Genomic DNA, 121,896 nt, shown 5'->3' on the forward strand with positions numbered 1-121,896 from the left:
CGGGACATTAATCCATATTAAGCAGAAGACAGCGACAAGAGTAGAGCTTTTATTATCGGGCTAAATGAAAGACAAAATAATTGTTGTTAGCCAATGCAAAAACTATTTTATACTCTGTCATCCAGGGTTTACAGCGCCCCCGGTGGTGGGGTGAAACAAAATACATTTACTTATTTTAGGTTGCTTTTTTACATCATGTATCAGCAAATGTCTGTAGTTTCTACTCCACTACATTTTTACAGTACTTTATTTAAGATGTTCACAAGGTTTCTTTTATTTTTAAAAGAAATCAATAACGAGAGGAGAATTGATCCTAGCATCCAATCAGAGCGGCAGGAAACATTAGACCCCGCCTCCTACAGCAGCAGCATCACTGGTGACAAAGAAACAACGTAAATAGATTCAGATCTACGACATTAACGTAGTAGACGTCAATGGGCTACACACTGCAAGTACTTATGCAATACGTGTAAGTATATTCAAAAGAAAGTACTCACTTTTATTCAAGTAGTTAATGTGGTACCATTACTCTCCATCAGAATTAGGATAAGTATCTGAAGGTTGTGTTTTATTGCACTATACAGAACATATAAAATATGTTATTTAGCATATATATTAGATGTAAGTATTGTGTTTGGCAAAATCCATGTGATACATGGCCCCTGTATTTTATATACTGTACAAATCTTCCTTATTTACATAAAACACTTGTTTCCTCAAACAATTAAGATTTGATTATGAGAGAGTTTTGTGGCTGTACATGAATCATATTGTAAATATTACAATCCATATGCAAACAGAGCATCCCCGGTCTGATTGGGGATCTTTGTTTCATCTCCCTCTCCTCTGGCTCTAATTGCATTTCCTCTGCTGCAGTTTTCATCAGCAGGCGATCATACATTAGGAAAACTAAAAGATGAGCAGAGACAGTCCAAAGCATAACAAGATTTATAGTCTCAAATCAACTATGCAAACTTCATAGGGCCTTTAATCCACACCAGCATCTTATTAAAGAGTTAGAGGCTCCAGAGAATAAATTAAATTATCAGTCATTTTGTCTTGACACAAGAGCAGCGAAGGGTATAGTTGCAGTAGATGTTGGATTTCCAGTAGCTTTGAAGCAGAATCCATGTTATATGTCCGTGTCAAACTGGTTATGTTTTGCTTGTGGATCAGTGACAGCCTCCTGTTCCTGTGAACATGATATCCTGAGACCAGGTTGAGGGGATTTCTTCAAATTTGGTTCAAACAATCACTTGGACGCCAAAAAAGAACTAACACGATTTTACTGGTGTTTTACTAGTCAAAGGTCAAAGGTCAATGTCACTTTGACCTCATGCACTTGTGAAAGTGTTATACCAGGAACACTCAAAGGATATTTCACTGCATCTAGTACAAACATTCACTTTTTCCCTTGTGAACATGTTAACTTGGGAATGCCTTGAGAGAATCCTTTCAAATTTGGCACCGCTGTTCACTGAGACTCACAGATTAACCGATTAGATTTTGGGTTGTCAAAGGTCAAAGATCAAGGTCACGGTGGCTTCACAATTCAGGTTTTTTGCATCTTGAACATGATATGCTGAATTTTGACCAGTTGTGAATTGGACTCAAAGATTAAGTGATAGGTTCCAGTGGTCAAATGTCCAAATGACCTTATCTGAGTGTATGCTGACTGAAACTGCACTGGTTGGTGGAGCCGTATAACCACAGGGCAGCAACTGGGTGGAGAAGCTCACCACACGTCTGGGTTTGACTGCGATGAAACATGTATTAGAAATAAATAAGTGCTAATCATTCATAGTACAGAAAATTGCAAATGATAATAAGGCGTTAATTATCTTCTCTCCAGGTTCCAGTAATGAAATTTCATTTCTGAAAACGCTTTCTGTCTTTAAATGACTGTTAAACATAATGATACAGCTTAAAGATTCCAACTCTGTCTTCCCTCTGGGTGTTTGGGGGAAAAAAAACACATAACAGTTTAAGGATTTCTGCTTAGTTCAGCTCTGGATCTGCTCCACACTCGAGCACATACGAGAGCGAAGGGGCAACAGAGATGAAATTATCATGTTGTTTGCTGCCCGGCAGGCGATTATTTGATCATTGGGAACCACTTGGTTGTGAGATCACGCTCTAATGTTGGGATGTAGTGCGGAGGAGAGATAACCTCATGGCACTCAGAAGACACAGAGAGGGAGTTTATGTGAAAGCTGATGCGTCTCATAAGCCTGTTAGGTGAAGCCAAATTACAATTTAACATATTTTTAAATAGAGGGAAGTGGGCAGTCCACCCATAGTTGAAATAAAATTATTTATTTATCGCCGGCAGGGACACGTGGCAGAGGAGACACCTGTGGCCTCAGACTTGGCAGATGTGGACATGTGAATAATCGAACCGCATTTATTCCTATTAAACAAACAATGTGGAAGATATCCAGCTGTAATTTATCAAATTGCTCGCCCTCTGCATACTGATGCTTTGAGAGCAGAAGTCCACACATTATTATTCAGAAGCGCTGACCTCGACACCCTGTGTTTCTGTGTGGTCGACAAAAAACACAGAATAATTATTGCCTTTAAATAGAATGCTTATAATAAACTTGGCATTTTAATAAACCTTATGGGATGCTGAATTTTAATGTGAAATTTAACATTTGGATGAGTTAGTATTTTTTTTCCGTATTTAACTTTAACTGCCTGCAGTAAAACAGGGAGGTTATAATTCTGTCCCTGTGGTCCCTCTTCATGTGCTCCCACTTATCCACTTTATGTGCGAGCTGCAAATACAACATGGAACCCAACCCCTCCAGCAAAACCCTGGACCAGAATTAGTTTTATGATGTCATGAATGTGATATAAGGTTCAATAATTTACTAGCCCCAGATATAACACAGTCCATATAGACAGTCTGCGACAACTAAAGGTTAAATAAAGATTGAAAATCTATCCCCTGATGGAACTGGAGGTCGTGGCTCATTGGAAACAGATGTGTGGGCTACCTTTGCTTCGCCCTCTGCCCCCCCCCCCCCCCCCTTAGACAGCCAGAGAATGGATGAGTTGGATGAATGAAAATCAATTTACTGGTACACTCGCAGTCTATACTACATCACTCTTGTCCATTGTGCACGTTGTTTCCATGTGCTGCAGTTTCTGAGCCTAGAAAATGTAGGTTACCTCTGCAACGGTTGTGGAGACCCTGCAGCAGAATCAGTAGGTAGGAGTGAGTAACACAGGAGGACGCTTTGCCACTCGAAAAAGAAAAGATATAGGTCGGAAAACAGGTAGGCAAACCAAACCAGGGGGGATCGGGCAGGCGGCCAACAGCCCAACAACAAGCTGGGTTAAAAATCACCAAAAACAGGCAGGCCGGTGGATACAAGGATGGAATAAGCAATCTGGAAAATGACTGTAATTACTGAGCATATTATTCTATATATATATTTATATACATATATAATATAAACTAGGGCTGAGGGGGCAATGAGGGTCTTGGGCAGGAGAGGGAGGGCAGCGTATAATCACAGCAGAGGATGGATGAAAATCAATGAACAGTACTGCTTAGACTAAACACTCTCTCTCATCACTCTTCCCATTATCAACATGTCTCCATGTTTTTCTTGCCACTATTAACATCTACATGTCGCAGCCGCCAAATTAAGATGTGTAATAATTGTGGCGTGGATCAGCAGGCAGCAGCAGTGAAGGAAAAGAAGACCGAACTGAAACAGGTAGGCAGTCACTGGAGGCAAACTAGAGCAGGAGGGAACAGGCAGGCGGCCAAAAATCTAAAAAACTAGCCGGGGTCAGAGTCTCTGACGCCGGCAGGAAGAGATAAGACAGGAAACAAGGCTGCAGTCAACCTTTTCACCACGGCAGACATTTTGACTTGTCATAGCAGGAGAAGAAGACACAGGTGAAACTAATTTCTCCTAAAGACGCTGTATTGTCCAGTTACAGTTTTTTAGGATTGCTTACACACTAAAATTAAAAGTAGTACACTATTAGCAAAACCTTAGACTCGAGAAGCAAAACATCAGCCCATATTTGCACAACTATAAGCACATTGTCAACCTCACACTTGTTGCAAAACTCTACACACAGTGATTGGCAAAACACTAAACACACTTAACATACATTACACAATCTATCATGAAGTCACGTCCTTGCAATACCAAAGCACTGACTGTCAAATTACCACACCGTCCAACCAATTGGTTCAACACAGTCATCAGTCATCATGCTTAATTGTAGACACACCAATCAGGTGTATAAGCACTATAAAAAGCAGCAGGTGAGTTCATCGTTCTTCAAGCACAATGGAAAGAGTCAGAGTAAGACGAGGAGGAGGAGGAGGACGAGGAGAACGAGGACGACGAGGAGAACGAGGAGGACGAGGAGGACGAGGAGAACGAGGAGAACGAGGAGAACGAGGAGGACAAGGAGGAGGAGGAAGGGGAGGAAGAGGAAGAGGAAGAGGAAGACAAGAATGTGCTCAAAGAGGACCGAATCTGACAAATGAGATCCGCGCAACACTGATCAGTCACAACTTACACACACATTTAACTTTATGTCCCTGGTTTTGTGAAGTTACATATTTGTGAAGTTATGAAGTGGCAATACAACTCTTTGTATTTAAAAATAAAAACCTTATTTTAAGCTATAAATCAAGATTCTTTGATATAATCTCTATATAGTATAATATTTTAATGTACTTAAATGACGCGGATCAATAAATACATTTACGTACTCACTGATGCCGTACCTGATATTTCCAGCAGTCTCTGACTCTGATGTCATGAGGTCTCCACTTTGTGACTGTGGTGTTGTGTGAGTCTGGCTCTGTGGAGGCTGGCTCCCTGTCACACTGTCACTTTACTGGCCCAGTGGAATTAAACCCTGTATAATATCTATATTTTGTGTTGTTGGTGAACAGTTGCTGTAAATAAAAGCACATTGTGTTAATATGCTGCTGCTGCAGGTCAGCGACTGGCACTTGTTGCTCTTAGTCATTCTGACCTCTTCCTGCTGGGTTCCCCTGGCTGTGTTTGATCATCAGCTTCATATTTATAAGTTACCTTCTGCTATTCATAGAAACTGCAAAACATATTTAAAATAGAATTTGGAAACATTGACCAGCGATGCACTCAATACCCCCACATCCCCCTCTCTCTCTCTCTCTCTCTCTCTCTCTGTCGTTATCCATCTCTGTCTTTGTGTCTCTTTCTGTCTCTCGATCTCCGTCTCTCTCTATCCATCTCTGTGTCTCTGTCTCCATCTCTCTCCATGTCTCTCTCTCTGTGTCTGTCTCTGTCCATGTCTCTCTCTGTCTGTCTCTCAATTCAATTTCAATTCGACAAGCTTTATTTACATGAACGTTACATTAACCATTATGTTATAATAAGAAGAAAATCACAAAACATATCAACATGAGAAGGAGAGGAAAGAAAAGAAAAAACCATGAAGTAAATGTTAAGTTGGAAACTTTAACTATGGCTGTTTGCTCTTTACATATATATATATATATATATATATATATATATAAATATATATATATGTCTTTCTGGATGTCTCTCTCTCGCTCTCTCTCTCTCTCTCTCTCTCTCTCTCAGCCTGGCTGTCTCTGTCTGTCTTGCTAAGTCTCTCTCTCTCTTTCTGGCTGTCTCCTCTCTCTCTCAGAGGGGGAAAGGTATGGTTCGCTCTGTCTCTCTCTCTGTCTGCCTGTCTGACTCTCTCTCAGCCGGCTATCTCTTTGTCTCTCTCTCTCTTTCTGTCTGTCTCTGTCTGTCTTGCTAAGTCTCTCTCTATCTTTCTGGCTGTCGCTTCTCTCTCTCAGAGGGGGGAAAGGTATGGATCGCTCTCTCTCTCACCCCCCTCTCTCTCTCATCAGGGGGAGGGTTGTGTCTCTCTCTCTCACCCCCTCTCCCTGCTGGCCTTCTGGTCCCAGTTGGGCACTCATGATGGTCAGTCCACCTACGCCTCTAAATGCTGTTGCCAGAAGCAGAATTGCAAAGGCAACAATAATCAGAATCAGAATACAGAGGAGAGATCCCCCATACAAACACACACACACACGTACACACGTGCATGTGACTTCAAGCAAACTAAACACTTAATTGCTGTTTAATTCTGTGTATGTATAACAGCAGTGTTTACCAGCAGTGAGCGCAGCAGTGATTCAGGAACAGGATATGATCAAACTGTCAGAGATCTAACACTGTTAAACCGTTTCTATATATTCAGTTACTATTTATTATTTTATTACCTAAGTTTACGACAGTTGATGTTGTTGAGGCTCAGGTGGGGAGTTTGGAATCCAACTAATGAGCAGGACCAAAGGGTGGAGAGGGATTCTAGAATCAGGTGGGTTTGGAATTGGGACAGGTTGTGACGGTGAGACTAAGACAGAGCAGGGAACAGGTTCACTGATTGGCTGATGCGTCTCTGGTGGGTGTGATAGATAGTGGAAAAAAAGAGGACATGAAAACAAGGGGAAAAGAGGGATGAATGAAGCAGGAGCCACCATCCACCTGTGCAGGATTTGGTTTCTACAACTCTTTGCCTGAAATTTGTTTTAATTTTGATTCCCAGAAATCTTTTCACTGCCATGCTGCGACCAAAAAGAGATCTCTGTAGCTGCTGCCCTGCATTCACATCACTGCCAGACTCTCACCAGTAGTCCCAGTGAATCCCATTCAAACCTCAACACAATCTGCTGGTGACTGAGAGGTATCCTGCTCCTTTTCCTGGTAATTCACTTGCCATATTCCACTCTCGCTGTTCCAGATGCCCAGTCACGCACCTGCCTCCTCTCCCCCGTGGTCTTGAATTCTGCGGCCACATATGCTCTCCTGACAGGACTTGACACACTTTGGCACCGTCCCGGTTTGCCCGTAGGGTCCAGCAGCCGAGGAGAGTCAGTCGAAGGTGGGAGCGTTGGGCTCCACCACTCGGACGTTGGACCTGGACACTGCACGGTGATCCAGGCCCGAGGCTCTGGTGTTTGGCTCCACTCCAAATCCACCTGGAGCATTTTAGTCCCAATTTTGCCATCTGTTAGGCTCCTTTCACACTGACTGACCACCAAGTATTTGCTACTTCACTCTCTTGAGTAGCAGATCACATCATTTGACTTGTTTAAGACATCACGGAACAAAAAACCAGCCCGATGCAGTTAATAGCTGAGTTTGTGTCACTCTACCATGTATGGTAACCTCTGCCAAGGGGTTATATTTCCCCCCAGTCCGTTTGTTTGTTGGTTGGATTGTTTGTTTGTAAGCAAAATTACACAAAAACAACTGAACAGATTTCTAGAAAACTTGCTGGAAGGATGTAATGTTTTTCAATATTTCCCCAGGGTATAATAATGGATCTAGATGAAGAAATCAGGCATATTGAGGGCACTGACATCTATGACTGGTTATTCTGTTTGTCTTCCCCAATTACAGATGTGTCAAAGTTCTTATCCGAACCCAGCCCGACTTGTTGATATCCAATCCCACAAACGATATTGTATAATGCTGTACACAGGCTCTGTGGAAGGAATTAAAACAAGAGTATAAAAGGCCCGAGGATCATTGCTGCCCTGATGTGAACTAAACGGATAATCATATGTGCTCCACATGTACAAACAGACATGAACACCATCTTTCTACATCTTCCACTCTTCCCAGTGAACTCCCCATGCAGACATTATCGTCAAAGATATTGGAGCGGTAATGACTTTAAGAGTGTGACGGCCTATTACAGCCCGTTTGAGGTTTTCTCATGAGTGCGGTGTAACGATGATAATGTCGGCCAGTGGGCATCTTAGTACAAAGTGTCACAGAAGATTACACAGCAGGAGGAAAACACGCTGCTTTCTGTCCCAGTGAGGCCACGTCAATGTGGCCCTCACTCATCGCATTGACCAGACCATATGTGCCGGGAGAATGCTACAGTGTCGCCTTTACAAAGGTCTGTAAGTGTGGGTGTGCGTGTGGGTGTGTTTTGTCTGCATCATTTAGCCACCCAGCTCTCCTCTTCATTGGTCCTCCAGGAGCTGCAGCAGATGAACATTATCCTTAAAAAGCTGCAGTTTCCCCATTCACAAGAATAATATCCCAAAAACCAGACGGCGTGTTTCAACAGAATGGCCAAACAGGGACTGAAACATACAAGTACACAAACAGATGTACACCAGAATACAGGGAACCATTTGAGTCAGTTGATTGTTTAGTTGTTGATGGCTTTGTTGTAATGAAGATCTATTTATCGTGAAGAATTTTAAAGATTTTACTTAAGAGGGCTACTGTCACATCTTGGAAGTGATCAATCTTCACTCACACTGTGGTATGATAAATCGTTTTTTGTTTATCATTTTTGAATATCAAATTGACAATTTCTTTATTACAATTTAGAGTGAGCGTCTGTCCTCTCACCTGAATCCCAATCTCCTTTTCTAAACTGTTAAAATATCTATTCATTAAGCGTAGTCTAAATAGATTGTTGAAAGGGAAATAGTTGAATAATATTTGCTCGTGGATTTCTAAATGTATCTCTTGGCAAAGTCATTTGTTGATTGATTTGTCACTTATTTATTAATTGATCTATTTTTAATTGAGTGGGACATATACCCCAGAGTGCACAAGTGTGCTGTTGGAAAACAAGGGAAAGCATCACATTGCACACACACATGAATTTCAGTTCCCTAAATATTCCTGATATTTATTTCATCACTCCCTGTGAAATTGGGGGAATTGACAGATTTCGTGATGTTGGAGAAAGCGATAAGAAATCCCTTCCCTCTCTCGGATCCACGCCAAAAGTATATTGAAAATCCTTTAATTATTTTTTACGTAATCCTTTCTTTAAAACAAACAAAACCAATGGCCGAGGGGGGAATAGATTTCTCAATCCAATCCTTTGTTCTCGAAATACTCTCTTCAACAATCACTCCCTACAAGAGAACTGTCTCTCTGGTTTCCATTAGCCAAACAAATAAGCCCATTACCTTTTCTCTCCCCCAGATAAGCCAATGACTGATCATTGTTCTCTTTATTAACCCGACGGTCTGATGCCAATTTCCAACCACAGCGTTCCCCACCATCACCAGGAGAAAGTCTCGATCAGCAGTTGGCCGATGGTCAAACCGGGAGTTTGTGTTATTGTCTTTTAAACGATTCATCCCCATTAAGGGCTACTATCCCCACATAAGTCTAATCTAGGTTTAATCAACAACACTGAATTTTTAAACTGCTCTCCTGATTGAAATCGTTACATGTGCTCTTTCTCTCCAGTTTTTTCGAGTTGTTCGATGTTAATGGAAAAAGTGGCACAAGTGTGCTTGTGGCTTTTAAGAGCTCAAGGGGAACCTAAAAATATATCACCGGAGTGGAAGAGTTCAGCTGTAAATATTTTCAGGTACACATGTTCACTCCCAATTCCATCGAGCATCTGACTGAACCTGTGTGCTGACAGTCAAACAGCCTCACCGGCGTTTTACTGGAATGCAAACAGCCGCAGTTTCATCTTTCCACCATAAACAGCTCATAAGCACCGACAAACTTTTCATCACTGAAATAAATCTTGTATGCAGAGGTCATGCAGTCTGTCCTCTTATCAACAAAATCTCAGTTTATCTAGAAATGAACTGTGCTTCAATCTCACAGTCGGCCTTTTGTTATCGGCAGTAAGATAGTTCATGTCCCCTCTGGCTACGCTGATAATAGAAAAGCCATAAAAAGTTACAGCCTCAAGATGAGCTACGTTAAATTGTTCTGTGGACTGAGCCAATTAGTTGGATTTGGCTACTGCCTCCGACATTGAGACGCTCTTCTGCACCAGTTCCTCGACCACAGCGCCCCCAGTACCCGATGTAACACTCCCAGCACCCCAAGAAGTTCCCCCTCTTTATATGCAAAGGGGATTTACTCTGTTGCTTTTTGAGTTCCGAGGTGTTAAATTGGGTACCAGAGTGTGCCCTGGTGCTTTAGGTGCAAATTAACTAACACAGTCTAAAAGTGTACTTCCCCCGGATCGAGGCCATGTCCTTGCAGCGTCTCTACGTGTGCGGTCCCCGTGCTACACCGCAGCATCACAGAAACCATGTGACCTCCGTATCACCACAGCAGGCGTCAACTTGTGCACGCTCGAGTTCATGAAACCTGCAGGTCAGTGCAAGAGTGTTAAAGATACATTTCAACGTTCAGTAATCGGTTTATTTGCTCTGATATAAAAAGTGTTAGATAACAAGATGTAAAGCAGTGTCACCTTAGCACAGTCGATATGAAGGTGGTGTCTGGTTAGTGAAGCACGAAGAAAGGAAGCAAGGGAAACAGCAGACTCGACTATGTCCAGGGCATAGTGATGTTAGGAAGGAGCCACGGTATCGAACTCCCGCCAATTCACTTGCTTGCCCAATTGCAAGTCAGTCTGAGCTGTCAATCATCAAATAACAAATTAAACCCCAAACTTATCAGAAACATGAACACTTATATTTGTGTGTTGTGACCTAACATTAGAAAACATCTTTGGGAAATGTTTTGTTTGACGTGTATCTTTACGGTTGATTCCTCCTTTGCATAGAAGATACACCAGTGTGCACAGCGCCAAGTATTCATAGTTGTGCTTAGACGTGTGTGAGTCGTGCTGCCATTACTCCGCCGAAACGCTAGCAGCGGTAGAGTTTCTATGCTGGTGTTGAGTCTCTTCAGGTTTCTGGTCCGCTTAGTTACAAACTCTGTGTTTACTTCATGTGGCGAGTGTTACTAAGCGGATTTCTTGAAGAAAGCAAAGACAGACATTGTCCTTAATTGTTCCCTCAACTCATTTAAAAAATATTATACTGTCTCTGCCATAAATGCGTCACCTTGATGTGTGACATTTTTGTTGAGGTGCACGTTGGTCCGGCGTAGGGCTCTGTAGGGTTAACTTCTAAGCCTAGGCTCCGACGTAGCTTTGATGCAGAAGCATAAATTTGGCTAAATTTTGTTCCATGCCCCATCCACTCACATGGGGGAGGCAGGGTTTATGGTCTATACTTCAGCCAGCCACCAGGGGGGGATCAAGACAATTTTGCTTCACTTTTGTCTTCTATCTTTATACTACTACTGTCTGTTGTCCAAATGTAAGACAACCTGCCCACCTCCACCTCCACCCAGCTGTGGATCAAAAAAGTGATTCTGATATTTATGCAGATTCAGTTCATCTAATGGTTCATGGTTCTGCTGGGAACCTGAGGGCAGATGATTTTCATCAAGACAGGTCCCAGTAAAGCCTCAGAACTTTATAAACTCTCTCTTGCAATTAATTTAAAATTAATTATTAAGTTATTGACTGACCTTTTCGAGCTAAGGATAATTGCTGATGTAGCCAAGTGAGGAGGACACAGCAGTGCATCACTCGGAGTTAATTGATTTGGCTGCTGCACCCATGAACTTTTCACTTTGATCGGCACTGTGACAGGAAGCAATCACCCGTCGGCTCTCCGGTGATTTACAAAGGCGCCGGCGAAGTTGAATGGCGCGATGAAGCCGCCAGGGTAGATTGATCAGGATCATCCTAAAGCTCGCAAGAGATCCAAAGCACAGCACACTGCCCCTGTCTGGCAGCAGGAAGCAGTGCCGTCTGTGGGAGAGCTCATTCCAGGTCACCCACTCTCTGTGGGCGAGAAAACCAGAGAGGGTGGAGTGTTCCAAGGGAGAGAAAGAGAGAGGGATGGAGAGATGGAGGGGGGGAGAGAAAAAAAAGCCAACGATAGAGAGTAAATATATCTATAACTCAGTAAATGCCAGCTTTCACACTGTTCTGCTCCAGATAGAGAGCCCTGAATATATATCTTATTTTGTTGCCATTTATTGACGGAGTGATTCATTTCCTGAGTCTATATAAAGCCGTGTACTGTAGCTACAATGCCTGCGTGTCTTTGCCGTGGCATTGGCATCGGGCTGAGGAGGAAGAAGAAAAAAAAAGAGAACCCCTTGAAGAAGAGTCACGATGGTTGTATGAAAGACGGCAATGTGTTTTGTGGGCTTGCCTCGCCTCTGAGCTCATCACACACTAATTAGGCAGAACGCAGCCCACCTACCTTCTTCACCAAACCAGCTTTACTTCCAGCTGCATAGAAACACTGCGAGTGAATCATCGCACTTTTGTGTTTGCCCGTCACTCAGCTGCATCAGATAAGACTGTCAGATAAGATCCAGTGTGAGCTGGTGTGCGCAAGAGGATTTAACAAAAACTGGACAAAACTGCAAAAGAAAGAAGAAGAAGAAGAAGAAGAAGAAGAAGCTGTTCTTAAAAACACTCACACTCCAATAGTAAAAACACAACTATGAAAGTGTGCCACCAGGTACCAAACAATGTGTTGTGTTGTGTTTTTCTTACTAAAGAGATTTTTAAACCAAGTTGACAGTTGTAGGTCTGTTGTTGGACTGTGTGTTTGTTTGTTAGCCGCAGAGCTAATTAGCAGTGGGTGCTTTCAATCACTTCCATGCAGATGGCTGCAGCCGGGTGGCGTGTGAATGAGCGGCTGCATCTTGGCAGCAGTGAGCGTGGCCACTTGTTTATGAATGGGGGGGGGGTAAACTCTGTATTTAGGTTGTGCCGTAACAAAAGTGGTAACACTCGGAAGAAGTCAGTTACCATGGATACAAAAATCAAAAAAAATGTTTAGGCCTTGTGTAATCGTTTTCCCTGTAATTTACTTATCTATTTATTCATGTTTTTATTTATTTGAGTTTGTTTGGGAGCCTTCCAGCTGGTTTCATACTTGGAGTTTCTTTAATTGGACTCTTCCTTCCTTCCTTCCTTCCTTCCTTCCTTCCTTCCTTCCTTCCTTCCGTCTGATTCATTCGAGGAACATTGGCGCCCTGGGCTTCGGCTATTAGGCAAACAACGTAAGTGAAGTGAGCTTTTGTCTTCAATAATTATACAGAGTAATAACAGAATCTTCAGCTGACGCACTACAAGGCAATAATGGCTCTCCCCTTGTTTTTCATATTTCATAATCACACACTTGAATGAGCTATTAGCAAGGGCCTCGTGAAAATTAATCAGACAGACGAAATGAAGAGGCAGAAGTGCGATTGGCTCGTCCGGGCGTTCGGCTGCTCCGAGTCAGGTTTTGTGTCCAGACTCGTCTCATGGCTCGGTAACTTCACTTCATTGTGCTTCTGAAAGATGCATGACGCCTGAGCCCGGCAGTTATAAAACAGTTCAAATAACAGGGACATATGTTCACACAATTCCAGCACTTTTGACTCACCCCCGCACCACCACCCCACCCCACCCCACCCCACTGCTTAAACAGCGACAACTGTCTGCAGACAGGACGGGGCTGACTCACCATATACAGTGCAAGTGTTGTGCTGGTGTGCACGGGGGCTGAGTGCATTATACTATATGAGAATGGGAGACTCTAACGTCTGTGTGCATGCAGGATCCTGAAAAAGGTCACGTCCCTGAAATGACTGTAGGGAGGTCTCCAGGCATGCACAACCTTGAATGAGATTATACTCAGCCAAAAGGACGGCTTTCAAAATCCTATGTGTGGTGGCCCGCATGCATGAACATATGATTTTTATATCCTTGGCAACAGCTTAATGTTTAAATATAGAACAGGAGAAGCTTAGCATTATCTTACCGGGGTTAATTTTTGGTTAACAGACTAAAAGTGAAAAAAGCCAGCGATAATGGCGTCGCACAGCGTTCTCCTCGGTTCCCAATAGGGTGTCCTGAGTCCGACTGGTCCCAACAGGATGCCTGTAATGGGAAGATGGCAGGAGGAGATGGCGGGCGGGTGGGTGGGTGGGACGGTATATGAAAGAAACGCACAGCTATTATATTTGGAACCCCAGGAATTGTTCTTTCTCTCAAAAGAAAAGTAGACCATCATCCACTCTTCCTGTGGTCCTTCTCCCTCTCTTTTATGTCCACGTTATGCAATCGTCTGTTTCTTTTATTCAAAGCCTGGAAGGCTCGGGCTCTGACGGAGGAGGATGGAGGACCTCAACAGGTGAAGATTCTTTATTCCAGGGCTGGATGAGGAGGAGGAGGTGGAGGAAGAAGAAGAGGAGGAGGAGGAGGAGGAGAATAGTGAAGTTCTTTTAATAATAAGCCATCTGATCTGCTCACAATGCCCTATGAGTGCAACTCATGCTCCTGACAGCCGGTCCTAGTGGATCCTTGGCCCCATGCTTTCATGACCCATGCAGCGTCTCCACCATCTGTCTGCAGTGGTACTCCAAGGCAGCACTCAGAGGGAGAAGCAGGGGGTGGGGGGGGGGGGGGGGTGTCAGCTCTCCCTGAAGACCCCCTGTGCTGCAGTTTTGATCTGCTAATTATGTTTAACTGAGGCTGTGTAATTCTCTAAAATTCCTCTTATCTCCGACCAAGTAGATTTTAACAAACTCTGGTGCAGACAGAGAGAATATGACACATCATCATCCTCTTCATCCTCTTAATCCTCTTCATCCTCCTCCTCCTCATCATCCTCATCCTCATCCTCTTCATCATCATCATCCTCATCCTCATCCTCATCCTCATCCTCATCATCTTCATCATCCTGCTCATCCTCCTCCTCATCATCAGCACCAGAATCGTCTCATTGCTGTAGTAATTTCGAAGGGACCAGTGTTTTAAATCGGGGGGAGGGGGGGGGGGTTCTGTTTGTGTGTGTCTGTTTGTGTATGTGTGTAGATTGTGTCCCAGCAGTTGAGGCGGATATTGAAATGTTTTATCAGTTGTGCGCAGCAGCGGAGGCTCTGATGAGCGGAGGCGCGACGCGGCGACTTGTTTGACGCCGAGACAGTCGTCACACAAACAGACACACACACACACGATCTCTCTCTCTCTCTCAAACATACACACACATAGGGAGAGAGAGGGGGGTGCCTGCACAATAGCGCGCACGCGGTCTCCCTATTCGGCGAGATGGAACCAGGCAGGTGATGCCATAACCGACGGATGGTTTTGTGCGCCATATCTCTCTCATGCGTCTTTTCTCTTTTTGGATGAGACGCGCCAGCACAGACGCAGAGGAACCCCGGCGGTGACAGACGAAGAGGACACGTCAGTTTTTAACGAGCTGTGAAGTTGGGGGTCGCTTTTCTCTTTGAGGGGGTGAAGGGCACAGACATGGCGCGCAACCTTCCTCCAACTGAATCTTTTAGATTTTTTGAAATGACAGGATGAAGTCACACAAGTCTGCACCCCTGTCACCACTACCCCCACTCCGTCACCACCCTCTCCTCCCAGTTGGGCCCCGGTGCACATATGTTTAATTAACCAGGCTGATGTGTGAGTACCTTCAGCCAGCGAGGCGTGGGCGGGCGGGCTGCGGGGTAAAGAGGCTGCTGCTGCTGGAGGATCTCTCCTGATTCCTCTGCCTGCACCGGGGCAGCCGCTCGGTCTAACCGGAGCATCACTGACACACGCACACACACGCACGCACACAAAAACAACAACTCGACCTGCGTTTAAAGTTGTTCCCAATTGTTTCTGGTTATTTTTCTGAAGGGGAAGCGCGGAGCTCAGTGCGCGTCAGGGAGGACTGCACGAGTGAGGATAGAGAGAGAGGGAGAGAGGAGAGAGAGAGAGAGAGGGAGTGTGTGTTGATGCATGTTCGTGTGTTATTTGTGACGGAATCCCCCCTTCGGTCTCTAAGAATCCGTGAGGAAGAGGAAGAGGAGGGCAGGAGAAGAAGAGGAGGAGGAGGAGGAGGAGGCGCGCGGACCTGTCCACGAGCCCAGCTCACTGCGGAACGCGCGGGGCTGCTGCCGCTGGAGAATCCGAACCCACGGTTCCTCTGGATTCTAGAATCGCACTGATCCCCCCCTGCCCCCCCATTCATCGCAAGGCTACGGGATTTTTTAATTTTATATTTCTTTACCCCCCCCCCCCCTCCATTCTTCTTGTCTCTGTCTCCATCGTTCAACGGACGGTGTGTGACAGCTTCACCGGGAGGAATACTCTTACCCATCTACCGGGGGAGAGGTGCCTCTGCTGCTGCTGGTGCTGCCGGTGGAGGGGGAGCTCTTCGGGGGCAGACAGGTGGATTTATCCGTGTGCTGCTGCTGGTGCTGCTGCTGGTGTGTGGTCTTTCCCTGTATTTTTTTTTGGGAGGGGGGGGATTGGATGGATGGATTAATCTGACGGAGGAGAGTGGTATGTGACTCCCACTCCTCCCCGGCCGAGGGCACCCGAATGGAGTAACAGGCTGCAATGTCATCTCCACCTGGCCGCCTGGAGAGATGTGTCACGGGAATGGGGTGAGTTAATATCAGTCGTGGTGTCATCGTTTATTTTAATTTTATTATATTCACTTGAACTCCTCTCCTCCCGCGCGCCACACGCACACACGCGCGCACTCATATCAAAGTGGAGCAGTGGCGGCAGGTCTGTGCTTCCTCCGCGCGTTCGAGTCCCCGACACACAACCTGCTGCATGTCCTACATTCACGAGTCCGGTGCCGGGGAGAGGAGCGTGAGGGGAATATTTACCGGGAGCCACAGGCTGTTTTCAACGCTCCCCCACTCTCTCTCTCTCTCTCTCTCTCTCTCCCTCTCACAACACACACACACACTCTCTCTCTCTGACACACACGCACACACGCACAGAATATCCTATCTACTAATTTATCTTACTCGTGGTCCCATTCCAAGAATTGAACTTGTGATTTCATGACATGCTCTCCATCCAATAAACCCGTGCATCTCCATAGAAGAGGGGGACACCCACACAAACACACACACACACAGTTTTAATGAGGAATATAACCACACCGGGCATCAGCCTGTGAAAGACGCGCATCCTCGAATTCAACAAGTCTGCGCCTTTTGTCGAGCCGAACCCACTAACGGGCTCGTTGTGTGTCTCCCTTGTGTTGCAGATCAAGTTTGAACACTTTTCCTCTGGTTTCATTGACGCAGTGAGAAGGAACAGAAATGCCAGTGAGCAGCGGACAGGTCACGGTGGCTGCGCGCACGGGCGCACGCACCGCGGCACCAGAGCGCAGCATTCGTTCTCGCACGGACTCCGCAGAAGAAGGCGCAAAACCCCCGCCACCGCAAACCCGCAGCTGCCGCGCTTTGTGACACCGAAGGTAAGGACCGCGATTGGTGACGGAGATCAGGGGGGGAAGGAGGAGGAGGAGGAGGAAGAGAAGGAGGGGGAGGAGGAGGAGGAGGAAGAGGACGCGCAGTCAGAGTCTCAGAGCGGCTCAGACATGGTGCCACCGTGCGACGCTAAGCGGCGCTGTTGCATCACATTCTTCCACTGCTGCTGATGAGAGGAGAGGGAGATCGAGAGAGAGAGAGATAGAGAGAGAGAGAGAGCGATAGAGAGATAGAGAGAGAGAGAGAGAGAGAGAGGCCCTGTAATGAATTCATATCTCAAATTACGGTTTTCAGGCTTTGAATGCAGTCACGTTGTAGAAACACATTTTCTTCCGTTTCCCTCCCGCTGCCCTTGCCAAGTCTGACACACCAAGTGTCTTCTCCTCCTCTCAGGGACGAGGAAGCCATCGCACACACGTGCACACACACATGCACACACATGCAAAGATGCTACACCAGGGGGCAACTATAAGAGTCTGACTTTATCGGAGCAGGATATATGACCGAATAAATAACCCATAATGCCATAAGTCTCCATCAGACTAATTATCCCAGGTTGCGGAGCGGTGCCCTCATTTCTACATGCTGAGTATTGTGTGTGTGTGTGTGTGTTGCTTCCATCATGATCATTTCTGGCAAATTATCATTCACTCCATACAAGACTCATTGTGGTGTAGTCGGGGACCGGGGAGGGAGACTGATGATGTGCTCAGCAGTAGCCTATTTTCATGAATAGTGGGATGACACAAAAGGAGATCAACTCTGTAGGGCATAAACTCAGCAGAGTGGGGAGCAGTGAGTGTCTGGAGCTGTTGCTATCTTCATTAATATAAATATCTTGTGCGAGGCTGCAAGGAATTCTGGGTGTGATGTCATAATACCTTTTTAAACCTTCAAAGTACAGGCCCACTTTTTCTCAGCCCGGAGAGCGTTTCCCCTTCATGTCGGCGGTTCCTCACACGTTCTCATCTCCAACCGTCTCCTGTTAAACAGCTACACCATCAAAAGCTAACCAGCAAAAGCAAGAAAAGCTGAAAATACTCAGTGGTGTGATAGACACGATATTCTCAGTCCCATCCTTTGACTCCAGCATGAAATTACATGTCGAGATGCGTCTCAGCGATCTGCTTACCGAACCAGCTCCATCGTTGGCACCGTAGATCAGAACTCATCGTTTCACAGCAGCTCGTCTGAAATGAAACTCCGCTCTGTTTTCTCTGCAGGTAAAGCTATTTAATCCCCGACTTCAAATGTGTTGTTGGCATCCTGTTGCGCTGCCTTTAACAGGATGGCCCTCTCGGGATTATTTTCTGATGGCTCCTAAGTGAAACCGGTTGATATTCGCATCACCGACGTTAACATCCTGTTTTGTAACGTAGATCTAAAAGACTTCCTTTCCCACCTCTGTGCTAAATTCATTTCTTCCCTCTGTAGAAACATTTTTTGAAAAGTGGTTTCTTGCAGAGAAAGGGCATCAAAAGGTGAGCGCCGTATCACGTCCTGGGTAGTGCTTTGGTTTTTTAATAGCGTGCATGACATTCCTTTGGCTGCAGCCCCACAATTAGCCAAAAATCTAGATATGCCTGCAGGCTGGGGGGAAACGTTCAGGGTGCAATCGGGCAGAAGTCTCAATATTTTCATGGAAGATACATGGAGAGTTCTTTTACTGGGATCCAAAAGTAGCGCAATTATATCACAGGGGCAGATCCAGGGGTGAGGCCAGGGGGGGGGAGGGCACTGGCCCAAGCAACAACCCGATTGGCCCCTGCAGTCCCCTGTCCTGCCAGTAGTCGAAGTATATTATTTAATTTGTATTTTCTAAGCTAATAGTAAACAAGGAATGACTTAAATGTGCTTGGATGTTGGACACGTACTTGCAGACTGTGTGTAAAGTGTGGCACCTTTCAATCGCTGTTATAACAGATCATCAGTACAATACTGCAATCCTTAAATGATAGGCATAACAGGGTAGTGTGGCCGAGCGGTCTAAGGCGCTGGATTAAGGCTCCAGTCTCTTCGGAGGCGTGGGTTCAAATCCCACCACTGCCAGGCTTTACTTTGTTCTTCCAGGTTAAATGCCACTTTGGATAAAAGTGTCATCTAAATGAAATGCTGAAATACAATATTTTCAGCTGTTTATTCTTCCATAACTAGACGAGTTAACTTGTGTAACTCGGTCACACACACAAGAATAATCTATTCCCCATATCCTCTTTTTTTCTTCTTTGCCTCCATTTCCATGAACAAATACAGGATCTTAGGAATAAACACGCAAGATTTCAACCTGGAGCTTATGAGGAATAATTAAAGGAACAGCCAAAGACCCTGTGGGTGGAACTTGTACCTTCCTGCCCTGTGTTGTAGCTGGTATTTGTCCTGAGGGAGTTATTGACGTATCCCGCGATAAGAGCTACAGCGAATAATTCCCTTATCTGCGCTGTGTTTTTTGGTTTCGGAGCTCGCTATCCAAGAAGTTGACAAACAACAGAAAATAGAAAAAGGGTTTCCTGTGATGAGGCTCTGCCTGGAGCGTTGAGGCAAACAACACCACGTGCAGCCACTGAGCCCGTGGCCTGGCCTTTAGCCGTCATCTGCCGAGCGGGACTTTACTTTACTAAACCCGCTGCCATGCCACTGTGTCAGAAGGTTTTTGTCTTGAGAGCATCCAGCGCAAAGATTGGTCCACGTTTGACTCTCCAAGTGGAATTCAAGCCTGTTTCTCGCTCGCTGTCAGAGGAATGTAAAAATGAAAAACAAACAGAAGTGCCCTCACAGCGGCCGCCCTCATACGTACATCACAGGTCACGTGCTGCTCACACGAGCCCTGATGACTGTTTTCATTGTTCCTGTTCCTCGCAATTACCAGCGTGAAGGACTGACTGACATATGATAACGACTCATTTGACCCCTGCTGATCCTCGGTATATCGATGTGATGGTGCCGTCTCATACACGAGTTAATAACCCCAGAAGCCTCTTCTGAACGTGCTCTGTTTAATCATTTAATCAAAACACTGTCGGTGGGCTCATTTAATGGGTTAGTCAGCCACAGTGATTTTAAGCAGGGTTTGACTAATTTAGGCTTTTGAACTGGTATTTTCAGAATGGGGTCGATGCTTTGAATGTGTGAATTTGACCGTTTTCGTACAGTAAAAAACACGAGAGCTCGTTTTCTGAATATTGAAGTGAACCCTCCAAAGATTTCACTGTAGAAATGATAGGAAAAGATGCTGCATTCATAAATATACGATTTCTGTAACTCCATCCCAGTGTGTGTTCGAGCTGCAGCAAACATTCACACTTCATCAATAGTCCGACATGCACGTGAGCCTGTGACTGAATGTTTACAGCTGCACCTTCATTGTTTTCATCTGCTTCAGATTCCAGATAAGTCTCATGCAGTTCCAGCCCACTTTTCCCCTAAAACTTCCCTGATAGGATTTACCTAATCCTGTTGGAATAAAATCGGAAAATTGGGGTGTTTCTTTTTTTAAAAGCGAGAAATAATAATTGTCATCGCTCAGGCTAGGATTTGGATTTAGGAAATCAAATCCGACTTTTAATCAATCTCTAAACTTGTGTCTGTGTTTTTCACGGCTCCAAGGCACGATAGTTTAGATGCCGAAAATCAGGATAATCTTGATCCTGCTTGAGAGGTAGTTACAGGGATGGGGGGGGGGTTAGAGACATGACAGGCATAATGGAGCAGGAACCACCTTTACTCTTTCCATCAGTAAATCTGCCACAACAGTCGCTCTCTCCTAACGCCATTGTTACAAATGCAGAGACCAGTCCATGAAATGGCCCTTTTGAACCTTTTATTTTTCAAATGAATAGCTTTGAATTCACGCTGCTATGAGGCTGTGTTCTTTCCTTCAAAGTGACATGTTGAAGAATAAAGTTTTGAAAGATGTCGGCCATTCACGGACTCCCTAAATATTGCCTGTAGGATATTATTCACTGTACAGTAAAGTGGGAGTAAAGAAAACTCTTTTATACCCTTTCTCACTTTCTTCACACAAATCTTTTCTCACCGAGCAGAAGGAAGCTATTGACAGCATCATTTATTCAGGAGAGGCTAGATAGACTTTAAATGAATGTTGAGTAATTCATGAGTTTGCTTGAGACCTGCAGTCCTTGTCTATCCCCTCCTAACAATGTCATACGCAGGTGTACAACAACCGAAGTCATATTGACAACAAACTGAACTAGGACTTGGGATCATGTCTAATAAATCATTATTAAAGCTGCATCAACTGAGTTCTTTTATTTGGCCACTTGACAGTAACGCAACAAGCTGTAAACACAACACTGACAAATTATCACCTCGTAAAGTCGAATCGGTAAATGTGTCAGCAAGCGATTGGTTATTTACACTTTCAGGCCTCAAACAACAGTGGATTCAATAGCTTCGCCAAAAGAGGTTTTCACCGCTTCATTTGTCGGCTTGCTGGTTGGTTGATTTGTTTTTTCAGTGCTATCATTTAGAAACTGCTGGATGGGTTTCTACAAAACTTGGTGGTGGGATGCAGAACGGGTCCAAATTGCAGGAACCGGTTCGATTTTGGCGCAGATCAGGATCAAGGGGTGAATCTTAAACATTCTTAATATTGCAAAGTGCTTTTTTAAGTATTTCCACTGATTTCCTAAAAGTAAAAATGTATTTATCTTGACAGAAGAAAGTCATGATTGTAATTTTGTGCAGCTTGATTGGATTTAAGGAGACGGTTCAGCCTTAGCAGAGGTTTTTTGGTTCAGCAGGATGTCTCAACAACGGCTAACCAGATTTCCACGAAACTTTGCCGAAGGATGGAACACGGGCCAAGAAAGAGCCCATTAAATTTCGGTGCAGATCCTGATATTTTTCTTTCAATCGTTTTCTTTAACGTTGTGAAAGAGGGCTTTGATTTACCCGGATATCTGAGTGTGTGTTTTTTGGTGCAGATCCGTAAAGAATCCAGATCTAGCGGCTGTAAACGTGGTTTTCTTTAGGGAACTGTTGGGCTTTGGTAGTGGTAAATGCTCTACTCTGTGCTATTGTAGTTTTTAGATTAGATTCAACTTTATTGTCTTTGTGCAAAGTACAAGTACAACACTAATGAAATACACTTTGTATCTACCGGGAAGTGAAATGGTTGTATTTTTACTGTCACACATTGGGTTTATTCGAGCTATTTCACTTAAAACATCTGCTCCTGTTGGAAATGAGATTGACAAAAGCTACTGAGTATGAACCCCAAAAAGTTAACTTGCAGACTTTATAAACCAGAACAATGACCAGGAATCTAAAGGACTCCACAGAGCTGAGAGAAACTGCTTCACCTTTATGGTTCACGGGGTAATTTGATCCATAATTAATGTTTAAGTGTTGATTAGTGCAGCTTTAAAAACCTCTGTGAAGGAAATGCAGCCTTGATGTTGGCAGTCAGCGGTCATTGTTCCAAATGAGAGACACGAAGATGTGCTTCGGCTTTGATGTCAGTGTTCATCTTTCAGTTGGAAGCTTCAGGCTTTTAAGATGGTGGATGTTTAGTTTTGGACCGTAGCGCCCCCCCACTGAGTCCATTTGAATACTGTGCTTTTGAATTAGCTTGATTAGTATCAAGCACAACATGTGGCGTTGAGAGCGAGAACATTCCTGGCGTCCTAGGAGGCTTAGTTGTTACCTTAAATGATGCCACTTGCACATTGTCAGTCTGAGGGGTTTCTCCAAGCTCACAAAGAGGCTTAGGGAGGTGTGTGTGTGTGCGTGTGTGTGTGAGAGAGTGTGGCCAGACTGGTCTCGACTTCTTGGTCCACTTAACACCCAAAGAACCCATATTCCAATTTTCTGCTTGCCCAGACAACAGGTTGTATTTCAGACTGGTTTAACACTGTCCTAGTTAAGACTTTCTTGAGCTTTTAAAACCCAATTTGATCAAGTTCTCCACGGCTGAGACGAACCAAAAGGTCATATAAATGTATCCGTGATATTAAACCACTTTTTTTCCCCTCCATCTCCAAAAGGGAATGATTGCACGAGGTCTCACTGATTCCGTGAAAAAGATGGTTCCCACTCCCGTGAATCCACGTCGTGCATAAGTTACGTCACAATTAGCCCCATGTGTTACTGAGATGATTAACACGCTTTCTCTTCAGTGAATCATTGTTATGCCAGAGGACAGTTGCGTAGTCTTTAAGCAGTGGAACTATAGCACTGCACAATCCTGCTCCACTGTCACACCGTCGTTCCACTGGCAGGGATCCGAAGGTGTGAAAAGAATAGTCTTTGTAATTCTCTTGATGAGCCGGCAGCCACGTTGTGAAGGAGGAAGTCAGGTACTGTGCGCTCGGTGCTAACGATGGCAAGGATGTAAAGTCAGCACTCGTACTGAATCGCCTGAATTGTCAGACCCTGTCTAAGGCCTTTTTTGGATCTTTTATTATCCCGAGTTTATTTTATTATCTGATTCCTTGTCTGTGTCTTGGATGTTTGACTTCCTGTCTGTGTCTATTTCCTCACTTTTGTGATCATCTATCCGCCCCTGATGTGTTTCAGCTGTTTCCAGTTATCCTAGTCTGTCTTGTGTGTTTAGTCTCTGTGCCCTTTCTATCCTCTTTCGTTTGTTCGTCTCTCCAGTCTCACCTTGGGGCCTCAGCTCAGCTCCTTGGTGCTCCCTGAGTATTCTTCAGTGTGGACTATTGTGTTTGCCTGTTTGCCTGGCAACCTACCGCTCATTAAATCATCTTTATAGCACCTATCTGCCTTTATCGAGAATCTGCATTGAGGGTCCAGGGAAATTGATTAAATAAAAAAAAGTGTTGTTGAATGACCTGAATGTTTGAGTGAATCTAACGGCTTCAGTTCTTCTTTTTTTAGCTTTCTTTGAGTAAGTTGAAGACTTAGAGTTACAGGTTCCACGAACATGTTGGCTAAGGTAACGCACCTTTACGCTGTTTGCCTCGCGCCAATAAACCGAACAACATGTTAGCTAGAGTGAGCTTAATGCTAGCGAGCACACGTTTAGCTTAGCTGTTGACCAAAGGACCTATTGAAGGTTAAATGTTCAAGGATCATGCCGGCCAACAACAAAAAATTAAATGCAACTTTCTGACACCCTTAACTGTAAATGCATAGGTTCACTTTCATACAAGCTGCATTTCTTAAATTATCATCAAGTTTTGAGCCTATTTAGTTAAAACCCTGCTCAGTGCTGCAGTCAAAGTGTAATAATTTATTTTAAATGGAAGACGATTTAATTGGTGCTAAATCAAGGTCGACCAACACGTTAACTCACTTGTTCCACTGAAAGTTGCGAACTTTATATCGTATATTGATATATATATATAAATATATCCCTTTTTGGGCTGGTTTATTGTTTTTTTAGTTTCATCTTGTTTCGATTCTGTGATTTTGAGAAGGTTCCCAGCAACAGTCCAGGTCAGAGGGAAGTGATGTGTTGTGTTGCGTTGCCAGGTTTTTCCTTTTGCTGAGGAAGGATTCCTTGTTAGCTTTTTATGTCGGGCCAATGATTTTGTTATAATTAAGAATAAGAAGGTACGAAATGTCCCATGTGCATTAAGGCTTAATTAGAGATCTAACACAGATGTTAACATGCACTCCTCCCCTTGTTTCGTTGGAAGAGCCATGTTTGCTTATGTACATCTGTGGGTCTTTCATGTCAGGGTCATGTCTTTACCTCACTGTACCTCACCTTATGCAAATTTGATTCAAAATACAATACTTTAATGAGTTAGTTGCAAATACCTTCTCCACTTACACTCATTGATACCACACAGTGTACATACAGATGTGCACACTGAAGCACCTGTTCATTAGAACATCGGGGGGCGAGGTGTTTGAGCTTGTTTTCTCCAAAAAAGAAATGCTGTCAAAATTAAGCTGTTTTATACTTTATTGATCTGGTGAATGTCAACCACCCTTTAATCTCTTCTCATTTAGACTCGCTGGAGTAATGTTCTTCAGCTCAGTCAAAGGTCTCTCTCCTGCCTCTAGTTTGTACAAACACAGCACCTGGGAGACCTCCTCCGGCACCGACTCTGCTTTCATCGATTCTGCTGTTGATTTTTTCTTTGCGGGTTATTTGTCTGTTTGAGACACACAGTGTAACTGTGGTCTGAAAAGTGCTATATAATAATGATTAGTTCTGTAATTATCTAATTGTAGATCAACCGGTAAATCTGTAATGCATTTTTTATATAAAGCCCCAGCCTCAATTTTAACGACGCACAGGGGTGATAAAGCACATTTTCATTCTCGCATCCCAGTGCACAGATTTCCATCTGGAGATTCACAATGATTGTTATAAATTAATAAATTAAACTCATAAACCTACAATCTGTGTAGCTGGTTTCACATTTTTAAACACATTTGCATTCCAGTAAATCCCCTGTAATATAACAGGATAATCAATAACTGTGGAGCATGACAATCCTGAAAGCTAAAAATAACATTTAATGAGTCAGATTAAGGAGCCTGTGATCATCTGGAATATTAAACAACTTGACACATACACAGCAAACATCGTGGCTTGTTAATCTTGTCAATGTATTTTTTTTTAGGCTTGAAATGAAATGCTTCTGCAATCTGCCAGGAAGTTGTCAACATGGACCCAAATGTACCAGATTTCAACCTCGATCACCACATGATTTAGTGAGTCAGGGTCTGGCCGGGCTTCTATCTCTCTTTTCCTCTAAATGATCTCGTTGAGAAGTCTGCCAGGCAGCAAGGGGCCAAAAATATTCATAAAACATCTGCAGATCATACAAAATATATAACTCCAGGTATACGGTAATGCTCCCGTCGACTCGGGCGACAAGTCCCGTCTCAGCCAGACGGGGCACATGGTGATGAACATCTGAAGCGTCCCTCTCCTCCTGCCAAGTGCAGCTTTTAATGGCAATGACACAACACTTCAAAAGCATATTTTGACCAGACACTGGCACCCGGAGATGAATAATCAAGGGGAGATGGCTTGTTGGCGGCTTTTGAAATGAATGCCCTGACCCCAAAACTCAGATACTTAAAATTTCATAGTGACATTATGTAAGATAATAATACAGCTTTTTATATCTGCTCCAACTGCCTGATAAAACTAAGAGAAAGGGGAAATGTTAGGAATACCACTAATCATATCTAAAACCAGTAAATGACACTGTATGTTGTTGAAGCGATGGCATTAATTGAAGTAAAATGTACTGTCCAGTTAATCTTCTTATGTGAATCTTCTATATATGGCTGTATTTAAATATATAATATTAAACACCTAAAAACATCTTAAATTATGTTATATATGTTGTTGACTGTGTGTGTGACATTATTTAACATGTTTCCAGCCATGTAAAGATGAATCCACAAATTCATTCAAATTAACAGCACATGTTTTTTCCATCTTTTAATTGAGTCATAGCTGATTAACCCACGATTCTACTCGTCCTGGTTAAAACTTCGGTGTTTAGGACAAAGGATAAACTGCCGGCCAATTATTTTAAGCTTTAATACATTTACTTCATCGGTGAACAGACATTTTCATGTAGATTTTCTAGGCAATGATGGTTAAGAGAAAAACTCCCATGATCCCACGCTGCTTTGTTGTTGTTTTGATTGATAGACCCCGCCCCTCGTGGCCATGTATTGTTCACTTAAACATGATGGGACCATTGTGGAAACAGTGATGGGATATCACATCAAACCTTATTAAAATTGAAAGGAGTGTGATGGTTTAACTTTTTGGTTTCTTCCATCCTTTGAGGTGTAAGGAATCTAGAATCAGTGTGTTTATTTTTTATATCCATCTCTTTGATAAATCCGATATAGAGTTTATATCTTTAAGATTTTATTCCATGAAGAGCTGCTGTTCCAAAGTGTTTCAGGTGTCGGCTGGAACAGACTGACGTGTGAACCCCGGCAACTCATTTACATGATAAAGTGTCTGTTTGAAAAAGGGCTTCAGGGGAAGAACATGAAAGAGGAAAAGAGCAACTTCACAGACTCTGGTTCACTATGAAAAGTTTAAAAATCTCTCCTTTGTGACATCACATCTGAGACTTTATTTCCTCTACTTATTACATCAATATTTAGTCTTTGTGAGGAAAAAAATTGGTGGATTAATAAATGTCTCTTCTGGCATCAATAATGGATCTGTGGAGAGATCGGCGCACTTGTCATGCATGAAAACGAGTGGAAATTCCAGTTTGGGGTTAAAAATTAAAGGGAGGATTTATTCCATCATGACATCAGACTGTCTAACAAGGCTTACCAGTGATTGTCTACAACCGTCCTGTGTCATTTAAATGTTTCAGGTCCTTCAATAATTAAAAGCCAGAAAAATCACATGGTATATTCATAAGGACGGCGTAGTCTCATACTGTGCCGTACTCGTGAAACCTACTTTTACACTTTTCTCGTACAAATGTTTAATTAATATGAATTTATTCTGAAAGTTCCTTTACGTAAACAAACAAACACTTCAAACTGCACCAAACCTAGTGTGAGTTATGTGACTAAAGCATATTCGTGAGGTTATATCATTATTTCAAATATTCACTCCCCAGGCTTCGCTACGATTCCTCCTCCACACCCTAAATACAATGGAGTTCAATTTAAATGGAAAATATATGAAGCCTAACAAGCCACCTCAGCATATGGCCTCCCTCCATCTCCCCCAAGGTCAGAACTCTCCTGCTTGAGAGTCTTGCAGCTCTGGCTCGGCTTCATAATAACTTTATATTTATTCCTCTTCTCTCACCTTTTCCTGGCCCACCCTCGGCCTTCGCCTGCACGGGGGTGGATTCTTTACATCTCGCCCACAAATACCCTCTAAGTCAAACACATGGAGACAAAGGTGCACACACAAACGCACACTGCAGCCCCCCCCCCGACTGAATCAGGGAGTGTGTCCTTTCTGGTGTTTGGCATTGACCTTGTTTATTCATATTTATTGCAGATAAAATATGAATGACAGAACTCTTGCGGACACTTTCTGTTCCCCTGGTTCCGCACGTACCACGAGTTGAAAAAAATACAGAGATGACAGAATTGTCCAAAAGTGTGTCCCCCTCCGACACATGTACACACATTTCTCTGCATCGCTGAAATTTTGATGTGGAAAGAGGCGGTTGGGCTGTTAAAAGAGTGTCTAGGGGAGCAGGAGGCGGGCGGGCGGCTTCTTTATCGAGGACGAGGGGAGAGAGAGAGAGACTTGGAACTTACATCAATGTTAAACAAATGAAAATGTAATGTTTCAAACGAGACCTTTTCTGCATACCCTGCTGTCGAATCAAGACAACAAGAGAAATTGTGTTTTCGCAGTTCGGTGTCTGGGTGGGTGGATAATGATACAAACACTGTGCCTTTAGTAAATGCAGAGCAATCTTTGGAAAAATACAAACCCCACCCCCCGGTGCTTCCAGGTCAGGAAGACGCACATTTAAGCATATTATGTGAAAGTGCATGTGTATTAAGATTCATTAAAGGTGATGCACTGCATTTGCATGAAATTTGAGACCATTCTTTTATGTTGTTTTATGTAATAGAGGTAAGATGGTGTTTGGTTTTGAATAGTTGTGGTGGGATGTTTTTGTTTATCTGGCACTGCAGACCCCATTTGTAATATCTACATCTAAATATTCAGCTTAAAGTAAAGATAGAATCTGCCCCTTGTCATGCTGCAAAACATGTTTGAATCCTTTGACTCCAGATCAGATATATATTTGGTCTGAGTTATTGTCAGTCTTCTCTTACATTAATAAACTACAACATGTCAGTGTGTGTTAGCGACGGAGACATTAGGTCCTGCAGCTATTTCCATCATTGTCCCAGGTGCTTACGCAGTTCACCATCCTCCATGAAGACGGAGAGACGAGACCTTCAGCGGCCGCCATTAAGGAACATTACAGAACACGAGCTGAAGCATTAAAAAGAAATCATCATAAACACAAACAATCAATACGGTGTTTCGGCGAGTGTGATGGTAAACGCCCTTAAAATCTACCGTTTCATGTCCGTGAGAATAAAAGAAAAGCAAAAAATAACGTGATATCCAAATCCTGTTATAAGGAACCACTTTCTAATCTTTTCATAGCCTCTTGAAATACTTCCCGGAAGCCTTTTCAAAGTAAAACCCTGTGTTTAATTGAATTTGATTTGATCGGACTCTCCCGGAGGCCGGAGAAGTTCTGAGAACTGACAGCTGCCGGCTCCGGCTCGCAGCTCTCAGCCTCAGGGCGAGTTCGACCTGTATGTCTGGTGCTGGGGCAAGTTCAAGGTTTCTATAAGAGGGATATACACCACATGTATAAACCACATTGTTGAAGTAGTACCGGATCAATAAACCCCTCCAGTGTGTAGAGCTGTCCGCTCGTTTAACAGAAACGTTTTGTTCTCTGTTTCTACACGTGTTAAATAAAGCAGATGTGACCAGAGGTTGGCACAGAGCGAGTAAAGTCGATATACACACACTTACAACTTCAAAATACACCGGAAACTACCAAAACACCGCCCAAAGGTGGGTGGCGGTCTCTTCTTTTAACTTCTGTCAAAGACAAACATCACAATGAACTCCTCTGAAAAGAGACTCACTACAAGTGGAGGGAAGCAACGTTTCTTCTTCAACTTTGTTATTTTTCTCAGTGCTCTCCACGACTCAGAGCTGTTTCCTTCACCAATGGGTTTTCATCAGGGAGTGTTTGTTAGCAGGATTAGACAGAAACTACTTGGATTAAAACTGTGAAACTTAGTGAAAGAATGTGGTAGAGATCACCGGGTCGGTCCAGGATGTTTTTCACTTCCTCTGGGAGCCAGGGCGTTTTGCATTTCTTAGATATGATCTGTATGCTTGTAATTTGTTTTTTTTCTTGATATTTAGAAAAGTCTTACTGTCAATCTTCAGGGAAGAATGTTGTGGTGTGGAGTCAGGACGTAAAAGTAATCTTAATTTCTTAATTGTAAATTTTTCAAAATTTTCCTTGATTTTTCAGAGAATTATGACTGAATCTAGACCAAAAATAAAAACAAATTCAGACATATTTAGGAGGGTTAGAGTTTTTTAACAAGTGTGTGCATTTCGTTCAGTTCCAAATTCAAATCTGGATCTAGCGAAGTCTACAAGGCTGAAGACTTTTTTCAGCCACTATAGTAACAACCTGTAACTTCTACCAAAAAGTATTAAGACTAGTTTTAATTTGACAGACACAGTTAGGTCTTCGGCCGAGGTTTACACTCTACTGGAAGCAACGTATCTGAAAAACTAATTTATACATTTTAAAACTTGCAGTGACTCAACTTATAATGAAACCTATGATAATTTAATCAATTCAAACAGGCAAACCCATTGTCAATTTATTCAGATATGTTGTGTACGCCTTGCGGATGATGGGCGTGTCCCAGCATCAAACAGGTATTATGCAGCGGCTTCTCGCTTTTGTTCTGCGACAAACACAACAGAAAAGTCACTTGATGCGGATGTTATTCATCAAACAGGCGCAATTGCTCTGAAGTTTTCGGTTCCTGTCATCCGAGGCACAGCTTGATCACTGGGATCCTCCTCTTCATGTGTTTAGCCCTTACAGGAGGAATGCGCAGATGACAGCGGGAGGTTTGATTGACGCGGTCGACGGCACGTTCCCTTTGCAGTTATTAAGATTCACCCTGGGTTGGATCTACAACACAGATTTTTCAGATCTATTCAAACCGTATATTAAAGGGAGGTTGAAGACTAAAAATTAAAAATGCAGCTTTCGGAAGACATTACCATAACAACGGAAAAACGTCTCGGGGCACAGCGATGAATTATTTAGAAGTTGCGAGTGACAGTTTCTTAGAAAGGAAAGTTACAGTGGAAAAAAACAACAACAACATTAATGCAGCATTTTCCTAAATAAACAAAGATGGAGGAGAGTTGTGGTTTTTGTGGTTATTTAACCTAAAATGTGAATTTAAGCAAATTCATTACGATGATTAAACTCCTGACTTTCAGCTGAGCTGCTTGTTTAACCAACATTTTATATTTTGACTCCCTACCGCTCTGGTTTTACCAAAGTTGTAAATAATTCACAGCAACAGAAAGTAAATCAGGACCTTTAATACCCAGTTGGAAAGTTTAAATTTCATTTAATGGATGTTTTTATTTCAGCATCACTACATTTCTCTTAAATCCTTCCAGTCTTGATGGATTCTGTCCATTCCCCCCATCGCACAAACATCCCCAGTTTCACCACTCCACTGTGTCTCTGTTTGAGATCTTGTTCAGATGCAGAATAAACATAAACCACAGCCCCAGTTAATGATAATTAGCCGCTGCTCTGGTAAATCAGACGGTAATTTCATGCAGATTGCCAGCGCAAATATGTGCATAAATCTGGCCCCGGCACTCAGAGTTAGGAATTTGGAGGAAAGTGGACATTAACAAACCAGAGTTGGAGAAATATAACGTTTGATGATTGGGGGAAAGAAAAACTTTAAACTGTAGAGAACTGGGTGATAAGACATTATTCCTGCTCGGCTGCTGAGAAGCTGGGCTGCCCCAGTGACTGTAGCTCTGCACACAGGAAATGATGATGACGCTCTACATTATTCAGCCGGAGAGAGGTGTTATCTCTGATAGTGCAACAGGCCTAGGTTCGTTCATCTGATGTTAATGACTCAAGATTAAGGAGTAAGCACCTCTACAGGCAATCTGAGATAAGTGTTTCCAGGTTGAGCAACAACATCTCTCAAGTTCTTCTATAACATGAATGACTATAATCTCCTAGACGCCAGTAACCCGACTATTGACCTTGGTCTGAGTAAGACATTCTTTTGATTGTGATTGTGATTTCATTTATAAATGAAGCCGTCTCGACCACTCAAAGCTCTTTACAGGACAAGTAGCTGTTTCAATCACTGATCCACACATTCACACAGAGCTTATTCTGTCACACACCACTGACACAGTGTCAGCGCAGCCGCCGGTGGAGCCAGGGAATCGAATCAGGGACTTGTAAGTGGACGACCCTCTCTACCTCCTGAGCCACAGCTGCCCTTACTCCATTCATATTCCTGTTTACAGGTCACAGAGCACAGTCTGATTCTGACTCACGTTAAGATCATGTATGTTACATCGCACATCCGACCTCCCCTCTAATAGTTTAATGTGCGATGTTAGCGTTTCCCCTTTTGAGTGTTTTCAAAATTTAGCAAAAGGTTGAACTCCTCCAAATTGATGGGGAAACTCCATTAGGACATTATAATGTGATAAAGACGTCTACATAATTCAACTTAGGCTGAAATACTCCACACGACATAATCCCATTATTGCTTATCCAATGTTTGACCTTCGTAAGGTTAAGACGATCAAACAATCCTATTTACAGGACAGTGACTTGTCTTAATATATAATAGGGTTAATATTGGAATATATAACATACATGTAAACACATCTAATGTTGAGTGAAGAGCAGTTTGCTGAAGACTCATTTAAATTGGTGTTTTTGAAGGATTCAACCAGCGTCCAGAGATGCTTTAAAAGCAATTATCTCATTTAACGTTTACTTCTTAAATTGAACACCTGACTATTGTGCAAAGAGAATATTATTGCAAAATAAAATTAAATGAAATGGGGAGAAAAGAGCTAATTGTTCAAATGAACATGTTGCAGGTGGTTACTTGTTAAAAACGCCACACAAAAAATAGAAGTCCTGCACAATCACAGTACAATTATAGTCTTCAAGTTAAACTCCACCCACATGCATTTGCATAATAAGCCACTTCAGACAAAGCAATGAGTGACTCGATCATGATAAACTGAGAATGAAGTTGTTTTAATCAATTTAAATTCCCTCTCAGAGAAACAGACTCCCTGCCTCCGCATCGCGTGTCTGCAAACACAGAATTTGGGGGGGGGAGTGTCTCTTTAATATATTTGGGGGGCAACAAGGCCCACATAACCAGGAGCCTAATTTGTGTTGTCATCTAGAGACACTGTGCGGAGCTGCTTCACTGGCGATGAAGGAGAGAAGGAAACTGTGGAGGGATGGATTTAAGCAATTACACCCACATGAGCTCTATTTAATCGGCGTTAGGGCTAACATTGTTGAACCAAAAAATGTGCTCACATGCGAGGAGAATCACTCAGGGTTGCGTTGCAGCGTGCAACAAAGATGTCCTCTGATTCATTGTCACTGGGGCTGCTCGAGGGCCTCTTAATGCCAGCTCCCATTAAAGCACCGGGTGTGTTGTCTCGAGCGGTGACTGGGATATCATATTTCACAGATCCACATTTAACTTCAGCCCGAGAACCACCAAACTCTTTTGGACAAGACTCGTTTGCTGCTCGGAGGCAAATTTGTTCAATTCAGGAAACATGTTTGAATGAGGACAAACAAAAGCTTCGCTCAGTGGCGCCTGTGTGTCTGTGCCTGTGTCTGTGCCTGTGTCTGTGTCTGTGCCTGTGCCTATGTCTGTGTCTGTGTCTGTAGCGCAGTGAAGTGGTTATTAAAAAACTCACCTTTTATAACGAGTGAACATTCAGTGTTGGCAGGAAAACAGCTAATTATGCCTGCTGAACATTATTGCATTATTTAGATCTTTCATTTTTTCAGTACCATGGAAATATCTGCATAAGCACTCACACACAGGGAAGCAATTTTCCCTGGTGTGGTCTTATTGGACGCTGATCACACGAGTCAGCAGATCTGGTTTTTGGGGACAAATGCAAATACAGCAGAAACGCTCGGGTACCCAGCACGGCTCCTAGTTGTCTTAGCACCGATGCTAACTCCGTGGAAAGTTAGTGTAAGCCCGTCCCCATTGGTCGGGGGGGGGTTGACACTAATTCCCTGGGACAGGAGCGTAGCGGTGTGTGATTTAGCGGCGTATGCTAAGTGCTGCTGCAGCTGCAGGCTAGTCTGTGGGCGCCGGGGCAGAGAGAGCAAGCTGGGAAAGTACGGACTCGACTAACTGGCCTGATTAGACCGGGTGTGAGATGACATGGATCAGACACACACACCAACCCAGCCGGAAAGACAGATTGGCAGGATTAGAGAACGGGTTTAAAAATGAAAACTGTATTAACAGAGAAAATGAATCTGATGTGAATGCAAAGTTTTAAAATTCAATAAAGTGAGTGGAGGATGAAGAGGGATAAGGAGCGGAGGTTCACTCTCCTCCCGGGTGGATATATGTTTTTCTCTTCTCCTGCTCTGCTGGACTGTGGTGGTGTAAGAAATTGGCTGAGATGCAACGTAGCGTTCGCATCACGGTTTCATTAGCTCTCATTCAGCCTCGGGCGTTTCACACTGCATTTCCTTCCACTCATCTGCTTCTCTCAGATCTGCTGCCTTTACAGGGAAAGGTAACACAGGCTGGAACTTGGTGAGGGGATATATCGCCCTGAGTGGAAAGAAACGCTATTTGTCACCCGGGTGAACGTTATTGATTGATGCCGACACTCGTGCGCCCTCAGCCATTCTGAATGTTTCCCCTCAAACCCCCGTGAATGGAGTGAAATCAGATTAGGTTTATTTCAGGGTTATTTTATTCATTAATAGTCGGCACTTTACAGTGAACACTGCCTGCAGGCTTAGATTACGTTCAAATAAAGGCAGGCGGTGGAAGGGAGATCCAGAGCGTCTCGTGAAGGGAGATCCAGAGCGTCTTGTGAAGCCCGATTAGCACGAGATGAAGTTAGGTTCAACCCTGTTGGTCTGATGGTCGCTCACTTTGGAGCAGAATGAAGTGATCTTCAAACAGAGGGGGGGGACAGACCCTAGAACTCTCGTGTCTGGGGCCCATCACGTGATTTTTGATTTTTTGTCGTATTACTTTTGCACTCTAGAATTTCACTAATGATTCAATTCAAGTCACATCTCTGAGTCACAGATTTCTCCAAGATAAATACAAGCCGATCTCTGAGCGCCCCGGCGGATCGCTTTGCAGCTCTTAGTGTGTTTTTGAAGACATGTTCGGAATACTCCAGACGCTTATTTCCTGCTTGTTGGAAAATATATTCAGTCCACGGCAAAGTGAAATAGATTTTGTACTTTTTTTTTTCAAAAGGTGTTTATAGATTATTTTCAACAAAGAAAAACGAGATATTACTTATGTTGCAGGACACAATACAAATATGTGTTTATGTATATTACACATAATGGCTATCTTTTGCTATTCTTCATATTTCTTTTTATCTTCTCCTTGTGAGATTACTTTTGAAAGTTATCTTTTTGTCTTTGATGGTTTGTTTTCTTGTTCTTTTCAAAGCACTTTGTAACGGCTGTTTTAAAAGGTGCTATAAAAGTATATTTTATTATTATGAAATGAAAATGGATCAGAAGAGAAGCAGACACAGTCGAAGGTGGTAAAGCTCCTCGATGTTACCTGCTACCCGCACATAAACCGAAACAAAAAAGAGGAGGAAGAATATGCGTAATAATATAAAATAACAATATATTAAAGTAATGCATATTCAATTTGGGCATTAAGTCTTTCAGGGGCCACTGGAGAAGATTATATAGGTTTGATATGGTTTTATCAGTTTTTGGAATAAGAACACATCAGTATTTTATACCCTGACAGAACATATAACCTCCCGTCCTTTGTGTCTCATTGATCATCTCTACACAGAGAGAACTGTCAGGGTAAAGGCTTCAGCCGCATGGCAACATAAAGTCAGGCTTGAGAATATTGTGGAGATCGCACAACTTCTACAGACACAACTCTCACTTCTACAGACACAACTCTCTGATCATTACTGGTGCTTCTGGCGTGTCTTTCAGAGAGGCGGTGGTCTAGTGGTAGAAACTTGGACTATGGGCAGAGAAGGTCTCTGGTTCGTCTCTGGTTCAACTCCACGGAGAGACAACAAAAGACGAACCTTGATTGATCTGTCCAAAAATCCAAGAGTCTCCCTACCCTGTCTAGTGCCCCTGAGCAAGGCACCTAACTCCCCCAACATCTGCTCCCCGAGCGCTGTACATGGTCGCTCACTGCTCTGTGTGTCCTGCACACAGATGGGTTAAATGCAGAGGTTAAATTTACCTACCATTGCATGAGTGTGTAGTACATGTCTGTGCATGTGTTTGGTATAAATAAACATATCTTAATCTTAATCTTAATCTTCAGGGTATGATGGGTGTAGTGGGCTGGATTTTACTCCTACTCTCCCAAATGATGGTGCCTGTGGCGTCCCAGAAGCCTCCAGGGCTCAACGTGGGTGTGATCATGGGCCAGACGCGCCCCATCTCCGATCAGGAGTTCCAGCCGGCGCGGCGCCCCGATGATGCCCTTGACGTCTCCGTGGTGTCACTGAGGATCAACGAGACTGACCCCAAGTCTGTGATTACGCAGGTGAGACACGCTTTTACACACACACACACACACCCACACACAGACACACACATGTGCCTTTATCGAAGCCTGAGTTTGTTTCCCTGTGTGTCCCGAGGTGTGTGAGCTTCTGTCACGCACTCGTCTCCACGGCATTGTGTTCGCCGATGGCACCGATCAGGAGGCCATTGCCCAGATCCTTGACTTCCTGTCCGTTCAGACCCAGCTTCCAGTTCTGGGAGTCCACGGAGGCTCCTCGATGATAATGGCTGACAAGGTGAGTGACCGTGACACAATCCCTGACCGGTAGCCCACACAAGCAGCACACACACACATGCTTCTTTGTACGCACTGTGTTTGTGTTGTGGAAGCCCGACTGGGAATTTGTGATCCCTCCTCTCGGCTCTGGATGTTTAAAGAATGATGCTTTTCAACCTGTGTGATTTTTCAAATGTCCCGACGTGTGTGTTGGCAATCTAGTCGCGCTCTCACTTCCCTGAGAGACAGGGACATCGTTCACTTCCTTCCTATAGGAACTATAAGAGGATGTTGCAGTCAGCATGTTGTAGATTAGAGAAATGACGCGCTGGAGGCACGTGGAAGCTTGTTTGTGCTTCCGGGCGCCGCTCTGTCAGATTATTCTATACGTTCAGAGCTGAGAACTCTGCCAAGCCTGTAAGTTGGTACAGGCAGAATTTAAATCAGTCTGTGGATTGATCGCGGGGCATAAGCAATTCTATTTGAATCAGCCTTTTACAAGAAAGGAGTACGTTCACATTTAGAAGTACAATATTCAAAAGGTCAGAAGAATTATTTGCAAGGAGCACGCAGCATTCCTCTGGTTTTCCTTTTAACTGTTTCTGCTCGGTCGAAACTGGGCCACGCAAAAACTGAGTCTGGTGCTCAGCGGGAGGCCGGAGGAATAGATTCCTAGATTTAAAAAAGAGAAAAAGAGAATATATCCTTTCAGGGTGGATTTCTGTCTGAGTGCTGTGTGACGCTGGGTGCAGACCCGTGGATGTGTGTGTGTGTGGATGTGTGTGTGTGTGGATGTGTGGATGTGTGGATGTGTGTGTGTGGATGTGTGTGTGTGTGGATGTGTGTGTGTGTTTCCTCAGCAGAAGCCTCTCTCCCTGCTCCTGACTCTGTAGACCTCGCTGACTGACAGACAAACTGAGGAAGCTTTGATAAAAACACAACTGCTTCTTTAGCTCTTAAATCTCTCCGGGCACGGCAGCCGAAACGCAGGAACCAATAACTGCCGCAGTACAGCAGCCGTTTGAAGTACAAGTTGAACGGGGATGCAGTGTGTGTGTGTTTGTTTGTGTGTGTTTGTGCGAGAGAGAGAAAGGGAGGCTGAAATAGAGGGGGAGGAAGGTACAAGGAAACAGTGGGAGTTGGGGCTGCGGTGTCAAGGTTATCCAGCTTTCACCCTCCTCCCAATGAGAACATAATGATAGGCAGAATAAAGAAGTAGTTTTTCCCGCCACCAGTCGCTGCTGTTCCCCATTAAACCAGGTGTTTAACCCCCGACCGCTCTAATTGATCTGTTTGGTGGCCAAAAGCACTCGAGGGCGGTCAACCATAGCAGCTCCCCGCTGTGAGTGTGTGAGTGTGTGTGGGCTCAGCCTGTAACTAACCAGCCCCCCCGCTACTGCTCCTGCAGACCTGTCCTGTAAATTAAAAAATAAAAAAACAATCCCGCCTGGTTTGAATTAAGCACAACTGGCAGGTGTGCGGAAGCTCAGTGACTCAGCAAATGGTTTATTAGATCAGTTTGCCGACACCTACCTGGTGTGTGGGGGGGTATTGATGATGCTCCTCCTGGGTGTACTTATGAATAACAGCCTAATCAATAATTTCTCATCAGTGAATCATTCATTATTAAGTCTGCAGCGGTTATTGGTTCATTCTTTGGATTTAATTGGTTAATAAGTGGTGTTTGTTTTCATTTCTTGGGATGTGCATCGCAGGTGTTTTTAAGATGTTTACTGTAAATGGGACCGGGTGCTGAGGTTTCATTTTAGGAGCCTGTGCAGGCAACAAGGTTCTGTGTTCGACTGGTTTCCAGACAACCCAAAACAAGGCAGGCAGGTGTGGAGTCAGAGCCGGCTTCCAGTCCAGCATCACAGACGAACACAGAACTGGACATGTCTGGATATTGCAGGCGGCTGAGTGATGGACCTGAGGCGCAGGCAGACTGAGTATTAGCAGGGAAGTAAGAAGCCACCTGGCAGTGAAGTAACTTTCCAAAAATCCAGGTATAGAGAGAGAGAGTGTGGCTGTAGAGTTCACACCGATAGAAGAGGCTGAACTGATATCTGATGGAGTCTGGATGGGATGAACCGGGGATTTAACTACTGCAGGTGGTTCGGGGAGTTGATTGGAAGATGAGCCTGGGGGAGGGGGGGGGGGGGGACCAGAGACCCTGCAGGAGTCATACCTCCACCTACACCCAACAGTTCCCTTACATTCAATATAAGCTGAACTGATTCCACACCTTTATGGAGATCAGTTCCCTAAACGTACCTGATTTTTAAACTTAGAACTCTTATTGGTGAACGTAATAAAGAGAACCAGTGTCTCCCAATAATTATCTAGTCTGTGCTGGTCCGCCATATTCTAATTAGTCCCCCAAAACTTTTGACCAAGGCAGTCGGACCTCATAGATCCAGTTCCAGCTGTGGCATGAAGCACAGTTCTCTCTCTCTCTCTCTCAGACACGAGAACTGATCTCTCTCTCTCTGTAGACAGTGAATATGTCACTCTGAATCTGAAACCCGTCAAAGTGACCTTCATGCTCCCTTGTTATCGCCTTAGATTTAATCAATTCTTTGGGGGAAGGCTACACAACCATTAACAAAATGAGGATAAACACACAAACACAAGGGCGGTGACACACAGCAGGAAAAGGGGGGAGAATCAGATTAATCCAAATGTTGCTCTGTCTTACACCATCCATCTCTGACAAGGTGGATATAGATATTACTCACTATCTCAATAAAAAGATGGGCTGGGCACAGGGGGGGGTGTAACTTCCTAGATCTGAAAGTGACCTCTTCAAAGTGCTTCTCTTCTACGACTCAACAGTCCAATAGAATTCAATTTGTACTGAATTAAACCAACAAACCAACAAATTGACACAATCGAGAAGCTGCGGAGGTTTCGGTGCTTCTCTCTGATTAATCACAGAAACCACTGAGTGTGTTTATCAAAGCAGTTGGAAATCGGTTTTCCTGTTGATCACCTAATTGATGCATCGATGAATCATCCCGGCAGCGAACACGATGGTGCCGGGTTTCAATCTCTCCCCGGTGACAGCAGCGAACCTCATCATTACGGAGGTGATGAGGACTCTCGGGGAGCCGACACATGTTCCCGCTCCGCTGTGCCACCGCGCTCATTTACATTAGCTCCTCTCAATCATTCTCACTGTGTGATAAACACGTGTTAATCTCCATCGAGGGTGAGAGTGTGGTTAAAATAAAACCAGACCAGAGCCGACAAATGCATTTTGCCGTACTACTTATTGGATGTGTGACTGTTGCCTTCATACCTGCTGTTGTTAATCTGCAGGATCGAATGAACTCCCAGCGGGCTGGTAACAATTCAGCCTGATTACTGTGGGCTAACAAACAGTATTGAGCTTTGTGCAGCCAGAGCGGCTCGGGCCCTGGGCTCTCTCCCTCTCTTTCTATCTCGCTCCACGCACTCAGTCGCTCTGTTAATGTCACAATCAAGTCTATAGTAGGGGAGAGAGAAATGAGCAGCTCGTCCTGTGCCGCCTCGAGTACAGCGGAGCTCTGCACGTCGGGTTGTAGATGGCGAGCAAAGAATGGAAGAGGACGGCGCCAAGAAAATAGAGAAAGAGAGAAGTTGCACTCGCAGGCAGGCAAGTGCTCTGAGGTAATGGATGTACGTGGAGGTGGGCAGTGCGAGTGTGAAGCGCTCGGTGTTGAAGCGGCATTAAGCTGCCAAAATGCAAACTTTACTGTCATGATTATGTCACATTTCAAGTAAAGGCTTTCTCCACTTGTCATTTTTATCAGCGGCTGGTTGCACAGCCATCAGGCTGCATCACACAGACAGGGCCGGGCAGCGCAGGCCTCCCTGGGAAACTGTTAGGTACACAAACAGGATTGTGGAGGCCGCCAACTCACTGCAGCAGCTCCTCAGGTTTTATTTATAAATGACAGTTTTTATTTGTAAAGGTTTTTCTTGAGTTTATTCAGCCGGTGGATTGTGAGCTCGGGTGTTTTTCTTTGGGCTTTTAGCTTCTTTTTCGGTTGCTGATAAATGTGTTTATGCCAAATGGTGTCAGACCAGGTGTCAACTCACTGGGACGTAACCCACTGGTTTGTGAGCCGTCGAGTTTGGGATTCTGTCAGTGGAGCCTGACTGGGAGATGCAGATTCTGCACTAATGCACTGGCATCACTTACACCAGCGACTCGCACCCATTGGTCGGTCACCTCGGTTCCCACGCCCCGATGCATCCCGAGCTTTATCGTCTCTTCAACGTGAAACTGGATCGTAAAGTATGAAATGATCATCGTGCTGTTTTGAAGAAGACTTGAAACTTGAGACTTAAACCAGACTCCGTGTGACAATGTTGCATGAAGGGAGAGGTGAAGACATATTTCGAATCATTTACTGAATTTGGAGTTAATAAATTCCATATACGATAAAGTACTCGACATGGCTCCTCATCATTTTTAGCTCCTGGGCTGAAATTCAGCCTCATCCGCTTCCTGCTACCGACCAAACTGTGGTGCACATGAAGTGGACCCCAGACCCCCCCCCATATAACGGGCTTTCACAGATGTTCTGCATGACAGTCTTCAGGCAAAAATACTGCCTGCTTCCAAGCACCGTGTGTGAACGTCCTCAGATGACTCACACACACACACACACACACACACACACACACACGTCCACAGATGATTATGTCCGGGATGCTTTTATCAGCTAATGACTGCGTAAGTGGGCTTTGTTTTGTTTGTTGTTGTGATGTAGAACGAGCATTGATCTGCTGGCCTGGGACAAAACCCTGGAATCGTTCCTGACACTGATGTTGTTTTTTTTGCGTTGTGTTGCAGTGCTTGTGTTTGTGTTTGTGTTTGTCTCCACTGTTCTGCCTGTACAGCTGCCAGAATGCTCCAAAATAAATTCCACCCCAATTGGTTTCGGCTCTTATCAAATTCAAACAATCGTCCATTTTAGTTTGTTTTTTTTCAACTGCCTCTGCCTCGTGGTGCATGTCAGTGCGGAGCAGTCAGGAACGATCTCCTGGAAGTTGGATGGTGCTCTGAGGGGAAGGGCGACATGTTGAAGGAACACGGTCTTCATGGAGAGAAAGGGCACGTGTGTGTAAACCCAGGAGAGGAACCGGATTAGTTGGGAATGTTGTACTTCCATTACGGAGCGGCCGCTGGGGGAAATAAGAAACGATGCTGGCTTTACCTCAACCCTGTTCGTCTCTCGTCTCTGTGTGTGTGTGGGGGGGGGGGGGGGGGATTGTGTGTGTGGGGGTTGGGGTGGGGGGGTCACAGTGTGTAGCATAGGAACACGAACATGCTGAGATGGAAGGTTGTGAATTAAACATGCATGTTCTTTCTGCTTTGCTCTGCCTCTGTGGTGGGATGCAGCCCTGGGTGTCTGCGTATCTGCGTGTGTGTGTGTGCGTTTTTGTGTGAGTGTGTGTGTGAGACTGTGTGTGTGTGTGTGTATGTGTCCCAGCTTGGGATGTCCCATATCAGTATAGGCCATTTGCCCAGGTTCTCTGCTGAGTTGCTTTAATATTTAACACCTGCTCCCCTCACCTGCTGTCACTGGCATTGTGTCATTCACTCACTGAGTCCTTCCAATCCTTCACCTCCCTTCTTTTATTCGTTTCTCCCTCTTGCTCTCTAGCTTTTACCTCCTTCAGCCCTTTTCTCATCTTCATCTCCAGTTTCCATTCCTCCCTCTCCACTGCCACCTCATCCTTCTTTCCTGTCTTCATTTTGTTACGTCTCGCCGTCTTTGTCCTAACCCTCAGGAGCTTTGCCTTTATATTCCACTTAAAAAAAAAAAACACAATCAACAAAGCATTTTCAAAGTTGTGAAGATGTAATTGTTGAGCAGATTCAACATCAATCGATATACACCTTCTGATAAAAAGAAGGATGCAATTATATATTGTATTTCTTTACAGCTATGCCACTGTGCTGTGGAGCCGAATCAGCAGATTCTCACAGATTCTAGTTAAATCCAACATCTGCGTCGTCCTGTCTCGCAGTGTAACTTTGCCCATTAACGCCAAACAGAAACCAGTACAGCGTTTCCACTCTGAGAATTCAAACCAGCAAACGATCGCGTCCTGAACCAGCCGCTTGGTGGTTAATCTCTGTTTTGGGAGAACAAGGAACAACTGGCTACGGTAGAAGGCTTCGGGGGAAATCTTGCCAACCTTGAACCAGTGTGAAGCCAGACTGGGTGATATGGTTACTATGGTGACTAAACCAGACTGCAGCATTTAGTTCTGGTTCCCTGGCTGCGCTCACGCCACAGCTCTCCATGCCCAGTTTCCTTCTTGCCCGCGCAGCACGCCCCAACACAACTGGAAGCTGTGAAACCAACAGATCAGCTCCTCGTCGCTGCACAAGCGGCTTCGGCTGATTTAGAAAATGCGATAAACAGAGTCAGCCGCGTGGAAATGACCTCAACGCATCGGAGAGCGGTCGAATCGCTCCGTCATCAACACACAACGCAAAAACTGATTCGTGGTCAACATCTGGTGAACGGCACGACACACACGCAGCCTGGTGACACAACAGATCACTGACGCTGTGTTTAATGCTGCAGCGTTTACGATCTAGTTACTCTCAACTTTCTCTTTTATGACCACACACAGACTATAGTGTTGAGATAACCAGGAGCTCTGCTGCTGTGCTACATTATCACTTATATTAAATATCGGATATTAATAAATTCTATCTTATTTGATGAATATAAATCCAGACAGAAGGAATAGGGAGACATAGTGTGGCCACGCTCATATCCGTCCGTCAAACTGCCACAATTACTGGAACATGACTTATCATGGCATTAACCAGTAGTCTCACTAATCACTTTTCAATATAAGTTATGCAATGACAATCCCTGCAATTGAAACAAACCTTGTAAGTCATTTGTCAACTTCACACTCCAGCAGACACCTGATGTTAAGGTCTCACAGAGAAGAGTGAATCAATCAGGATCAGGCCAGACAACGGCTGACAGTCCGAGGAATTGGAGCTTGTTCCTCCTATTCTTCGGACCCCCCCCCCCCCCCCCCCCACCACCACCACCCGATTCTCAAGGTCAAGACAGAAACACAGTGTTGAGGTGTGTGTCTGTGTGAGGGTGTGAGGATTTTCCTCTCGACCACATCAGAGAGCAGTTATATTTTAATCTTCCTAAGTACCTGGTAAATTAATTTCCCAGTGTCAGTTGTGTTTCATGGCTCTTGTACATTACAGTGATAACGAGTCCGGTGAGTTTGACAGTGATCGTGTCTCAGAGTGTGTTACAGGCTCATCTAAAACGATCAGGTTATTTCTGTATTTATGTGAGTAATTCACACTAATAACCAATTAAAGTTAATGATAAAGCAACTTAAATACTAATAACCGTAGCTAATTACAATTTTTTTCAGAATTTTGTTCAAAACCCAAAACATATATATTACAAAATAGATGTTTTACATTGTTATGTGCAAAGTTGCTTGAAGCCATCAGCAGAGATGTGTTTTTAAGAGATGCCAACTCTTTGCAAGTTACCAATAATTTTTTTCCAAGAATGTTGAAATATTAGTTAAACAAAACATGTTTTCTAACAACAGAAACATTAAAGTATATTATTATATTATTATATTGCTGTTAATGTTAAAGTTCCATCTTGAAACCAATCTATGGACGAGATGAACACACACACACTCAACTCGACCTAAACACTAAATGAAAATCTCCATCTGCAGTGGAATCAAACATCTGCCGAGTGAGCTCCCAGCTAACGGCTCCAGCTCATCAAAGAGCATCATTCATGTTGGGTTTTAAACATCACCCCACTACAAAAGAAAATCCAATAAGAAGCAACACAGTGAATTAACACAAAGACACCAAAGTGCTGCGTGTATTTTATTCTTTCAAATATTAGTATTGTGTGTACTAGAGTGTATTTCCTGTCACAGTGTTTGTTATTGTGTCTTGTCAGTGGGGGATGTGATAATGAACCTGATCCCCAGCTGTTATTAAACAATGCTGTTGATGAAAAGATGATTTAAAACTCATTAACTCACATGTATTTGTTAAGAGCAGCTGTATTTAAGAGCTGGGTTTAATTTCATTTAACTCATTTAACTTTGTGTTGAACACACGCGATACAAACTCAAGTGTGTGAGTGTGTGTTGCTCAAACACAACTTCACACAACTGTATTCATGTGCAGTCCCATGCACTTCAGTAGATTTGTAACAACAGCGAACGAGTGGAAAAAAGAAAAAAAAACTATAAAAACACTTGTGAGTCTCCACTGAACTTGTGTTGAGGATATTTGTACTTCTGCTTGTGACTGCTCTTCTCTGTGTGGAAGTTAGAAAATGAGGAGCTGCAGCATCTTGTCGTGTTTCCTTGTCTCGGAGTCGTTTTCATCTTTGCAGTGGAAATCCGTGCTGTAGTTCTTTTGCGTTTGAACTCTGAGTGCCTCTCATCTGTGGACGGGTGGGGGGGGGGACGCTCACTCACAGTCACTTTGCTTTCCTCTGGAACTTTCTGCTGATCGACCCCGGTCACTATCTTTGCTCTGCGCTGCCGGCACAGCTCTCGTCTGAAGCTCCAGTCTCTGCCTCGCTGTTTGCCCAAAGCCCAGTGGATATTTGCTCTGGCTGCAGGAGGAATTCTCCAGCAGTTAAATACACTTTCAATCAAACGACAGGCAGATTTGTTCAACGGATCAATTCAAGAGATTTCTCCTCAAGATAATTAGACACGCTTGAAGTTAAATTACTCGTTAGAAATATCCAGCGTTTTATGGGATGTGATTTTTGTTCTGGGTTGATTGTGTTTCACTGGACCAGACCTCCGGTGAGCCGCGATGTGCCAGGAAAAAAGATAACAAATTCCATCAGAAGGCAACTGAGGGACGGCGCTAAGATAACAAGACACCCGGCGGAAAATAATATTGTTTTTTTCTTTTTACGCATTCGTGGTCTTTTTGTTTGTGCTGTGGTTTCAGAGACTCCCGAGCCCCGGCAAAGTGCACTTAACACACATTTCCTTTATTTGCCAGCCGTAGTTTGTTGTCGTTGTGTCGCTCCAGCCATGAAACGTCGGCGATAACAAAAGAGAGAAAGGACAAGTAGAAGAAAAAAACACTAAATTCATGTTTCTGCAAAAACCTGCCCAAGGCCACAGCGTAAAAAGATCCCATTTTTTTTCCTACACAAAAATGACTTTGCGTTATCTGAGTGTTACTGAATGCATCACTGTCTGTGAGGATGAGGGCACCACGCTGCTCCCTCTCCGCACAGGTCCCCCGAGGGACATCACTGATTTAAAGTACAGACATTTGCATCTAATAATGTGGACACGGAGTCCAAAGGGTCAACGCAATCCATTTAAAGTTGTTACCAGTCCCGGAGAAATCACAGTGTTCCTGCACAAAGCGTCCATCCCTTGCTGCCTGTGTGTAGCCATCTGCACAGAGCTTGATTTAAATGAGTTTAAATGTATATACCTGCCTGTGAGGGAAGGCTCCTCATCATGTGAAGCACGTGTGTATGCTAACCTGGACACACAATAATAATCATAACAACAATGGGTGCTTTTAATGCATTGGGGAAGGCTCAGGCAGTAACAACCACAGTGTGTGTCTGTGTGTGTCTGTCTGTGTGTTAGCCATTTCCAGCAATTACAACAACATCAAATCACTCGTCTACTGACTGGCGGCTGCATTATTCACTTTCATTTAACATCCGCTCTCAGAGACCAGCTCCACAAAAGAGGAATGTTTTTTTCAGATCGTTACGTGTCCGTGTACAAATACGTCTTTTGAATACATGTATCAGCTCGGTGGCCGGAGCGCGGAGAGAGAGTCAGATGAAGGAGCCGGGAGAATGAAAACAGTACGAGGGGGGAATGAAAGGCCCAGAGGGACCGTGGCTCGTCCTCGCATGTTGGCAGCCTTTGTTCCGACAAGGCAGTTTTATTTATGAAGCAAGTTAGATAGAGGTGTATTGAATATGCTGATTGAATAGAATAACAGAGTCAATGTGAAATCTAAAAATCTAAAGAATAAGTAGAAAGAGACGAGTAGTAGAGGTAACAAAAGGTAAATCGGTGTAAAGAGCTAAACAAGCTAAAGGAGAGAAATTTATAAAAAAATAAAATGACCTTGGATTCAATGAAATATTTGAGTCAAGGTTACTAGCCAAACACAGACGTGCTTTGGCTGGTTTGTGTGACCAGGACTCCCTCTCGGTTATCTTTGAAGAAAGCTGTAAGCCCCCCCCCCCCCCCCCCCCTCTCCTTTGCTATCCCTTTGTGTTGGATTAAACAGCCACAATCAAAAAACGCTTATGGTAACACTCTCAGCGTCGTTGTGCCTCGGTTCATGTCAACACTGGCAACCGGAGCAGGAACAACCACACTGTCGCAGCCGATATCCAGCGACTCGGTCTCGGCCCCGTGGAGCCGCTGCTTTATTCCCACAGTGGTGACCACGGCTCAGACCAGTCAGCTTTGACACTGACGACCAGTGGCGTTCATGGGGGCAGCGATGGGTTGCCCTTTCTCCTCTTGGGTGCAAATTGCCCTTTTCAACTGGTAATCAAAAGTTTTTCAGGGCCCTGCCCTGGCCCTTCCATAGGCCATGACCTTCTCCCGCTCACTCAAGTCACAGCTGAGGCTTTTTTATTTATTTGTTTTGCCCCGTGCTCCTGGAAAAACTGCCCCCGCGAGACACTGTTGACAACTTAGTATTAAATGTGAAATAATCCACGGCGTCATTTTGGCCGACCGAAAGGCCGCGGTCAGCTGAAGTGCCCTCAGTTCATCAGAGCTGGAAGGAGAGGAAGTGAATGTTATCTTAAAAAAAAACTCCCCATGCTGCTCCTCCACCATCAACTGAAGTCAGAAAATGTCTCTGGGTGAAAATACTTCACCGCTCCTGGCCACAGTGATAGCGAGAGACAGCAAAAGATGTCTCTCTCACCTCTCTATCTGTTTATGGCAGGGAGGTTGAAATTCAGCAAAATAAGTTCCTGGCAGCAGGTTTCTCTCATATTTACCGTCTCTAAAAACCCTGCTAACCTTTTTTTGCCACTTTGCAGATATGCTGAGTGTTCTGGCTTTTATGTCATTTTTATTTTTGAAGTTGCACGACGCCATCACATCCCAGAATGCCAGACTCAACAGGGCACTAACTCAGCGAGGGACCACTCACAGCAAAGCAGAGATTATTAATCCTGAATTCTGCTGATGGGTTATCAGTGACAGTTCACAGCCTAAATTAGCGAGTGTACGCTGGGTTTCTAAACATGGATAAACTTTTTTACCAGGCAGTCCTGTTTCACCTGAGAGGCCCTCTCACCTCCCAGTTTAACCAGTGTTGAATCTTGCATGATCCGAGAATAAACTATTTACGTGGCAGCGGTCAGGAGTTCAGGGCACGTCAACATTTTGTGCCTTGAAAAAGTACAGCCATTAACGTCTAGACAACTAAAATAAAGATGAGGAGGGAAAAGAAGTAATAGGCTGGTTCATGAGGGTGCCATGTTTCCATCACTGCTGATTGGAGCAGGAGATGATAAGAAACCTGTGTCTACTGAAAAGTCAAAGGTCAGATGGATGACCAGGGTTCGAACCCAGAACCTTTCTGCTGTGAGGTGTTAATCGATGCTCCATCATGCCCCCAAAACAAATGAATAAAACCTTAAGATATATATATACAGATAAGACAGCAGCACCTGTAGGGAGATAAATATCAGCAGCAGCAGCAAGAAATTAGTGTCACTGCCCTTTGTTAACAAACCTACTTGGTGTTTGCTCAATTATGTCAAGGGCGAGAGATTCATTGATTCTGTTGAACTGCACTTGACCTCAGACGTCTTGATTGGAAAGAAGAAGCGTCTGAGATGTCCAGACTCGATATCAAGAGGACGAGATGGTCTGATTAACCAGGAAACTGATCTGAGATGTCTTGACGTATAAACTATGACACTTGAATCCATGTCAAACTTTATTTGACTTTTTTCTAGGGATAATATTGACTGTGGAGTAAAACAACACAGTTCCAGCTCAGGTTCCTCCTGGAAAAAGCCAGTTTGCAGTGTACCAGCAGAACCCGTCTGTTGACGCGTGTCTGTGCTCTGTTTATCTGTCTGTGCTTGGCAGCCGCTCGCAGTTATTGTGGTTTGCTTGTTGGGAGACGGCTGCTGAAGATGTCACTTGCTCCTCAGCTGCTTAGCATACATCACGGCTCGGCTGCTGTGTCCTGTTGTCTGTCTGTGCGGCGCGATGGAACAGCGGGATGTCACCGCCAGCCCAACAGGTCCCTCCGTCTCTCACACACACACACAAACACACACACACACACACACACACCTGAGCTGGACCTGCTGTCGAGTGTTGTCGTGTCACTCTGATCTGCTCGGCCTCATCACACCACTCTGCAGCGGTGGTCCCACACAGACCAGTCCCTATAGCATCATATCTTTCTTCTTCCCTTTTTCTTTCATCCTTGTTGTCTCTCACCCCCCCCCCCCCCCAGCAGCATCACTCTTTCTTAGCTTTTAGCTCCCAGTCATCCTCCATGTCTTTTTTACTCTGTTCCCTTTCTTCCCGTCACCTCCCGCCAACCTCTTCCCCTTCTCCCTTTCTCTCGTCCTCACCCCTTGCTCTCCTCCTTCTCTCACGCCCCAGTTGGGGAGTACAATGAGATGGCAATAGCAAGGCTGTGGGGTGTGTGTGTGTGTGTGTGTGTTTGTCTGTGTGATGTCACACTACAGAGGCTCTATAGTAGCTCTCTCTTTTTTAATCCCCGTGCACACGGACCACACGGCTATTTTAAGATTCTATAAACCTTTTCAAAGAAGCATCAAGGGGAAAGCTTGTTCATGTGCTGTGTTCTGAGTGTTTGGGAAGAAAGAATCTGTGGGGGAGAGACTGTTTAGGTATGTTGGCACATGGGAGCGTGTGTTTTTTGTATATCCTAGTAAGCTAATAACGCACAAATGGTTCACATCAAAATCCTTCCTGCCTGAACCTGAGTTGTAAATGAGTCTTGATGCGACAGGTGTGTTTATTTCCCCCCCCAAACTTGATCAGAAATATAATATCTCGATTTTCCCCTTCGAGTCATGTCTGGGAAATTAACAGCAAACGCGCTGATGAGTATTTTCTGTGGCTACTCCCAGCTCCCGCCTGCACGTTCTCCTTCCTGTCGGTCCCATCGTGATGTGAGAATCTCAAGGAGAAGTCAAGTTGAATATTTAGAAGTGCGGCTGATGCCGTGTTAATAAAACAGGCCGGATCTCAAGGCAATAAACAGACAATAAACCTGGCAGTAAACCTGGCTCCAAGTATATTGCGTGCTTATTATTGCCACAGCAATATAATACCTCCAGTCCTGAACTGTCTGGTGCATTTTCTTTCATCATATTTAAATGTGTTACTCACACAGAGGAGCAGTTGACTGGATGCGGTGGCACTTGGCTCCTGGGTTTGTCTCTGGACGGAGAACCCTGCCTCTCTGTCTGCACCTGGACTGGAGGAACCGGGAGACTCTCAAGGTCACGATAGAAATATTATAACCTCACCTGTAAGAGCAGCAAATATCCAAAAGTCCTCAGACATCAACTTCTGGCTCCTTGTTGTCAACTTCGTCAACGCCCTCTAGTGGATGACGTAAAGGACGCATCGCTTCTCTATGCAAAGGCAGCATAAACAATCTGGCTGCTCTATTAAGCCTTGCTTGATATTCGATATAAAAACAAAAACAAATCGTTAAATACGATTGACACAAGTCTCAATCTGCTCCAGCCCTCGTATTTACTCGTATCGCTCTTGTTGTGATATCTTCAGATGCCCTAGGGGAAACATCTGGCTCTTTACATCCCAGCTTCCAGGTGCTGTGTCTCTCTGAGGTGTTTGAAGAGCAGTCTTTGTTTTTAGTCCTTCTGCAGTAATGGAATCATTTGTTATCCTTTTAAGTACATAGCATCATAATGTTGATATAATCCAAGTAAAAAGAGTTAGAGTTTCTAAAAGTAGAACGTGTAGGTTGGGTTAGTAGGTTATACTGTCAGTACTTTGAGGTTTATATTAAGATATTACACAGCATGTTGCAGCTGATCCAGGATTTACATGTTTCTATTGGCTTTTTAATATATAATATTGTGTTCTATATCACATATCTTATAACACACATACTGTAAGCTGATTGTACAGAATGTTTTTTTTACATAACATTAATATACAAGACCGCCCAAAGTAAATAAATATTAGTAAATACACACATTTGGCTTCAGAGCGACATAGTAAACACAAGGTGCAGAACCAGCCTCATGATTGACAGTGATTCAGTACAGCGACAGGAATTGAATAAACACAATAACTAGTAACTCCTGTAAAATATAAGATACTTGCCTCTTGAATGCAGTAGTATTGTGTAGTACTGTACTGGAGTAAAAGTACTTTTATCTAAACGATGCTGCTTCAACCCGTTACACCAACATATGCTGTTTAAAGCCGTTTTGAACCAGTACAGTGGTTTTCTGGACTGGGGAGTCTCATGGGTCTTGGCCCCCTCCTTCGTCTCACGCTGGGGCCCGGCCCCTACAACCGTCCCCAGCATTTTCACTTCAGTGGAGCTCTGTGCTTTCCTGAATGTGCTTTGAGTGCTTTCCTTTCTTAATAAAGACCGTTTCCAACATGAAATCTACAACCTGCCTCTTGACATTATCCCCACAAGCCTCCTCAAGGCGTTGTTTGATACCGTCGGCCCAAAGTGTCAGCTCCACTGTAAACAGCTCCATGGCCACCGGGGCTGTTCCGTCCTGTTTCATACACGGGACGTTTCAGACTCATCTCCATATCGCTGCTTTGGTACTTGAAGTAGCACTGCATGTTTTTGAATGGAAGCAGTATACTAGAAATGGAAATGAGTGGAGTTTCAGTAGGTTTTGAAACCACTGCTGATTCCCACTGTGAGGCTCTCTTTCAGCGTGTTCAGTTATAAGTGATGTTGAGGTCTTGAGGCTGGGGCTGGTGTAAACAGAGCTCAAGTCAAAGTTAGGGGACTGAACCAGTTTGGCTGTTTTTCATCCGTGTTGTCAAAGTTCCACTGGGTTCAATCCCCAAAATATATTTCTCTCATGCAGTTTGTTTGCTGCACCGCTGAGTCATATTATTGAGATTCACATTTTCCTTTCATTGTGGCCCCGGCTAGAACCCATTGATCAGGACAATTTAAAAGCTCTATTTACATCAGTGTGTTCACTAGCCCCAAAACTATTTTTAGATTAAAAAAGAATACATTGCAAGGTTTTTGGATTTCCTTTGTCTGCCTTAGTTATTTCTTTAAAGTAAGACTGTATCTTTGACCATGGGACCGGCTGCACTGAACCTTATAAATATTAATTCAGACCTTGCAGCTATAATCTGCAACTTTACGCGTGTTGTCACCCTCTCCAGGTTCCAGAGGGATTTGAAATTATATTTGAACTACAACAAAGACGGCAGAATTGATATGGACGACTCCGGGGAAGGATTTTATTCTATAAGCCTTTGTAAAACCTGAAAAAGGCTCCAGCTCTTCACACTCAATTTAATAGCAGAGTTGGGAGATAATGTCAGACTAAGTTAATTAAAGTTAAACTTTATAAATCCCACTGGGGGTAAATGTCCTTTCCTTGTGACCCCTACAGCCACACTGTGCAGCTGATTGGCTGTGCTGTCTGTGGTAAATGCATTTAGATACCACTACCTGAAACCATAAACCATAAACCCTACCTAATTCTAACCCTAAAAAGAACAAAAGATGCGTTCTTCTGTTGTAAGAAGATGCGACGAAGGTGAAGACAGTGACCGACAGAACGGAAGGAAAACTAGACTGAACTTTGAAGTGAGTCAAAATTAGGCTAGTTCCAGAAAACACAATTGCATCCTGCTATCATGCACAACCTGTACAACACAGGGAGGGCCGGTGTGGAAACTGACAGAACTGGTAAAACCTTGAGTCTATTGCCTTTTCTCGGTTGTCTAGATGTAACCGAATTTGCTGGGTGTTTTGATTTGTGACTTTATCAAAGCACAGTGAATCGTATGTTTTGTTGTTGTTGCTCAATTTTGCACAATAGCCAGGTTGATAGCAGGAACCTGTTGCAATCTGGTTGTGATCAATATCGCAGTCAAATTGCAGCGTCACTAATCGTTCCCAAAAGATATCGTCCCCCTCAAAAGTCGACAATTCCAACCACCAGCCCCCCCTCAGTCATCCGTGCTCCTCTCTTTCACGCTGCTCTGCGACGTGGTACAAGCAGCTTTTTGTTTTACACTTAGTATCTGTCAGTTAGCCGTCTGGGCATGCCTTACTTTAGAGGGATAACGTGTCCTGGTTACGTGAGCGTTGCTGTCACCCTCAATTTCCCGCAGAACGCTTTTCCCAAATATACCGGTACGTCCCTATTTTTACATTTTACTCTCACCGCTTTCACATGCACTACCTGCTCAGGCCTGGACAGACACTGTTAGCCTGTAGCTGGGGAACATACTGAATCATTTAGTTGCTAAAGAGCCAAATATCTCCCTCGGGATCTGGTGGAGACCAAATCGGAGCTATATATATCAACCTAAAAGGTTATGACATGTCAATATTGAGTTCACAACCGGTTTTCCGATGCCCCTCGATGGACAAAGCATGCCGGTTTTAAAAGTAACCTGCATGTACTTCACTGAAAAACCCAGAATTTGTTAATATTGAAATAGTTTTTCATCCCTGAAGTTTAACTGCTGGACACAGGGCGTCTCTAATGTAGTTGAAAAATCTCACAAGTGTTTTCAGAGTTGCACATTAAACTTGTGTCAGACTTAAACTTGAACGTGATTTGCTCCCAGAACATTGGTCACAGACTCATTCTCGTGTCAAACTCCATCAGCAGAAGAATGTGACAGCAGCCCTCTAGTGGCAAACTGTGATATTGTACAAACCTCTCTACAGTGAAGGTCAAACATCAAAGTGAAGTAACAATGAGAAAGACATTTTTTTTTCAGTTGTGTGCTCCTTGAATCTACACTTTACGGATCCTCTTGAGAAAATGCCTATCGTGCGTTTGACCAATCAAACATCTCGAGCCCCATTTCCAGTTCTGCAGCCCCCCCGCCTCTTATCTCCTCCCCACTGGATTTCCATAAATCCTCTCACATATGGATCCTCCATGGAGCCAGAAGGGCAACGTGCTGCCAGGCGTGCATCCATCCTGCATCCAGAAAGGTGCTACGCATTTCCTCCCGTTGGCATCGTCATCGTTCTCCTGCGCTGCCACGGCACTAATGTGAAGTGTCAGGTCTGCCATAGCAAGACTAAGCATTCTGTTGTTTTGTCATTGAGTCTCTTAATGACAAACATTAAGAGACCCCCCCCCTTTAGACTCCAGCTCATATATCTGGAAGATTGAGTTCACGTCATTCGGCGCCCGGTAATTTTCCAATGGAGCCGTATTGTGGCTTTGTGTAGATTATCGGAATCACTTATTGTATTTGGAGGTTGGGTTGATCGGCTGAGTGGCTCTTCTCAACAGCAGCTTCACGCCCTCTGGAGCTTTACTGATTAGCTCCCACAGACTCCGCCGCTCGGCACAAGGAACCTAATGGCCTCTTGTGTCACGTTGGTCCAGTCGACATCGAGATTATCTCTTATTTCTGATTGTGGTGATAATGACCGTGATGTCAGATTTGATGACGACTGCGGTGACACTGATGGTGATGGTGATGGGGCGCCCGGTGGAGACGCTGTGAAGACCACGGAGCTCTGATGGAGGCAAACAGCTCCGAGGCCGTTCTCTGTAATTACATTTCTTATTGAAAAGGATTTTATATGCAACTGTTATCAATAATGTAAACATCTGATGTTGTGTAATTAAAATGTTTCTTTCCTGAGAAACAACACTCTCGGCTGCATTGTCTGATTTAGAAGTTTTTTATTATTATTAATTATTCTCAGGGATTTCATTACTTTCAGTGATAACAGATGATTCACGGCGTTTCCCTAGTGTCGTCATTAGGAAACACAAATATATATGATTAATGATGCAGGATTTTAATGGGAATTCACTAGGAGAACCTGGGAAAGACAAACAAATATCAAATGAACATCAATCCACAGTGAAAAAAATCAATGTGTGTTATTTTTTCTATCTATAAAACAAATGATAAATGGACAAATGCCCCAGTGATGACTATGAATTGATGAAAGACTGAACTGTGCAGCCACAGCTCTGTCCTCTGAACCACTGGAGATCTTTAACCCGTCGTTACGGTTGTATTATTAAGGGGGGAGAGGTTAAAAGATTTAGTGTGAGGGTTAAATGGTTTGTCTGGTGACAGGCGCATTAAGCTTATACCACCATTTCTCTCGGCTGATATTGGATCACTGAATCCTCAGTGATGGATGAGCTACCGACTCAAGGGTACCCTGAGGAGCTTTTGACCTCTGGTCTCCTGTGTGTTAGTGGGTTTCTGTTTTGTGTGTATTGGTTTATGAGGAAAAACCCTCAGTGTGTTTGTTTGGCCTTAAGGTTAAACTGTGTATTCTTTGCGACGCTGTAAACAATGTTCTAATTGTTGTTTACAAGAAACCTCCATAGGGAATTGAAGACTGCGAGCAGGTGACTGTTGTTTGTGTGTGGACTTTAAAGTGTGTCTTTGCCGCAGTGTTGTTGTAGCGGCGCTACGGCATCGAACACCAGCTAATGAAAGCACTCTTCCAATCGCAATTTAGTATTCAGCTGTCAATCATTTCATTTCAGGCTGTTTTTATAGAATCAGATATATAATTAAAAACAAATTTAACTAGAAAACTGAAAATGTAAACCTACATCCGTGTGATAGGAACGACCTAAAATGACAAGAAAGTATCTTTGAGAAAAAAAGATTTGATGTGACATTTTAGTTTGGTCCGTGTCCCATGCATTAACATGGAGAAGGCGGGGCTTATGGCCTTAATTGCAACCAGTGATTAAGACACTTTGGCTTCAGTTTTGTGGAGCTGCCATTTGGTCAATTTTATATAAAGTTTATATTTGTGACAAATTTGGCCCGACTCATTTGGCTGAGCCTGGGTAGGAAGCTAATCAATATTAATCTTTTAAATGCAATAGGCAATGATTTCTCTTTTTAAAGTAACGCAACAGTTTATATAAAGTTTATCCATCTCTAATAATTGGATAGAAACTCAATGAAGTCACTGGATGTCAATCAGCCAGACTTTATTTATACAAGACACAAAATCAAAAACTAAATGAAAAAAGAAAATAGAAATAAACGGAATTATATAAAAACAGTATTTAAAAATAATTCAACACTACGGGAGAATATATGTATTAAAGTGAGTAAAAAAAAAAAAAAAGATAATTTAAAAGGATATAAAGCTAATTCCCACATGTAGCACTATCTTTTGACCACTTGACGATCATGCACCTTCACCGTGGGCCGGTGTTGATGACTATAGGTTCTGTAGGTGTTGAAACTTCTGCAGAAGAGCTGCTCCTGATGCACTCACTCAATGTAATTGCTGTGTGAACAAAGGGGAACATTCTCCAGAGCAAGTGCTCCCTATAGGTTGCGTAGCTCCCAACTTTTCGATTGTCTAATAAGCCAATTACGGCAACAGGCACACAAGCCAATCAATCATAGTTAGTTAGTGTTTGACAAAGTTGCAGGACTTGAGGGACCAGAAGGTTCCGCTGCTTCATCGTCTCACATCAATCATCTCTCAACTGTGAGCAAAACTGCTGAGGACGAGTGTTGGCCCTCCTAGTCGCCTCCATCTAAACAGTAAAGGGGGAGCAAGAGGGAGAGAAGGAATAGAAAGAGGAGGGAGAGAGAGACTTTTGTATTCATGCATTATTAGACCGATTGTTGTAGTGATTATAGTAACAGTCAATCTAATAGGAGTAACTGTGTTATTAAAAAGAACACTACTAATCATTGCAGCACCAATTAGTACTAATGATAATGATTACACTTATTATGGTTATTATTATTATTGCATGTGACACCGGGATGAACCAATCACCTTCACTTGATCCTTTCTTTTATATAATCAATACATCAGGGTGGTATGGTTTGAAAACTATTCAAGCTGTCATGGTTACAGATGTTGAATAACATTAAGCATGCAGTTATGAACGATATCCTCATGAGTCGCTGCAAAGAGAAGCTGCTGCACCTCTCCATAAAATAAACGGATATAATAAAGCAGAGGTCTTCAACAGGGGGTCCGCGACCCCTAGAGGGTCCGTGGAGGTCCAGCAGGGCGGTCGTGCCAGTTTTAGTTGAGACAATTTTTTTGAGATTAAAGTTATTTTCCAACCAATTTTTTCCCCACAAATTTGAATGTCTTTAAATACACATTAACATGCATCCAACGTATTGTGAGGCTTATTTGACCCTCTGCCTGACAACCTCCATCCGTCCAAGGTTAGATAAGTTGTGTGTTACCCATCAGGGTCCGACATCTCACTGATGTGGGAGTATGTGTGCCATCCACAGATGGCTTGAGGATTCACTGTCTCTTCTACATGTATGTTTAAAATAAAAACATGAATCTGTGAATTACTTTAATAGCTCAGTGTTGTATGCAAGATGTATGTTTATAAATGGCAGTGGCACGGACACCCTGTACCTTGCACATGTTTAAATTAAAAACATGAATATATGAACTCGTGTAATATTTGAATAGCTTAGTATTGAATCCACAATAACAGGGTAGCTATGTTTATACATGGCACTAGGCCCTGTTTAATATAAAACAGGGGGTCCCTGCTCCATCTCTCCACCAGCTTGAGGGTCCTTGGCCTGAAAAACGTTGAAGACCCCTGCAATAAAGGATTGCACTTGCATACATGCATAGTGGTATTCCCTTTTCATGTGCGGAGCCATATGTGCTGAGAGCACACGCCTCAAGGCATCCAGCATCCATGTGCTTCACATGTTCTACTCGGAGAGGAGAGGGAGGCGGGACAAGGGAACCAGACACGGAAAAGGTGGAGAAAACGGGAGACTTGAGTGAAGCTTGTGTCAGAGACACGCTGTGTTGGTGTCAGTTCCACTTCTCTTCCTCCATGTGAAGAAGTTTCTCTCTCCCACGGAGGGAAAACACACCAGCTGGTCCTGAGAGAGAGGCGGAGTGAGAGAGACGAGGGATGGAAATAATAAGGAGGCGAGTGCAGGTACAAGAGGAGTTAAAAAGAGAATAACGAACAAGAAAGGAGCAGAATCAAAGATTTATTAATATAACAGGACATGCTGCAGTGATGTCCAATTATATGTCACGGAGAGCTGAGTCCTCCTGGTAACGTGCAGCGTTTCCATTCAGCCAAACAACGGAGCTCCTTCTCAATATTTGTTCCCTTGTCCCCGGTGACATTTTATTCAGTCTGAAGCACACAGTGCAGAGAGAGCTGAAATGGCAAGCCATTGATCGTGTGCAATATTAAACTCACAGCCCATCGTCCCAATTCAGCAAAGAATCGCTGTACTTGTTCAGGAGATCATTTATAGATGACTCTCTCCCTGCAGTCGCTTGGCATTCTGGGATTTTACGGTCGACCCCACATCGGCTGATATCGCTGGTTATCCACCTTCAGGCGGAGAGGGTGCAGCTAATTAGTGAAATAACCTGACGTATTAATAAGGTGGAAGAAAAATGCTGTAAATGTACTGTTTTAGATCCTCTATGGCGGCCGCCGCTACAACAAGTGAAACATAATCCCTTGAGTTTGTTTATAGAATGAATCTTTTCCTTGTTGTAGCTTCTTGTGGCGGTTAGTGAACATTACCAGGGAGCCTGGCTCTCTCTCTTGGAGCCAGGTCGGGGGGGGGGGGGGGGGGGGGGGGCGAGCTTGTAGTCAAGCTGGAGTCCTGGCTCTCGTTGTTGGAGTAACCTCCGAAGTCTGTTGAGGCGCAGCCTGAAGGAGCAGCAGGATGCCGCCGCCGCCTTGTGGCCTCACCACCTGGGATATCGCTTTATGTTCTGATGGTGATACAGCAGTAGAGGGTCAGTGCAGTTATGTAGAATTAATCCAGGTCGTTGGGTCCTCGACAGATCAAGGATTTTAATAGTCCCCTCTGCTGCACTTGGCTTTTACGCAACCCATGTCTCCTACAAAGTAAAAGATATATATGGTACTCAGTAGAGCATGTACCTCCACCGAAACCCAAGAGTCGCCTTAAATTGAACAAGCACAGATATCAGTCCTCTAAATGTGACTGACTTTTTCATTAAGATCCATGAAATGAAAACGTTTTCCAAAAAAAAGAAATCCTGAATGTGCCCCCTGATCTGGATCTGCACCGAATTAACTGCTAGTCACAGAAAATGTTCACTGTGACTTCTGACACGTGTTTATTCACAGGAAACCAGAACCAAGTGCCTAGTTTGCCTAAAACTGAGCCGCAGAATATAATTATAATTTAATACAAGAAGACAGAGGTGGTTTATATGGACAGTGGACGGTGAATTGCAGGTGTGATTGTGTCTTTCTAGTAAATTCCCCATGGTGCTGTCCTTCTGTCTTCAGCTTCTGCTCTGTGTGGAGCAGAGTGTTGCTGAGCTGCCGGTGAAGAAAAAGGGTTTGTGTGTCCAAATCTGAGGTTGTGGTTCTTTCACAGACGTCCTGCTGTGCTGAGATGAGAGGGGAGCTGCTGCGGCAGGCACAGGGAAGAGCACCTCGGGTTCACAGTCACGTGTGAGCATGAGAGGGGCCCGCTGATTGACAGGTGCTGTTCCTCCTGTAGTGAGCTGAACTGTACCTTTATACACTGGAGGCTGTGTCCTAAGGAATGATATTATTGATTTGGACTGTACAACTGCTGCTTATCCAGAAGTTTGCTGGTCCTTCTCTGTGGGTGTTAGAACATCCGACATGATTTACGTGTCAGATTGTGTCTCTTCCTACGGAGCGAAGACGAACCAAAGGAAGGTGGTGTTATTTTCCAGCTGGCCTGGAGACCCCGAGAGACCCTTGATGAGTAGGTGGAGGCAGTTAACTGGGAAAAGACTCCTATGCGTCATATGAATCTAACTGTAACCCTGAGAAGCACCAGCACCTACATGCACTGTCTATGTATATGTACGTCTTTGTATCGGCAGCATCAATGTGAGCAAGAAGCTGGAACTGACATCGTCAATTTAGCATTAAATTGAGAACTAATAATTTTGTATATTATAGAAAAATACAGAAAATACAATATTTTTTTCCGCCTCTCAGATGTGAGAATTTTCTGCTTTGCTGTTTGTGACATCATTTTAAATTAATAACTTCAGATCAAGACATTTTAAAATGTCCCATAGATCGACCAAATTTAATAATTAAGACATTAATCAATAATGAAAATAATTACTAGTTAAAACCGTAATTACAGCTGCCCATGGAGGGCGCGTATCTCATCTGTTAGGGCTCTAGAAATGTTTTTTGTCAAGAAACACCCATAACCCCCCATCATGCAACGTTAAAGAAAGAGAAAATCTGCTGTTTTTGCACAAATTCTGCTGACAAACAAACTGCGATGCAAACACAACCTCCTCTACGGATGCAATAAACTGAGAAAGTTGTATCTTGCCTCCATTTATAAAAGACGAGGCGTCATTTTGTCTTTTTACACATACTGTAAACTGGCTACAAGTTTTATTTTGTGGGGGGGATGAGAACAAGAGGAGAAAAGAAAGATGCAAATGATGATGATAGAGGAGAAGACACCAGATGATGGGGTGAGAGCAGGGAAGACGTATTAGTCAGGTAGTGGGTAGATGGTGGGATTTATCTCTCTATTTATATCCAGGCGAAAGTTGAGAGAGTGTGCATGTTATTTTTCATAAAAATTTCCCAGCCAGTCAATAATTCACACCGGCAACCTTTGAGTCACAGTCCCACTCCCCTGACCTCCATCCAGAGCTCTGACTCACTCCACATCATCTCTCTCTCCATACACAAATCAGGAGGATGTGCCGCATGGAAATGAAGCAGCCGCAGCGTTAACATGACAGATGCCTTCGATTATAAACTCGCCGCTAATTCCTCGTTATAAATATACTATTCATAAATCATATTTCATAAGGCTTCAGATTTCCTTCAACGTAACATTCTGCGTCAGCTCAGGAAGCTCGTTGTTCCTTTGGTTGAACGTCGTACGTTTAATGTTTTCGTTCCATTTGAGATGCTGCCCTTGAACTATTAAATATTTGGTGCGCAGCCTCAATGAGAGAGGGAGGGAGAGAGAGCAAGAGAGAGAGAGAGAGAGAAAGGGATAGAGAAGGAGTGCAAGCGGCAAAGTTGCGATGAGATGAAGAGACAGACAACAGAGTGGTGCAAGGATAGATGGAGTGAGAGCGAGGGAAGAGTTGTGTTGTGTTTCTGAGGTGATGCCCACTTTGGCAAGTCACACTCCCTTCACCGCTCTGTTCTGCTCCGCTCCACTCTGCGTGGGCTGTTGCTGTATAAATAACACTCTCAGAGCAGATCAGAGGGAGAGAAAGAGACAGGGAGAGGGCGAGGGAGGCAATAACGGCAGAGGGAGAGAGGGAGATGGCGAGGGAGACAGGGGAGGAGTGGGGGGGGACGCACGGGGGAGGCAAAGTGGGAGAGAGAGAGAGCGAGAGAGAGACAAAGAGAGAGAGAGACAGATATGGAGAAACCCAGTTGATCACAGTGAGATTAGATGTTGAAGAGGAAAAGCGAGCGATGAGAAAGGAACTGCAGAGATAGAGAGAGAGAGGGAGAGAGAGAGAGAGAGAGAGAGAGAGAGAGAGAGAGAGAGAGAGAGAGAGAGAGAGAGAGAGAGAGAGAGAGAGAGAGAGAGAGAGGAGATTGAGAGGGCTTGTGGAATAATTGAACCATATATGGTAACATCAAGTACGAGGCGATTTGAGAGGACGAGAGAGGGAGAGAACAAGTGTGAGAGAGAAATGGATGTGAAGATGTACACTATGAACAGCATGAACCCTTCAGAGAGAGAGAGAGAGAGAGAGAGAGAAGTGTGTGTGTGTGTGTGTGTGTGTGTGTGTGAGCTCTGTCATGACATGGCCTGTCTTAGGCGGCAGTTAGTCATGAGGAAGATGATTAATAGTGTAAAGATACTGCAGCAGCTCATCACTGCCAAACAGCAGATCCACGATTTGTTTCTCGATCACTTGCACAGCGGCTGATTCTGACGGACGTTTAACAGTGAGATGAACGTGACGCAGAAAATGACCACTGGTAAATCTATTGGTTTTAAACTGGTATTACGGTTTTTGAAGGCTTCCATTAGACTTTACAGCCACTATCCTTTTTTAGTTCAATACCGAGGCACTATCCAAAGACAGAGACAAAGTCATGAAGCCCAAACTTCTTCTTGCAAGGGAGCGTTTCTACCTGATGAGCACACAGAACAGTATCCACCGGCGGAAAGGCATGAGCAAGCATTTCTGATCTACCTGCACAACTGCATACCCACGACTAACGTGCTCGTAACTGCTTTCTGTTGCGATTGTAAACTTCGTGGATCATATTCACCGGTCGGGCTGTGTTCAGCAGCTGCTCACGGGCGAGTGTGGTTTTTTGAATGTGTTCAAATTGTGACACTAGATAAACACCATCCCTGAAAAAGCAGATTCTCTAAGAATGCACTTAGATGAATTTATTAGAGTATAGTTGAGGCAGATTGACCTTGTCTTGGCTATTAAGACCAGATGAAAGACAGGTGCATCAGTTAAATTCTACTATTCCTCCCAGTTGTTATATTTAGTTTTGCGTTAAGGTTAAATTGGGTTCCAGAAATTGATGCCTGCAAAACATGCAACTGATTTTGTTGTGATGTTTTAATTGTAGAAACAAGCACAAAGTAAAACACTTGTGATTTGTCCTTTTTGTAAAAACCTCTGGCTGCCGATAAACCGAGTTTCTCAGAGCTGTGTGCTACAGAACAGTTAGAGTTGAGTTAGTTACACGTGGGAATCTGTTCCACACGACCCGGGTGAAACAGCGGCTCTCACAGAAAGTGGTGAGATCACGTTCCTGCTCATCGAACCTCCCTGAGACCCGTGGTGACCCTGTGGACGAGGGCATCCTCATCCCGGGGAAGAGAACACTCTCATCAGGATGCAAATGCTTCATCACAGGATAAAGGTGAACACTCGGAACGGCTCTGTATTGATTTACAGTCGCCACCTCCCTCTGAGGGGACACGTGGACCCGAGCCCTGCCAGCAGAGTGACCCCCCCACGCAGTCACCCCAGCCCCTCACTGTGGAGGTCGAGCATTCAGGCCGCCACTCGCCCACTTGTTGAGAACACGGTGACTGATGACTCATCTGACCAGATCCACATCTGCCTTTCAAATGTGCACTCGTCCTTTTTAATGAGGGGTTTATGGACCCTGCTGTAATATCCCTCTCTATGCAGATGTCCACCGACTTCCTGCTGACGCAATCAGATCACGTCCTGCAGTGACATTCACAGAAGGGTTTCAAGGGACATCGCTCCAAAGTTCAAATAATTATTTTAGTTTTAAAGTTATAAAGAAAGTGCATACTCTGCATAAACACTCATTCTCCTCAAGTGCAATCACGCTGCTCCAGATTTCACAAATTCACAGATATCAATCCGCTCCATTTGCCAGATCTCTTTCATCAAGATCCAGGAACTGTGCCCTTTGGAAAATGGTAAATGTGGAAAAACACAATATTAAAGAAAGTTTAAAAAAAGGGCCGGGTCCCCCAAGTAATATCCCGATTTGCCCCCCCCCTGTTGTAGCGCCCCTGGTCATTCACTTCCTTCACTCCACTCACTGCTCCTATTGAAAGACAGGACAGTTGAGCAGTTTGTAAATGAGCCTCCTTCTTCAAAGTCACTCAGATCTTTTCCTTTTGCCACCTTGATAACAAATCGGGAGTCAACACACCTCGCTCAGCGTTTTTTCTGTCGGTTGCCACAGAGGACGAGTGAATGTTAAGTGCTTCATTGTGCCAGGCGGTGCATCGGTGGTGTTCACTCAGGTTTATCCTTTTAATCTGTAACCCGTCTGTAAATATCTGGAACACCAGGGAAAGCCTGGTTCACTTGTCATTAGCCACTTGTGCTGCAATAATTAAAAAATGTCTTATTAACTGTGTTTACATCCGTGGCTTCAATTAAGCTGTTTCCCATCTGCTTCGTGATTATTCTCCATCATCTCTGTCCTCCATCTCATCTCGCTGGGGTTTGGAGCTTTCACCTCACAGCAGGATGGTTCTCGGTTCGACTCCTGGTCCTGCCGGTGTCTTTTTCTGTGTGGACTTCATCTTCTGTCCCCCGCACACCGTTTACAGCAACTGCTTTTATAACTTGAGACGTAAAGACAGCGATAGGTGTTTTGGGTCCAGAAGACATTTTGGCTAAACAGACTAAAAGCTGGTCTGTGTCAGTTAATGTGTTCTTCCTCCTCTTCCCCTCCACACGGGCTGTCTGCTCACGTCTCGCCAGGCGTCAGCTGGGACCGGCTCCAGCCCCCCTGCGATCCATAAACAGGATAATTGGTACAGATAATGGTTGGATGGATTTCCTATAGGAGATGAGTCTGTTTTGTGTTGTAAGTAAGAAAAACGAAACAACGGTAGCTGACCTTTCCAATCCGTATGTGTGAGTGTAGTCTCCTTAGTTTTGGATTTGTTAGAGGGTTGGGCAATAATTATATTTGTGGAGAATATGAATGATTTTAATTCTGAAGAACGTAATCATCGAACGGTGAAAGTCCATTTGTTTATATAAACTTGTTTGGAGGAAAAACTATGAGAGTGTGAAGTTGTAAACAAATATTAAACCATTATTAATTGCACTCTGGCAGAGTTTGTGTGTGTGTGTGTGTGTGTGTGTGTGTGTCTGTGTGTGTGTGGAGACAATGAGCAATATGGAGGAAGATGGTCTACCTCACTGCAGCAGTTTAATGATGGCCAGAGGTGTTGCTGGGCTAGATGATGGTGACGCATCCTAGAACAATGTTCTCCAGACCAGTACTAATCAGCTGTTATTGGTGCTGGGCCAGTTAGCAGAGGATTTGGATCGGAATAGTCCGAGAGAGGCCCACATCAGTAAGGCCAGTTAATGATGGCCAGGGGTGGTACAAGCCTGACACATCCTAAAAGATTACTTAACACATCAGCACGCGGCAGATGCTCCCATCGTATGTTATTGCTTTTTATAGATTATTATAGAACTTGATTAGTTTTATTACAACACATGCACTGGGGAGTTTGTGCGTCACAGACGAGCCTCTGGCAGGAAAGTGTCTGAGCTCAATATTGAGGTTTTTGTACTTTCCGGTCAGGAGAGAAATGATCAGGACATTTTGCATAGTGGGATATGTCTCCCACAGATTCTTTATCCTGTGTGAATGAACCGTGAAATCCTGCTCTGAGTCAAACTAATCCATTTTGAATAGTTTCATAGTCTCGACATCGAGGCTCGGTTCCTCCGCTGCGGCCAATTCGGAGCTAGTGCAAGTAAATCCTGGCAGATTGGCCCAAGTCGAGGCTAATGCAGGTGCCAAGTGAAGTGTTAAGTGCCCGTCATGTGATGCAAGCCTATGGCTCCTGTTGCTGTGATGAGCCTCGCCCGGCTGCTGCTAATTGCTTTAATTGAGAGAGCGACCTACATCTGAGGGAGGCTTCGGTGGATCAGCGGAACAGCTGGCGAACCTGCACAAGGAGCGGGAGGGAGGGAGGGAGGGAGGACGGATGGAACGAATGAGGGAGAAATTAGGAGAGACAGAACTGGATGTAGCAGAAAAAGAAAAACGAGGCTGCTCTGTCTCTTAACAGATTGTTGAAATGAACTTTCTTTTAAGCGTGACAACTTTCTAATAGCGCTTAAACTTTTTCACTTTTTAAGACTTCAGGTTTCGAGGTCACGTACTCCAGTGCACGCATCATGGTTTTCGGAGCCAATTAGGCATCAAATGTGCCATCAAACCCCAAATTAACCAGTGGAACGAGAAAGAGGGGGAGAGGGTGCAAAAAGCACCTCAGAGGGATGGAAGGAGGGAGGAAGGGAGGAAGGGGATGAGAGGAGAAGGCTGCTGGTGACATCATGCTTTTAGAGCAGAGGCCGGCCCTCGGGCCAGCGCTGAATACACTCCTTACACTCTTGTGTACTTCCCTTAGACTGAATTATTCAACACATTCCTGATGGAGAGACTGGTTGTGACTGTGTGTGTGTGTGCGCGTGTGTGCGTGTTTGTTTCTGCATGTCTGGGCGCTGCGGTGCATGTGTGCATGTCGGTGCGTGCATGAATGCATTTGTCCAGAGAGCAAGTGAGGAGAATATAAGTTCTGTGTGCATACGTCGCCAAACGTGCAACTTTTCTCTGTGTGCTGGGACGAGTGTAGGAGAGAGAGAGAGAGAGGAGTCATTGAATGATGTGTGGGTGGCTGCGCGGTGGATGTGCGCACAAACACACAAACACACACACACACACACACATATACACGTCTGTCAGGTCTGTTAAAGCAAACGTGGATTGTGTGTTTATCAGATACATTTGTTCTGGTACTTTGAGTTCTTCTCCAAAAAATAAATGGTTCTCAATCAGTCTTCTGTCTCTCGCTCAATCTCACTCAGCAGACTGCTCGTCAATGCCTCCCCAGAAAACACACAGACACACACACACACACAAACACACACACACTGTCTCCCTCACTCCGAGTTTTGGATTTTAAGCTGCCGTGCTCTTGTGTGTGCCCCCATTTCTTGTTTTTGTGTGCGTGGGTGTGTGTGTGGGCGTGTGGTCTGTGTGCTCTCTCGAAGTGTATGTGTGCTTTAGCCAGTCTCTGTGTGTATCTCTGTGTGTGTGTGTCTGTGTGTGTGTGTGAGTGTGTGGACAGTGAGTGGTGGGGTTTGATCCTGTGCTAATGATCTCCCAGTGGCTCAAACTTCTGTAAAGTGTGTTGAGCAGGAAGGCAGAAGGAGGGCGGGAGGAGGGATGGAGCGAGGGAGGCGGAGGAGGATGTGGAAGTGAACGAGGAGCAGTGTCTGATCATCGTCGTCATCACTAATCCTCCCTCTCACCACTTCTGTGGAGCAACCCCCCCCCCCCCCCACCACCACCACCTCCACCCACCCCCCCGCCCAAGGCTCCAGCACCGGAGCCTCCACCTGTCCTGATCCGCTCAGCTCTCCACTCGAGCAGGAGCAGCCAGGAGTCTCCGCATTTTAAGCGCCGCCATCATCAAACCGGCGGGTGACAGAGGGATGAAAGGAGGAGTGGATGGAGAGACAGATGCATGTAGGGAGGCAGCATGTGACGTGTGTCACACTCTCTCCTCAGAACACACGTGCACACGGCCGCAGACACTCACATACTGAGGTTCATCTCCTGTCTCTTTTCATTGAATGTCACGCAGAGGGGGTTTCTCGTCCCCCTCTCTCACTCTCTCCCTCTCTCACTCTCTCCGTCTATCTCTCTGTCACTCCCTCGACCCCCCCCCCCCCCCGAACCCCTCCCTCACTTCTCCCTGTCAACTCTCGGCTCATGTTCTTGCTTACATGGAATGTAATGCATTTTTGTTTTTCCGAACGTGGGAGCACTTCCTCTACTTCCTCCCGCTCCCCGAGTCTTGCCTCACCTCTCCTCCCGCCTCCCCCCCACCCCCCCCCCCCCCCTCCATCCCTCCCCATCTGGAAAAGATCTGTCTCGCTAATAGGATACGATGTCTCCTCCCTTCCTCTCTCATCCGCCTCTCCAAGCATGCGCTGCCCAGTAGAGCTCGCTGGTGCACACCCACAGAGGCAGACACAGGAATGCATATGCAAGAGGACAGATTTCGCCCTGTTTCTCTGTGTGTGTGTGTGTGTGTGTGTGTGTGTGTGTGTGTGTGTGTGTGTGTTTGTGTGTGTGGGTGTGTGTCTGTTTGTCTCCAGGTTGGTTACTGGCTAATAAGGCGTAGTAGGTAATGGCAGCCGTAGCCTATTATCTCTGCTCTGCTGTCTAATAGCCACTGGCTTTAAGCATCTGCCATGTAGCTGCTCTAACTCCCCCAGTGGACACTTAGCAACTCAACACACACACACACACACACACACATATACATCCAATCCTCACAGTTTCCCAGTAGAGATAATATACACACCGCCAAAGGTAATTTGTGCAGAGAAAAGTGTGTATGTGTGGGTGCATAGAAAGAAAATTGTGTGTCTTTGGTTATCGCATCTAACACACTGTGCCCTGACATTCAGTCTCTTCCTTGAGGAGCTCTGCCTTCCTTTAATTAGTAAAGGAAATAGATTTACTTATCTGATCTTTGACACATTAGCAGCACACATGTTCAGACTCGCACTCACACACGCACGTGCACCCACACACAGACACACACACACACATGCACGCTCGCATCTGCCCGTTTGCACTCGACCACACAGAGCATCGACACCTATCCATTACCAGTGTGGTGGAATGCCAGAGCGGGAAGCAAACAGCGTGAGTGTTCAGGCGTGCGTGTGTGTGCATGCGCGCGCGTGTGTGTGTGCATGTGTGTGTGTGTGCATGCGCTAGGGAGAAATGAATCTGCTCCCATCTGTAGACTGACCATTGATTTACCATGGTAACAGTGGATGGTAACTGTCGTGTGAACAAAAGCGATGAGAGCAAGTGGCTGGATTGGAGAGGGAAGGAGGGAGGAGACTGGGGAGACGGCTGGGGGGGGGGGGGGGGGGGGGTGTAGGAGACCAGTGGCATAATTGAACTTTGGGGAGGAGATGGACTCAGATATGGGCCAACTCAGCACAGGAGAGAGGGGGGGTGAGGGATAAACGAGCGTTAGCCTGTTGCTGGTAAAACTAAATGTAAGATTTGTGAGTGTGTTTCAGAGAAAGAGAGAGAGTGTGTGCACCGTCGTGTTGTGGGACTGTTTTTGGTGTAAAAAGCTTACACAGACCTGACTAAGGCTTATGTATAATGAATGAATGCCCCTTCAGCTGCCTGTTTTCTTCCTTCTGCAGAATTAGCGATTTGTCCAGCCTCCTCTTTTACCCATAAACAATCTCGGCAAAAAAAAAAAACTTTCCATCTTTCCATCTTTCCGCCCTGCACACAACCCAGAGGCCCCCCGGATGTTTGTGTCACTGTATAAACTTATTGTAACATATTTAGTGAACATAATACCGCGGCTGTCAAGAACTAACTTAAGAAATACTCTGCTAATGTGATTTTAAGCAAAACAGGGGTGAAACAATATTTTAGTATTCAGCAGGGCCTGCAGCTCTTTGTGTAGCAGCAGGACGACTAACGCACTCTGAGTTGTCTAATTAATCTTGTGGCTCGTGGTCTCCCTGCACCAGCCAGACCCCCCCATTCTGTTCTGCAGCGGCACTGGACAGGTACCCCAACCCCCATCCCCCCCCCCCCCCCCCCCCCACCCCCCCCCCACCACCCCACCCCAACCACTTGGCCTGTTTAGCGTGATCACAAATCAACGCCGAGGCAAGTCAGACGGGACGGGTTGACTCACTCTGCCATTTTTACACCAGGCCTAAGGTTTCTAAAGTCCAACAGAGTCACCATCAGTGGCTGAGAGAAAGATAAAAGATAAAGAATGAAAGAGAGAGAGTAAGAGAAAGAGTAAGATTCTTTTTTTTTCTTCTTCCACCTAAAGGCATTTCAGCTATAAATATCAAACTGGCAGTATTGTGATTTGCCAATGGAGGCTGCGGAGAGGGAGGAGGAGGAGGAGGAGGAGGATGCAGGTTCTCGCTCAGTTCTTGAGCTGTTTTAAATTCATTCACTGATAAGGCGGGGGGGGGGGGGGGGGGGGGGAGTAGGGTTGCCTGTGTCATTTATTTTCCATGTAGGGGGATGAAATAACATAAACATCGCTTCCGCTCCGAAGCTCTATAAGTCAAACAGTTATTATATTCAAACGGCAGCGGAAGCACATACACACACACTCACACATGCACACACACGCACACACAGTCACACACACACACACACACACACACACACACACTCCATATATAGACACATCCTCTCGTGCTCCTGCCTCCCAGGTTCTCGTGTGGGATGTCACAGCCTGGACAGACGCTTCAGTTTTCATAAAGCGAGGCCTTTCAGCTCTCTGGCGCATCCCTCTGTAATCTCTCCCAAACAGGTGTTGTGATTAGTCTTCTGCCGTGAGCTGCATCCCGACACTCTGGATCGGCGAAGGCCAAAACCCGTGCACACGACCAACAGCTACCACACCGGGAGACAGACTCAACCGTTGTTGCATGGCGAGCATCCGGCACATTGTGCATCGTCGAAGCTTCGCCGAGAAATTAATTTCCCTTCCCTCCGCCTGACAATCCTGTCGTTTCTTCTCAATAGTTAGTGGTTGAGTGTTTGGCACAGTGGTGCAGCGCGGCGTGTGATGGAGTCAGCCGAGTATCGCTCTCGATTTACAGACGACAGCTGATGGATCGTTTCTTGGGGGAAAATGCAGCTGAAACGACTCCTGGTACTTCCTGGTACGCTGGGTACTTATCGACAAATTGCAATATCAAATTAATAAACTGTATAGACCCGAGCAGTTATTCAATGCTGAGGTTCACACTTTGATTAATCTACAGCAACCAGAAAGCAATTTCTCAGTCTGCTTCCCGTCCCAATTAGGAATAATACTCCTCCTAACAACGAGCGCGTTAGAAAGTTTTTCTAATTGAACCAAAATGTTGCAAGAGCCTGTTTGTGTTTCACAGCCTCGACCGAAAAGAACGAGGCAAATCTTTGCTTCCTATTTGTCAGAGTCTGACAGTAGCTCGCTTATTTACTCTGCAGCAATTATTGTTTCTTTGGCACTTTCCTTTTTTCATTGAATACATATTACACTGGAGAAAAATATATATTTGCACTCCAGTTGGATGAGGAAGTAAATGTTTTGCAAAGGAAAAGGGCTTTTTTTTCTATTCTAATGATATCCAACAAATATAAGACCTTTAATAGTTGACCCTTAATTAGGTAGGAAACTAATTTGATTTAACTGCAGCATAATGTCGAGTCCTGTCAGATGAATTCATTTAGCAGCAGCCAGAGTGCTTCACAAACGAGACCCAGGACAAACAACACAAAACGGCTCGATAAAGACGCACAACATAAAAAGTAAAGGAGTTGAATAAGAGAGACAGTAGCAGGGTCAGGTTGAATAAAAGCAAGATTAAAAAGATGGGTTTTTAAATTCGATTTCAAAATGATCTGAGGTAATGCAGAGCAGGGCACTATTCCAGAGGTTAGCGGAAGCAACAGCAGGTGGGAGTGAAAGGATTTGGATCGAGGAAGACTTTCTATGTACTGTGCCAGTAGAGGACATTGCCTTTCTGTTTGTTTTTCCCCTGGTATGTGAGGCGCTCTCTCTAACCCTAACCCTAATGTCTTGCCAAATGTTTCTGTTCAACCGGGTGTCACGTTCCCATCGCAGCCAATCAGAGCCCATTAAAACCCGAGTCTGCTGCAGAGTGGTTTGACCGAGGAGTGAAGGCTGATCGAATTCACGTGGAAAGAAACATTTTAGAGCCCATTCAGAGCTTTATGGAGTAAAGGTAGTATATTAAAATCAGTTCGAACTTAAGCAAAGTTTCCTCATGGTTTCACTTTATAGTTCATATGTTGTTTTGTGTACTTGTTTGTATTTGTCCTCTTTGTGAAGCACTTTGTAACGGATGTTCTAAAAACACTTCTTTTTATGAATAAAGTTATTATAGAGCCGGTGAGAAGTCGAGGAGCTGCTTCACTTCTCAGGTGTCAGAATATGAAACTGAAGAAAAATAAACATATTAGCAGCAGCAGGATTTTCCATATGAAATATAATAAACACACAAATACAGTCAATAAAAGCTTGTGTTGATATTAGTCTGGGGACGACATCTGATGCCCGGTTCAGTCCCGACTGTGATAACACTGGATTAACAAATCGATAATCTCCCGCTAATCTCATCTCACATTAGTAACTGATTATTAGTTGTTTTTTTTTGCTTCAATAAAATGAAAAATCCCTGCATACCGTGACAGGAAAGAAATATAAGACACGGTTCTGATGGATGAGTGTTCGTTCTTCACGGCGGCTCCATGTCTGCGAGCGCTTTTTAATGGATTTTTGAAAAACAAATGTGAGTTTATGACTTCCCTCAGAAAGCTATAAGGTAAACAAGTGCAGGGAGAGAGTGTCACAGTCTCACTGTGGAAAATGCAAAAGGTGGGTCCTCCATTTTTTATGACAATAATGGTAAAAATTAAAATTAGAGTGATGTCACGCTTAAATATTTGGCCTAAAAAAGCTCGAGGCAGCACATCAGAAACCTAAATGAAGTGTCTTGGTTAGAGGTAATCTATTCTATTATTAGAATGCCACAAGGATTTCAGTCTAATTAGAAACTAAATAATTTTGTATTTAATCACTGCTGAATACTTGATAATGAGATTTTAATTCCACTGCGTTTATCTTTGAATTATTCTCTACTTTGAGTCATATTTATCTGAACATTTGGGGTTTGAATTTCACATTCTCTTTGAGATTTACAGTAGATAATGTCCAGTTGTGCAAAAAAAGCTTCAGCTATAAAGATTTACGAGTTCAGAAAGAAGCGTGACCGATATTCCACGTCTTCTCTTCAAGATGCTCTGATGTAATTGATCATTAAACACAGATCTTAAAATTCAAGATTAAAAAAACGTAAACCTCAGTTTTCAAAGTACAAAGGAGAAGCGTCCTAATCCTCTGTGGGATTGAATCCGACTTTTGTCTCATAAATTATATTCTGTTCGATGAATAATCCATATAATTAAAATCCTTATGGCTTTTCTCCCCCATAAACACTCTGGGTTTTGCCGCGTTCAGCATTTTTCTCTGCAAAAGTGCAGACTTTTATTTTCTCCCTATTGGCATTAATGACCATTAACCTTAATCCACCATCAGAAAGTAAAACACTGCGTTCTGCTGCAGGTTTAACTTTATCTCTAAATAGAACATTCTTTCCATATATACTATGCTCCAATGAACATGCTTCTATTGGTCCATTTTGACTTTATCATCAGATCCAACGTGTACATATTCACCAGAATGTTGTATTTATTACCAGCACTAGGACATGCAGCATGTCGGGCCTGTGTAGCACCAGAGGCCGAGGCTCACATCCATTTACCGTCATGAGCAAGATTTAAATTGGTTACTGGTTATTAAAGTGGGTTTCTATACATTTACAGGAGCCAATCCCAGTTTAGATCGGTCGGAAGGCAGGATCCATCTTGGACAGATCATTTAAACCAACAACCAACCAACTCACACTCACATTCACTCCTATGGGCAATGAACCTAACCTGTCAGTCTTTGACATGGGAGAGGAACCCGGAGAACCTTCCACATACACACGTGAAGAACATGCTAACTCCTCTCAGAGAAGACCCGTCTGTGCTGCTGCAGTTCGGTTGCACACAAATGTAAATGTGAGGAGACAGTAAGTAAGTTGTGGAGGAGGTCAGTGTGCCTTCAGCGTCTGGAGACATGTTGTATTCCACTCCCTTATTACATTCTGAGGTTTTCTTGCTGTGACGCTGCGAGCGCCTCGTCAGCTGCAGGCCGCGCTGCTGTCCATTACATGCATGTCTGAATTACCGGTGAGGCCCAGAGCGTCACGAGCCCGAGCTAGGCTACGCTGTGTTAAATGCTATTCTGTGTTAGCCTGGGGAGCGCGAGGCTGTTAAATACTACAGTAGACTTTCGGCAGCGGGACCCCCCCCCCCCCCCATGTTAAATAGTAAAGTAGTCTTTGTTAGCATTGGGAGCCGCCGTCTTCGGGCTAAATGCCGCGGCTCTCCGGAGTGTGGAGCGTCTGGCGCTGGGTTAGTGGATGTGGGCTCTGGGACCTGTCTCCTGGTTGGAAGAACTGAAGAGCTTTCTGAAGCGCTTCAGGGCGGGGCCGCCGCTTGTTCTCCATTCAGGGACCTGCCTTTACATTCTGTTAGTGACAAGAGGATCTCTCCTGCTGCGCTTCATGCTGGAGGTTGCTGACGTGCTCACAGCCTTCAGAAATGCTCAAAGAGAAGCACTTGATGTTACACGTCTGACGCACGCGCTCATGGAGGGTGTGTAGATCTCCTGCAGTCGAAGCTCCCACACGGAGAAATCAATAAACGTGTGCAAAGACTAGAAAGTACAATCTCCCTCGGATTCTTCCTCTGTGTCACTTCCGATGCCGGTCGAGTGACAGCCGCCTCCTGTGTTACCCTCAGCGTGTGTGTGTGTGTAAGTGGCTTTGCCGGGCTCAGTCTTTGTTGGCTGGATGGATTCAGCTGTGGTGTTTGTGAGCGCGACACTTTGTAGAACATCTGCTCAGCATTTACGGAGAATTAGACTGCAACAGAAAACGTGTCCCGTCGAGGCAGCGTCGCTCTGGAGTGCAGTTTTAATGTTTCACAGGCCCCAGGTCAGCGTGTTCCCACTTTCAATCCTCCTAGCATACTAACCTGCAAGTGTGTAATGACTGTTAATGACTCGGATGAGGTTCAACAGTACAGTGAGACCTCAGCTGCAGAGGAACATCGACCTGGCCGTGTCTGGGTCGAATGAGGAGTCAGGAGTTCACACCATGTGACCTCCACTTGCTTTTCAGCACATGAATTAAACAGAATTCACTGCTTCACTTTGATGAGCTGCCTTCACGTCTATTGACTGTTTTAAAGACATTTATTCAAACATTTGCCTCGTTTTTTATTATGAGAACTGTGTCTAATTATTTGGGTGAAGCATTAATTGTCTTTCTCTGTGAAATGGAACTTGTATGAAACTTGATGGAGACACATCACTCTCACCTGATTGGATCATACACGACTTCCGTGGTAATCTTGTTCTCAAAGCTGCACATTGATCCCAAACACCAACTCAAATGATTTCTGCATATACCAAGCTAATGGTGTTTTGTGTGTTACCTGCACCTCTCACTCTCAGAGACACATTCTAAAGATCAGGTCACCAAGAATCTGTTCTTAATCTGTAATCTGTAATCTGTAATCTTTCCACAAATCAGCTTTGATCAAAGTCTGGATCGACTTGTTTTGTGCTTGTGACCCCTGAAGCGTCACTTTGTTGACACGTGGACGTTTTGTTGATGTGCTAGTTTTGTTTGCAGACTTACTGACTTCATCTGGGGGCCACACTCTGTCATCGCAACCAAATGCATCTGCTACATCCTAGCTGACCTACTGCATTAAACATTTAAATGGCACATTGCTGGCCTCATCATCCTCCTCCTCCTCCTCCTCCTCCTCCTCCTCACCACCCCCATCTATTTCTCAGTATTCTGCACACCAGCTCCATCCTCTTATTGTTTCATGTCCCTCACTTCTTTTCTTCCAGCCTTTACTTTTTGGTTCCGTAGCTCTTGTCCACTTTGTCCTCCCCTTGTCCGTCCTGACCACATGCAGGACTGGACTCCTCCTCCTCCTCCTCCTCCTCTCTTAACCCAAATGACTCCTTCCTCCTCCCAGCGATTTCTAGAAATGTGTCAGTTCTTCTCTCATTAGCCTGAATCTGCACAGCTCTTTCTACACCTTCATATTTTCTTAATCTGACGGCTGTAAACAAAAATGAAATTTGACATGGAATAGCAAGTGTGTGTGTGTGTGTGTGTGTGTGTGTGTGAGAGAGAGAGTGTGTTGAGGGACTTTGTGCATTATTCATTGGTATGTTGGCTCACTGTATGAGTAAAGATATATTTTGAGGGGCCTTTGTGCATGTGCATTGGTGTGTGTGTGTGTGTGTGTGTGTGTGTGTGGCGTGTGTCAGCATGTGGGTGGATGTGAGGTTGTACACGAAGTTCACGGTATTTGTATAATTGATGCACAATGTCATCAGTAAATCTCTAGGTATGTGGGTTATAATGTGGAAATACATTTGTGTATGTGTGTTAGTGTGTGTGTGTTAGTGTGTGTGTGTTAGTGTGTGTGTGTGTGTGTGCATGGACGACCGCTCTGTGCATTATTCATTTGTGAACTTCTTGGTGGACTTGTGTGATTTGATGAGAAGATGCAGGTCTGTGTCAACGAGTCTTTTTATCTTTTATAATTCAGCAACTATCATCCTGAGCCCTCAGCCCCTCAGTCTTCTAAAAAGACTTGGCCCTCATTCATTCTAAATTCTTACCCTACATCCTCACTTCTCCTCTCCTCCTCTCCTCCTCTCCTCTTCTCCTCCTCTCCTTCTCTCCTCTCCTTCTCTCATCCCTGTGTCGCTTCTCCTCTCCTCTTTCATAGTCTCCTCTCCTCCTCTTGTCACCTTGTTGCCTTCTCCTCTCGTCTCATCCTCTTGTCCCATCCTGCTCTCCTCTTTCACTGTCTCCTCTCCTCTCCTCCTCTCATCCCCTTGTTGCCTTCTCCTCTCGTCTTTCACTGTGTCCTCTCCTCTCCTCCTCTCATCCCCTTGTTGCCTTTTCCTCTCCTCTTTCACTGTGTCCTCTCCTCTCTTCCTCTTGTCCCCTTGTTGCCTTCTCCTCTCGTCTTTCACTGTCTCCTCTCCTCCTCTTGTCCCCTTGTTGCCTTTTCCTCTCCTCTTTCACTGTCTCCTCTCCTCTCATCCCCATGTCGACTTTCCCCTCCTCTTTCCCCGTCTCCTCTCCTCTCCTCTCCTCCCTCCCCTCCTCTCCTCCCGTCAGATTGTGAAGGTATCTAAAAGGGTTAGGGTTACGTGTGTGCAGTAGACCACGATGACAGGTGTAAATATTAAACATGTTAAGAGCATGTTATGAACATGATACGTGTGCCATGTAGCACCGTCTCTCCAGCAGCATCATCCTGTCACCATATACATGCTGCCTTATATATACGTCTTATTAATATAGAAATTAAAAATGTAACACTTCATCACATCAGTGTTTTTGTGAATAACATCACTTGAGGTTATTGTCACTGTTCATGATGTAATTAGGATTGTGGACTTTCACACGTTAACACCTCTCTGGCACCTTGTCCTGCCCAGTGGGTGTTTTTAGGTGAGGTGTGTTGCCTTCTCCTCTCCTGTTTGTGTTTGTGTGCGTGCCTGTGTGCGTTCATGTGTGTGTATATTAGGCCTCTAAGTAATTATTATTTGCTATCCTCAGTTAATGAATACTTCAAAAGAGGGTTAGTGATAAATCCCACATTAGAGCTGAAGGTGACATTTTATAATACATCGTCCAAAGCAACAAGTTTTGAGAAGCAGCAAAGTATTTGGCATTTTTAACTGATGAATCACCTAAAGGGGAATAATGACTCTTGATATTAAAACTGCAAAAAAGTTTACAAGCATTAAACAAACAAGGTTGAATGGAACATTACTTGTAGTATAAAATGGCAGATTTACTTCCAGCTCAATTCTGGTGTGACCTAACTTTCTAATTTATAGCCTCATCAGGTGATTTAGATCCTGCAGCTAAACAACCGTCCAACCGGCTTGATTGTGTTGTCATGTTATCATCTGTAGATAAGGGGGTGGGGGTTGGGGGGGTGTTATATAGAAAACATATAACTAAAATGTCAGGCAGTAGAGGGCACCAAGTTACACACACACACACACACACAGAGTCCTCTTAATAAGGGAAAAAGCGCATATTCCTTATCGGGATCCACACACAGATGTAATGGGTTTCCCCCCCACCCAACCCGACCCCGACCTTCCACCAGGTTCCATGTGAATCCATCCTGTAGTTGTCGTGTAAGCTTGCTCACAAACAAACTAACACAGATGTAGACATAACCTCCCTGGCGCGAGTATTACAGCAGAATTATCCTTTTAGCAATTACCAGATGGTTCTGTTGACTGAACACCTGACAAACAGTGTATCAGCACTGATGTGTGTGCGGGTGTACAGTTGTATGTGTGTGTGCGAGTGTGTGTTAACGCCCGTTTGTACCTGTGCTTGTGTGTCGCCGTTATTGGGCAAAACTGAGTGTGTGCCTGTTGCCTAACACAGACGGAAATTTTCCTTTCCCTTTCTTTCCTTCTCTAAATCTGGATAAAGTGTGACGCTGCACACACCTATAGACACACACACACACATATACACACACACACACAGAGAGATGGAAACAGTGAGATAGATCTTTTTGAAGAACAATTTCATCCTCTCTCCTCGCCTTCCTGCCTCTTCTGTAGCGTCGGAGTGAGGGGAGCTAAATCTCTGCGGAGCCATGATTTATGTGTGTGTGTTGGCCAGAAGTGAGAGCTTTTTGTTCAGCTAAAGACAAGACTAGATCCACAGAGCCTACATGCATCTGCCACACACACACACACACACACACACACACACACACACACACACACACACACACACATAGGTGGGGGTGTTTGTGGCAGAGACGGGCTGACAGCTGATTCTCCATGTGTGTTTAAGAGAGCTTTGATGTTTATTGTGTCACGTTCTTTGATGCCCACTGTGGAAGTTGTGTTACGGCATGTGTGTGTATGTGTATGTGTGAGTGTGTGTGTGTGTGAATAAGAGAGAGAGAGAGAGGAGGACCTTGTGAGGAGATTTTATGTTTCAGTTTTCCTCCCAAGACTCTCACTCTCTTGCTGCAGGTATCTAAATCTCACTCACAGGACCAGAGCATTTATTCTCATTCACCTTTTTCATCTTGTCCTCCCTCCCTCTCTCTCTCTCTCTCTCTCTCTCTCTCTCTCTCTCTCCCTCTCCCGTCCTCCTCTGTTGGCGTTGCCGTCTATTCCCACGGGGGAAGCCCAGCTCACACTTTATGCAAACATTCATTCTACAGTCATTAGCAACTTATTCCATCTACACTCACTTTGGGTTTCGGTCTGTTTTAAAGCTGCTTTAGTTTGTTTTTTTTCCAGCGATGCTCACTGCTGCCTCTTGTTCTCACTCTGAGGCTAAATTATTGAACTGAACGTGGCATCGTGAATTCATGCTGTCAAGTCTGGAGTCACAGTTTCAGGAGGAGATCTTCGAGTGTGACGGCTTTAAAAAACATCACCATCATTTTCTGCAGTTAGTGCAGCTCAGGAAAATCCCATTCAACAGTGATGGCTGTATTTGGCTCAATTAGCTTTCCAGGCGATGCACAGTTGTTGTTGAATCGGCTTCTAGAGGGCGGAAGGGAATCAAACCTGTGAGTTATGAGGCGCTCTTCTCCGTTAGCCCCCCCTGTTGCCGGCACTCACTCGCTTGCTGTGCAGTGCCACTTGTGGACTTGTGTCTCTTCCTCGTTCGCCCATCTTCCCTTGCTCCTCGTCATTTCTCCAACACTCACACTTTCTCTCATCTCCCTCACTCTCCCGCTCTGACTCACTGATCGAACAACTGAGAACATTTCCTCCAACTCCCTCACGCGTTTGAGTTCGACTTGCCCCCCTTCTCTCCAGCTCCTGTTTCTCCTCTTTATTCATCGTCTGTTTTAATTCATGCACCTTGATGAGTGTCCGCTGTCTGTCTCGTTGCAGGATGAGAAGTCCACGTTCTTCCAGTTCGGCGCCGCTCTGCAGCAGGAGGCCCTGCTCATGCTCTCCATCATGGAGGAGTACGACTGGCACATTTTTTCTATCGTCACATCAAAGTTCCCCGGGTACCAGGATTTCATCAGCACGCTGAAGACAACTGTGGATCACAGGTGATGAATACACACCCCTCCTGTGTACACACACTCACAGACACACACACACACACACACACACATACACAGATACACTCTCTCTTAACCTTTATTTACTGCAGCCGTCAAGATGAAGTACCTGGGAATATTTAGTGGTGTGTTGTTACAGCTTTGTGCGCTGGGACCTGCAGAGTGTGGTGACGCTCGACGCTATAGATGGAGACCCAAACTCTAAATCACACATCGCCCTCAAGAGGATCCAGAGTCCTGTTATACTGCTGTACTGCTCCAAGGATGAGGCTTTGTGAGTGTTTGCTTCTTTCTCATTTTCTTTCGTTGTGTCTGTCGCACACCGTGGATCTTTAATAGCTCTCCGACTCTTCTCCTCCTCCACAGGTATATAATGGAGGAAGCTCGCTCTCTGGGTCTCATAGGAGCCGGTTACATCTGGATCGTGTCCAGTCTCACCACTGGCAACCCAGACTTTACCCCCGAGGTACTGAGGCCCCATATGTGGTAACAGGTGGCCACATTTGAATGGTTTGACAGGACAAGCCGTGTTTCTGATTCCAGGCTGTTGCAGGTCGTCTGCTGCCTCCTCCCTGAGTTTCTCCTCTCCTCTCCTCTCTGCAGCTAATAGGAAACACATTAGAGAAATAGCTCGAGGTTTCTGGAAATCATTCTCAGCGAGCACTTCATGAGGAACACCATAGAATATAAACAGATTCTACATGTGAGGGATTATGAGGCAGGAAGTCTTCTGGTTTGAAAATCAGGTTGGGAGTCAGCAAAAGATTTAGAACACAGTGACTGAGATGCATCAGCTCTCTGCTTTTACATTTGTTCTGCATTCAAATGCACATAGCTGCTCATGGAGATCAGCTAAAAGGTCATCTGGACTCAAGACATCTGCAAAAAGAGAAGCTATTTGGACTGTAAACGGTTTATTGAGAATGGAGGATTATGGGTTTTTGTTTCCTCCCTTTATTCAAAAGCTTCAAGTTCAGATTTGCTCCAGCTCTTTTGCTTGCACTCAGCTTCTGTGTGTGAAACATCTGGAGCTCTGATTTCTCCCCTGCTCATGGAGGGCGGGGCAATAAACCGGTCAAGCCTTCTACGGTCGGGGGGGGGGGGGGGGGGGGGTGGGATTTGAAAGACATGTTGCAAATGAAAATCCAAGAGCAGAGGAGAAACCCCAGAGTTCTGCACTTGCACAGAAGCAATGTAAACGCAAGAATAAGAGCTAAAGCTGTGGCGCAGGAAATCCAAGCACAAGCATATATGCTCAGGGGTTTGAGTCAGAAAGTTACAAACTCCCGCCTTTAAACCTATAAATAAGAAGAGTCCCTTGAGTCTTGGTTTCCATCGTCTACACCGGATGCCTTGAAATATTTTGGTTGTTGCCCCCAGAGGCTAATTGGTCCTCAGATGATGACCTATCACTTTAAGAACAGCCTCATTGCTCTGTACCACAAGATGCTGAAAACATTCTGTTGACCTGACTACACAACCTCCTCTTCTGCCACATCCCAAAGGTTTCCTCCACTGAACTTCATTAAGCTCGTGAAATCACCATAAGAGGATTTTTGCTCTTTGGCTTTGTCCATTATCTTTCTGGAAGTAGCAATTAGAAGATGATTGTGGCCATAGAGAGGCACACATTGTCTGCATCAACACTCAATTAAGTGGCCCAAAGTGTTTCATTAAAACCTTCCCCACATCGTTACACCACCACCCGCCTGGACTGTTGACATAGGGCTGCTTCTGTCCATGGATTCGTGCTGTTATCGCCAGACTCTGACCGTCAACTACTCATCCGAGCAGGTTTTTTAGTCTTCATCTGTCCAGTTCTTGTTTTTTTGGCCTGGGCACACAGCAGCCTCACATGTCTGTTGTTGGCTGACAACAGAGGAACCCAACATGGTCTTCTGCTGTTGGAGCCCATCTGCCTCAAGCTTGGACGTGGTGTGCATTCTGAGATGATTCAGTTGTTATGTGAGCTACTGTAGCCTCTCCCAGTCAGATTTAAACAGGTCCAGTCATCCCCTCATCAGCGAGGTTATTCCCTCTGCAGAACCGCAGCTCACTGGATAGTTTTGGTTTTCTGCGTCATTCCAGATAAACCGTAGAAACGTTTGTGTTTGACAGTGAAGTCGACAGATTCAGAAATATTTAAAACAGACAGTCCCTGCGATATGCTTGAGGTTTGGTGTCAGGTAGCCCTGATCCAAGCATCTTCTAAGTACACAAATAGAATCACCTAAAACCTCACATTAAAACTGGAAACATCTCCTGTGTTTGCTTACCTTTCCCCCAACACCTCTGAAGCAGTTGTTCTCCTCCTCCTCCTCCTCTCCTCCGTCTTTCTCCTTCACTCAACGTTCCTGTTTGTGTTTGTGTGATTTTTACACCTTAGACAATATCTGAATCTACAGTCGGAGCCAAATTAAAAACAAAGACAAAATGTTGTGGGGTGGACTGACAGATTACAGCGCTGGCATCTTTTCATGTTTGCTCCGTCTGCTGCTGGGATAAACCAAGAGAGCTCTTTAGTTTGTCGGATTTATACTATCGGAAAAGTGACTTCTTTCATGGCCAGAGATGAATGATGTCAGGTCGACACAATGGACAAATAAATCATCCAGTTCATTCCTTGCACGGCTACATATGGATTTTTTTAAATCAGGATCGAAAATGTCAAATAGAAGACAAACTGCATTTTAACAAACAATATGTGCCTCTTCTCTGATCTCCTCTTCTTCCCGCTCAGGTGTTTCCCTTGGGGATGATTTCCGTGTCCTACGATGACTGGGAGTATCCACTGGAGACCCGGGTCCGGGATGGTGTGGGAATCATTACCACTGCAGCTACTTCCATGCTGCGGGAGAAAGGGGAGCTGCCAGAGGCCCAAGGCAGCTGCTACAGCACAGCATCCGACCGAAGCCCGGGGAAGCTCCCACCTAGTGCCCTGCGCAGGTGTGTGTGTGTGTGTGTGTGTCCGTGCGTGTGCGTGTGCGTGTGTGTGAGGTGATCAAGGTCTAGGCACTTGCATAACTCTGTTTGTCTTTGCAGCCGAGTGTCGAGCGGTCTTACGTAACTTCTTTTGAATGTATTAATGAGAGGGGTAGAAGGGAAGAGAGGAAGCAGAGATGACAGCAGTGTGTAACACTCCTGATGTCTAATGACATTTAACACTATTCACTGTTGTGTACACGGCTGCTTCCGTGTGTGAGCTCATTACGACGCCTTAGTTCAGAGACAAAGAATTGAACTTCAGGCACACCTCCCCATTGTTGGTGCCCTGTGTTAACTAGACTCTTTGTGTGTGTGTGTGTGTGTGTGTGTGTGTGTGTGTGTGTGTGCACTTTGCAGCACGTGACTGCACTCACTGTCTTCAAGTCAATATTTAAGCAGCTTTTACCAGCTTTGTTCTCCGTCTTTTTTCTCGTTACATTGCTCTGTGGATGACACATATATGTCTCTGTGTGTGTGTGTGTGTGTGTGTGTGTCTGTGTGTGTGTGTGGTGCATGAGTGTGTGTACAGATGCAAGTGTCTGTCGTCTACCAGTGTGCATGTGTGTTCTCCTCTCTGAAGTTCCTGCCATGAGGAAACAGTGAAATCCATCAGCACACACACACACACACACACACACACACACTCACTGACACACACACACACGATGCACATTTGTTCTGCATATTCACAAATGTCATCGTCAGATGCAGAGTCTGTCAGTCGTATATGTCTCAGGCTTCCTATATGAATATGAAGCTCACACTGGCTCACATATGATTAATAATTCAGGAGAGTATATAAACCCAACTTAAAACATGATGGTCAGGTTTCCAGCTCCCGCTCGTCCATGATGACTTATGAGCTGCCTCATTAGAACGAGAGCCACAGCATTATTATTTTTTCCATAATGGCTTTATCATCCCATTGCCTCTCTTATTAACCCATCCGAGGATATATCAAAGCGTACACGACAATGCAGCTGTTGACAGGTTGATCTAATATAACACAAACCTCAATAGCACCTCAAACCTTTTTATTCTTTCCTCCCTGTGAGAGGTGCCATTTGTTTCACCAACTTATTAGATGGAATTTACATATTTGTCAAAACAAGCGGGCGCCAATTTTGGTGGTAATCATCTGACAGGTTGGATTTTCCCTTCTCTGATGTGGAAGTGGTGAGGCTGTGATCGGGACCCTGCATACATTAGTCTAGATACAGTCTTGCCGCAGTATAAAAACAGGAGAGGAAAAAGGGACAACATAATCCGGCTCTTAAAAGACACTATCAACCCCGTCGGATTCCCTGTCAGTCCTGCCCGACAGAAATGAATATCCCTGACTCGCGCTCTGTGTGTTTTGGCTGCACAATAGAGCAGGTCTTTATCGAGGCTTGCCCTGGTAGTAAATTTCAAAAGGTTATTCTGCTTGATGCAGCCACTGTACCATGCAAACCCCTAAGCTGTCACTTTTCCTCTGAAAAGAAGCTCCTTGCTCCGATTTACACAGAATGGAAGGAGCATTCGTTCTTTCTTTATTCATACTTCTCTTAGGAAAGTTCTCACAATGGCTGCCCCAGTACTTCAGTGACACAGAAACGTTGGGCGCCGACTTCTAGCAGCAGATTTTAAAGATGGTGTTTTACATTAGCAGCGATTTTACACTTTTCTCTCCGAAGCTGCTTCGAATTAAACCCTGATTGAACTTCCACTTAATGCAGATATAGTTTTGCATAGAGAAACGTATAAATCATTGAACTCCTTATTCAATGTAGCGCTACCTTTTTGTTTTAAAAGCGCCATTAACGCGAAAGCATACATATTCATGCACACGTGAATCTCTAAAGTGGAATCTGGCTCTTTCACATACCTTAAAAAACCCACCAGCCTTATATGCGGGGATGGAAATATTTCCCCAGAAATGGCAACAAACCTGAAACCGGAGGAGACAGTGGATTCCCAGAATAGACCGCGACACTGTTCCTGCTGCATGTGTTCAGCCAAGGCAATGCACAGTGACAAGGGCACTACCTGCTGCATCGTGACGGTTCTTCAAACACAAAAATAGCTATTTGTCTTGTCGCTACTAATAGAGAGAAACATCTTAATCTACAGTGACAGCGGAGTTTTTTTTTCATTTATAAGGCGCGGAGGTGCTCCTTGTGTGTAAATGTGTTGTTTTTTGTATTTAATTATTTGTGTTTGCTGATGGAGCGAGGGGAAACCCACTGCAGGGAGGTTCTGTGTTTCTTGCAGGGACACAGGGACCTTTTCTTTACTCTCTACTCAACGTGAGAGCTTCTGCTTTTCAGAACGAGCACAGGCCTGTTTCCAAGTCTTTGTGAAAACAGACGATTAATGTACCGCTCTCTAATCCGCCGTGCGACAACAACATTTATGTGCGTCCACTCGGATTCGTCTCCCGCAGATGAGACGATGTAAAGTCCCACCTGTTTGAACTGCAGTGTCCCCCCCCGCCGCAGGGTGCATGTAAAACAGCACTCAGGCGTTTCTCCTCATGCGTCTCGACTCCCTGTCGCAATATTTGAGTTCATGCCTGGAGTCCTCCGTGGGCCTGGGCCCTGTCTGACCTAAAAACAGACGTGTTGCTTCAGTTTCCCTCCTCGACTCTTTGTTTCAGAATAATGACACAGTGAATATGTGAATATTTAAAGCATTTAACGTACATTATTAGATAAATAAATGATATAGAGCGGCTCACAAGTGAAGAACCTCTCTCTGTATGTGACACTGGAATAATTACATTACATGTCATTTAGCTGACGCTTTTGTCCAAAGCAACTTACATTTTAAGAACACTCAGCATTTATGAGGGGCCATTTTAGGGGTTCAGTATCTTGCCAAGGACACTTAGGCATGCAGATGGGAAAGAGTGGGATTTGAACCGGCAACCCACTCACTCTATCCCCTAGGCCATGCTCTCCCCACCGTGATAATGTGGATTGAAGCTGAAAGATAGAAATGTTCTGTTCTAGTCCGATGATATTTCAGTCATATGGAATTACCCGACTAACCCTGTTAAATATTACTGCGTCAAAATGAATCAAACCATTTCTAATGAAACACAACACAAGGCAGAGAACTGAGAAGTTTGCTCTGTTTGGGCGGCTGCCGTCCCTCTCGTGATTTGGTCTTAGCAGTAAACTTACTTCGTCACCCCCCCCTCCCTCCCCCTCCCTCCCCACCCCCCAGGGGGAACTCAGGCTATTATCGCCGAATAACCTCTCCTCCTGAAAACTGTTTTGCTGGGAGTGAGTGTAATCCTAATCCCATATCACTGCGTGTGATGGCGATTCATTTACTCCCCTCTCCGGCTTCTCTTTAGTGAGTGTGTAAGTGTTTCAGCTCAGGATGTGTTTGCGTATGCACGGTGCCGCTGGTGAGTAAGAGAGCGAGGGCAGCCTCGTTTCACAGTGGCTTGTCTTTCAGGCGAATATCTGCCGAGAAATCAATGCAGAATGTTGATGGGAGAGATATGTGGCCTCTGACTCTTCCCCCTCCTACACACAAATAGACAAGTGTGTATGTAAGTGTGTGCAAACGCGCAAACACACACACTCAGGCATTCATGCACTGGCAGTGGGTGAAGACAGCATTGATTTGAAGTGGATACTCTTGCAGTGATTACAGAGTGCTTAACTTGTTATTTCAAATGTATCTGCTCTCGTGCACACACGCTCGCAAACACTCTTTAACAGATGCAACAACAAAAGCAAATAACAGCTTCCTGCTCTCTGCCCCCCCCCTCCCCCCCCCAGACACATGATGCATGTGTGGAACGAAGGGCGAGACTTATCGTTCACTCCAGATGGTTACCAGGCAAACCCCAAATTGGTTGTCATCGTCCTGAACAGTGAGAGGACGTGGGAGAAGGTAACAAATTGACACAATCTATTAGCAAAGAAGCAAGGAAATTAAAAAGTCAAAACACTTTAATTAAGACGGCTCCCCCGATTTGTGTGTGTGTGTGTGTGTGTGTGTGTGCGTGCGTGTGCAGATGGGCCGCTGGGAGAACGGGACTCTGTCTCTGATGTTCCCCGTGTGGCCGCGGTACAACTGCCACGGGGACGAGGACGCAGACGAGAACCACCTCTCCATCGTCACCCTGGAGGAGAAGCCTTTCGTCATCGTGGACAACGTGGACATCCTCACCGGCACCTGCATGAGGAACTCGGTGCCCTGCCGCAAACACGTCAAAGAGTGAGTGCCCACACACACAGGTGATCCCACGGTCAGCTTCCAACCCACCATTTGAAGAAACGCTCCCTGAACCGGAGGTAGTGCAGGTATCTCGGAATCTCTGCTGGACAGAGGTTGTGTTGTTTCTCTAACCTGGGCTCAAGTCTACAGAGGACAATCTGAGGAAAATCTGCTGTGGAACTTTTATCAGTTACAGATCAGTTCCTAAACACTTTAAGACGAGAAGATCTTTGTTGGCCGCTCGTTTTCTCATCCGGACTCGTGTGGCCTTCTGCTTTTGATTCATAACATCAGAGCAAGTTGTCGTTCCACATCGTTCTCCATTTTGTTAACGTCTGCTTCCCCATGAGGTCACATGAGAGACGTGGGGTCACATGAGAGACGTGAGGTCACATGAGAGACGTGAGGTCACATGACAGACGTGAGGTCACATGAGAGACGTGAGGTCACCTGAGAGACATGAGGTCACCTGAGAGACGTGAGGTCACATGAGAGACGTGGGGTCACATGAGAGACGTGAGGTCACCTGAGAGACGTGAGGTCACATGAGAGACGTGGGGTCACATGAGAGACGTGAGGTCACATGAGAGACGTGAGGTCACATGAGAGACGTGGGGTCACATGAGAGACGTGGGGTCACATGAGAGATGTGGGGTCACCTGAGAGAGGTGAGGTCACCTGAGAGACGTGAGGTCACATGAGAGACGTGAGGTCACATGAGAGACGTGAGGTCACCGGAGAGACGTGAGGTCACATGAGAGACGTGAGGTCACCTGAGAGACGTGAGGTCACATGAGAGACGTGAGGTCACCTGAGAGACGTGATGTCACATGAGAGACGTGAGGTCACATGAGAGACGCGAGGTCACATGAGAGACGTGAGGTCACATGAGAGACGTGAGGTCACCTGAGAGACGTGAGGTCACATGAGAGACGTGAGGTCACATGAGAGACGTGAGGTCACCTGAGAGACGTGAGGTCACCTGAGAGACTTGAGGTCACATGAGAGACGTGAGGTCACCGGAGAGACGTGAGGTCACCTGAGAGACGTGAGGTCACATGAGAGACGTGAGGTCACATGACAGACGCGAGGTCACATGAGAGACGCGAGGTCACATGAGAAAAGTGAGGTCAAATGAGAGACGTGAGGTCACATGATAGACGTGAGGTCACATGACAGACGTGAGGTCACATGAGAGACGTGAGGTCACATGACAGACGTGAGGTCACCTGAGAGACGTGAGGTCACATGAGAGACGTGAGGTCACCGGAGAGACGTGAGGTCACATGAGAGACGTGAGGTCACATGAGAGACGTCAGGTCACCTGAGAGACCTAAGGTCACATGAGAGACGTGAGGTCACATGACAGACGTGAGGTCACATGACAGACGTGAGGTCACATGAGAGACGTGAGGTCACATGAGAGATGTGAGGTCACCGGAGAGACGTGAGGTCACATGAGAGACGTGAGGTCACCTGAGAGACGTGAGGTCACATGAGAGACGTGAGGTCACATGACAGACGTGAGGTCACATGAGAGACGTGAGGTCACATGACAGACGTGAGGTCACATGACAGACGTGAGGTCACATGAGAGACGTGAGGTCACATGACAGACGTGAGGTCACATGACAGACGTGAGGTCACATGAGAGACGTGAGGTCACATGAGAGACGTGAGGTCACATGACAGACGTGAGGTCACATGACAGACGTGAGGTCACATGAGAGCTGAGTCTTGTTTCCTCTGAAATCTCAACTTTTACTGGTTTTACTTTTCCCAGTTGTGTTCTGAGCTGCATTCCAGCATCTCGGCCTTTCAGGCCGCTCAATCTGTCTGAGAACATAATCGTCAATCAGCCGCTCTGTGCTCCTCCACTTCTGTTCCACACAGATCTATACTGGGCCCACTCACTTTTACTTTATATAATAATGACTCATCATCTGTTTGTCCCTGAACCACATGCTATGTGGCTGTTACATCCAGTGTGTGTACACAGCAGCACTGGAACACTACATAGTGCTGAGCTCAGAAACTCCATATGACCATGTTTAAAACTGTATTCTTGATTTTTACCAGGACAAATAACTCTTGTGTTGTGTGTGTTTATATCCTGAAAACATTACACGTGTAAATGTAACTAATTGCAGATTCGGCGCACAATCACATTACAAACTATTTAGTGTCCTTTGTCACAACAATAAAAACTTCTGTCACTGTGTTTAACACATACTGGCAAAGTAGCTCTGTCCACATTAGTAATGCATTGCTCTGTGCTGGTGTCAGCTCGCTAATGTCAGTCTGTCGGTGAACTTGATGTTGTGTGTGTGTGGCTGCTGCGTGTGTCGCTCCGTTGTTGTCATTTTCTCATTGTGCCATTAATTCGGTGCGATTTTGTGTTGCTTCAAATGAACTGAATGTGCTGCTTGTTTGCAGTTACTAATTTATATCGCTGCTCATTGTTCCAGTTCTCCTTAAACAGTAACGTTCAAATTACTCATCAGGATATTTCAATGTTGTTTGTTTCATTTTTATAATTTTTTTATGTTTCATTTGTAGAGTGTCACACATTATTCAAAATGTCTCTTTGTATTTGAGTCTTTTACTCAACTAAATAATCTGAAGACTTAACTTTGAAATTGAAATAGCACTAAAAAGACTTTAAATCATTTCATATTGAAAAACATTTAACCTTTTTTTGTGTTCTAAGTTATGAATGCAATTTCTGAATAATAAAAATATTTAAGTTTTGTTTTTTTATTTAGATAAAATTGTCCGCCTGTTCGCCTGGTTTTCAAAATGTAGATACACGAGCGATATATAGACAAAGAGATTTCTGGAAATAGAAAAGTGAAGTGATCAGGTTTTTGGATTTAATTTCTAGATGCGTTATTAAATCTGAGCAACTAAAATAAAGTATTCCCGGGATGATTAAACTTCTGGGATTTCTTTATGGCCTTCTTTTGTCCTTCTTATGGGTGTGGCTACCTCTGCCTCATTGACAGTTTTACTCTATAAATGTGCAGCTACGTGTCAGACATGTAAAGAAGTAAATAAAACCCGAGCCTGATGGGAAATCATGTCATAATTAACATTCTCCTCTCCCCTCTGGACGTCTGCTCTCAGTCCAGCCTTGTGAATAGTCTGTTGAGCCGATCCCTGCAGCCGGCCTCGTCTTCAACCTCCCCCGAGTTCTCCTTTGTTGCCTCCCCGTGCTCCTCACCTCGTCTCCCTCCTGGCTGCCGGTGGCTGTTCACATCAAATTCTAAATTCTTGTCGCATCATTCGAGGCTCCTCCGGGACCCGCATGTCCATAACTCCAGGCTGTGGTCTCTGCGTATTCTCCAGCCTGTGCTCCACCATAACCGTCCACTTAGCTCTGAGCTCCCTGCGGCGGCTTGGTCGTCTCCTCACCCGGCCTTGACTCCTCTTTCTGCTGCTCCCCAGTGGTGAACTGTCCTTCCCTCTCCTGGTGGGAGGGAAGAATTAGTCCATTTCAATTCTATGGAGAGTTTCCATTTCCCGTATCCTAATTCTGCACCTGCTACTTAAAAAACATCCCTCGTACCTGTTTACAAGGATTAGTCTCTTCTTATTTTTAGCATCTTTATCATAATGTGATATCAGGGATCTGTGTCGATCTCTTATCTGTGCACGAAGTCACTCCAGATAAACGTATCAGCCGATGTTTAACGAATTCATACCACTTTATCTTAATATTTTTAAGTCTATATAGTTTTTTTCCACCTCACCACTCTCAAAATTACCCATAAACACTTTCTCCACTGCAGCCAAAGCAAGTGGGTTGAAATCAACCTTTGTTACAAACACAGTGTTTCTAACTTGATTTAAATTCATGTCACAGTTAAACTCATCATGTATTTAATCATTTTACTGCAGATTAAGCTTTTCTATAGATTTATTTAAGCTAAGTTCTAGCTTTTTGGTTTGGATTATGGTCACATCATTGTTAAGTTTCAAATCAGATCAGTACTTTTTGGGCTTCAAAGTCTTAAATATAATGAATATAACAGTCTCGGTCTTGAACATCCTATTTATGTTAACATTCATTTAAAAGTTTCAGCAGCATACGTAGTTTATAATGTTGTTATTAATCATGATTCAGATTTTAGCACGGTGCAAAACAACAACTAGATACCGGACTAATGAGGAGCTGATATCTGATGAATGGATCTAAATACATTTGGCTCGGCTGTGGGTATTAATTCCGTGTCGAGGGTTATTCTCTTGTCTGCTACTCCAACTCATCGAGTGTAATTAATTCTGGGATATTCCTTCATATTTGTCGTACTTGACATTTGTCTTAAAATTTCATTCATCACGGCCTTAAAAAAAGTCCTACATTTTAACTGCAGGGAACTTTCCAAATCAACACATCAAACACGACTTTGGGATTTTCTCTCGTTTGTGGAAAAAGCTTTAAAAGGAATTATTGTGCTGGTTGAAATGTGTGGCAGCTCTCTCAAGTGTGTAAACAACAAGTAGTCGGTGACAGGAAAACTTTCTCAAAGAGTTTTCTCTTGAATTGTTTGACGTGTTTGGGTTTTGCTCCAATTATCTGTGATATATGGACGTCTGGATAAGACTCTGCGTGACAGGACCAGGCAGCTTCTCTCTTTCTCCTTCTCTCTGCTAATTCTACGACTGAGCTCAGCCAGTCTGGAGCATGTGAATATTAATCAGGACTTCTGCAGGTTCTGTGTCGGAGTCGTGCTCCTGATCGATCGCCGGCCTTTACACGGACCACACGCTCAACTGAAATCCATTATTTCTAAGGAATTCTACTCATGACTGCCTGCGTTATTGGCGCATGGTCAATTAATGTCAATATCTTGGCTCAGCGCTGGGAAATTGTTGACATTTTTCAGGATAATCATTTGCTTCAAGCAGTGGAGGATAGAATATTGACTTTTCTTCTAATCAATTCCACCAAATTAAAAGTTTCTCTGGAGAGAACGCTTCGCCTCTACGGCGACACGACAACGCACAGTTTTCAACACGGACAATTACACAACTGAATGGCTGCACAGAGCTGCACAGCTTCTCAGCCGCTCTCAGGCCACGAGGACTCGTCCCTTCTCCACTTTGGTTTCCACGTCCAATCATCTGTGTGTCCAAACGTGGGTTCGTCCATAAGGACTCCATTCACTCAGTCTCTACTCCCACTGTCCTTTGTGTGTGTTTGCCAGGACAAATGTATGACGTCAATCAAACAGATGAACTATATGGACACCTCAGGGAGTGTGTCCTTGTGCGTGTGTTTCTGTGTGTCTCTGTGTGCACGCTCTATGTACAGATATTTTTGTGAGGACCAGTTTGAGCCTACAGCAAATGGACTGAGGACTTTTTGACTGGTCCCCCCCCCCCCCCCCCCCCACACACACACACACACATTTAATGGACCCCTAATGGATTTAATTAGGGGTTAAGACTTGGTTGTAGGGTTAGAACCAAGTTTAGGTTGGGCTTAGGGTTAGGGTTAGGGTAAGGGGCTAGGGAATGCATTATGCCAATGACTGTTCTCATTAAGATAGCTGTACAAACATGTGTGTGTGTGTGTGGGGGGGGGGGGGGGGTATGTGTGTGTACATAGTAACATAAGGACACAGTGATGGGCTCAGCTGGGAAGAGCTTATGCATACAGAATGTGTGCATAAGTACACCTGGGGCACACACTATATATACTCCCTTTCTCTTTTCCACACACACACACATACACACACACACACACACACATGCACACAATGCTGTGCCACAATTACATTTGACTGCTGTTAAAAGCTCTTTTAACGCTCTGATGTCTCGGCTCTTTGACGGTTGCCGCTCTGTGTTCCCCCGCGTGTGCAATTTCCCCCCCCCGCTCTGTATGAACTTTCCCTCTGAGTTCAAGTCAGCTGAGACGGCAAGCGAAGGGAAAAGGTCACAGAGCGACTGCTCCAATCAATGTGTGCTACATCAAAGATGGCTGACACGGGACGCGGGAATTCGTTTTTATGGAAATGCGTTTGTAAATGTGCTGCTAGCGTTTAATAGATCACCGGGATTATTTGATTCGAGGATTCAATTTGGTTCACTGCTCCGGAGTCCTCGTGGACGGCCTGTCAGAAAAGTTTACTGAAGCATCCGTTTCCATCCTGTGCATCACGTCTGTACGACCGCGGAGTGTGTCAGTGTGTGTGAGTGTGTGTCAGTGTGTGTGTGTAGGTTCGCTCTGAGGTTTGGCAAAGTGGCTCCTCGCAGACAGGAGGAGAGAGACACCGCGAAGGAAGGGAGAGAAGGACAGAGGGAGGAACGAGGAGGGAGACGAGGGGAAGGACAGCTGATATTTTAATCATGCGGGTTGGTTGTTCTGCAGAGCCCGGCTCTATTTAAAGCCCGGCAGCATCTGCTCAGTACCCCTGTGTTTTCATCTGGTTTGGTTAGCTGGCACTGAGGGGAACACACACACACACACACAAACACACACACTGTACATGCTCTGTCTGCCCTTCAGCAGTCTTTGCGGTTACTCTCCACTGTTGTAATTCTACAGTGTGATGGAACCACCAGATGTGGAATGAGCAGGCGGGACGAGTACAGTTACAAGCTCCCTCCACACGGACGCTTGTATAACACTGACATGTCCTCTGTGATAAACCAAAGAAGAAGAAATATGACCTAATATTGTTTGTGCATGTGTGTGTGTGTTTGTGTGTGTGTGTGTGTTTCAGTAACAGCACGGTGGGCGGCGGCTCCTACATCAAGCAGTGCTGCAAGGGCTTCTGCATCGACATCCTGAAGAAGATAGCGAGGAACGTCAAGTTCACGTACGACCTCTACCTGGTCAACAACGGCAAACACGGCAAGAAGATCAACAACGTGTGGAACGGCATGGTTGGAGAGGTACTGCCCCCCCCCCCCCCCCACAAGCTAAGACCACCCTCATGTCCGCTGTAGATATAAAGTTACCACCAACAATCTCTCTTCAATCTAACCTCTTATATAATAAACTAAGGCTGTTATCTAACCTCTAATTCAGTTCATAGGGACGTCTATGTTCCTGCTGCCCCCCCTCCCCTCTTATCTTCTCTCCACCGCCAGTGCAATGCATGATGGTATATATTACTCGGTATCTGACCATTGGTTTTACTCTTCTTTTCAGGATGCATTGTAGGAAACAATGAGGACACTATATAGGGTACAACAGATTGCACTGCACACCACCATCAAGAAGTATTTCCCCAAAATATTTCCTTTACAGTGGCAGATCTGCTGTAACAGCCTGACATCACCAGAGCTATTTGACATCTGCCCTCATTTCCTTTTTCGATTTTCCAAGTCATTTGTACTTTTATAGAAAACCCACTATCCACTTCCAGCAGACCTCTCCACAACAGCAGCAGCAGCAGGTGCAGCAGCCATATTGGTTTGTGGCGCTGAAGCATCTTCCGTGCACCAGCGACACTTCCATTGTGTGCTCCAATCAAATCCTTTCCCCCATTTTAGATAAATGGAAGTGTCCGACGAGTTCCGGGGAAAGATGGAAATGCGTCTGAATGCGAGAGAGAGAGCGAGAGAGAGAGAGAGCGAGAGACCAGACTCATCAGCAAGAGAGAAGAAATGCTCAATGATTGCTTTCCTGAATAATGTGTATATGCAATCAGTTGCAAAATGCCACCTCAGTATTTTTGCTTTATCGCTTCCTCCACTCTACAGTTTAATGCTGCATAAAATTATTATTAAATGTTATGCTTAAGGCTGATGTTATTCCATATTTTTTATATTGTCCACAAATGCCATAAGCACGTCCCTTATCCTGTCTGAGACTTCCAGAGCTGAGGGTCGCTGATACAGAGAGATGACAAATTAAAGGAAAACACAAAGGTGATGGTTTCTCCACGGTCCACCAGCCTCAGTGCATCTTTCCTGTGAATCAGGGGAGAGTGTGGCCTAGGGGATAGAGCGGGTGCTCTGCAACAAGAAGGTTGCTGGTTTGAATCCCACTCTTTCCCATCTGCATGCCTAAGTGTCCTTGGCAAGATACTGAACCCCTAAATGGCCCCTCATAAATGTTGAGTGTACTTTAAATGTAAGTCGCTTTGGAAAAAAGCGTCAGCTAAATGACATGTAATGTAATGTAATGAATCAGGGAGGAACATCACTCTTCCAGAAGACGTTGCTTTATTAGGTGTTTTCACGATGCTGCTGCTGCAGAGCGTCGTCAAACTCCTCAGTTAAAAAATCTTCTATAAACTCTCATGTTTAGGATCCGGTGACTAAGAAGCTCAAACCATCATTTTCATTCTCATTAAACCGTTCAGTGACCCCTCCCACCCGGTGAATAGTTCATCATCATCCGGTTCCAGACTCATTTCTCAGATCACCCGACTGTAAACTATTACTTTTCTGAAAAGGCTCAACAATGTCCTTAAAACTGCAGTAGGTTTTTCTTCAATTTAAAGTAAAAGGTTACTTTAAAAGAAGTACATTTGTTGAGGAATATTTTCAGCTGTTGAATTAAAACTAGGTTCTGGTTTCGTCCCAGTTCATTGGTTTGTTTGTGAACAGGATTACACACTAACTATGGAACAGAGTGTGGTAGGATGGGATGGGGTCTCAGAAGAAGAAGCCATTCCATTTTAGCACGGATCTGAACAAAATCTAGAAATCTATGTTAAATAAAAACGAAATAACTTTGTGAGATGGTGTTTTTTTCAACCATTTTCCAGGGAAAGGTTTCTATGATTGTGTGTAATTTGTTGCAGCTTGATTGAATTTTAAGGAGACTTCCTTTTCGGAGGGATTCACTCTGGATTGCCATTCCACTTTTTTAATAGTTCTTAGACAACAGTAGAGCTCAGGGGCATAAAAGAACAAGACAATTCAGGCTGGTATACGCAGGCATTACTTCATAAGAATATAAATTCATTGTTGTGTTGTTCTTTTCATGAGATTTGTTGTCTTTGATAAACATGGAATTTGGACAGATTTCTCCTAAAGCTACAAACTGTGATCTAACAGTAAACCAGTGACACGTCCATACAGGACTGGAAGGCGATAAACATTTTGAATACAGATTGTGATAACGTTCTCTGATGCTGCATAATGTTTGTTTATTTTGTCATCATAAAATCGCCCATAAATTTGTATCTGTACTTTATACGCTCATTAAAGTCTCTTATTGCGGCTTTAACAGGAGCAGGAAACCTCGGCTTTCCCGATCACTCCTGTTTATCTTTGCTGGAATTAAATTATTCAGTCTCAGATTAAATTAAAACTAAGAGCTGTCATTGCAAAAATCCTTAAAGATTGAAGCGGGAACGTAAAAGGTTGATAACAGCACCTGACAACGTGATCCAGAGAAGCTGGTCGTGTTTATGGCCATCAGACAATTAATCTGAAAAAACATCATATTTTACCATGTAGTAAAGATGACAGCTTTATGAGAGGAATCTCCGTCTGTCAGAAAACATTCACACACACACACGCAGACACACACACGCAGACATGGTGGCATGACAAAAAAAAATGACAGCTGCATTTTTACTTTTCATCTGATATGGGTTGAAATGCCCTCAAACCACGGATGACATTCTGCGCTCATACCCTCACAACCACTGTGTTGTTTCCCATCCAGTATACAAAGCAGGGACATATCACAGAGAGAGCTGGTGATGAGTCATGTGCTCAGTGTGTCTGTTGTTTCCTCTGTCCTCCAGGTGGTGTACAAGAAGGCCGTGATGGCAGTGGGTTCGTTGACCATCAACGAGGAGCGGTCGGAGGCCATCGACTTCTCCGTGCCCTTTGTGGAGACGGGCATCAGTGTCATGGTGTCTCGTAGCAATGGCACCGTCTCCCCCTCCGCCTTCCTCGGTAATTATGTCTTTCTCCGCCGTAGACTTTGTATAGATGGACGACGTGTCTCTACTTCCTCCCGCTATCCGGGACTGAGGCCAACATACTGGGGATACAGACGCTGCCATCTGGCACCGGAGACATTCATCTGGAGCCAGGGTCCATTATCTAAGTCCTGTATAGGGTCAGAGCTGGAGCGGATCCCAGCCGACATGGGGCGACAGGTCACCAGTTCATCCCAGGACCAACACACAGAGACAAAGACTCATTCACACTCACCTACGGCCAATTTAGAGTCTCCCACACCTATACTGTTTATGACCTGTACTGCAGCCAGCCACCAGGGGGCGATCAGGACACTATGCTCAGTCTGTGTTTGCCCAATATGAGTTCCCCTCTTCTTTACCTCAGCCAGTCCCCCAGCGAGCTGACTACTAGGGGCAGCTAAATAAAAGGGAGGTCCTCACACGATGAGAGACCCAGTGTATAAAATGGAATATTTGACTCAACACCCTGAGCACATTGATATTTCGACCCGAGCAGAAGAAGTGGAGCGTGCCAGCTGTTTTTGGAGAAGTCAGCCCAGACAAAGCAGTCGTGATATTTGCCTCCTCTCCCTCCTCCTCTTCTCCTCCCTTCTCCTCTGCTCCCTCCTCCTCCTCTTCTCCCTTCTCCTCCAGTTGTTCAGATGACAACAAACAAAAGCGCTCCTTGGCGCTCGTCTAATGTCTTGTATTGTCACTGGAGCGATGTGGGGAGCGAGGGGATGTATTGGACCATGCGTGTGTTGGTCCTTGTGTGTCAAGTCATGTGTCAGTATGCATGTGTGCAAGAGGGGGGGAAGGAAAGTGAGTGATACTGCACGAATATGTTAGAGCATTTGTGTATGGAACCAAGGATGTGTGGAGAATGGATACGCTTTGGCTCTACGTATGTTAAGTGTGTGTGTGCGTTTGTGTGATGTGTGTGTATGACGTGTGTGTGTGTGCGTGTGTGTGTGTGTGTGTTTGTGTGTGTGTGTTGAGCCCGGGCCAGGGTATCAGTGACGGTTCAGTATCTCTCACACTCATATTAGAGGCACCTCAGCGCACAATCGCTCAGGGTTGGCTAACCCTGGTAGTCACATACTTTCACTCACTCACACACATTCACACACACACACACACATTCACACACACACACATACAGATACACACAACACGACACACGCACAACACGATTTGTCTGGGTTCAGTGTCTCTGATACTCATCCCGCTCTCTGAACTCCTGCCCTGCTTCACACCAAACACATGCGGCCTCGCACACGTGCACAGATCACACGCGAGTGGATCACACACACACACACAAACACACACACACACATGCCCACAGCAGGGCACATCAGATCACTCAAATCGCTCTCCCTCTTTCCCCCTCTCCCCTCTTCCTCTCCCCTCTTCCTCAGCCCTCTCCCTCGCTCCGGGCTTCTCCCTCTCTCAGCCCTCATCCAAGGGAATAATGAGAAATATGGAAATGTGCTCCGTCAAACTCTCTGTGACTAACTCCCCCTCTCCTCCCGTCCTCCTCTCTCACTCCATCTGTCTCCCTTTCTCCCCCTCTCCATGTCTCCTCCGCGCTGTATCTCCCCCCTCAACCCCCGATCTCCCCCTTCTTCACCTCCCTTGTTTTCCGAGCCCCAGTCTATCTTCCCCGGGCCTCACTTCCACAGTCTCTCTCTGTCTCATGTACTCGATTTTAACTCGCCCTCCTCCTCTCTTTCGTTCTCCCTCCTCCTCTTCCTCCTCCTCTCAGAGCCCTTCAGCGCGTCGGTGTGGGTGATGATGTTTGTGATGCTGCTCATCGTCACGGCCATCGCCGTCTTCCTCTTTGAGTTTGTCAGTCCGCTGGGCTTCAACCGCAACTTGGCCCAGGGCAAAGGTAGGCTCCCACACACGGCTCCAGGAACATCACATCAATCCCCCCCCCCCCCCCGCCCCCCCACAGTGCAAAGAGCACGAATCCAGATTTACCCCGGAGCGAAACAAGTGACCTGTTATCACTCAGGCCTTAGAGAGTTGGGTTGATGTTTCAGAGCATTAAGGGTTCTCTGTCCCACAGCGGGTTCCCAGGGCTGTTATCCGAGGCATCGTCAGAATCAGAACCTGCAGCGTCCCCCGCCGGCAGAGAATTAAGATTATTGTTGTGTTCAGCCAAATTCTTCCGAGCTCAAGGCCTGTCTGAGGTCTGAGTGCAGATGAAATGTTTTTTGCCTGAATTTTCCTCTCGGCCCTTTTGAGCACGCTTCAGTAAATCTGTGCGATGCGTTTAGTTTACTTTCTACCCTTTTCCCTCTCGCACTCCGACTTAACAACAAATGCCAGCCGTGTAATTTTCTAACTGCATATTTCCTCTACAAATACTTTCACCTTTCAGCGGAACAGTGCATCTCCGACGGAGCAGGTCCACATTCTCATTATTCACTTTCTACCAGAGCGCTTACATGAGGACATGGACACGACTCCCGTGTCTGCAGGTTAATATGAAGCTTAAGCCAGAGAGTGTGAGTGTAGCGTAGCATAAAGAGTGGAGGTGACTGAGTAAAGTGGTGAGGCTACATGAAGCTGCTGTTCTTATGAACATCTGTGGACAGCTACAAATTGGAAAAGTCAGCACTCAAAGTTCCCACCTTCTGTGTGAGACACTGAAGTTAGCAGCACAGACCTCTCCACTGATATCATCTTTTTATATTTGTACTAAGGCAAATTTTTCTACACATAAATCGACACAAGGAACATGAATAAAAAAGTGGATTTAGAGCCTCACACTTGAGGAGACAGCTCATTTGTAGCTCAAGACAATAAGTGAGGGTTGGACGACAGATTAAAGGTTCAGTGTGTAGAATTTAGTGACATCTAGTGGTGAAGTGTCATGTTGCAGCTCACCTCGCCCTCCCCTTTCGAACATGAAAGAGAACCTGTGGTGAACTTCAGTTGTCATAAAAAAACTCAAAAGATTAGTTTAGTTTGTCCAGTCTGGGCTACTGTAAAAAAAGACATGGCTGCCTCCTTAGAGAGGACCAGATGAAAATATAAAGTATTTAAATATAAAGGCTCATTCTAGGGTGAAGAAAACAACAAATTGTACAATTTAGATGAAACACACTAGTGAAAACAACACTAGGATTATTTTATATTCAATTTCTGTCAATAGATCCTTTCACCTAAACCGTTAAGCTCACAATCTTCATACCACCTGACCATTCGAACCGGAACTTTGCTTTTAGGTGACAGTGCAAACCACTGCTCCACCGTGATGCCCTAAAACAAAAACTTCTATACATTCATATTTGTACATTTTGAAGTTTACCATCACAATTAGAGTGTTGTGGTCTACAGCAACACAATGACTGAATCTTGAATCTTCCTTTTCTTGGCTCCTCGGAACTTCACTTTTTGATCCTCTCTCTCTCCCTCTCTCTCTCTTTCTCTCTCAGACCCACACGGTCCATCGTTCACCATCGGTAAGGCCGTATGGCTGCTCTGGGGTCTGGTGTTCAACAACTCCGTGCCCGTGCAGAACCCAAAGGGCACCACCAGTAAGGTCATCGTGTCGGTGTGGGCCTTCTTCGCCGTCATCTTCCTGGCCTCCTACACTGCCAACCTGGCCGCCTTCATGATCCAGGAGGAGTTTGTGGACCAAGTCACCGGACTGTCAGACAAGAAGGTGGGATTTAACACACAAACACAGGCACACACTCACAAGCACACACACGCATGTATGGAGAAGAAACTAAATGCATTCACAGTCAGGGTTGCTCTTGTAATGGATGCCAGCCCTGCGGCCAGACTGGACTCTCCGGGGAGCACCTCTGGGCTCCAACAGCCAGAACCCTCTGGTCGGAGCTGTCACCACACTAACACTGCCAGCACAGCACAGCCACAGGCGCACACACACTCACACACACACGCAACAAAAATACAAACACGCGGTCTTTGATCTATGCAGTGTGTGTGTATGTGAATGTGTATGTGTGTGTGAGTGAGTGTGTGTAGTTTTCAGAGGCTGGCAGTGTCAGCAGAACCACGGCCACTGTTACGCTATAGACTGGACACACAATGATGATGACTGATGAGTCCACTCCCTCCTCCTTTCTCCTCCGTCTCTTCTTGTCACCCTGCGCTCCTCCTCATCTCCTTCACTTTCTTATTTTTGGTCTTTAGCTCAGACTTCCCTGTCATCCCCTTCATCCTCTTTTTGTTTCTTGCTGTCTTCCATCGCCCTGCGCGTCAGCATAGCCAGGAGCAGGGTATTGTTTTCAGCTCCCTCTTTGTGTGTGTGTGTGTGTGTGTGTGTGTGTGTTGGTGGTTGTGTGTGTACAAAATATTTAAAAAATATTATCCATGGAAGTTGTTGTGAATGTTTCTTGGGAATTGATCTCCAGATCTCGGTCAAAGGTCAAGGTCAACAGATCGGAACAAAAACACATTTTGTAAGATATGTCAGCAGACAGTTTCTCAAAGGAAATAACATAAAGTTTAAATTCCATTTTTCGATGTATCGCTGCATCCTACAGAACTATAGACACGACCTAAAGTTCACAAACCATCAGATCCAAACATAACATTCAATCTCCTCAGTTAAGAATCATCATGAAATCCTTATGAAGTCCAAAAATAAAGTAATATAATCTAGTGATGCATTTAACTTTTGCAACAAAGAGCATGGAAGTTGAGATTTACAGCTTAACGAGATTAACCAGTCATCCGATTCCATGTGGCATAAGTGACACCATGATGACATCACTATGAAATGTCATTACATCTGCAGCACATGGAGGGTTTGCATCACACCTCAGATGCTTTTCATTCCTTCTCCTTCTCTTTTTTGTGTTCTTCTTCCTGTCTCCTCTTCTCACTTGTTACTTTTAACGATCCCTCTCTCTCTCTCTCTCTCTCTCTCTCTCTCCCTGCAGTTCCAGAGCCCGTACTCCTACTCCCCTCCATTTCGCTTCGGGACCGTTCCGAACGGCAGCACCGAGCGAAACATCAGGAAGAACTACCCCGATATGCATCAGTACATGACCAAATATCACCAGACCGGCGTCCAGGATGCACTAGTCAGCCTTAAGACCGGGTACTGTAAACCTGTCGAGCCGACTCTTTGTCAAGCTGATGTTCATTATATCTGAGAGGGAGATTCTGTTTGCAGACAGCGTGTGCGCTTAAGAAACATGTGAAAACAAACACAAAAAAGGCATTGCATCAGACAGAAAGTCCAGCCCCATGGGGCCCCGGCACTAGCTCATGCTAAAATGCTGCAGAAGCTGTGCTGAGAGTTTCTGTCACAGACGGTAAAATGCAGATGTTGTCTGCGAGAGCTCATTATACAGTCGTGTGGCTGCCGGAGAGGAGGGAGCTGCCAAAACAGAGAGGGGGTAATTTGTTCTGGAGTTTGCTACCTTTTGTTCTCCGTCCTGCACACACACTAATGGAGGGACGTCTGCAGAGCTTTTTATTCCTTCATTAGTTTTGTTTGTTTTGATCTTTCGAGTTTTTTCTCCAAACATAATATCTCATTTTGCTTTGTCCTTCCTTCATTACTTTTATCGATACTGAATATGAAATAGATCTCTCAAAGGTTTGATGCTTGTATTCGTCATGGACGTGTATTCAGATTAATTCTTGGGTAACATTTCTGTGACTTAATTAAAGCTGGAGCCCTCTCAGGATTTCAATTAAGGTATTAAATGTAATACGCGTATAAAGTACTACTTAAGCTGCAATAGATCTACAATATGTTGTTTTCCAGTTGTATATGAATATTTACGTGGAATTCAATCTAGTGCAACAGCAGATACTCCATGTGTTCATTTAACATATGCCCTTTGGTGTAAAGTGTAAATCAAAGTGGTTTATAATTATGCATACACATCTATAAGGGGGGGGGGGGGTGCCTCACACCACCACCTTGTTATATAACGATTTTTCTGCTCATAATGAAGTTAAAAAGCTGGATATGCTTTTATATACAGGCCGATTCCATCAGGTCCTGGTCACATTGTGTTTGGTTAAGAGCAATACATTAAATTTCTGTTTTTGCTGAGCTTGGATGTGTCAGCCACCCCCCCCCCCCCCCCCCCCCCCCCCCCCACCCACCCGTAAGGGGATTGGCTTGAATTCACCCTGTCACTTCGGAATAATGACAAAAACCTGCGAGTGCAAGAGCATCGCTCTGCCGGAACAAAGACGTCCTCGTGCACGAGAATATTTACTCCTGCAGCAAACACACTGGAGAGTGCTCTGTCATAGCCCCAGTCCAGATCTGATCTGCATGAGAACATTCAGCTACAAGAAGCCAGAGCGTTGTGAGTAATCGGAGAGTTTGTTCGTGGATCTGAGGACGAGTGTTACACCCAGTGCATTTAACCAATATCAGAAGACACTATGAAATGATATTGTTTTTAATAATGATAAGATGATAATAATAGATGCTTGGAATCACAGATGAATATGGCAGTTTATATAATGTATAATATACATTTCTGGACTTTTTGACCTCTACACATGATTCCATCAGCAGTCTACTTACAGCTGTGGGAAAAGAGCAAGAAATATAACTGTAGTCATTCTATTCATTAATAGTCTATTTGTTTATTTAGTTTATCTCTCCTTAAATTTAGTACTGCAGCAAACACAGTACACAACCTGACACCTGTTTTATTTATCACTCAAGATTGATAGAGAGACAAGTTGAGTTGCGCTGAATGTTTAGACAACATCAGCCAATAAGATCACACCGATCATGAATTATTTGCATGTGCACACGGAAGACGATCAAATTAGACGAAACCCAAAGGGAAGTTTCTCCAATAAACAGTGTGAACAACTGCAGGTGAATTATATCTGATGTAAAAAGACCTTAAACACATATTGTAAAATTGTGAAAAAGTGAAAATATGACTCATTGGTTTTGATTTAACAGTTGTTTTAATATTTGTTCAGACAAAGTAACTTCCTGGAATCTGCTTCATATGGAACATATGGTTTACAGTAGATTCTCTTATTAGGTGCAACTATCCTGAATATTCAATTAAATTGACAGAACATAAATTGGCCTGAGGATGATTATCTCAGTTCTTCTGTGGTGATCGTTCCACAGACCCTTGTGGATCTTTGAAGGTGGGAGCCACTGTTCTTGATACTAAGCCCAGACTGTGTCCTCCTCTCACAGGAAGCTGGACGCCTTCATCTACGACGCTGCCGTGCTGAACTACATGGCCGGCAGAGACGACGGCTGTAAGCTCGTGACCATCGGCAGCGGCTACATCTTCGCCACCACTGGTTACGGCATCGCTCTGCAGAAAGGAAGCTACTGGAAACGGCTGGTCGATCTGGCCATACTGGGCATCATCGGAGACGGTGAGGCCCTCCCACACGTTTCTGCTCCGTTTAAGATTCTTATTAGTAGGATTAAAGTGTTATTGCAATTGGGCCGTTGCTCTGCTTTCATGCCTCCTTCTCCTCCTTCAATGCCCCGCCCCCCCCCCCTCCCTCTGTCAGAAAGCTATCAGTGGCCAGTCTTAACACACCATTTCATCATCATTACGCCGTGTGGGTTAGTGTGTGTGTGTCTGTGTGTGTGTGTGTGTGTCTGTGTCCACCGTGTCCTGTTATGTTTACTCCTCCAGATTGTTCTGTATAATAAGCCGTGAGATGGTGCGAATGGAAGAGAGAGAATGAGCCAGACAGAAATCCAACTGCTGAAACCACTAAAGCGCCTCGCTTCCCACCGGCCGCTCTATCCAGTGCAAACACCTGCACGCACACACACAAGCGCACACACTCAATCTGATAATAATTCCTCCCATCTTTCCTTATCACTCAATCACTATCAATTCTTTCCCCCCTCCTCCTACAACCCTTTTTCCTCACTCCACCTCCTGTCCCCTTTCCATTACTATATATTTACCACCTCACCTCCCTCCCTCCTCCTCTCCATCTTCCCTCGTAATGATACACCCTTTTTTCCCACCACACCTCTTATTCCCTCCACTTCCCATCCCCGCCCTCTCCTTTTTGTTCCTTGACCTTGTTCCTCACCCCTATCTTCCACTGCCATCTTAAACACCCACTTGGCTATTCTCTCCCTCTCTAACAGGTGAGATGGAGGAGCTGGAGGCCCAGTGGCTGACGGGGATCTGCCACAGTGAGAAGAACGAGGTGATGTCCAGCCAGTTGGACGTGGACAACATGGCAGGGGTTTTCTACATGCTGGCCACGGCCATGGGCCTCGCCATCCTCACCTTCATCTCCGAACACCTTTTCTACTGGAGGCTGCGGTACTGCTTCACTGGCGTCTGCACCGGGAGGCCGGGTCTGCTCTTCACCATCAGCAGGGTGAGGAACACTGCAGGAGCCTTTCTCTGGAGCTTCAGCTGCACATTTACAGCAGATGGTTGGAGTTTGGTTCCTGTGGAGCAGCTCGTGTCTGCTTTGCTTCATGTGAAGGACTCTCAGGTGTCGGTGTGTTTGAATTTGACACGTCGACCTTTTACTTAATGAGCAAGCCCATTACTGCAGCAGCGCAGCAGCTAATGTCCAGGATTGATTTTTAGACCACTGGTTGTTGCAATATTACTATCAGGACTGTGAATTAGATTACACAGTGACCCTGTTGGCTGCAACTTAAAAGAGGGAATTATGGTATTTTTCAACCTGGGCCCTTTGTTTATAAATGTGTGTGTGAATAATTGATAAAAACGTTTTGAATCACTCCATAGATCACCTCTGCTGGCTGCTGTAACATAGCGGCAGCGGCTACAATGTAATGTAATGGGGCAACTGCGAAGGTGAAATCTGTCCAAACAGCAAAATAACCGAGTCCTGGCGCACAGTTTGAGCACAAGCAGAGCAAATCTAAGCCCAAGCATCACAGAATTTAAATAATGTTCTTGAATAGAGACGGGAAAACAATCCTTTGCAAGTAGGACACATAAAAGTGCTGAATCGAGCTGAGACATTCTCACTGGTTGATTTGTGACTTTGGAGAAGTTTCCCAAGGTGTTGGAAAATTAGTTAAAATGAAAGTACCCAACTGGCTTCCCTCACTTTTGTATTACTTTGTATACTTGCTTGTGTATTTGTAATGTTACGGCCTATTTGGTTGTGTCGTGTTTAATTGCAGAACACTTTCCTAAGTGGCAGTTTACTGAGCTTTCAGGGTCACCTCAGATTTCCTCTTAATTTGTTCTTACTGATGGTTAAACAACTCGCGGACTGACATGAAGAGAAATTGACCAAACACTCAGGGAGGCTCAACAAGGGAAACAGAAACACACAATGAATGCAAATTGTTTTAATGCGACTACACACTCAAGCAGAAAAATAACAGAAGGAAAACCCTCAGCATGTTATTGTGACTTTGAGCCGTTGTGTTTTTTAATATCATCAACACAGTCTTGCTCTGCACAAAATCTGAATCTCAAACAAAAGCTCGCAATTTTTAATCCTTTTAGTCGTGACAACATCCGAAGATCTGTGGACATCTGTAAACACCATGTGTGTATTTGTTAAACACACACACACACAATAGTAAATGTTAAGAGACAGAGGGAATGTGTGTTTAAGCTGCATGTGTGTGATAAAGGAGAAAGAAATGGGGTTGAATCCAACAGCTGAAACACTTGTGTACATGCACACAAAGCTCTCTCTCACCCGCTCGCCCACAAACGCAAGTCTGGTGTCGAGTTGAAAATGGTTCCACATGTTCAGGTGCAGTGAGTCGCGACTAGCTTGACCGCACACTCGCAGGCAGCTTGACAAATACACACACACACACACAAACCTAAATATACGCACGCAATACCGAAATGGGCACAACCAGACAGACCATTCTTCCATTATTCATATGTCATGTCTCTGTGTTGGGCAGGGCTTTTATTCCAGACGGGCAGCATTTCACACATTAAGCGTTTTACAAAAAGAGTGCGATGTGTGTGTGTGTGTGTGTCTCTCTCTCTCTCTCAGTGTGTGTGTGTGTGTGTGCCGTGAGAGCAGCGATGCTGGAGGTTAAGTGACTCTCGGAAGAACATCTCCTTGCACTCAAAGGCCCCCTCCAGTGACATCATCGCCTAAATTTAATCTCGGGGTGCCTGAAAGCAGTTTATCTAAAGAAGTGGCAATTATCTCTTCTGGCCACATTAGAAAACAAAATGAGGTGAAGGTTTGATGGTGAACGCACCGGAGGACAAGATGCAGAGGTCGCTTCCTGATTTACTCTCCAGAGAAATGAGCTGTGTACTTCGGATTTGAACGTCTCTCTCCTGAAGTCACGGGATTGAGAATAAAAGTCTTATATTTCTGTTATTTCTCTCCCATCTCCTCCATCTCATCTCCTCTTCTCCTCTGTCCTCCCCTCCTCTCCTCAGGGTATATGGAGCTGTATCCATGGAGTTCACATCGACATGAAGAAGAAGGCCCCTGAGCTGGGCTTCAGTCCTCAAGCCAACATGCTGCACCTGCTCAAGTCTGCCAAGTCCATGGCTCTGTCTTCTCCCAAACGCAACACAGTCCTCCTGCAGCCCAGCATCCTCGACATGATGAAAGGTACTTCTTCAGAGGTCGCCCTGTCTTTCTACCCGTCCCTGTGTATATAAGTAAAGGTGACTCCCTTCACCTTGTTGTGTAATCGCATTGGCTGTCATGCACTGGCTGGCCTCATGATTACAAACACATTAGGTGGTATACACAACGTGCCAGGGCAGTAGATTGTGTTTCAGCTAACTGGCTGAGCATCCACCGAGTGTATCTGCTGTCTGAGGTGCATCTTTCCTTGTCTCCTAGGTAACTCACTCCAGCCTCCGAAGGGTCCTGGTCTCTATAGCAACGCCGCCGGTCCACAGGGTTTCCTGTCATTGTCCGGGCGACACAAAAACCTCCTTAACAATGCGACACCGTTTCCTGTGCAACAAAAATCCCCCGCTCTCCAGACAAGCCCCAACAAGCCTCAACTGTCCATCGACAACGACAACGGTAAGGCCCGCCCCCCCGGGCCGGCGGTCGCCGCCTCGAAGCCTCGAGCTCTGTGGAAGAAAAGTGTCGAGACGCTGAAGACGCAGCCCACCGTCGTGCCTCCTGGCGCGAGCGCGAGCCCCACCCCAGCCGCTGGAGCTGGACCTCCACCGATGAAGAGCCAGCGTTACCTTCCCGAGGAGCCGCCGCACTCGGACATCTCCGAGTGCTCCAGCCGGCCGCAGTCGCACAAAGATTCTGACTCCATGGTGGCGAGGGGCGGATTTAAACCTGTCAATCAGCTGAGGAAGAGGGGAGGAGGTGGAGGAGGCGGGAGCGTAGGATCCAAGATCTACTCCATTGACTCTGACCAGGGCAGCCTCCAGTCGGCCCCCCCCTACCAGCGAGACAGCCAGGGGGGAAGTGACGAGCGCAGTTACCCCCCTGACCTGTTTCCACCCGACAACACGTACCCAGTCACTCACACACACTCCCACCAGGGGGACGCACCCATTCTGCAGCTGAGCGCCACCCTGCTGCATCACAGTCACAGCGCCGAGGCCGACCTGCACTCCCTGAAGGACAAGAAGTACAGCACCTACACACACAGCAGGTAGCGCGCTCAGAAAACACACACACACACACACACATGTTTCAGCTTCTTTAATCGTCTTCTGTGTGTAACTCCTGTCGTCCTCTCTCCCTCTAGTTCCAAGGACAAGTCTGGAGGTTCGTTCGAGGCTCCAGGTGCAGGCACGGGGACACAAGGCATCCGGCCGGGTCACTGTCGCTCCTGCCTGACCAAGCTGAGCGGTTACTCCGGCCTCTACACCGTTCGCTCGCCTCAGGCTCGATGTGACGCCTGCGCCCACCTGGGAAACCTGTACGACATCAGCGAAGACCACTTCCACTCGCACTACGCCCACACACAAACTCACCCACACAGCGGGGACATGTTTACACACTACCTACCCCAGAGCGAGCTGGGCCTGGTGGGTGAAGGGGACGGGCTCGTCAGCCACTTCGAGCCCTCTCCGCCCTCTCCATCTCCGCTCCCCTCCTCCGCGTCGGCCCAGCACCTCCAGCTGAGTCGTCAGCACTCCTATGAGAACATGATTCCCGACAGCGTTCCGGAGCGTCAGTCGCAGGCGCACGCCCACCTGCGGGGGCTGAGCCTGCCCGACAGAGACAGGGAGCGGGAGATGATGCTGGACGAGGGGGCCTATGCTAATGTTCTCACAATGCGCTCTGATCGACCGTTTAGCAGCCGCAGCCCCCCCTCTCCGTCACCCTCCCACCATCACAGTCTGGACACCCCCATGCCCCTGCCCCGGCGCTCGAAGAGTCTCTTCCCCGATCGGCCGTCTCACAACCCTTTCCTCCAGTCGGCCCCCGGCACGACACAACGAGAGCCCGCCCCCCAGGCTGCATCACGCATGCCACAGAGAAATTCTGCCCACGAGCTCTACAAGCAACGGATGCCGCTGTCGCTTACCCTGGGGAACCACGGCAGTCATCACGTCAACCACCATGGCGGCCATGTTGACCAACAATTGTTCTACCCCCAGCAGGAGCCCCCCGTGGTGGCGTACATGGTCCCGCCTGCTGCCTCTCAGCCAATGAGCTACGTGACGGCCCCCCGAGCCTCGAGCGCGGGGGGCAACCGGCCCCGGCTCTATCGCCGCATGCCCAGCATCGAGTCGGACGTCTGAGGGTCACACACAGCACACGTACTCTCACCAACACACACGCATGCAGGACAGAGGTGTGTGTGTGTGTGTGTGATAGGACCGGGAAGCTCTGACTCTAAGCACACATACAGAAACACACACACAGACACACACACACACAGGTGAAAGACGGGAAGGTCTGCGCCGGACTCAGAGGTTAATGGTGAAGTTGAGTAAATAAATGATTTGTTTCTTTATCGCACCCTCTATAGGGCAGGGTTGTGGCCACAGGGACACCTGGAGGCACAATACAAGATGAAGAGTGCGTGTGTGAGTTTCAGTGTGTGTAGTCGCCTCGAGCTGTGGGCAACGAGGCAAAGACTGACAGTACGTCTGACAAGACAGATTCGAATCCTGGTGGAATAAGAAAGACACTGTGCACGGAGTCCAGCGGCGACAGTGGGACGTGATGGAGTGTTTGGAAGAAATTCCGACCTGTCCTGTCCCCCCCCCCCTCTCACCAGCCTCTCGGAGATGATAGGGACACAGTGAACCCCTTTCTTTCTGAGAAAACACACACATGCACACACACATTCCACCCGAAACACACACCCGCCCCTCTCCAGGACTCTCCTGTTGCACTATGATTTCCACGGTCAACCCTGTATGTTGTCTGAGCCTCCAAACTGCACTGCCGGCATGGCTTAAAGAGTAGTTCACTACACTAGAGTAATCCTCGACGTGAATGGAAATGACTATCTATGTAATAGACTCGACTGGGAGACGGGCAGCTGGTCCGGACACAGGTCTGAGTGTGTCAGCTCCTGCCCGTAGATGTACAAACACTGGAACACACACACACTGTGTCAGTTTTTTGGGGGGAAGAGTAAAAAATACAAAAAACAACAACCAACGACTGTTTGTTTTTGTTGATGTCAGTTAAAGGAACATTCCAAAAAGTGGACCAAAAAGTGTCCGCCAGTAAAACGCCTCTCAGGATGAGAGTGTGTGTTCTAGTGTTTCTAGATCTAGACATTCAGTATAGCATTGTTGCTTCCTCTCTTAGCTAGCCTTCAGGTCATACTGCATGCTTCCTACTGCCCTGTGTTACAGTTAAACTCCTATACAGGGTCATATGTGCACACACACACTCACAAACACACACACATATATATGCACACACACACAAACATGCACATACGCAGTAGTCTAAGATAGTAGTTTAGGGTGGGTGTGTGTCGGTTGAGGCTATGAGATAGCTTCATCTATTTGTGCACTTTGTAGATTTTATACCCTGCCACCTAACACAGACGTTTGACCAAAAACACTTTTATACTGGAAGATATGAATATTCTCAGTCATTCGCTGAATAGATGTTTTTCTTTTCTCTTATTTCTCTCGGACATTTGGGTTTTAGGGGCCCAGTTCTGTCACTTTCCATTGTGAGGTCAGAAGTTCTACAGTGTTAGATAATGGGTACAGCATCATACAGTATACACGACACCGACTCTTAATCTTTCTCCTCTTTTTAAAACCTTTTCTGTGCTCATCTGTCGTTCTAGCCTCTCCCTCCTTTTCCTTTTCCTTTTTTGTGCTCCTCCCCCTCGCTTCTTTCTATAGAGTAGATTGAGTATCAGAAGAGTAAAAGTTCAGTCGTGGTGTTTAAATACTCAACATATTGTTGGAAATCACTTAATATCACTAGTTGTAAGAATTCCTCTGATTCAACAGCGGCTGTCGTAGGATGCAGAACTTTTTTACTAATTACTTTCTATGTCGAGCAAAGAAAAATAAAAAAACCAAGGCCCATTTTAATGGGTGAATCTAGAGGCTGAGTGCATCACTGTTGCAGTTTTACTCATCAAATTAATATTCCTAGACAAGTGCCAGAGCAGCTGATACTTGTGTGGCACTGAGTTCCAGCAAAGCGAGTCATGTGGCATCGCAGAGAGTTAGCGAAGTGACTCCTTACAGAGGCAACACACTCACACACACACACATACAGACACACATACACACTTGACAAGCTAGCAATGTGTGTATGAGTGTTCTAGAAATCCATAATCTACTCAGTAAGGGCATTGATTTTTGAGCACATGGATTTTGATGGAAAGGGGACTTGATTTCCCTTTAGCTGTGCATCTGTCTCTATTCTCTTTCCTTCTATTTTCTATTCTCTCTCTTACACACTCACGCAGAGACACACACATATAAATACACACATACGTATATCTATATATATGGCTGCAAGGAACGCAAGACGGTTTGAAACAAAAAAAAAACGCACCTTTGAACGGTGACCGCTGCCCCTCTTTTCGGTGATCTTAACAGGTGTGGTGTGTGAGTTATATGCACAATATCAGGTTGCAATATTATACTTCTGTACAGAGAAATCTTTGTTTTTCAATGTTAGAAACTGATTTCCTTTGTTTGATTTGAATGGTATTAAGTATTGAATTCATTTCAGAAACAACGTGGCTTTTTATTCTGCTTCTTTAGAGAAAAAACTAAAAAAAAGAAAAAAGACTGGCATGATTTTAGATTCTCGTGTGACTTTTATTTTTGATTTTATTTATTTGTTTCCTCTGGTGTGTTGTTGGTTGGTTGGGACCTCACTGTACAGTCCTCACTGCTGGTTAACGAGACTAGTCAACGACCGCTCCGCTCACTAGCCACTCGTTAGCCGGGTCTCTCATCCCAATCACACTCAATGAATAATGATAGTCCAGCCTGTGCGGCTAAAACCAACCCCCTCCCACTCACATAGTTCTCTTCCACTACGAGTCTGTGCTGTATCACCTCTGAGTGTGTGTGTGTGTGTTTGTGTGTGAGAGAGAGATAAAGTGTGTGCATGCATGAGTTTTACACCATGCAAGCATTTATATAAGACAGTGGATGACATGTGTATTTTGAGGTTGTTTGCGGTGTGTGTGTGTGTGAGTGTGTATGTGTGTGTGTGTGTGTTTGTGTGTACTTTTCTGTTCTCTCTTCCCTTCATCCCACACATAACATTTGACCTGGCTCTTACTCATAACACACAAATACAGTCTCACAAAACACACACACAAACATATATATATATATATATACACACGCACGCACACACACACATTGCGTCTGTACTGTTGTGGTTAAGACAGTGTGTAGATCGAGTTTCGTACGTCCACCATCAAAGAGATTTTTACACCAACCTTTAGTTTTTACTTTCGGAATTTTTTATTTTAAATTGCATGACGTGCTCGTGTTTCTGGTGGTACCTATTTTGCTGCAGCACCTGAGTTCTCCCTGATTTAGACCTACTGGGCTACATGTACCAACGTCCCCCTCCACCCTGGTTAGTGCACCGTGTAAGACATGGGGGGGGCCCCTGGATTATTACACCCCCCCAGCCCCAGCATAGTCCCGGCCGCCGACAGGGAGCATAAGGTTAATGTTCCCGTCCGGGCTCAGCTCACTTCCTCCTTTGTCCCGAGTGTACACACACATGTTCATTTATCGCTGGGTGGATGGTGTGCGTTGGTGTTTAGTCCTCTGGGTCTCCCTGCTGTTTATCTCACTTATGTATAAGTTCAGGGGTTTCTAAGCTACTAGTTGTGTTGTAAATACTACCTTGTCACTCAGTACCTCTGTACAATCTGTAAATAAGTAAAGGTTACATTTTTCTACTTGTCTGGGTCTGGTTCTTGTTAATTATTTTACCTTTCTACCTACCTACCTACTTCCCTAGCCTAGCTAAACTACCCACCCACCTACCTACCTACCTACCTACTTCCCTAGCCTAGCTATCCTACCCACTTACTTACCTAGCCTAGCTAATCTACCTACCTACTTTCCTAGCCGAGCTAACCTACCTACCTATCTACCTACCTACTTTCGTAGCCTAGTTATCCTATTCACCTATCTTCCTACTTCCCTAGCCTAGCTAACCTAACTACCTATCTTCCTACTTCCCTAGCCTAGCTAACCTATCTACCTACTTTCCTAGCCTAGCTAACCTACCCACCTACCTACCTACTTCCCTAGCCTAGCTAACCTACCCTAGTTACTCAACCTATCTACTTTCCTTCCAAACCAAATTACCCTAACCCTATGTAACATATCTTACCTACCCCACCTACCTTCCTAACCTAGCAAAATCCAACATAGTTTACATACCTACTGTATGTATCTACCTTAACTGACCTCCTTAACTAACCACCTACAGCACTTAACCTACCTACTTACCTATCGATACAATGGAGTTACGAGTGCTAGTCCTTTCTGTCCGTCCGTCCTGAATCTACAGTTTGCCGTCAACTGTGAGAATAAGAGCTTTTTGGGATTCTGCTGCAAAAGGACTCTCCTGCTCTCTGTAGGCTCCATAATGCAGCCTTAGTGTGTGTGTGAGTGTGTGTGTGTGTGTGTGTGTGTCTCTGTGATTGTGTGTGTGTTTAGATCAGTGTTCTGGTAAAAAGCTTTATTTTTATATTTCTGTCTCCCTCAGGAGACGGACGCTCTAATCTGGGCTGAAGTGGGACAGGAGAGGCGAGCAGAGAGCAGCACATAGACGAACATACACTCAGACACACACACACACACACACACACGCTTATGCATGCTGCAAATCCTCAAACACCACAGCTGGAGGATCTGACACAAGCCTTAGACCAGCTGTAGCCAGAGAACCAGGAGGAAAGAGGAGAACAAAGACATGAGAGCGGTCCCTGTGCAGCCGTCCACACTTTCTTTCAGAGGAATCGCATGGACAGTATCACAAAACACACCGCGGAGCATACACAGCCTTGCAAATCTGGTTGTGAGGAGTGTGCGATCATGTGCGTATGTATATGTGTGATCATCTGTGTGTCGCTTCCTCTGAGACGGGGTGTTGAGTCCTCTGCGGCCTAATTCCTCCTGACGTGATCCATATGCTGCGATCTAATGGACGGGGTAACAACACACACTCAGACACATGCCTATGCCTCTTATTTAATTAATAGAATTGAGCTGCCCCACATGTCAGCCTGTAATGTAATTACTGTATCACAGAGGAGTAGAAGATGTGCTCCATGTACCCCTGATGTAACATACAAGACGTAACACACTCGTAAGTACAAACATACATGTGTGCATTCCTGCTGCTACACAGACAAAGACCCAGGGCGACACACAAACACACACGTGGGGTTTTACCACATACATAGCCGGCACTGTGGGGATGTGAGATGAAGCAGATAAATGAAGATAATTAATTTCTTGGATTAAGAATGTCTCCATCTGAGCAACCCTGAGGCAGGAGGGGAGTCGGGAGGAAAACAAGAGAGGAGCGAAGACGAGCGCACGATGGAGGACGATGAGGAAGATGGTGTGGACGTTTACAGGCCGGCTGTTGGCTGCTGGCTCTTCCCAAGACTCCAAACATCCTCATTATCCAGCAGTCAGCCTACACACTTAACACGTGTGTGTTGGCATGTACACTTGTGTTCTTAAACTGTTGTGATTATGTGTATGTGTGTGTGTGTGTGAGAGAGAGAGAGGAGAAGAAGAAGAAGAGGAGGAGAGAGAGAGAGAGAGCAGCGCGTCAGCCTACACACTAAACAAACCCATGAAAATTCATAAGGACCTGGCGACGCCTACTCACAAATACTAAAAATACTGGAATGAGTTGAGCCTAGTCAGAGGAGAGGAGAGGGGAGGAAGAAGAGTGAGAGAGAGAGAGAGAGAGAGAGAGAGAGAGAGAGAGAGAGAGATAGAGATGAGATGATATGAGATGAATAGAAAGAAATGAGAGAGCAGCAGCAGTAGAGGAGGAGGGAGAGAGAGAAAGAGAGAGAGAGAGAGAGAGAGGTGTAACATGAACCAGAGAGCAGAGCAGTAAAGGATGAAATAATAGTTACTGCGTCCAACTTGGAACATCTATTCTCAGCCTCCGGTGGTCAGCTCTCACTGTGTGTGTTTGTGTGTGTGTTTGTGTGTGTGTGTGTGTGTGTGTGTGTGTGTGTGTGTGTGTGTGTGTGTGTTTTTGCACTTGATATTACTTTTGTTGCGGGGACCTAAAGCTATTTTCCCAGTCACAACATGGGGATTTGTCTTCTTTATGGGGGCAAAAAAACAACTGTCCTCTGAGACATGACTTTGTGCGTGTGTGCTTGTGTGTGGTCCAAGTGTGATGTGTGGACCTAAAGCTGTTGACATAGTCACATAATGGGGACAAATAGCACCTCTCCTGGAATTTTGATGTAAACCATTGTCCTCTGTGAGATGACTCTGTATGTGTGTGTGTCCATGTTCATACTGATTTGATGGCTACTGACAGAATTTACTGTCAAAGTCATCCATCCAGCAGGGGGTGGGGTTGGGGGTTGGGAGGGACGGGCAGTTTTGATTTTGCCTTCAGAGCTGATATATAGTCAAAGGAGACGTTTTGTTCTGGGCGTCTGAATCGGGACGAAGCAGCGGCTCCTTTCACAGCTCTGATGGTCGACTCTCTGCCGGCTCTCCCTGACGCTGACAGATGATGCCTGATTGACAGCACAGCCTCGTGTACTTGTGGATAAGTTCAAGGTTTTCTGAGCAGCTGGTCGTGTATATGTGTCCAGCTATCGATCAAATACTGCTCCTCCAGGCAAAAGGCACCTTAGTACGAGACGATCGATACATTCAAACGTGCCTGTTTAGGATAAAGCGACAGCCACCAGCTGTTTAGCTGAGGTTTGCACAAAAACAGGAGGAAACAAAAGAAACACAATCTGTGATCCAGCTCATGTACAGCTCCTTGATTTATACATTGAAACTGCAATCTTTCAGAAGAAGTACTCAGACTCTTTAATGAAATACAGAGTAGCACAGGGAAGAAATAAACTGTAATAAGTAATACATTTAAAGTTTTAAAGTAGCAAAATGTACTTAAAGTAGTAAAAGTAAAGACATTATGCATAAAACCACATTTTAGAATACATTACATTGTGTGCCTTTGAGATTTACTGATGCCATCAAGTTTTGTTACTTCTGCAGGGTAATAATGTTTAATCTTATAATAGATCAAATAATAATAAAATAATACTTGTATTTATTGATATTATACTTTGCTCAATCAGCAAGCCTTGTTAAATAACAGAGAATGTAAAATACAAGTAAATAAATAAATCCTAATACATCCTCATTTATTTATTTAGTGTGTTTATTTAAATATATTTTGTTTTATAAATCTGAATCATCATATTGTCTAAAGCTGTCAAATAAATGTCGGGAAAAAGTTCTTGTCTCTGTCCTGTTGAGAAGAAATACTAGTAAAAGTACGTTAGTATTTTACTAAAGTACATGAGTAAATGTATTTTGTTACTTTTCACCACTGTGGTTTTTCACAGGGTTTAGAAATAACATATTTACTGATGATTAACACAACTTGACAGATCATCACCTCATGATGTGCTCATGGTAAATGTGTTTGCAAACTGTTTGTTCATCCAGTTGTGTAACGTTAATACTGGTTCTGAACGGTGTCATGAATCCATGTCCAGTTTTCTCTCTGCTCGGAGCCCTGCAGTGATTCTCCACTAACTCCTGAGGGAAGTGTCCATCTCTTTATCTGGTAAATGCTCCACTGAGATCAGCCGCCTCACACTGTGCTGTTTGCTGCTGAGTGGGCAGCACAGTGAATTTATGCTGTTAACGAGAACTGTGAAACCAAACAGAACAAGTTGTGGATCACGAAAAACCAAAGCAAAGAGCTGCAGGAGTCCAGATTGAGAGAAGAATGATTCTCTGTTCATCACGAGACGTCTGTCACACTTGTATGTATTTGTGATCTGAAAACAAGGAAGTGAAGTAGATGACACAAACCTCCACCACACCTCTAATCCTTCATCTGTTCATCTTTCTACCTCGTCACTCTCTCTGATCTCATCACTTCATCCTCCTTCTCTCGTCCCTTCATCCTCCTTCCATCATCACTACCCACATCTGTTCATCCTCCTTCCTTCATCCCTTCATCCTCCTTCCATCATCACTACCCACATCTGTTCATCATCCTTCCTTCATCCCTTCATCCTCCTTCCATCATCACTTCACTCACCCTTTCATCATCACTTACCATATCCTCATTCCTTCATCCATTAATCCTCTTTCCCTCATTCCTACCCTCATCCATTCATCCTCCTTCCCTCATCCCTACCCTCATCCATTCATCCTCCTTCCTTCATCCCTTCATCCTCCTTCCATCATCACTTCACTCACCCTTTCATCATCACTTACCATATCCTCATTCCTTCATCCATTAATCCTCTTTCCCTCATTCCTACCCTCATCCATTCATCCTCCTTCCCTCATCCCTATCCTCATCCATTCATCCTCCTTCTCTCATCCCTACCCTCATCCCTTCATTCTCCTTCCCTCATCCCTACCCTCATCCCTTCAGCCTCCTTCCCTCATCCCTACCCTCATCCATTTATCCTACTTCCCTAATCCCTTCATCCTCCTTCCCTTATAACTTCATCCTTCTTCCCTCATCACTACCCACATCCATCCTCCCTTCCCTCATCCCCTCATCTATTCGTCCTTTTTCTCTCACCCCCTCCTTCCATTCCCTCGTCTTATGCCTGAGAAAGAACCCTGAGTCTCCCTCGGCCTGTTCAAACCTTTAAAACACATAAAAACACGTTGTTTACTTATATCAAATTAAATGATGAGGTTTTAAACTGGAGAGTAGGTTTCTAGTTGCTTTATGGGAATTGTAGAGTTAAACAACTTTTGCATGGCTGCACCAAACTGATCTTAGATGAGCTTATCTCAGTCTCCATTGCTTTGGATTGGAACCACACTTTATTTAATCAGTGTTCTGAAAGTCCTTCAACTTTTGGGAAGCGCCGTATTAAATCAGTGGAGCACCAGTGTAATATCTATGCTAAATGGGCCCTTTCACAGCTCTGATGGTCGACGCTCCGCCGCCTTTAGTGAACGGTGACAGGTGATGTTTGATTGACACCACAGTCTCTGTCAGTCAGCTCACTTTGAGCAACAAATGCAACACAGCTTCCCGGGTAGAAAGCTATAAACCTCAAATATGCACACAGAGGAGAGATGTCATGCATGACTGATGACAACGAGTCCCTTCCTCCTCTCTCTTAGTCTCTCTCTCTCTCTCTCTCTCTCTCTCTCTCTCTCTCTCTCGCGCTCTCGCTCTCTCACACACTCTCTCTCACACACACACACTCACACAAATAGTTCTGCCAGGCGGTTTTTAATAGCTGTATGCTAATCAGGATACTTCCAGGTGCAGAAATAGGCGCAGAGCATTTAGAGTAAATTTAGCTTTAATAACCTGGCTAATCACACTGTTAATGTTACATCCACTGTGACTCACACGTACACAGTCTGTAGCGTTGTTGTTGTTATTCTAATAGGAGAGTTTCCGACTGACTGCCGCTCGCTGAGGGACCCTGGGAGGCAGGAACAAGGAGTTGGACAAACTCGTGCCTGCGTGTGCATCTGCAGATACCTTCTCCGTGAGGCGCTGCTGTATGTGAGAGCTGCAGCGCCACCGACTTCACACCGTTTTGTTGTGTTTGTTTTATTGTGTCTCGTCTATAAATGATGAAGTTCTAGGCGGGGGAGAGAGCGAGAAAGAGAGCGAGAGAGAAAGAGCGAGGCACTCGGCGCTCCCTGGGGGGAGAGTGCTGAGAGCCCGCTGGGCATCGTCCCTTCAGCGTCACCCATCTCCCCCAACCAGGAGGCCTGCATGACACACACATGAGGACAGATTGTGATTATTTGTGACTGAAACCAACTATTATAAGTGAAACCGGGTTCTAATATTCACAGGCTTCAGTGTATTGTGTGTTTTTATTGATAATATTGAGTCTGTCATCGTAAAACAAAGTGACATATTAGTCATTACTCATCGTAAACGGTGTCATTAATTTTAAATGATGTTACTTTATTCATTACTTCCTTCAAACAGCCATTTGTCAACTCTGCCTGTAAAGAACCAGCGTTTTCATCTCTTCAAAGACTCCTAGTGACTAAATTGCCTTGTGAGTAATCGGCGTGACCGTCAAAATAAAAGATTGTTTGTTGCTCTTGTCGTCTGTTTGCAGGGTAAAGAAGAGAGTTGTGGGAATAATTTGCAGCAGAGAGAAGGTAAATCATCCTGTGAGAGAGAGAGAGAGAGAGAGAGAGAGAGAGAGAGAGGATGAGGGCAAAACGTTTCCTTCAGTTCACTCGATAATTTTACTTTTTAATATTGTGGATGATTTATTTTTCTTTGCATGGGTAAGTAATTCTAATTCTTAGCAGTTAGTGTGGAAGAAAAGGTTCCACATTTTGGAAGCTAAGTCTCAGTTCTTCTCTTGCTGACCTGGAGAGATTCGACTTTCATGATTCTCACAGCAGGGAATAAAATCTACAAGGATTGAAGGATATTTATTTAATATATCATACTTGAGGATAAGGACTTTTGTTTTGTTGGGCTTTGGAGTAGAAAACTAGTATAATTTAAAAAGTAATGATTCAAAATCTAAATGAATACATGGAAATAATGACAATGTATAAGTTCAAGGTTGTTTGTTTCTGTGTTTTGTGGTACATTTCAGAAAAAGTATAATGTACTATCTAACATTTGTAAACCAAACCAATGAACACACAATATCGTGTTTGTTTCACTACACAACCAAAAATGAAGAGATAAGGTTTATATAAATAGTGCTCTAACTATGCCTGGGAAACAACACTATCTAGCAGATGCTTCCCCTTGTTTATTAGTCTTTATTCTGTGGTTTCCAGTTTCACCATCTAAAAGGAGCGAGACTCCTTTAATGCTGATGGACTTGAAATCGAGTTAACAATTTAATAAAGTGCAGCTGAGTAAACATCCACAAGAGCCACAAATGATCTAGTTGCCAAAGCCCTCTGTGTAGTCGAGGTGAACCCTGCCTCTTTAAACGCCACTGTATTATTATTTTAAAGCTTTACGTGGATAGAAAAACCACGATTCTCCTCCAGAGGAAATCCTTCTAGAAACTTGTATTGAATCGAGTCTTGTTTTTAAATGAAACCTACGCCTGGGCCTCATTTATGTTCCCCACTGGCTGCATGTGCTGGATATGGATTTACACTTTAATCCCTCCAACTGTGGCAACGAGAACAATATCTTATCCCTTTATCCTCAAAGTCTTCTCCCACTGATTCCTTGTCTTTGTTGCAGCAAATACAGGCAAATGAAATCCACATGTTTTTTTGTCTTTAACGTAATTAGATTTGTTTACATTTTAAAGACTTTTGCAGAAGGAAAAGCTGCGTCTCTGTCCGTGGTGCTGGAGCCGAGCAGCAGAGCAGGAGCTGTCCAAGGTACCTGAAGAGTTTCATGCTGAAGCACTAAGCTGGTGATAGATCTTTCTTATTTATTACCGAGACATTATTTGTGGTTGTCTGCTGGTAAATACAAGCTGTGGGAGCTGCTTTCCTCGCTGAGAATTAGATTATAATGTCCTTTTTTGAGATTTTCTGTTTCGCGAGGCTGATTCTGTATGTTTCCTGTTAGTCTCCTGTCTGTCGCTCAGACCCACAGACACAAATTTCTTGTGAATATGTGTGTAAAACTACTGACATGAGCAGATTTACCTCTGGGAGCTTTCAGTAATATTTTTAACTTCATGTCCTTGGTTTCAAACAGTTGCAGACAAAAACATGTTTTTCATTTTTCAGGCAGAGCTGCTGATGTTACTCTAAACTCTAATTGAAACCAAGACCACCTTCCACCCAGTTGGTAAAACACTACACAGTGCATGCAACCAATGTAATGAATTAATGATTAGGCCCAAGTTGTGCTTCTTGCATATGAACATATTTTAGGTTGGCTTTTATTTTAGGTTACAGAGTTAGCCGTGAATCTATCAAGGGCCCGAGGAAGTGTAGTTTTGAATTTAGTGAGATGTGGACATGGCGTATGTTTAATATTAATAAACTTTGAATAAACAGGAGACTAGCGCTCTGTAGCGGTGGCGGTTGGGATGAGTGAACGGCTCCTTGTGCAGTCGCTAAATTACTGCAGGTCTTTTTAAGAGTTACAGAAAGAAAGCTGCATAAAAAAATTGATGGTTACCTCTGAAACCCAAATGTAGGCTAATAATTAAGAAGTACAAAATGGGACTAATTGATTAATCTCCCCCTGGCCTTTGGTTTGTTGTGTGTTCATTATCTAGACATGCTTAAGTGTGTAGTTTACAGGTTAGAGCAGACAAACACATGCTTTAATTCATCTCCTTCACTTTTCTTTTTCCATTTTTGGTTTCGGAAAAATCCCCTTCCATCTCTTTAAAGGTCAAGTATCGTTCTACAATCTCAAACTTGGTTGTCCTTTCATACTTAGTCGTAGTTGCTTAGCCATGATTGGACAATAGCTGTTCAGGGGGAGGGGTGCAGCTTCTTGAAACAGCAGCTTTCCCCTGTGACTGCTGATGAAGAGGGACACAGACTCAAGGTCACAGAGTAAGTGGTTTCCACGTAAATAACGTCTTTTGCTTTATCAAACAATCCACCTTATAATTTAGCCTCACTTTCATCTATTCACAGACCTCTGGCAGAGCTGTATGAAGGTGATAGCCCATCAGGAGAAACCTGTGGACGTGAGGAGGCAGGGATTTGACCTTCCAACCCACTAATGGACGACCTGCACTACATTCCCATATTCAGTGGACGTTTTTCACAGCAGACGTTTTGGTTTGTCGTTACAGGGAAAGTAGAGATGTGAGCGATAATGTAGAAACAGCTGAGCTCCTGCTATTGGCCGTGCTCCTTCCCTGTCATTACATGCTGGTATATTTGAGCTGAACCACTGTTTCCTGCTATCATAGTCATAATGTCTGCTGTGAAAAATGTCTACTCAGGTTTGAAGTGCAGGTCAGCACCTCAGCCGAAGACCTGTGGACGTTTG

The 121,896-nt window shown here is 44.9% G+C and overlaps 1 protein-coding gene and 1 non-coding gene across 2 annotated transcripts; both read left to right on the forward strand.

The window, feature by feature from the left end:
- Positions 1–16,044: 16,044 nt before the first annotated feature.
- On the forward strand, positions 16,045–112,654 carry grin2ab (glutamate receptor, ionotropic, N-methyl D-aspartate 2A, b). The gene is made up of 20 exons (XM_062388936.1): positions 16,045–16,250; positions 16,871–17,083; positions 36,192–36,416; positions 36,514–36,672; positions 79,095–79,261; positions 79,413–79,547; positions 79,640–79,739; positions 82,014–82,219; positions 86,035–86,149; positions 86,274–86,476; positions 93,208–93,379; positions 96,196–96,349; positions 98,123–98,248; positions 99,804–100,033; positions 101,283–101,443; positions 103,541–103,728; positions 104,468–104,706; positions 106,737–106,914; positions 107,152–107,932; positions 108,029–112,654. The coding sequence occupies exons 1-20, from the start codon at positions 16,233–16,235 to the stop codon at positions 109,029–109,031; spliced, it is 4,773 nt and encodes a 1,590-aa protein (XP_062244920.1). The 5' UTR covers positions 16,045–16,232; the 3' UTR covers positions 109,032–112,654.
- trnal-aag (transfer RNA leucine (anticodon AAG)) lies at positions 19,064–19,145 on the forward strand. The gene has a single exon. It is a non-coding gene; the product is annotated as a tRNA-Leu (tRNA).
- Positions 112,655–121,896: the final 9,242 nt, after the last annotated feature.

The sequence above is a fragment of the Platichthys flesus genome, chromosome 5 (genome assembly GCF_949316205.1).
Source record: "Platichthys flesus chromosome 5, fPlaFle2.1, whole genome shotgun sequence".
In the NCBI taxonomy this organism is placed as follows: domain Eukaryota; kingdom Metazoa; phylum Chordata; class Actinopteri; order Pleuronectiformes; family Pleuronectidae; genus Platichthys; species Platichthys flesus.

Excerpts from the sequence above, each read along its gene's own strand:
- grin2ab (XM_062388936.1), top strand. Across the intron at positions 79,548-79,639 it reads TGCTCCAAGGATGAGGCTTT|GTATATAATGGAGGAAGCTC; the intron begins GTGAGTGTTTGC and ends CCTCCTCCACAG. Across the intron at positions 79,740-82,013 it reads ACCCAGACTTTACCCCCGAG|GTGTTTCCCTTGGGGATGAT; the intron begins GTACTGAGGCCC and ends CTTCCCGCTCAG.